Source organism: Typopeltis vanoorti, chromosome 11, assembly GCF_054136105.1.
Source record: "Typopeltis vanoorti isolate ZY-2024b chromosome 11, IOZ_Tvanoo_1.0, whole genome shotgun sequence".
Classification (NCBI taxonomy): domain Eukaryota; kingdom Metazoa; phylum Arthropoda; class Arachnida; order Uropygi; family Thelyphonidae; genus Typopeltis; species Typopeltis vanoorti.
This window is the reverse complement of record NC_143559.1, coordinates 23,655,144-23,773,830: the sequence shown is the minus strand read 5'-3', so window position 1 is coordinate 23,773,830 and position 118,687 is coordinate 23,655,144. Positions and strand designations below refer to the sequence as shown.

At 35.3% G+C, this 118,687-nt stretch overlaps 2 protein-coding genes and 1 long non-coding RNA gene across 4 annotated transcripts; 2 read left to right on the top strand and 1 right to left on the bottom strand.

Moving 5' to 3' along the window:
* Positions 1-7,634: 7,634 nt before the first annotated feature.
* LOC150101375 (uncharacterized) lies at positions 7,635-107,051 on the bottom strand. Of its 2 annotated transcripts, none has more exons than XR_016549032.1 (3): positions 106,866-107,051; positions 12,973-13,178; positions 7,635-8,997 (listed from the first exon to the last, which is right to left on the bottom strand). It is a non-coding gene; the product is annotated as an uncharacterized LOC150101375 (long non-coding RNA). The 2 variants fall into 2 exon arrangements; XR_016549031.1 differs by lacking the exon at positions 106,866-107,051 and adding an exon at positions 37,153-37,334.
* LOC150101377 (uncharacterized) lies at positions 33,608-45,206 on the top strand. Its single transcript, XM_090400587.1, has 9 exons — positions 33,608-33,729; positions 36,197-36,336; positions 38,027-38,119; positions 39,137-39,275; positions 39,726-39,769; positions 40,511-40,580; positions 40,966-41,002; positions 43,099-43,168; positions 44,924-45,206. Exons 1-9 carry the CDS (start codon positions 33,693-33,695, stop codon positions 45,092-45,094), a joined length of 801 nt encoding a protein of 266 aa, XP_090256713.1. The 5' UTR covers positions 33,608-33,692; the 3' UTR covers positions 45,095-45,206.
* Positions 72,093-97,935, top strand: LOC150101376 (uncharacterized). Its single transcript, XM_090400589.1, has 9 exons — positions 72,093-72,200; positions 79,749-79,888; positions 83,472-83,564; positions 86,956-87,094; positions 87,608-87,648; positions 92,751-92,820; positions 93,248-93,284; positions 95,742-95,811; positions 97,631-97,935. The coding sequence occupies exons 1-9, from the start codon at positions 72,164-72,166 to the stop codon at positions 97,802-97,804; spliced, it is 801 nt and encodes a 266-aa protein (XP_090256715.1). The 5' UTR covers positions 72,093-72,163; the 3' UTR covers positions 97,805-97,935.
* Positions 107,052-118,687: the final 11,636 nt, after the last annotated feature.

Below are 118,687 nucleotides of genomic sequence, written 5' to 3'. Positions count from 1 at the left end.
TATAGCTAAAGAACTGAAAGACCTCAAAACTGAAATATTGGGAGAACTATATAAAACGGAAAGGACAGGAATTGAACAGTTGAGTTCAGGAGTAACAATAATGTACTCTGACGAAACAAAGACGAGAATGCTGAACATGCAAAAGGAGTGTCAATAATGATGTCTAGTAAAGAAAGAAAGAACGGTAATAACAGAATGAGAACTTTATTTAAATTAAGGGGATATTAAATCCCACATTGTTTCAAAACCGAATAAGAAACTCAAAGATCGGAATCAAAGAGTTTCATGCCGAATATAGTAAACTACAAAAATATCGGCTGATACTAGCGTAAGCTGAAGCACGTAGTACAAACTAGGGCAACTCGTAGCAAAGCAGGATAAAGCTCTGATCACTGTTCTTAGTATTTCCCATAATCTAAAACACATCTCCTAGGAAATGTATGATGTTATACATTATGGTGGAAGGTTACTACCCAGACCAGTTTCGACCTTTACTGAGGTCTCATCAGTGAGTAGGTAGACCTAATTAATACTGAAGGTATCGCCGAAGTGATGCCTATTGGCTCTTTATTTAAATAATTTAATGGGTGCACCTTTTTGAAAACTCACATAGCAATGTATATAATTTCTTTTCGCTATACCCTCAGTATTAATTAGGTCTACCTACTCACTGATTTCGACTTTTCAATAAAGTCGAAACCGGTCTGGGTTTTCAATAAAGTCGAAACCTTCCACCATAATGTGTAACATCATACATTTCCTAGGAGATGTGTTTTACATTATGGGAAATACTAAGAACAGTGATCAGATTTTTATCCACCTTTGCTACGAGTTGCCCTAGTTTGTACTACGTGCTTCAGCTTACGTTAGTATTCGCCGATATTTTTGTAGTTTACTATATTCGGCATGAAACTCTTTGATTCCGATCTTTGAGTGTCTTATTCAGTTTTGAAACAATGTGGGATTTAATATCCCCTTAATTTAAATAATGTTACATCTACCAAGTGAAGCCTATTGGCTCTTTATTTAAGTAATAAAAGAATGAGAACTAATTAAACTCGAGATTCTGTAAAGGGACAATTATAAATATATATGCATCAACTAATAACGAAGATAAAAAGAAAATTATGAATTTCATGATATGTTACAAAAAAAACAATGGATGGCACAAATCCTAGATATAATTATAGTAATGGGGGATCAAAATGCTAAAATACGAAATGATCTTACAGGTAATGAGAAAAGAAAATATAGGAAATATAAATTAGACTGGGGAGATATCACTGGAGTTTTGCATGGCGAATGAATTAGTATTAGTAACAGGATGATCTATCTCCATGCATAAAAATATGCATAAAATAACCTAGAGAGCATCAAAATGGGAAAACGTATAACCAAATCGATCATATAATGATGCAAAGAAAACGGAAAGGACCTCTTTTGAACGTGAGATCAATGAGGGGAGTAGATGCTTACACAGACCATTTTAGTAATAGGAGAAATTAAAATAAGTTTAATGACCATAAAGAAGTAATAGGTAAAATAAAATGCATAACATAAGCGAACTAAAAATATGGAAACTAAAAGAAAATATGCAGTGGATGGATATTAAAAACTTATACCATAAAGCCGAAGGAAAAATACTAGAAATGCATAAAAGAAAAAATAATAACAGATTACAAGAGAAATATACTGAAATGCATAAAGAGATTAAGAGAAACGCAAAAAAGATAAGAGAGTTTTTGGAAAACCTACTAAATGAGGCAGAAATTGCAGCTAATAGATATGATACTAAAACATTATACAGGATGGTTCAAAATTCCACGTACAGACTTTGAGGGGAGGTAGAGAACATCAAAATCAACCATATTCACATAGGAAAGCACGACCGGAAACGTCACCCAAAATGGATAGGTGGCGCTGTTTGCCAGCGCTCAGGTGAGCAATTGGGGCTTCCTCATTCAAGCGTTCGACGTCGTACGAAGAACACAGGCAGTTTTACGAACGCTGAGATGACAGAAATGCACCTCGTTTACCGGTTAGCTGACGGTAATGGACAAGCCGCTGTACGAATGTATCGCGAAAGGTACCCAAACAGACGTGTACCGCATCACCAAATGTTTGCACATTTGCATCAGAATTTGTGTGACTATGAATCATTCAGGAATCGCAGGCATGATAGTAGACAGCCACGATCGACGCGAAATCCCTCAATGGAAGAGGAGGTATTGCACGGGATGGACAATAATCCAGAGACAAGCACACGTGTCGTTGCCTCTGCTATGGGAGTATCTCGATCCAATGTATTGCGCATTTTGCACTCTGAGTCCTTATATCCATTTCATCTGCAACGTGTCCAGTTACTGATGGCCGAAGATTATCCTCGACGTATGGAATCGCGCAGTGGTTTCTGCAGAAAAGTGCCATAGACCCGGATTTTCCAACTTGGGTTTTGTTCACGGATGAAGCTTCATTTACCCGCGAAGGGGTCTTCAATCACCAAAATGCTCATGTGTGGGTTCATACGAACCCACACGCTGTACGATCACATGCTGCACAACAACGCTTCGCCATTAATGTATGGGCAGGTATCGTCGCTGACTATTTAGTTGGCCCACACCTGTTACCGCCCTGACTGGACTCCCAGAAGTATCGGACCTTTCTGGAAGAAGTTCTATTCGGATTTACTGAACAATGTTCCAATGACTGTGCGTCGGCAGATGTGGTTCCAACACAATGGGGCCCCAGCCCATTTCGGCATTTCTGTGCGTCAGTATTTGGACAGGTCCTTTGGGGATCGATGGATTGGGCGTGGTGGAGCCGTCGCATGCCCCCCCCCCATGCTCACCTGATTTATCGAGAATTGATTTCTTTCTATGTGGGACCCTTAAAGCCATGGTGTACGAAACGCCTGTTGCCTCTGACATGGATCTCGTGGCAAGAATCGCCATCGCCGCTGCTAATATCCGAGAAACTCCAGGTATTTTCGAAAATGTACGGCAATTAATGCGTCGTCGGTGTCAGGCATGTATCACTGCTAATGGTCGTAACTTTGAGCACCTGATGTGAAACTATATTATGTATCCAAATACTATTGAACTGTTCAGTTACGCCTAATAAAGTTTTTTACACTATATTTCTGTATCTTTGTGTCTCTGTTAGTACCTTCTGGTGGCGTTTCAGATCATGCTTTCCTATGTGAATATGGTTAATTAATTAATTAATTACCATGTGATGGTACAATGGCCGTGAGTCCCCTTTACGGGGTGGTACGGCACCATCTCAGTCCAGCCAAATTTTATCCGGGCTCCGGAACCGGCATAGCTGACGAATCAGGCCTATGGTTGGGTCAGTATTCCTGACTGTAATCCGTGTGTGTTCACGGGGCTGGTTTGCCAGCTTGCGGGATGAAAAACTCCAGATGAACTGGCGGAAAAAACACTGCTGCCCATGCCCCAGACCTGCTAACTTGGCTATAGCTGAGGAAGATCCTTCAGCTCCTCACGTCTTCGACGAGAATCGAACCTAGGACACGCCTTTCCCAGTCATATGGTTGCGAAGCGCAAAGCTACTAGGCTAACCGCGGGGACCGAATATGGTTGATTTTGATATTCTCTACCTCCACTGAAAGTTTGTACGTGGAATTTTGAATCACCCTGTATAATATCACGAGAATAATAACAAGCAAGGAAAGGAAAAAGAGGATATATTATTAGAGACAAAACAAGGAAATAAAATGAAAAATAAATATACAGATCGAAACACACGCGAGTAACCTCTACTTATGACCTTTTAAAATACGAACAATTCGTATTAACGAACATTGTACCGACTAATAAATTCACACTCTCAATTAACTTTACGAAAACACAACCCTGCGCTTACGAATATTTTGCGACTTGAAGTTCACCGATATTTTACGATGCACATCAAAAAGCGTTAAGTCTGGTTATTTCTTCTTTCCATGCTATACTAAATATTCTTAACATCCTTAAAAATATTCTAAACTGAACATTATTATTATTATTATTGCATAATGGAACTGATTGGCAGCAGAACTGGCATGCAAGTCGCAACCACAGACATCGCCTCTATTAACCGAGGCCCACAAAAAAAAAAAAAAAAAAAAAAAGAAGAAGAGAGATCGCCACCAATCATCGCTCGTTTTACCAGCAGAAGTCTGCGAGACTCCATTCGTGCAGCAGGCAAGAAAACAAGGCCGACAACGTCGATCCTAACTGACAAGAAACTCCCAACACCAATCTATATAACTGATCACTGGACTCCATACTTTAAAAATCTTTTATACCAAGCAAGGAAGACAAAAACAGAGAAAAACTACAAGTTCCTGTAGACTCATGATTCACATATATTTACGAGAAAGAATGAAAACACACGAGTTTATATAATTGCAAAAGAATCCGACCTACACAGCCTACCAATATAAAACACGAATTCTTCACATCCTTAAGAACAAGAATAGAAATCACTTAAAAACTATATAATGGAGATCTCAAACATAGGCGAATATATCAAATCAGGCAATATAAACTTCAACGTCTTTGACTGAAGAAATGGTCAGACAACATTTCCACCAATAGCGACTTCACTATCCAACACACAAACATAAGTATAAAAAAAACACTGCCTTACATTGATAACACTGCTCAACTATACCATGACAAACATAGATGTGCTAATAGTGACCGAAGTTGCAATAAACGACACAGAAATAAACGCATACAACATTAATAATTACCAAACCTACAACTTATGCAGACCAAACAACAGAGGTGGCATTGTGGCATTTATCAAAGAAAATACAATGTGACTGAAAAACAACACTAATTTCGGAAATCACAAATAGCCACAAACATAGTATGAAATACACAATAAACATAATATACAGACCCCCAGATAATAATCCACTCAGCTTTCTTCATGAGTTAGAATCATGGCTAAGCGGCATCGAACCCCGTACAACACATAGGCTGATCCTAATAGGAGACATTAATATAAATACTCGTGACCACGCTTCTTCAAACACTAACACATACCTTGATATACAAGTCAGTACAATATAAACCTTATCATTAACTCCCCAACAAGAGAAGAAATACTCAACATTTCACTAACACAATGATGCATTGATCATATCAACATACGGGCTCCCATCCATATATATATACATCATCAGTAATTAACGTCAAATTGCCGATCACTACTTTGTCTCAACTTCGTTTTATTACGTTATCTATCCCCTCCCCCACCCTCCCACCACCACAAAAGTCGGCAAAACTCAATCATATTAAAGAGCACTGTAGATAAACATGTGAAAAATACAGACTGAAATTGCCTACTTAAAATAAATGATCCTGTAATATTATATGAGAATTTCCAACTAAAGTTCAGAGAAATATATATATAAAAAAAAAAAAAAACCATAAACAAACGCGGCGACAAACAGACAACAATCCATGGATAAATGGCGATATACTAAATAATATTACTGTAAAAGAAAATCTATGGAAAAAACTAAAAAAGTCACCCAGTAACACAAGATATCAACTAACAACAAAAATTAGTAGGGTAAAAAGACACTACTACTTCCAAAAATTCATGGAATATAACAACAACATGAAGCAAACATAGGCTAGACTCAATGAATAAGTAACTCGAAAAAAGAAAACTTCAGCACAAGATTTTAGTGCAAAATGTTTCGGTCAAGACAAACCAAGAGGAACTAGCAGACTCATTCAACCATGACTTCACAAACAATATCACACAACTCAAAAAAGACAAACTACCAACGATTAACAAAAAACTACCGACACAAAGTCAACAACAAACGATATATTTTCCACCCGTAACAAAACAGGAACTGAAAGAAGCAATCCTACATCTAAAACCAAAGACCACTATAGGAATAGACAAAATAAGACTCACAGACCTTATAACACACTTTGAACAAATAAATGCAATACTTTTGGGACTCGTGAACATAATATTCGACACTGGCATTATTCCACAACAACTAAAAACTGCAATAATTACTCCAATTTACAAATATGGTAAAAGAAACGATACTCAGAACTACAGACCAATAGCTACCCTACCAGTCATTTCAAAAATTCTATAATAAATAACATGCACCAGACTACAGAACTATTTACAGAAGTACATCATCTCACAAAACCAATACGGCTTTCAGAAAACAAAAAGCACCATCACATTATTAGAAGACATCGCAGACGCAATAAACAAAGCTCTCGACAAAAACAAGTAGGCCGTCCTTATACTGCTTGACTTAACCAAAGCATTTGACACACTTGAACATGACATACTACTCACCAAACTATAGTCAATAGGTATAAGAGGAACACTAGTAGCAAAAATAGGTACATGTCACAGCCGGGGTATACAAATAAAACACTGTGTCCCTCAAGGCGCCATATTATTGACCACTCTATTCAACATATAAATTAACGATGCTCATAACATTGGCCATAAGAAGTCAAATATTTCAGTACGCAGATGACACCGCACTACTAGCAATCCACACAGACATCAACATGGCTTTCTCTCCAAAGCACAACAAGACCTAAATAAAATCACAACATACTTCTACCAAAACGCAATTGTAATCAACGACACCAAAACACAGATGTTGATAATACACAACCCAAGAATCATGCACCCCGCACCACTATCGATACACTGTCACACATACCGCTGCATTAACAAAAAACACCTGGCAATGTCCCGAAATCAAACCGGTAACACATGCAAAATACCTTGGTCTCTACACAGATTGCCATCTTAAATGGACAAAACATATAGAATACCTACATACCAAACTCCGGATCATCGGAGCAAAACTCTTCCAAGTAAAAGACATTATTCCATCTAACATAAAAATACTTCTATATCACGGTATGTACGAATTATACTCAGATATGGTATAACAGTCTACGCAAACAGGTTCTCTATTCGGCTTTGAAATAATGTTGGATTCAGTATCCACTTAATTTGAATAATTTCGCATCGGCGAAGTGAAGCCTTTTGGCTCTCTATTTTAGTAATTCTTGGTGCCTTTTGGATCTCTATTTTAGCAATTTTTGGTGCCTTTTGTGATGTAACACCTCTTGGCAACTTGTATGGCAAAGTATAACCTCTGCATCACTACAACCTGAGTATTTACATTTGGGTCTGCCTGCTCACTGATGAGACCTCAACAAAGGTCGAAACCGGTCTGGGTAGTGACCCCCCTGCACAATGTATAGCATCATACATGTCCGTAAGGAGATGTGCTTTACATTATGGAAAATACTAAGGATAGTGATCAGACCTTGCTCCACCTTTACCACGAGTTGCCTTTGTTATGAAAGGTTTACTTACGCTTGTATCCACCGAAACCTTCATAGTTTCTATATTCGGCACGTAACTCTTGTAGTTTTTCTATTCGGCTTTGAAATAATGTTGGATTCAATATCCACTTAATTTGAATAATTTTGCATCGCGAAAGTGAAGCCTTTTGGCTCTATTTCAATATATTTTTATTATTTTTACTCTATTAAACATTAGTTACAAAATGCATTAATTATTAAATCCAGACAAATAAAATACTTGTTACGGATATTATTTGTAAAAATACTATATTTAATGAAAATAAAGAGTGGAACATAATGAAAATGTTTTTGAACTAGGGACTACTAGTATGTCAAGTTTGGTACTACTGGAATATAACTTCAAAATAATTCTCAGTATTCACTGTATACAAGTTTTTTTTTTTTAAATCTCTACTTCGCTAATTCTCCAAACGAACACTGAAATAATGAACTCTGGAAAATTATGCTCTTCAAATATATTAACACATAATAAGAAATATGTAACTAAAGTTATTAGCGCAATTCTTACCTCATTTTCCTTTTTCGTAACCAAAAGACAAAAGTTAATCTACTTTAAATGTATTTGCATATTGCACAATAATAACAGAAACAAAAAAGTCACTCATACTCAAGTTAGTAAAGTTATTTTCATTTCTGCAAGTAATTAATACACAAGTAAACGGGTCAGGAGTCCATAACGATTAATCACTGTCACCTATTTGTTGATAGAGCGTGACGCCATTTACAGATATATTTATATAATTGTGTACAGTAATAACGAAGTAAACAAGTACCCAGAGCCCTCTGCAGATTTATTGGTAAACTCTTCATCAAAATCTAAAAATACACATTTGTCTCAGCTGCATGTTTTAATATTTCCCATTAAATTTTATCTGTTCTCTTACTTGTCATCTATTTATAAAATAGAAGACTCATCTACCAGTTATAAGTAAAATTCTTTAAATAAAAAATGTTCGTAATTTTCAAAATAAATGTGGCGGGTAGCGATATTATATAACGAACATCCTCGTGAAATTAGGAATAATTGAGGTCATTTAAAATCCAACCAACTTTAATAGCCTGACCTGAAGTCAAAATGACTATATTATTATAGAATAACAAAAAACAGGTTACAAAAGCAGATTTAATAATTACTTTAGATTTTGGCTTTCATCCATTAATTTTCAGTTATAACTGCAGCTCTTCAAAATTCACTACTAATAATTCGTGCTTATATTTCTCCTCTTATTTATCCCTTACCGACAGAGCCGTGATTACGTAGAAGCGCACGAAGCTCTAGCGGACCCTGAAAAATCAGGGCTCAAAAATAATGAGGGGTTACTCTATCGAAAAATGTGTAAGTACGGCCCTGCTTACCGATGTACAACATCACTCAGTCGACATGCGCGAGTTGCACTTAGCTACAGTAATCCTTTTCCATCGTAAATCTTTCAGAAGGAAAGCGTTTCTTCGCTCATTAATTACAGCTCTTGAGTTTGCTGGGGAAAAGTGGAAATGTGAGTGAAGAAATTTTACAATGGCATTTGCAATCCATGAATTGTTATTAAATCAGATGGATTCGAAAGTTTGTTGTTTTGACAGCAGAACCCTAGAAAGGAAAATACCTTTGATAATCTCATAGAATCATTCACAATAAACATATATTCTATCTCTGTAAATAAAACAAACATTGACAACAAAAAATATGTGTACGTAAGGATTTTTCTTTAGTAAAACATGCTTGGCATTGGTTGTTTCACAAATCATTTACAAAATATAAGAATATTAGTTATAACAAATAGGTGGAAATGTATTGCCATTGCTTCTGACCAGGATGTATGAGGCTGTTTATTTCAAATATATCAGCTCTGGTAAGGTGACAAATCGATGTGTATCACAGGAGCTGTGGATATTGTGGTTGAGGTATTGGAAAAGTTGTTTGAGGGAAGAATTAAGGAATGGATGGATAGAACTATGACATGCTGTGGGAATGACAGCATAGCTTTTTGATGAAAGAGTCTGGTCATAGTAAATTACTCACTTTTTTTAGAGTAATTTGCTATGATAAGTAAAAGTTGAGTTATGAAAGAAATATCTACACCATTCATAATACCACTAGACTTTGCAAAATCCAGCAGCATTATGGATAGTGAATTTAGATAACAGACATCAAAAATGTAGTATATGAATGAGTAGAATCCAAGAGAGGGAACGTGAGTGTGATGCAGGTGTTTGTATTTGATCTCATTTTTTATTAAAGATTTCAATCGACTAGCAGTTGTTTCGAAGTAAATATTTGAGTTAATGGGAGTCAACATTAAATCCAATGAATAACAAATGACTTCATAACGATGCCAACTGAACAGCTGTGCCTGAGCCGATTTCTGAGGAAGAATTCTAAATAATAAAGTGCATAGACTTATCCATAAACCAGAACTGATATTTTTTAAAATAAGTTTTTATTTAAAACAGTCGTGGTAAAGACCTGGGGCCATCTGTTTTCTTGGGATGCCCAGTTTCAAATTTGGCCATCCATCTGGCAACAGTTGGATATGCTGGGGCATATTCCCCTAAAGTCTCATACAAAGTTTGGTGTGAGACTTACAAAATATCAGTGTGAATGAATACTGCCATAGGGATGCAAGGGATCAATCTATGTTACAAGAATGTGCAAGAAAAATGGAGTGCACTTGACCAGGCTGTTTAAGTCTGCAGCTCAGTCATGATCCCAAAGGTGAGGAAAAACACAAAGCAATTCAGTTACACGATGAAGATGCCAAGACAAACCTAAAGAACTATATACATTACTTACTATCTGAGGAGTGGCAAATAAGCTACTGAAAAAGTTGGTTAAAGGTTAAAGGCAGAATTCAGGAATGAATGAGGAAATTGATATTTCACTGCAATGGGGGGGATGGCTTTGTGAAGGATAGGTTTTGCCTTAGTTATTTATTCACTTTCTATAATAAAGTGACATTTGATGTGATGTGAATTAAGGAATGGCTGCAATATGATACTGCTGGCATATCAAAGGCATTTGATAGGATGATAAATGGAACTCTAATATGTAAATTAGAGCAAATAGAGATGTATATGGAGCTTGCATCATGGATATGAAGGTGGGAGAAAGACATCAAAAATCAGTATATGGTGGTGTAAAACTATCAGAAGAAAGTAAGTGACCAGAATTTAACTATAAAAGAAAAAAATGTATTTATAATGATGATATTACTTAATATGCACATTAATGATATAAGGAATTATTTGATGGGAAATATCCATTTTTGCTGATAATGCAAATCTGGGTTTATGAATAGTTAACAAAGATGATTCAGTAATCCTGCAGAACGATTTTGGATGAAGAGATAACAAGCTATTTATTATACTGATGGAAATGGACTGCAGGAAATTGATGAAGCGAGGGATTTGGAGATGAGGAGGGAGGGAGTTGAAGTTCAGAGGACATACTGCTTAGAAGTAAACAAAACAACTTAAATGATCACTTAGTTGTTGAACACACTGAAAAGAGCACAGATAGTGAGGTTATTATCCCACTTTTTTGAGCCTTTGATTCAGCCACATCTTGGATGCTCCAGACACAGATCTGGTCATCTATGTTCTTTGGGAATGAGGAAATGGTAGATATGATCCAGAAGCAAGTAATCAAGATGGTGACTGGTCTGTAGATGCTCTTTATGAAGACAGATAAAAGGTTGTGGGTTGCAAAGTTTGGCTGACAGGAAAAAAATGAGGGGACATGACAGAATAATATATAAATGATACCAATGCAGAGAACAAGAGGTTACTGATCACTTACCTCCCCACCCCCAGAAGTAATATAAGATCATAAGAGCTAGATTTTAGGGGGATGAATGGGCCGAATGGGTTCCTACAAGTCGTGGTGTGTGCTTCATTAGCAACTGGCATTGTGTAAGTAGTGGTTAGAGTGCTTACTGTGTTCATCTGGTCATCATGGTTCTTTGGAAATAAGGAAGACGTAGATATGGATTAAAAATGAATGGCTCAGTTAGGAGGATGTGTGCCTTAGTGGGATGACAATAATGAGTTAGCAATTTTAGTGGGGAAAAAAAAAATTAAAATATGATGCAGGGGCAAGTGATCAAGATGGTGACTTGCTCTGCAGATGCTTCTTATGAAAACAGATGAAATATTGTGGAGTGCAAAGATTGACTGATAGTCAAAACAGAGGGGACATGAGAGAAACATATACGAGTAAGTTATTAAAGGGCTTTTATCAGACTGATGCAGAAGAAATTTTTTATTAAATGATAAGAATGTAGAGAACAAAAATATACTGATCACCCCCCCCCCCTGCAAGAAGTTATGTAAATCACAAGAGCCAGATTTTTTGCCTGAAGAGGGATGAATGAGTTGAATGATTTCCTAGAAGAGGTGGTGTGTGCCTTGTTAGTGACAGGAATTGCATGAATAGTGGTTAGTGTGCTTACTGGGTTCATATAATAATAGTAATCACTGCATTCATCTGTTGTCTCGTTCTCTGGTGTCCAATGCTGATGTTACTTCACCAAACCTCAGCCATAGTTGCTTGTTTTTTGTTGAATATTCATGGCACCCTCAATGGAATCTGTTGTTGTATATCACCTTTAGAAGAGTGTCCATTGTACAGTGCGTGCAAATTTACTCCTAACCCTGTACTATTGAGCCATTTAACAAATACAGTGCATATATTAGAATTTATTGTCCTTCATGAATCTCGTGACTTGATAAGCTGTTGTGGTTACATTTCCAAAGTTGATTTAATGTTTTCTGTTCATGTCATTCTTAGTACATCCAATTGCACGTTGCATGTGGTCATTGTAGACGAGCAATGGTTTCAAACTACTCTTACAAGTAATTCAAATTTCCATCATCTTCCTGTCACATAACCTTTGTCCATCTTGCTTGATCACATCATTTACAATATGATATCACACATAAATATACTTGATCACATATTTTCTAGAACAGTGCTGACTGTGTGTTTAGATTTGCTGATCATATATTGCTATTAGAATTCATTTCACAATGGGAATATCTCTAATACTTTAGCCACTAAATATATTAGAAAAGGCAATTTTTCGATACTTCCTGTAGCTAAGTCATATAATAATATTGCACACAGTTTCGTTATAAGAGAAATTTGTTGAATGCCTCATAACATTAGTCCTCAGATAGTTTATCTTCATAACCACCCACTAGCCTAGTGGTATAGAGTCTATAATCCTGTTAATGCAAATTTAATGTCATATATATATATATATATATATATATATATATATATATATATATATATATATATATATATAATAGTACAAGTTATGCAACCATAAGATCCACTTCATAAGCAGTCTATTACAAAGATAACTCAATACCAGTAATATACTTCGCATGTGGATCATGAATAAATACAGAATTAACAGGATATAGAATTTAAATTAAAGCAAGAATAAGTGCATAACAGCATAACTAAGTTGATTTTACAGTGGCTCAATCATACATTTCATTAGTGACACAGCCTATAAAAATAACACTAAATACAAAACTATCATAATGCGTGCTATACCTCAATCTATACTATAGACAACTTCTTTTATATGCAGTGAAATGCATCTAAAGGAACAGCTCTGGGGGTCTTTGGATAGGATAAAGAAGAAAATTGGCTACAATAATCCTATCATTGGATAAGTGTGCAGTTTCATAACAGTAAACATAATGTTGTTGGTATCTCAGTTCTAGTAGGTTGCATTTCTCTTCTCCTTCAACCCTTCCCTGCAAAAAAAGAAAGAAAATATTATAGTAATAAAATAAAATAAAAATAAAAACAAAATTACCAACCAGCGAGAGAGACAACACATGCATATCCAATAACTTGATGTCAGATGACATGCAAAAGATTTCTTATACAGTAACTTTTTTTTAATAATTAAAACTTTACATTTTGCATGTACAGCATGACTAGCAGAATTCTACCAATTACAAAATTATATATTTCATACGCTCTCAGAGATAAAATCATTGGGTTATCACTGACAGATACAGAAACTCACTATATTTTAATGTAAAAGATAAAGTTATGCTATCTGAAGGGCTGCATAGTTTATATCATTTTCATTTATTATTGCTGTGAATTCTTCAGGGAAAAAAAAGCTTATAATGAAATCCAGTCATGGCATATCACACAGTCAGGTTTGGAATATAACCTTGTTGTTCCATTAAAATATCTTGATTTTCACCACCCAAATTTGACAACAGTGTTAGTGTACCTATCTTAACAAACATCTGAAAGGTGGCCTTGTCAGGGAAAGAAATTGCTGACTGAAATGTGCGAGGAGATGGGAGTACAGTTTGTTAATGTGTGGAATGAGTTTGAAGGAAGAAGTGAACTGTATGGGAGCAATGGATTGCATTTGAGTGGTTATGGTGTGAGTCGCTTGGAGAGACTGCTGCTGGAAGGTAGAGAAGTGAGTAGAGTGAGAGAGAATGAATCAGATCAAGCAGGAAGTGATGCGGAAGAGCAGGACAATAAGACAGGAGAGATTGAAGAGGTCGTTATGAATGAGGAAGTGAGTGATATGAGTATAGAAAATGAGAGAATGGGTGTGCAAGAGGAGCAGGAAAATGGTAAGGCTCAGGGTGGACAGGGGTACACAGCATGAGAAAGATGGATGCTCCAAGAGGAGGTGAGAGCATGTGTAGACAGAAAAGAAATGGGATGACCTGGGATCAAGAGGAAATAGTTGGAATTGAAGATGGTTTTAAAATGAATAAGCAGAAAGGGAAATGGCCCCAGTTGAGCATGGAGAGATCACATTGAGTGAGTGCTATCAGTGGAACTATCTGTAGATCCAGAAATGAGCTGTTGTGTTTGTATACAAATGCTAGAAGTATAAGAAACAAGGCAGATGAAATGGTTGCATTAATTGCAACAGTTCACCCAAAGATTGTCAGAATAAGTGAGACATGGTTGGAAGAGGATGACATCCTGACAGCAATAAAGATGGAAGGGTATGATGTGTTTCGTGAGGATAGAAGGGGTAAAAAGGGAGGGGAGTGCTATTGATGATAGAGAAAGAGTTATGTCCATACAAAGTAGAGATGCAAGAGGAAAATAGTGCCAGTAGTTATGAGGCAGTATGGTGTGAGATAGAGGTGAATGGAATCAAATACTTCATTGGATGTTGTTATAGACCAGGTAATGTGGATGGTGGCGATAATGAAATGTATAATCAAATTAGTCAAGCAAATAAGAAAAGGGTGATCATTATGGGCGATTTTAATTATGGCAATATAGACTGGAATGATGAGATAGCAACTAGAAGTAAAGAAAATGAGTTTCTTGAGTTTTTGAGGGATAACTACCTCAGACAGTATGTAACAGAGGGCACGCGCGGATTGTGGGTCTTGGATTTGGCCATCTTATCAGAGGATATAATTATAAATGAAGTGTCAAATCATCCACCAATTGGTGAGAGTAACCATGAGGTGATTACCTGGGTGGTTGCTAGCAGTGGGAGGACCTCTGTGAGAAAAGGATATATGTGGAACTACAAGAGGGGTGATTATGAGGAGCTCAGGAGATAGCTTGCAGGTGTAGCATGGATTGGGGGGGGAGATATCTTGGGGGATTTTCAAAAACTATCTAGTAGATGCAATGTCTAAGTGTATCCCAAGGGTGAGAAGGTTAAATGAGGTAGGTGTGAGATGGATGAATAAAGAGATTAGGCATCCGATACAAAGAAAGAGGGCATTGTGGAGGCAGCATAAGAGAAGTGGAAATAACCAATTTCATGAGGTCTACAAAGACCAGGCAAGGAGGGTGACTTGGTTGATGAGGGTAGCTAAAGAGAGGTATGAACAGCAGTTAGCTAATGAAGCCAAAAAGAATCCTAAGGAGTTCTTTCGATATATGGCCAGCAAAAGAAAGAATGATTATGGAAGGATGACACTGATAGGAGAAAATGGTATAAAGACAGCTGTTACAGAATGTGTGGTGGAGATACTCATTAAGTATCTCCACTGTAAAGGTCTTTCAATTTTGTGAATGTGACTTCATGGAGAGGAGAGACTGACTGTAAGTGAGCAAGAGGTGTATGGGGAGTTGAGTAAACTAGATGTTAATAAGGCTGTGGGACTTGATAATATATCGCCATGTATTCTGAAGGAACGTGCCAGGGAGTTGACACCTGTCTTGACATATGTTTTTAATAAGAGTCTTGCACTCGGTCACATCCCTAAGGAGGGCAAGATTGTACCACTTCATAAAGGAGGTGATCGAACTCAAGCATCACACTATAGACCTATCTGTGTGCCAGGTATTGTGGTTAAGTTGTTGGAGAAGCTTGTGAAAACTAGTATCCAGAGTTGGGTTGACAACAATGGTATTATCTTTGATGGACAGCATGGATTTGCTAAAGGGAGGTCATGTTTTAGTAATCTACTTACTTATTACAATAAAGTGACTGCTTCCTTGGACAGAGGAGAAGGGATACACAGTAATACACTTAGATTTCGCAAAGGCTTTTGATAGATTACCACACAATAAGTTCATAGTCAAACTAGAGAGGATGGGGTTGGATATGAGATTAGTGCATTTGGATTGGAGACTGGCTATCTGATAGGTATCAGCAAGTTAAGTATGGGAGGAGCAATATCCTGGGAAAGGAAAGGAAAGTCACTAGTGGTGTATCTTGATGGTCTGTTTTAGGGCTATTACTGTTTAACTTATATATTAATGATACTGGCAAAAATTTAGATGGAGATATTCACTTATTTGCTGATGATGCAAAGTTGAGACAAACTATCAAGAGTAGAGAAGATGGTGTGGCCTTACAAGAAGACTTGAATAAATTGGGTGATTGAGCATAGAAATGGAGATGTGAGTTCAATGATCAAAATGTAAGGTTTTAAAATTTGGAAAACAAAAATGGGATGCAGAATTTATGCTTGGTGAGGATATATTGTTGGAGGTGGAAGAAATAAGAGATCTGGGGGTGATAGTGGATAACGATCTGAAATTTAGGGGACACATAGCCAAAATTGTGAAGACAACACAAAGGCTTCTGGGAATGATGCAGAGGACACTGACGTGTAGAAGTAGGGAGATTCTTGTTCTGTTGTATAAGGCTTTGATTAGGCCACACATGGACTATTGTGCCCAGATTTGGTCACCTGGTTTTCAGAAGGATGAAGAGATGTTGGAAAGGCGACTGACTAAGGTAGTTTCTGACCTCTGGAATGTTGAGTGTGAGGAAAGATTAAGAAGATGTAATTTGCAGAGTCTGGTGGACAGGAGGAAGAGGGGGGGGGAGATATGATAGAGACCTACAAGTTGGTAAGGGGTTGTTATAGGATCAATGCTGGAGAAGTTCTACAAAAATTAGTGGGAGATCGGGGGAGAACCAGAGGTCACCCCTGGAAACTTTATAAAGAGGGTGTGAGTAGGGGAGTGAGAGGTAAGTTTTTTTCGTGCAGAGTTGTGAATGATTGGAATGCCTTGCCTGAGAGTTTGGTGTCTGCAAGGAATTTGAATGTGTTCAAGGCACGGTATGATGAGCTGTGTGTGTGTGTGATAAAAGGATCTCCCAGATGAGTTTTTGACTCCACGAGATCTTGGGGTAATAATAATAATAATAATAAATGTTGTTACAAAATAGTACTGATATCACTATTCATCTATCTGTGATGACATTTCAAGTACAACTGAATTTCAGTTAGATCATTCCTTGTACCATCTGAATCAACTGAATGTTATAAGAATTAAGCCACAATCTTTGGGAAACAACATTATATTTAGTAGCTACAAAATATGTAGTTCAAAACAGAACTGATGAATGTATTTAAGAGAAATGTTGAAAAGATTTTGAAATCAGTTCAACTGGGTCCTCATACACCTGATTACTACCTATTCTTCAATGTAGGATCAGTTTTCAACAAGTATTTATGCCACAAATCTATGCTATGTCAATCAAGTGAATCATTTCCTTATTTGTGCCAGAATTTACTTTGCAAAGTAGCTGGGAACCTAAATTCATCAAGTTGAATGATTTTGACACAGATAACATTTGACACTCCAGAACAATCATATCTGCAATGCAATAGGCAGAGATTCGCTTCCTCTGTCGGCAAGTGATGCCTACATTGGTTGGAATATGCAGTGGATAGAGAGGTGCATCATTGGCATGAACTGCCTTTAGCATTTTTGTGAGTGCAGATATAGTTCGCCCACTGTTTGTAGGTCCCTGCTTCGCGTCTTTCCAAGAATAGTCAATTCATGCTGAAGGGCAGAAAGAAAGAAGGACGTCCAAATTGGTTGCCAACACGCGAAATCACATGCTCTATAGGTAAAATTTTTCAACTGTTATACAAGCAATATAGTTAACTACAATAATCATAAAAAAGAAGTTAATTTTACGACCGGTAATAATAAACAACTCATCCCACTATACGGACTGATTACCCTATTAGCGGAATGGATTCTCCTTTTTCTGAGATGCGCAGAAGTGTTGAAGGATCTCTAATCGGTGGGTGAACTATAGTGTGAATGAATTCAAGAAACAGTATGACAGTTGGTGTAGGTGATATGTGGCTTCCTATGATTAATCCCTGGATCTCTCTCTTAATAATAATAATGATGATGATGAAAGTATGATGGGCTTGTAAGAGTAATTTGAAACCATTGCCATTAAAATGGCAGGCAAGCATTATCCTTTTCACACACTGTTCATCTGTTTAAATCACCCTGAAAACAACTGGATTCTCCCCACCCTCAAATCACAGAATGATTGAGGAGGATAATATTTAATTAATTTTAATTACTTATTTGATGTGAAATGTGGCACTGAACACTGTCCATTAATTTGTTATATCCTGTAATATACACAGCTACAGATAATGTTATGGTTTATTGAGATGATCATCAGTTATCTGTGATCTGACCTGGCTTTTTAAACATTTTATTGTTAATGCATATTTTAGTGAAAACGTTTTTCACTAAAATATGCAGTCATGCATTAGAATGTTTCTTTAAATAAAATGTTTTCTCTCTTCTACTGGGTCCAAAAATCGTTTTGTGAAACTTTTGGCCTCAAACACAATCTGATTGGAGAATATTCATTTCGATTTCTTTTGTAGCATTGCTCCTGTATATTTATTCTGACATTTTACTGTCCTCAGAATCATTAAACTCAGGAAAGCAAGCTTCAAACAGAAGAGTATTGATATGAATACTGCACATGTTTTAGAATATATAGTCATATAAAGTTACATAAATTATTGAGTTCTTCCCCTCCCCATCTCAACTTGAAAGGTGAAAGAAAATTCTATTCTTTATTTGTGATATATATATCTATATAAGCCATTTTGGTTTAAATGCATTCACAGTTCCAATCAACTGGCTGTAGCTTTGTCTTTTACTTGAAGTTCAAGATTAAAATAATTTAGCTGAAGAAATGCCATGTCAGATAACTACTTAGGGTTAATGAGTTCTTCACTATGCTCATCCTTGATTTCAAATAAATCTTTATTTCTGAAAGAAGATATTAAAAATCATTGCAATATTGTTAACTCTACAACACTATATACTCTCTGAATTAAAAAGAAAATCTCCATACTGAATCTAGTTTATTTGCAAATGCTTAGCAAAGTCAATGTTTTAGTGGCTTAGCATGAAGAGATATCATTCTTTTTAAAATATGTTAGAATCAGAGATATAACATGATCAAATGAAGTATTTATGAGCACAACTCTTTGCTGATGTTGAAAGATTTTTCACTTGGTTATATTACAAATTAAAGATGCCAAGAAATTAAATTCTTGGTTTCATCTTTTATCTCAGCATGAGCAAACAAAGTTTTCACATGAAGTAACCACATGACTAGGCAACTCATATATAGAGGTTAATGACTTCACATCACATGCCTTAGTATCCCATAATGCAATAAATGTATCCTTACAGATATATATATATATATAATGCTATGCATTATGGGAAGGGCCACTAACAAGACCCGTTTCGACCTTTATTGAGTTTTCATTGGTGAGAGCCAGACTCAAAAGTGATACCGTGATTGAAGTATTGCAAAAGTCATATTTCCATATACAAGAAGCCAAAAGGTGTCACATCTTATTACTGAAATACTCTGGATTAGAGATAGATGTTGAAAGATTTTCCACTTAGTTATATCATAAATTAATAACTTCTATATGAGTTGCCCAGTCATGAAGTTACTTCATCCACAAACTTTGTTTGCTTACACGTAGATAAAGGATGAAATCAAGAATATAATTTCTTGGCATCTTGGGGAGGAGAGACTGAACTGTAAGTGAGCAAGAGATGTATGGGGAATTGAGCAAATTTGATGTTAATAAGGTTGTGGGACTTGATAATATATGACCACATATTCTGAAGGAATGTTCCAGGGAGTTGACATCTGCCTTGACATATTTTTTTAATATGACTCTTGCACTGGGTCAAGTTCCTAAGGAGTGGAAGGAGGGCAAGATTGTGCCACTTCATAAAGGAGGAGATCAAACTCAAGAATCAAACTATAGGCCTATCTGTGTGTCAGGATTTGTGGTTAAGTTGTTGGAGAAGCTGGTGAGAACTAGGATCCAGAATTGGGTTGACAACAATGGTATTATCTTTGATGGACAGCATAGATCTGCTAAAATGAGGTCATGTTTTAGTAATCTACTTACTTATTACAATAAAGTGACTGCTTTCTTGGACAGAGGAGAAGGATACACAGTAATATACTTGGATTTTGCAAAGTCTTTTAATAGATTACCTCATGATAAGTTGACAGTCAAACTAGAGCAGATAGGGATGGATATTAGGTTAGTGCATTGGATTGGAGACTGGCTATCTGATAGGTATCAGCAAGTTGTGTATGGGGGAGTGATATCCAGGAAAAGGAAAATCACTAGTGGAGTGCCTCAGGCATCAGTTTTAGGGCCATTAGTGTTTAACTTGTATATAAATGATATTGGTGAAGATTTGTATGGAGATATTCAGTTATTTGAAAATGATGCAAAGTTGGGATGAACTATGAAGCGCAAAGAAGATGTTGTGGCCTTACAAGAAGACTTGAATAAATTGAGTGATTGGGCTCGGGAATGGGGATACGAGCTCAATGTTGCAAAATGTAAGGTTCTAAAATTTGGGAAACAAAGATGGGATGTAGAATTTATTCTTCGTGGGGATATATTGTTAGAGGTGGAGGAAATAAAAGATTTTGGGGTGATAGTGGATAAGGATCTGGAATTTAGGTGGCACATTGCCAAAATTGTGAAGACAAAACAAAGACTTCTGGGAATGATGCAGAGGACACTGACTTGTAGAAGTAGGGAGATTTTGTTCTGTTTTATAAGGCTTTGATTAGGCCACACATGGACTATTGTGCCCAGATTTGGTCACCTGGTTTTCAATAGGACAAAGAGATGTTGGAAAGGGTCTAGAGGCAACTGACTAAGGTAGTTTCTGACCTCTGGAATGTCAAATATGAGAAAAGATTGAGAAAATGCAATTTACAGAGTCTAGTGGATAGGAGGAAGAGGGGAGATATGATAGTTACCCACAAGTTACTAAGGGGTTGTTATAGGTTCAATGTTGGAGAGGTTCTACAGAAAACAGTGGGAGATTAGGGGGGAACCAGAGGTCATCCCTGAAAGCTATATAAAGAGGGTGAGAGTAGGGGAGTGAGAAGCAGGTTTTTTGCATGCAGAGTTGTGAATGATTGGAATGCCTTGCCTGAGAGTGTAGTGTCTGCAGAGAATTTGAATGTGTTTAAGGCACAGTAGAGCTGTGTGTATGATAAATGGACGTCCCAGATGAGTCTTTCACTCTATGAGGTCTTGGGGTAATAATAATAATAAATAAATAAATAAATAAATATATATATATATATATATATATATATGTTACCAAGCTCTTTTAAACCTGGTTTTTACTCCATTTTTCAAGTAAGCAAACAGACAAAATAAGTCAAGTTTGCGCCTACATGTAATGCAAGTCTAAGTGACCCGTAAAGCAGTACGTCTAGGCAACTTATGGTAAAGTTGGAATAAGCTCTGATCACCATTCTTAATATTTACCCTTAATTCAAAGCCCATCTCCTTGAGGAGATGTATGATGCTATGCATTAAAGGCAAGGGGCCACTACCGAGACTGGTTTCGACCTTTATTGTGGTCTCATCAGTGGGAGCCAGGTTTAGAAATACCAAGGTTAAGTAATAGAGAACTTATAAAGTATTTTACCAAAACAAGTTACCAAAAGGTGCTTTGATCTTATTAAATAAAAATCTCATATAATTCAAAAGAATCCAAAAAAGACTTAAACCAGTTATCCAAAATCACCTCCCCCCTTCACAAAAAAGATTACTCTAAATCCATCACCATTCCCTACATCCGAGGCACCTCGGAAAAAAATCAACAAAATTTTAAAAAAACATGACTTGACCACTTGTTACAGACCATATAGAAAATTGGCATCCTTTATCCGCTCCACTAAAGACCAACCACATCCCCTAGACCGACCTGGTGTATACCAGGTCCCTTGCAAGGGACCTGGTATACTATCTGTAAATTATCCTACTTTGGCCAAACAGGCAGGACAGCAAATATCAGAATCTCAGAACACAAGGATTACATCTGATTTCACCAGTACAGCCACTCTGGGCTTGCAGACCACGCTCTGGATACTCGCTACAGAATAAGATGGAAGAAAGCCACAGCAATACATCGCAGCAAGTTCAAATATGAAAGACTATTCATGGAATCAGCCTCAGCCCTTAGGAACATGCCAAACCTCAACAAATTTGGATGCATGAGACTGCCCCAAATTTGGGAAGCATTTATCAGAAGAACTTCAGCCCAAAGGTCAAGAACTACCAATACAGTCCACCAGGGGGCACCATCAGAACTTTAGGAAAATGGTAGCTTCCTAGCTTCTGTTCTCATTTGCTGTTATGTAGTACTTGTGTGCACTTGTCTTTGTATTAAGTTCCCAAGAAGATGGCAACGTGACGTTTGCCGAAATATCGGAAAGTATATATTAAAGTTTATTTAATTTATATTTCTAGTATACGCTATCAATTCCTTAATTATTAGTTATCAGGTCAGTTCAACTGAACAATCTTTTAGCATTTATGCTGATATCCCATCAGTTCCTATTGCACAATTCTTCTTCAGTTTGTGCAACTGCTCTAGTACTTCTTCTTGATACACATGAATGTTCCTATGTGGAGTAGAGGTAGTTGTGAGTTCAATGTTGCATATACCAGGTTGATTACTTTTAGCCAACTGGCTGCTCATTAGTTGAACCAACATTTCTACATAAGTCACCTGCATACTGTCTGTGTTCAGTAGAATTATTCTTTCAAATTATTAAATTAGTCTGCGCAGTTAGCAAAAGTGGCTATGTGCTTCGCAACCATATGCCTGGGAGAGAAGTGTCCTGGGTTCGATTCTCGTCGCTGACGTGAGGAGCTTAGGCTCTTTCTCAGACATAGACAAGTTAGCCAGTCTTGGGCATGGACTGCAAGGTTTATCTCCCCAGTTTATCTAGGGTTTTTCTTCCCGCAAGAAGGAAAACCGGCCTTGAGAACTCAACACTTCTACAGACATAGGATACACCGGGAGGCATGGGATTAACCACCTTATCCTTGTTTACAGTTGCAGTTAAATGAATAGAAAACCTATTCATTTAACTCTGCCGCAAGGTAAAAGAGGGAAAAAGGAAGTTAAGAAGAAGAATTATTAAATTATTATCAGTGTTATTTTTTTAATAGTACTTCAGATTTCAGTAGGAAATACTTCAGTACTTCAGTAGGAAGAACGGTGGTGACAGTTTTGCACACCAGAATTCTTGACTAATTATTAAAAAATTAACTTGCGAATGCTGCATAGGCGTAGTTTCATAAAGTAGTGTGTGACTCATTGTAGATTGAAATTAATTTACCTTTCAAAAACACCAGCGAGACATATCTTTGAAAGTAGCTTCGAGCAAATGGTTTACAAAAGAATTAACTTATTAAATGATAATTGTGATTGCATCATAACTGTAATTCGTATACAAACTACTGTTATAACGATTAACTGCAGCAGTTCTCATTTGTAAGTGTGTATATAATTTTTATATATGATTTTTCTATTTTTTGCTTTGCTTTCCTAGTTTAGTTTGTTAGCACTTGCATTTATTTAAACAAATTACCAATGCTACTTGGATGCTTTCAGTTTCCTAATATATGTCTGTGACTGGCATGAGTAAAGCAGCTATGGATGTGCTCACAAGATGTGTGGCCTTAGGTAATGTCAGATGTAATGAATTAAATTGTCTTCTCTGTTTTGCCTTTGTGCTAGAAGGATAAGATCAGAAACATCTATCATTAACACTACATAGAAAAGTTGCTCAAAAGCACAGTAGCTTCAAGTGTAAAGAAAACGTAGAGTGGTTTAATGTAGCATTTCCAGATGCCCAAATAATCTGTGTTAGTATGAGCAAAAGCTAATAAGTATCATTTTAAAGTGGAAAAATGTAAAGTTATGCATTTGGGGAAAAATAAATTACAAACCATGTATCATAGTGATGGCACTGTACTCCAGAAAATATATGAAGCTAGAGATTTAGGTGTGGTGGTAGACAGAGAGTTAAAGTTTAGAGGACATATTGCTAAAGTAACCCATTAGATTACTTGGCTGTTGTATGTAGAGATAAAGAAGTTGTTATTCCTCCTTATAAGGCCTTGATACACCCATATTTAGATTACTGTGTTCAAGTCTGATCCCCTGGGTTTCTTGGGGATGAGTAAGCAGTGGAGAGGATTCAGAGGCAAGTGACCAAGATGGTGAGTGGCGTGTGGAATGTTCCCTATGAGGATAGATTGAAGTGTGTGGATTGCAGAAGTTGATTAATAGGAGAAAAAGAGGGGATATGATAGAAACATTTAAGTCGCTTAAAGGGTCTTATAGGATCGATGCATGGGAAATGTTTCAGCACTTGGCTAAAGGAACCAGAACAAGGGGTCATCCCTGGAAGTTGAATAAAGGTGAGATTAATAAGGGTGAGAGGACTAGATTTTTTGCTTGGAGAGTTGTGAATGAGTGGAATGGGTTGCCAGAGTCAGTTGTAAGTGCTTTGTCTATTAATGGATTCAAGGAGAATTATGATGGGTTGTGTGGATAGATTGGATCTCCTGCAATAAGTCTTTGGACTTCATCTGCAGTGCGTCAAGCGCTTCATAGGCTAATGTCTGTGACCTGGCGGGGACTAGCTTTTGTAACCATAACAATTAACATAAAATGGTTAGTCTTATGCTAAATATATATATATTATGCCTGTGTAAATTTTTCTGGTGTGTTGTACTGGTTCGAGATGAAAATCCTGACTCAAGAAGACAGAACCTTTCAGCATCACCTAAGACCTGCTTACTCACCTTCAGTCAAAAATAATGAAATTTTATGTATTTTAGTCTGTTGTTTAATTTATACCAAGTATCAGGCTGATTTTATGATTTTACCTTACATAATTTTACTCCAGAACTGATTAATTCACAATAAATTTCTGAACATCACTTGATATCTCATACAGATTAATAATCATCTATTTGTTATCATCTGTAGTAAAAATATTAGCTTAACTGTAAAGCATATCCCAAGTTTTAAGTCATATAATATTAGTACTATTTACATTACAGGTAGAGGCACAACCACCACCTAAGCATTTCAAGAAATATTTTCATAAGACAGTTAAGTAACTGTCCTCCCTTGATGAGTGTTTGTACTCCTTGGAAGTGTCATTAAATAATAATAATAACAATTATACATCATCAGAAAGGATAAATTAGTATTAAAGCAACATATGGATTGGATTTTTATTAGTGTTAACAGCAGCTTCCAGCCATTGTTCTTATTTAATACTGCAACATTACTTCAACCTTTTTTTTTTTTTTTTGCAGAATACACATCTATGCAAACAAGAAAAAAAGTTATGATTCCTTAATTTATGAAATCACAGATTATTTTTGACTAGTCATAATTCCTACCAATTCTTGTCAACTGAAAATAAATAGTTCTAATTCCCAATATTTGGATAGCTAACTAACTGTAAAGCATATCCTAAGTTTTAAGTCATATAAAATCAGTACTATTTTTAATACAGGAGAGGCGTAACCATCACCTAAGCATCTCAAGGAATAGTTTCATAACTTTCATAGACAGTTAATATTATTTCTTACTGTGTAAAACTATAAACACTGTGCATAGATAATCCCATTGGATTATCTGTGCACAGTGTTTATAGTTTTACACAGTAAGAAAATACTAAAGATACTTCCCAAAGAAATGCTGAAGACGTGTTTGGTATGCACAAATTGCAGTATTAACCAGAGTGTGGAGTGTGTTAAAATAACACCAACTGCCAAACTGCAAGCACACTGAAAGTAAAATAGTCTAAGAATAATCATTTGTTGCTAAATTAATACATTGTATTAAAGAAGTGAACTCAAGCAGTTGTTAATGGAAAACCAAACTGTAATTTTAATACTACACTATTTAATTTAATAAATAACTTAATTTAATAAATTTAATTAATAAATAATTAAAGACATTTAACCATGAATTAAATGTCTCACCCAGGCTCCGGCACACCCAGAGGGGGCCAGGGCCCCCCCCACTCCAAAGAAAAAGGAAAAAAAACACCAGAAAATTTCCAAAAATATTTTCCTAATTAAAATTCATTTTTTACATGTATACATGTAAAATGCAAGTATACATGTATTTAAGTGTGGATCCGGGAAGAATGCGAATGGTTCATGAAAATTTAATGTTTCTTAACCTGCACTATATACAGCAGGTTAAGAAGCATGTTTTTCCCTACATCAGGTTAAGAATCAAAAGAAAATCGGGCTGCCCACTAATCAAAGGATTTTTGCTAAGAAGAGGATGGTTACACATTTGCGCATTCAGTATTGTTCTGCATTGAATAACTCAGTATTTTTATCAACAATATACTGAAATGTTAGTGTTCTGAAATTATATGAACAGAATTTTATTTTGCAATAATTAAGAAGTATATTATTTTAATGCCACCAGTCCAAACTTTAAAAGAATCTAAAAACCAGAAGGAACTGTTAGAAAAATTATAGAAAGAAGTAAAATTTAACTCAATGAAAGTATTAAGCTTATTGTTCACCAATAAACTATACCATTTCTTTAATTTTCGTTTTAGTTTTCATTACAAAACAAACCGTAATAGCTAGAATTTACAACATTTATCAAATATCCCATTGCTTCATAAATAATAATTCTGAAAATTCTGGCTCCCACTGAAGAGACCTCAATAAGTCAAAACTGGTTTGGGTAGTGACCCTTCCAATAATGCATAGCATTATACATCACAGTGAAGCAATGTGAAGTCAGTCCACCTTTGCCATGAGTTGCCTCAGTCCTCAAGTTACTCCGGGTACAAACTTTGTTGCTTACACTTGGATTAAGGATTAAACTAAATACATAATTTATAGTATAACCAAGTGAAACAATTTCCAACATCCTTCTCTAATCCAGAGTCATTTAATAATAAGGTGTGACACCTTTTGGCAACTCGTATATGGAAATATGACTTCTACATTGCTTCAACCTTGGTATGACCTCTGGGTCTGGCTCCCACTTATGTGATTTTGTGCAGAAGTAGTTGTGGAAAGGCTGTAGCCAATGAAGTTTTAACTGAGGCTCGGATTTTGGTGTTTCCAGGTCTGGCTCTCATGGATGTGCTTTTGTGCAGAAGCGGCAGTGGTTTCCTGAGATATGAGCGGCTCTGCTCTGCTTGGGGTAGGGTATTACCTATCTCTGAGTGGGGCCACCGCTGAGATTATGGCTCTTTTGGGTGGTGGGGGTGAGCCTGCTACTGGTGGGAGCCAAGGCTGAATTGAAGAAATATGACCTCAGGTTGCTCACTGTTGGGTGATCTGAGTGATTTCACGAGCTTTTGGAGAGGTAACCCCCACTTAAACAGGGAAACCAGTCTGGGTAGTGACCCTTCCCATAATGACCTTCCCAAACATTATACATGTCCACAAGGAGATATGCTTTGCATTATGGGATACTAAGACAAGTGATGTGAAGTCAGTCCACTTTTGTCACAAGTTGCCCCAGTCCTGAAGATACTTCAGATGCAAACTTTGTTCGCTTACACTTGGATAAAGGATTTAAAATAAATATATAATCAGTAACAACCTTATCATATGAGATCTGACATAATTCTTAACGTATACTAGATTTTGAAAGTTATAATATTCTATTTATATTTTTCCAGAGCTGGGCTCCAAGATATCTTGATAAATGCATATCTCAAAGATTATTCACAAATTTAGCAAAAAAATAAACTAAAATCGACTGTAGAACTCACTCTATTTCAGACAATAATATTCTGCTTTGTTAGTCTCTGAAAGTTAGCACTAAAACGACCTCGCCTATAGGGAATAAAAGATATTAGCAGATTTATTTATTTTATTTTTATAAACTAAGAAGAAAACGTTTTATCTGCATGTTATATTTAATTAATATATACGTTCGCGCGGTTAGCCTAGTGGCTTTGCGCTTTGCAACCATATGCCTGGGGAAGGAGTGTCCTAGGTTCGATTCTCGTCCACGACGTGAGGAGCTTAAGGATCTTCCTCAGCCATAGCCAAGTTAGCCGGTCTTGGGCGTGGGCCGCAGGGTTTTTTCCGCCAGTTTATCTGAGGTTTTTCATCCCGCAAGCAGGCAAACCATCCCCGTGAACACACAGGTTACAGTCATAAATACTTACGGCAAGGAAAGCAATGGGAAACCACCTTGCTCATAATCATCTCTCCCTAGAATGGTAGCATATAGCTACCCTCCCGCGGCTGTATGGCAGATGGAAACCAGAAGATATTTAAGAACGGGCTACTGCACATGGCGTTAATTAGTGTTTTTTAATGTTCAGTATATTATTTTCAAATATTTTAAGCCATTGTAAATATAAACTCCTTTTTACATTTAAATATAAAAGAATTTATATTTTTTAATTATTTAAAAAAATAAATAAGAACTCTTTAGCAAAGATGAAAAGCCAAATGGCTATTTTTTTTTTCTGGCAAAGTTAATTAAATTAAGGGGATAAAATTCCCATATTATTTTACAGCCAATATGCGAAACTCTAAGATCGAAAACTACGATCTAAGCGTTTCATGCCAAGTTACGCTCGGATTCGCCGATAATTCGGCGAATCCAAGCGTAAGTGACCACCTGGCAACTCGAAGCAAAGGTGGAGCAAGATCCCTCAATGTCCTTGATATTGTCTTATAATGTAAAAACACGCAGCTCCTAGGAGATGTAATACTGCTTTACATTATGAGGAGAGGTCACTACCCAGACCGATTTCAACCTTTTTTGAGGTCTCATCAGTGAGTAGCTAGACCTGGATGATATCAAAGCTTAAGTGAAAAGAACTTACATACCTTCACTATACGAATGCCAGAAAGGTGAGCCCATATAGTAGTTTTCGATCTTAGAGTTTTGCATACTGGCTGTAAAATAATAAGGGATTTTTATCCCCTTAATTTAATTAACTTCGCTAGAAAAAAAAATAGCCGTTTGGCTTTTCATCTTAGTTATAATATAATGTATGAGCACACATTTCTGGCATTCGTATAGTGAAGGTATGTAAGTTGCAGAAACAGATAAGTTAGGAATTTTGCCTAATGAACAGTTCGGATTCCGTAGGACCCATAGTACAGCTCAACAAGTGCACCGGCTCGTAGAAATCATTACTAAAGGTTTCAACTGGAAACTCAATACAGCTGCCATCTTCATCGACGCAGAGAAGACGTTTGATAAAGTATGGCATCAAGGTCTTCTCTACAAACTGATAAAATTTAATTTTCCAGTCAGGTTAATAAAGGTAATACATTCCTACCTAAAAGACAGATATATGCAGGTCAGGGTAGGCGAAACGGTTTCGACCAGACGCAGGATCTCGGCAGGCGTACCTCAAGGATCTCTTCTGGCACCTCTCCTGTTTTCAATCTATGTAGCAGACATCCATCTGAACCCAAGAACAACATTCACTGCATTATATGCAGATGATACTGCACTGGTGGCAAGATTACTCAGCCCAAAACTGGCAACTAAAAGACTACAATCTAGTATACACACTTTAGAAAAGTGGATGGCAGACTGGAGATCCAAGTTAACCCCCAGAAAAGCTCAGCTATATTGTTTACTAGAAAGAAAATCCATACCATGGAGGATATTTATTTATTGGGAGTAAAGATTCCATGGCAGACTGAAGTTAAATATCTTGGAGTGATTCTTGATAGTAAACTCCTATTCAGCAAACATATTAGTTACATTACCTCAAAGACATCCAACGTCTTAGCACAGCTCTACCCTATGATCAATAGACAAAGTAAACTGGACACGCAAACAAAATTAACAATTTACAAGATGGTAATTCTACCGGTTATCACTTACGCATCGCCAGCATGGAGCCACACCGCAAATTCAAACATTCTAAAACTTCAGAGATTAGAGAACAAGTGCCTGAGGATGATTCTGGATGTCCCTTAGTTCATAAGAAACACCCAGATCCATAGAGAAGTTAATATCTCTTCCTTTCTCATAAATCTAGCTGAGAAGTTCTTTACCAAGACAAGTAACCATCCAAACCCGTTAATCAAGGAAGCCTCAGAATATAATGAAGAAGAAATCAACAAATATAAAAGACCAAAATCTATTTTAAGTTCAGCTGAACACAATTAACTTCACTGCCCTCAATGGGCGAGCATATAGCTCACAAACACTCCATTCAAAGTTCTTCCATTACAAGACAAAGGGGAATATGAAAAGCAATTTTGCTTCACCCATCTAGCCAGAAATGTTAATGTTAACTTTGATATCATCCAGGTCTCACTGATAAGACCTCAAAAAAGGTGGAAACCGATCTGGGTAGTAACCTCTCCTCATAATGTAAAGCAGTATTACATCTCCTAGGAGCTGTGTGTTTTTACATTATGAGAAAATATCAAGGATAGTGAGGGAGCTTGCTCCACCTTTGCTTCGAGTTGCCTTGGTGTGGTACTACCAGGTGGTCACTTACGCTTGGATTCGCCGATAGTTCGTCGGCATGAAACTCTTAGATCGTAGTTTTCGATCTTAGAGTTTTGCATACTGGCTGTAAAATAATAAGGGATTTTATCCCCTTAATTTAAATCTTTAGCAAGTTAGTTTTTCGTTTGGTTAGAAAGTAAATCATACTACACAAGAAATTAGAATGTTTTTTAATCCTGTACCTGAGCTAACAAAAATTGGGCTTGACCTCTAAATAATATTTCTATTTAAAAACAAAAACATATCAAATCAGTAAATAGTGACCGATAATAATAAACGCAGAGTCTCCGTAGCTCAGTTGGTATGGACGAATTGGTACGGTCGGAAAGACCCGGGATTCGAATCCCGTCAATGACATGAGGAACCTTTATCAGGTCTTTTCAATCAAATGATGAGTTAACCGGTTTCGTACGGGGGTGGAGGTTCCTTCTGGGAAACTGGGCTTTTCGTCCCTCAAAACAGACAAACCGGTCCCGTGGACACACAGGTCTACAGTCATAAATACTTGCCCTTAGGAGATGCAGAAGACGAATGATGTGCTGGCTACATTAATTCGTTCTTCTCCTTCATCAGGGATTCTACCCTGTCTAAGGAATGGATGGACTGAAGAAGAAGAATAACCGCACACTGGAAGCAATCTTAGCATTAATCTACTGTTTGGAATATGTAAAATTAAGAGAGTAGACACAAAACAGAAGAAACCAAATAAGAACAGTTCAAATAGGAATCTGACAGCAGATTATTTGAGAACAAATAATTATAACCTCGACTAAATATCTGTTCCTTAGACAAGTTTCTTGGTCTAAGATATTTCAGATCATTTTGTATTTCAATAGCATATCAAATGAATTTTCTATTGCTGAAAACATATAGGCCCTTTACATATTCATGTTTTGAAAGAAATATTTCAAATAGATATTAACATGAACATGTAAAGGATCCATATGTGTTTTTTTATATATATTTATTATATTTATCACTTTTCTAGAATCATTTATTCTTCTCTATATAAATAATAACAGCGTTCCTTATTAATGAACTTTATCCTGGAATAGTAGCAAAGCCGATAATAAAAGAGAATTTGATGGACAGTCCATTGGATCGAGAGGTAAGCATACGTAGCTATAAGAACTCCAAATGTTCGTATAAAACTCTATACAATTAATTAGTTCTGAGTAAATTATTTTATTCAGAGTTGTATTGTATTTAATAATTGAGTTATCAGATCGATACTCTATCCATAGCATTCTCTTTCTTATAATACATTTATTTAAGAAGTCGATTATTGATACGGTTACTCCATATTTGTTACGAAATGTCCTCCTAGCCATAAATTTAAACATGACGTTAGCAAAATAACGTAATATCCACTTTGTATTAATGTCTCTTCAATTAAACAGTGGCTCCCAGTTGACACTTATTAATTCGCTTAAAATAATATCAAAGATGTTTTTGAAATTCTGTTCTTCTGATGTCAAGCGATTGCTGTCACAGAGGAGCTCCAAATAATTCGTATGGTCCATCACTAATTGCGCTGTTATTATCACGCCCAAGATCTTATGAACTTTGGCAGATTCTCCTAAAGAAAATTGCTCAAACATTTACAATTTGTTATATTATTAGCTCCGTCATTCTCCCAGTTAATATTTCTTATATTAAAAGAAATTTTTAGGCGTTCTAATATATCCTGAGACCATTTAAGAAAGACATACAATGGTTTGTGATCATCAGAAATGTTTATAATTTGAATTATTTTATTTATTAGGTTATGTGAATTCAAATTTTCACCATGTAATTAAGAAAAAAAAGCAAAAATTTAGAAAAATCGTATTTAGAAAAAAAAATTATATATTTCTGATGCTGTTCTTTAACGAACACAAGATTCTCAATAATAAACCTATACATTGTTTATTACGGTCCGGAGATTTCTACAATTACGTATTCAGTTCCGAAATTTGTATCTCTGTTGAATTAAACTTTACATTTTATGTTGGTAGAAACAGGCGAACGCCTAGTTGTGCAATAAAATAATTACTCCTGATATAATTACTCCCTTGCAAGAAAGAGAGTGAGATCACTTTCTTTGAAAAGCGTTCCTCTCTTTCGAAAACTTCATGAAGTTACCAGCAGCGTGACAAGTGGCTCCATCTTGCCCGAACTGTGCGCTGTTCAAATCGATCCCAACTGTTTGTAGTTCTCAAATAGTCTCCAACATGCAGAAATAATAATGAGCATATATATAAAAAAAAAATCGCTCATGTGTATGTTCTACAATATATATGGAACATTATCACAGAAATTCAAAAGAGAAAAATCTTGTTCTTTTAGTCGTTGAACAATTAATATTTTATATGGAAAATGCAAACATTTTCTTTGAGCAGTCTATGAACGCATGATCCTCTTACTATAATATTTCGGGACAGACAGTGAACAGATGTTTCGGGGTGTCTAGCCTGCAGCTGAAAGTACAATATGCTCAGCTCTCTATACTGGTGATGATCCAATGTGGTTCCTTGTGCCAAGATTATGGAAAGAGCTTTAAAAGAGAAATTTAAAATTTCTTTTTAAAAGGCACAGAGAAAAGATGACGTGAAATTTTTTTCTCTGTGCCTCCAGCGCATTCACTCTTCACTCCGATAACTTCGTACTATCTTTATTTTTTATTGTTAGCTTTATTTAAGCCCTATTAGAGGGAGACATAATACGCTAGCAGGCCTTGAATAATAGTTTAACGGAAGTGTTACAAATCTACTTAATGAGAATATACTGCGACTGAAAATTGAATAATTACTAAAAGTTTTTTCCGTGTACAGTACGTTATTGAAGTTAAGAAAAATAATTTTATTCATTGCTAGAAGAATATGCTGTAAGAAATGCACTGAATGAAAAGGAAGTAATCTTATCTTTTCTGGTATATATATATATTTAACATTAAAAATATTTGACATAAACCTTGTCACCAACAGATGTGATAAAGTTACTTTATACACTGAATGATGAAGAAATTCAGTCAAGGTCAATGTGATACGCATGAGATATATAAAACACAGCACAATGAGTGGCTTTTTTTTTTTTTTTTTTAGATCGCTCATTCTTGCTTCAAGTATCATTTTGAATAAACAGTGTTTCCTGTCACTGGACTGCACAGTGCATTCACTATGTCGGATCTGAAAGGCAAAGTTGTTTTGATAACAGGTAAGAATCGTTTAGTCATTAATAATCTTCGATTATTCATTTTGTTATCATGAATTTAAAATGATAACGAATGATTAGTTTCTTACCAAGAAGTAAATTAAGTTTTTAATTTACTTCTTTAAATTAATATTTTTTTTTTTTCAATTGCTTTTTGAATATAACTCCTCATATGAGAAGTAGCTCATTACACTGGGGGGGGGGGGGGAGGCTTATGCCAAAAAAGAAGAAACCCTGAACTGAAAGTAGTCCTGAGGGAAAGTCTGAAAGAGCCTTTATCAAGAAACAGAGTTATACGGAATGAAAGACGTGTGTGTGGGAGAGAGAGAGAGAGAGAGAGAGAGAGAGAGAGAGAGAGAGAGAGAGAGAGAGAGAGAGAGAGAAAACGGCGATTAACCAACAGCTTGTGATTTTGCAGCCCTAAAAGGAAAATGGGGTAATGATGGTGACAGTTTCACCAGAACCGTGCCTAAGCAAATATCTATACAAAAAAGGCGTAAAGGAGAGTCTGCTTTAAGAAAAAGTAATCAGGCGAGTCCGCTAGATAGGGGTCACATATTAACCGGATTAATCTCTTCTGAATAGAATCAAGCAATATCAGGAAAGGGTTTGATGAATCATTTAAAACTGTGAGATAAGTATTCCAAGGATCGGAAGATTTGCGATTTATATAGTGTTAGTAATTTGACAGGTGAGAGGACACTAAGTATTTTGAAGAAGGCCGAAGAAGCTACAGAAGTGAAGTGCAAGTGTGAGTTGGCCCAAGGAAAGAAATATAATCTTGGCTAGAGAACCGAGTATTAACAAAGGTAAAGGAGAGTGATATGAAATCTTCCATAAGAGAAGTAAGTTTACTGGCGATGTGTTTTTGTAGTACTCAAGTTCAAAATGGTACCCTTTCCCCACAAAAAAAAAAAAAAAAGGCACAGAGCTCAGTATTGAAACCACCGAGAGATTTTGATGATTGGAATATTTCAGCACTGCACAGTTGGCTTATGAAGAAGAGAAATGGAGTGGAGTGGAGAGTACTCTCATAGGCACAATTACAGATAACTATCGATCCGAAGTTTGTGAAACAAGCCTTTTATGTAGAGAAAAAAAGAGCGTGGGCAAAAGACTAGAAAAGTGAAATACATCTTACTTTTTGAGGAAATCTAAAGGAAAGAAGCCATACACCATGATTCGTAAAGAACAACTAAGCAGAAAACTGGCGACCTAACTGCCAAGAGTGCAGACAGGGCATAAGATGGTACCTGGATTAAGTAAGACTGTGTGTAGACAGATCAAATGGCTTGGAAATATCAACAGCAACTATAGGAGTTTATCGAAACCTTTCCATGACTCATATGGAAAGGTGGACCAATTGAGTAAAGAGATCTGCTGTGGATCGAGAATGGCAGATCCATTTGATCAGTAATCAATCTTCTGCTTCGTGTAGAGAATAAACTAGCTACATAAGATTTTCTCCTTTGGTTTCAGTGAAGAATAGTGATTTTTTTTTTCCTTTTTTGAAAGAGAAAGTCATTAATATAGTCTAACAGCATGCCATGCACATACAAGGTTAATATTTTGGACACCACATGGATGCCAATTAGTGCTAAAAAGCGCCATCTAGAAAATATGTAAAATTTGCTTTTAATGAGAATAAATATATTCATAAAAAAACAAATGATACCTCACCACACTTCATAATTTCAGAGTATAAAAAGTGGAGGTGCTAACGTTATCGTGGACTCACATGTCCACGATGGCACCGTTAAAACAGCTTAAAAAGAAGGATTATGGTATGATAATATCAACAGAAAAATCAACAACTATGGCCTTTAAAGGACAAGATCCAGCAAGAACTAAGATAGTAATAGATAACAAGATTTTAGAAGAGGTGAATTCATTTCACTACCAAGGATGTATGTTGCATATGAAAATGAAAAAGATATAAACGTAAAAATTGCAAAATATTTAAAAATAGCAGGTGTAATTAACTCTGTATTTAAACTTAATCTAGTTCAAAAACAAACCAGACTAAAATTGTACAATACGTTAGCCCTACTAGTCCTATTGTATGGAAGTGAAATCTGAACAAACAGACAAACGAAGATTAATCACAGCTGAAATGAAGTTTTGAGAAAAACTGCAAAGCATGCTCAATTCGATCACAAAAGAAATGAAGAAATTATGAAAGAATTAAAACAGGAATGAGTAATAGAAAAAATAAAGAAATATATACATAAGTGGATGGAACATGTTCAAAGAAAAAACAGAAAGATTGCCATTTTCTGATTATCTGAAATAAGTTCAAGAGTCCTAGCACGGGAGTCAAATGCACCTTTTCTGCTCTTCTCTCAAATCCTTTCTGCAACTGTTTTAAATAAAATAAAATTAAATTAAACAAACATTAAATGAAAATTTCTTTGAAATATAAAAAATTATTCTGGTTTAGAGATAATTTTATGCCGACTTCTTATTTCAGGTGCTTCATCAGGAATTGGAGCAAGCACCGCTGTTCATTTTGCATCCATAGGAAGTTATCTGTCGCTCACTGGACGCAATGGTGATGGACTAAAGAAAACAGCTGAAGACTGTAAAAAGGCTGGACTGTCCGATGAAAAGGTTTCCATAATTTAACGAGATTTAATTTTTTATGTTTGTACTGTGTGTGTTCTTCTGACCGGTTTGCCTGTTTTGCAGAATGAAAAACCAGTTTCCAATCTGGTTGACGTAGTACAGTGTTTCCCAAACCTTCAGTATAATATTTTTAATATTGAATAAAAAATCTCGTTAAAATTATGTATCCGAACATGACACGAAAAATAACAGACAGAACAGACATGGCAGAATTGATAAACTCTACCATGATGGTACAGTGTTTCCCAAACTTTCAGTATCCTCGTACTTGTAAAATTTAGTAACTCCAGATGCCCTTCTCACGCAAAGACAATTTACGAGGAGTTATAATATTATTTCATTCAACTCTCGAATAATCATAAATCTATTTACTAACATATGCGGCATAATAAATTACAACTATATGTAACATTTTTTTTAAATTGTTAAATACATTACAATAATAATTACAAACACGATTAAAGATGTATAGATGCACGCATTAGTGGTAAAATAGTCGTTGAGAAGGATACAATTTAACATACCAATCCAGAAATTTAGCGAAGCGTTCGAATCACGTAATTCGAAGTATTTCGATTTAAACTTTTAATGCAAATATTTCGAATTACGTGCTTGGGATGCAATCGCCCTGTTAATCAGAAGTGGTCCTTACGGAGGTCAATCGATAAATGCCAAGAGATACGCTTTGTTTAAAACTGCCTTTAGATTTTTTTTTTTTAGTTCTTCAGCAATTAATTCTACAATAGACCTGCACTTATCTGTGACAATACGGTGAAAGAAAGAAAGAAAAATGCCACGTACCTCAGAGACTTTTGGCCTGTCCCTAAAGGTACGTGTACCACGCTTTCGGAAACCCTGACCTGGTGGATCTCCTCTCTTCAACGAACAGCCTATAGATTCAAATCTCGTCGTAGACATTGATGTTTCTGCCGCTTACAAAAGAGTAGACAGCACTCTAACTCATATACATTCCCAACAGAGGTCACTTGTATAAGCATTTATAATAGATGATACTCCTGCTTATTAGAGGAGCACAGTTCCATTTTCTTCAGAATACCTGGCTTTTGGTTGCAAAAAAAAGCAAAGTTTTAAAATGAACTTATAATATATCATAATGAACATTATGATATTTATAAACTTATAAATATCATAATGTATTTTAAAATGAAATTTAAAGGCCATTGTAATTACGCCTTGAATTACAAAAGCTTTTAAAAGCCTAAAAGAGCTAACAGCTTTTATCACTTTTAAAAGCCTAAAAGAGCTAACAGCTTTTATCACTTTTAAAAACAAAGTTATAGAAGTAATTAGCTCAGCATAATTAACTACATTTAAATGCGTTATTCTCCTTAATTTTCTGTACTATTATTCTTATCATGTGCATTACTCAGTTTGATTGATAACTAATTATTTATGAAAGAGATGTGAGAAGGTAGAAGTTCCATAGAAAAAAAAAATCTTGCCCATTAATTTAGTTGTTTGTAGAAACAACTGAACAAAACATTCGTGAAATCAGCGTGTTTATGTACTGTCGTTCATAACACATAAACATCGGTAAACCTTTTGTATAATTAAACATCTCTTCCTTAGCTTATGTTTAATACTCAACAGTGAATAAATTTGTTTCTACAGCCTTGTAAATAAGTGATACTACTTTTAATTGAATACATTTCAGGTGTGTTTAATACAGGGGGACGTAGCGAAAGAAGAAGATATCAACTCCATCATGGAAAAGACGATTGAAAAATTTGGCAAACTGGATGTTTTGGTAAATTATTAGAATTTTCGACTATTAAATTATTTTCTTACTGGCATTTAATAAAATTTAATTCTTGCGTTTACTAAATAATTCGACAACCCGAAAGAGTTGAGATTTAATTCGTATTTTTTTAAATGCATACATAATATTAATCTCTAATCAGTTTCTTTATCCAAACCAGTTTTGCAGTTCAAATAATTCTCGATCAATGTGTCACTGTGCTAAAAAGAGGAAGGGAGGCGAAGTAGCATGTCTGGATATCCGGTCTTGGATTACTTATAAGAAATCGGAATTCGGATTGTAATCTTTAGGTCTTACTAAAATATACAATGTCTAATTCTGTATATTATGAACAGGTGGAACTTTTTAAGGTCCTAGAAAAATGCGCGTTGCACAAACAGTTCTTTATTTTATGAACTACTTTACAATGGTCACGTGATTGACCCCAATGTATTTCTTTCTCTGCTGTCAGGCATTTAATGCTATAAGTTAGTAATATATATATATGTATATATATATATATATATATACACATACCGTTCACTTCACGTAAAATTCCTTAATTAAGCAAGCATAGTTGACCACACAAATTTAGTCAACTAAACTTCGTTAACCACACAACCACCATAGCTTTAACCACCTTAAAAAAATAAGGTATATTTGTTTAAATATTTCTTTAATCACCTTAAACATTTTAACACTCACAGAAAACTAGCTATGGTTTGACAACCTTTTATCCTGGCCAGGTTTGATGATTGGGTGGCACAGTTTCTGAATGACACATGATTGTATGATGATGATAATCGCATGAACATGTGATATTCGTATTTGTGTGATCCTGTAATTGTCATAATAACTAAACGACTTCGTTTATAAGGCATTGTTTTAGTAATCACGTGCAAGCCTTTACATGAAGAGTGGCTGTATAAATTTTCGTGTTAAATGATGTGCAACAAATAACGAACAGAAATATCGCTATAATTATATTAACTGTCTCATTAACGGAATATTTGCGTTTCTCAAAAGGTAAACAATGCAGCAATAGATCTTCTCAAATCGATTGAAGAAACGAGTATGCAGGAATACGATCAAATAATGAACGTAAATATACGTTCAGTGTATCAGCTGATCAAACTGGCTATTCCACACTTGGAAAAGACAAAAGGTATGTAAGAGATTTGTTCATAAAATTCTTAAGAGGTTATATTTTAAAATGTAAGATTTCTTTAAGAAATCTTTACTTAAGATTGGCAGTTATAATTCGCCAATTAATCGCAGTTTGTAACGGTGTACAAAGTTTTCATAAGTCTATTACTTTATCAAATTATGAAAAATATTGTGAAAACTTCAATGTCAGCGTGAATAGAAAAAAAGGTTACAGAAATAGATATCCGATATAAATTAACTTCTATGCAGTAAGTGGAGAAGCATAGTGAAAGATATCAGAGGGATAAGCTTTTATTTAACATTTTAAATGTGTAGCTGGATTATCTGATTATTTTATCACAGTGAGAATATCGCATCCAGAATATCTAGATATATCAACATTTGTCTTAACAAATTTCACCTAAACATGTCCATTGCGAGATGTTTACAAATGTTAATTATATTTTAGGTTCAATCATTAATGTATCCAGCGCAGCGTCATGTAGAGGAGGAGTAAGTATTGAAATTTATTGTCAAAAATAAGCCGATTTTATTAAAATGCGTTTTATGTAATTACTGCAGTTAATGAAAATTTTTTAAGTGATAATTGGCTAACGAAATACAATAAATGAAATTTGGCTTTATATGTTTAACATTGACTAAACATATATTAACATGTATTTATTTATTTATATTTTTTGTTAAATTTTACACACTCCGGAAACTCTGCTCTAGAGATCAAACATGGAAAATGTTCGAGCCACTGCGCAGCAGTAAACTGATGGCAGATGAATTTCATCTTCAACCTAAAGACAATCACAAGCATCCATGTCCACAGCGGAATCCAACCCACAGCCTCCTGAATGGAAAGTGGGTAAGCGAACCACTAGGCCAACGGGGGCTGCTTAAGTAAATCATGTTGTGGGATATCTTCTCTATAGGTTGAAAGATGCAAAATCAGGAAAAATTCTGAAACGTTTATGTCACTTAATTCGCATGTTCAACTTCATTGACGAAACTGAAACTGGAGCTGCCTTGGTTTGGAGACATTTCACCTTTTATCTAAGATATGAGTTGCCAAACATACGTTGGCATCACACATGGTCAAGGTCACAACCCAGTATACTTATCATATTTTTTATCATAAGTTTGTTTTCGAATATGCACCCTGTTTGTGCATATTAATATGTGCTAGTAATTATATATTATTTAGTTTGTTTTATCATTATTATTATTTTTTATTTTTATTTTTAGTTTCCCACCCTCTCTGTGTATTGTATGAGCAAAGCAGCCATGGATGCGCTCACCAGGTGTGCTGCTTTAGGTAATGTCCCACTAAGTAATCGGAAATTAATCTCAGTTTGCAAAATAATTAAAACATAATATTAAAAATATATGATAATAAAAGTGAACAGACTTTGATTCTCAGAAGTAAAATAACTACGTGGTAATAGAACTAGTTTGTTTTAATGCAATATTTTTGGACTCATTCTTGTGTGGATGCATGCATTAAACTTTAATTACAGCATATGTTTCAGTTTCTGTTATTAGTTTAGTGTCTTGCTATCACACTAGATACGCGTTTAATTTAATACTTTCCGCTTAATCTCGTAGTAAAATGTAGTGGAGAATATTAAACATAGAACATAGTCATAGTTGAATGCATGTTCACATTTGAAACTAATGGTCCTTTTCATTTTTTTTTCCAGAGTTGGGCCCAAAGGACATCCGTGTGAATGCAGTAAAGTAAGTTGTACCTGCTATATTAAAATGTTATGCGAGAGTCACGATTATCCACATGCTTGATTATACCAATGTTATCGTGCTAAATTATCTGCATCCCCTTGCTAATGTACCAAAGAAGTGCAGCGAAGCTGTATCATCCATCATTTACAGCACAGTATTTTGTCTCAGCTGATGTGTGCGAGGGAATTCACACATTTAAAATTTTTATAAGTCACCGACAAAGATATATCAGAATATTCTGAGGCTTTCCGCGACAAGACATTATCACCATAAGTAAATAGTCGCTAATTTCTTGTACCGATAGTGCTTTCAGTCCACAAAAAATTAAAACACCGCACCTCTCCAGATTCGCACGCGCGCGCTCGCGCACACGCAAAACAGCATGCAGTGATTCACTTTTTAGGGAGTCACCAGTGGGATAAATGTAAGCCGATCTAAAATAATATCTGCCAAATAAATTCCGACTTATTCTTGTACAGTCTGCTACATATTATTGTAGCAGATTGTACTGTATTGACAAATTATTGTATTATTAAAAACAATTGGATTGTGCTTCTTCGAAAATCCATATTCCACTTCCACTATTTGCAACTACATTTAAAAATCTTGTGTTTGAAAAATAACTCCCCCCCCTCCACCCTTTATTGCTAACACTGGTCGTTTGTTGTATTTTTCTGTGACTTGGGGATCTTGGAAAAAGTCAAAATAATCACCGAGGATTAAATATTGTTTGTAGAATTAAAGAGAATAAAAATTTGATGCTGTATCATTCAAACTTACCTAACTAGCTTTTTTGAACCGCTGGTATTTTAGCGTCTCAGAAAGATATAAAACGGAGCCCTCAATGACAATAAGATTTATTCCTTTTGAAAACTCTGGTTTTTCTTTCCGCAAACTGGTCAGATCAGCTAGAAAAATTTGGTCACCGAACAGATATTATACACTCTCCTCACATCTTTAGTTGTTTCTATCATATTTCAAAGTAACCTTCCCCAGCTGTAGCTGTTAAATTAGTATATGAATGAACACACCTTACTCGGACTTGATGCAAGCGACACGCTTCATGCTTATTTTCGCCATTGGTGTGGAGAGGCTGAAGAAAACCAATGGTCGTAGATGTCACGAAAGAAAGATGTCATTAAAAATGAAGACAAGAACGAGGAGGAATATGATCATTCAAAGTAAGTATCAATTAAAAAAAGGCTTATTCAGGCAGTTTCATTTTGTCAAAATTGACTGCTAACAAACATGAACCTGCTTATCTAATCCAGATAAGATATCTCCCTTTGCGTGACTTCCAAAATCTTCGCTGTAACTTCAATAATTACACATAGTGTATTTGTAAGTTGAAAAAGATTTAATTTTTTTGTAATATATTAAGCGATATGCTTCCATTGTTAACATTTAAATAAACTTTATGTAAATTATCTGAAAATAATCCACTTGTACATTCTTCAAACTCAGTATTTGAACAAAGTATTCGATATTATAATGCTTGCCTTAAAATATTAAAATATTTTAATTTCCTCGTTCTTTCAAAATAATTGAAAGTTCTAATCTTTTGTTGTAGTGCTTCATTACAATCAAACATGGTATTTTTTTTTAAAGCCCATTCGTGGCTTCTTATAAGCAGAGCAATGGGCTCACACTGCTCTGTTAAAATCAGCTCCTAACCTAAAGATAGTCACGGAAATTCATGACACCAGTGGCATTCAAATGAAGTCGTTCGAACATAGTTGTAATATGTTAACTGCAAACGTGATGTGCTATTCATCCATCCGTCTATCCACCGACAGGTGTGCTGAGCAGGGCGCGATACTTTGGAGATGCATGCACTGAATTGCAAGTAGTGTATTGGAAACCACATAACGATCTGCCTAAATTAACAAAAGCTTCTCAATTTAAACCCAAGTACAATTGATATCGTTACTTATTGTTTAGGTCTTTATGTTTTAAGAAACCATATTTCAATTCGATATATAAGTCTAAGCATTTAATATCCGTGTATTTATTTCGTTTCGTATATTTATTTATCTTGACTAAAATCATTTGTTCTGAGATCAACTTTCCAAATGTATAATTTTTATCCCTTCTAGTCCTGGACCAGTAGATACTCCCATAGTAACAAGAACACTTGATGGTGAGAAGTTAGCAGTCTACGAAGAGGTGAGTATAAGAACTTCTTTCTCCATCTTCTGGCATACGACAGTTGTTATGCATCGCAACAATAGATAGCAAAACTTTTTCTTCATTTCATGCAAGAGATTCGTAAACTTTCGCTACTCAGAATCTGATATGAGTGATGCCCTCTATAAATCTTATACATAAGCGTCTTGAGAGGTTGCTATTATTGCTAAATAATATTGTCAGAGAAAAAAAAAACAAAAAAAACGACATGCACTCCCAAATCTCTTACTAATCAGCGACATATAACAATGTTGCACTGAAAATATCACGCAGAGGTGGGAACGGTAGACTGTAAGTAGGCGGAAGCAAAGGGAAAAACTCGCTTATGGCTGACAGGTTTCATCTCCAGTAAGCAATACGACAGAAAGTCAAGCAAAACTATCGTTTTATTTTCATCCTGTTATTATTAACATGTATTTGTCTAACGTTCTAAAAATACTACATATTTAAAAGCGTAAGTACTGAGAAAGTAAGATGTCGACAGAACTTTAAAAAGCAACAAGTTGTCGGAAGTATTTTTGTTACTGCCCTAATTATATTGCATTCTCTTGATGGAATTTTGTTGAATTTATTGCTGAAGTCATTATGGCTAACGAATTTAAAAATGGATAAATAATTTCTCCCACGCTTATTTCCTGATGAGCAAAGGATAAAATAATTTTCACATGAATCTATAATTTAATGAGAGCGGATTTTGGTATTCAGGTGATTGCTGTTGTGTGGTTATTGCCTTTCGGCTGTTTAGGGGCAGCTACATATACGCCACCATCTAGGGAAATGACTATGAGCAAGGTGGTTTCCCGTTGACTTCCTTGCCGTATTATATCCTATGACGGTACCCTATGTGTTGACGGAGCCAGTTTGCTTGCTTGCAGGATAAAAAACCCCAGATAAACTGGTGAAAAAAAACCTGCTGTCCACGCCCAAGACCGGCTAACTTGGCTATGGCAGATCCTTAAGCTTCTCACAATGTCGACGAGAATCAAACCTAGGACAGAAACAAAGCGCATAGCCACTAGGCTACCCGCGCGAACATTCAGGTGATTAATGTACATTAATTTAAATTTCCCCAAATATACTTCACATAAAAAATAGAACCATTTTGAAACTTCCAAAAATGAGTAAAATGAATTTTAGTCCCAAGTTGAAGAAAAAATTAAAATAAAATAGAAATATTTAAAGAGAATTACTATGTCTCAGTCGGACATCTTCGCAAGATACGTCATCAAGTACTGAAACCCTTCAAAGTTATGATTTGATCTTAGTACTCAAATTCTTTTTGTATATTTTAATTAATCTAATGTTTTGTTTTATTGTCTGATTTCGGCGATATTAGTAGACTGATTTAATGTGTTTGCAGTCATCGGGTACTTCATAAAAGTACACGAGTCATTTAAACTTTCAAGTATTTCTGATGCATAGACATTCTCAACAGGTTTGAAACGGTGCAAGAAAAATGTTGCAAAATTAATCCTGACTGTTAAGCATTCAGCTGGCACTTGTTTTTGTAAAGAAATTTCATGTTTTAGCAATATATCATTAGGAATTTTTTACGATGCCAAATGTCATTTGTGATTCTTACATAGGTTTAGGATATGGCAATCAGAATACAGACAATTTGCAAAAAGGTGTTTTAAAAAAGTATTATCTGGATTGTTATGTTCACTATACAATGTTGGCTATTATTTTGCAATATATTCCGCAGTGCTTAATTAAATATTTTTACTTTATTAGAAAGTGAAAAAGTATATGGAAAATCATAAGCAGATTGGTAGATTGGCGGTCCCCAAAGAAATAGCAACAGTCATAGCGTTTCTAGCATCATCAGATTCCTCGTTCGTGACAGGAGAAATCTTAGTGGCCGATGGAGGATTCACGTTGTCCAGCCCATTCTTCGATGAATAAAATATTCTGGAAAACTACAAGACAACAACACAAACTGACCTCCTAAATGCTGTTGTGGGATACATTTTTCATATGAAGAATAAAATAAAATAAAAATGAAAATTTTTGAATTTATGTCGCCATTTTGTATTTTATAATCTTAACAGTATGCACTACTTCATTCAGAGACAGAGAGCACAAAGATCCAAAGTTGTCAGTAATCATAACATACACACGAGAAATCCAAACTAGTTATGGTTATCCATCACGTGTATTTTATTTGTAAATTTTAAACATTAGTCTCAAACTCGTTTACGTTTCGAGGGAAAAAAATCTTGCTATATACCACCGTGAGATTAACTTACTTCTACCTAAAAAAAGACCTCATAAGTGTATGGCATTTAGCTGTGTGAAATCTCACTCCCCACCCCCTTTGTTACTCTTGATGACATGTTTAGGCATAATTTATTGTAATAAATAAACGCCTAAATTAATAACGGACCAAACTGTATTCTTATTAAAAATACTAATTACGTCTAATACCAATACTTCTAATTATAGATAAAGTATTATGTTCGAATTTTAAATAAAATTACTCTTAAATCTATAAAAAAAAAAGTTTTAGTAAACCATGGAATTTAATAGCGTAATTCATCTTAGGCAGCTTAATGCTAGTTAAATATTAAACAGTTTTTAATATTTAACAACTAATTACTTATATCTGAATATACTTATTTACCCATTAATAAAAATAACGCATGAATAAAGTTGTTAAAATTAAAGAAATGATCAGACAATTCATAAGAAAGATTCGTTTTGCAAATAGCCTTTTTGTATATAGTAAACCTCGTTAAGAAAATACAGCGGTTGAACCTACACTATACTGTTTTGGGTTTATGGCCTGTCGGCATAAAGTTTATTGTATCGAATGATTTTGATGAGTTTATCATTAAAACGATTCAATTTAAACAGAATGTGAGACACCTTGGGAAATCATATTTTGAATCCACAATACACAATTTCATTTAGTTCTATCCACGGAAGCTAAGTAGTTATTTTCTACCATTTCGAAACTAAATGTTTTTAATTGCAGGCGTAGACTTCTGTGGCTAATTGGTTCAAAAGATATATTTCGGTGATTACACCACATTTTTTTATTATTCAGTTATATAAAAACTGAAATAATAGTTCCCGACAAGTTTCGTAAATCGTAGGATTTACATCTTCAGGGGATAAATAGTCTAACTTAAAGAGTTTAAACAAGAGAATTAATAAAATAAATACAAATCATAACTGTCTGGCTATTCATAAAACTCAAATAACAGAATGCAGATATATATAACGTTATTGACGTTGAACAATACTGGACGATGTCACGTGTTCATGTTCTCGTTCATACAGTCCGAGCTCAGATTGAGGTAGATTTTTTATTAGAGCTGACCACACTTGATGGAGAATTAAACCTTGATTTTTATTGCATTGGGTTGGGTTTTTTAGCATATTAGCAGCTTCTTTAAATTTCCTTATATAACTGTTGTTTACTATGTATGACATCGTCGTTTTTTGCCAGAGTACATCGTGTTCCTGTCTGTCCTACGTAGCAAATCCCGCAAGAGCAATGGATTTTGTAGACTCCTGGTTTTTTAAGAGGATGATGAGGTGGTTTTGGTGGATGTAAGAATCTTGAGATTTTTTCCATAGGAAGGAAGGCTACTTTTATGTTGTGTTTGTTCATTAATTTGGCTAGCTTATCTGTAACATTTTTGATATAAGGAAGCGAGATTGCGTTTTTGTAATCCTGTTTTATTGTGTTGTTAGTTGGAGGCATTTTAAGGATTCTCTCGATGGTTTTTGTTTCATATCCATTTTGTTGGAGGATTTGTGTTAAGTATTTTAGTTCTTCATTACATCTTTCTTGTGTGCTGGAGATATTGTATGCTCTGTCTCGAAGAGTTTTAATTAAGCTTATTTTTAAAATTTTATAAAACAACAGTTATATAAGGAAATTTAAAGAAGCTGCTAATATGCTAAAAAAACCAACCCAATGCAATAAAAATCAAGGTTTAATCCTCCATCAAGTGTGGTCAGCTCTAATAAAAAATCTACCTCAATCTGAGCTCGGACTGTATGAACGAGAACAAGAACACGTGACATCGTCCAGTATTGTTCAACGTCAATAACGTTATATATCTGCATTCTGTTATTTGAGTTTTATGAATAGCCAGGCGGTTATGATTTGTATTTATTAATTCTCTTGTTTAAACTCTTTAAGTTAGACTATTTACCCCCTGAAGATGTAAATCCTACGATTTACGAAACTTGTCGGAAACTATTATTTCAGTGTTTTATATAACTTAATAATAAAAAAATGTGGTGTACACACACAAAGGGAATTTTATGATTATTATTACCATCCTTCAACCAAGCAACATGTCCATTTAGGGGGGGGGGGCAACGGCATGAACTCAGTGAGTTACGGAAATTCATATTTATAACAGGATGTAAAGGTAATTGAAATGAAATGTGTTCAAAGTTGGTTTTATGTTGGTATTTGTGGAAGAAAACCAATCCCACAGCGACAGTACAAGACCGAATAACTCAATACTGGGGGAAAAAAGTGTCTTTTAGATAATTACACTTTTTATTTCAACGTATTTAGCAAAGTCAATTCAATTATTACCTTATTAGAATAAAAGAGGAAAAAGGTTATAAATATTTATATTTGACAAACAATTATAATTACAGCTATTTTGCCTGCTTCAGTTTAGGAGTACCCCTGTTTAAATGTCATTGGCTATTTACTCATGGGTTCTTAGGGCATTATGAGTGTAGATGTACTAAAAAGTATATGTAGCTTAAGGAATAGAAAATTGCAGATACCTTTTTCTGGGTGTTGTGGCTTTTCCTCTGTCTGCGATGTCGAGAACTGCAGAGTGTGTGTGTGGGGGGGGGGGGGTAGGCAGTTTGGTAGAATAAGTTAGAAAAACCCGGGTTTTTTTCCGTAATATATAGAAACATATACTTTTATATAGGGTGGGGAAAAAGTGAAAGGGTTAATTTTTTAAAATAGGGAGGGGGAAGGGGAAAGGGAGTTGACGGGGTGTGGACCGTTTCGACTATTCGTGGTCATCATCGGAACATATTGGGAAAGTGGAAGCTATGTCAGGTCGGGTGAGTGCTTCAGAGGTGTTTGTGTTCTTAATTCTCTTGTTTAAACTCTTTAAGTTATACTATTTACCCCCTGAAGATGTAAATCCTACGATTTACGAAACTTGTCGGAAACTATTATTTCAGTGTTTTATATAACTTAATAATAAAAAAATGTGGTGTACACACACAAAGGGAATTTTATGATTAATATTACCATCCTTCAACCAAGCAACATGTCCATTTAGGGGGGGGGGGGGAAATGGCATGAACTCAGTGAGTTACGGAACACAAACACCTCTGAAGCACCCACCCGACCTGACATAGCTTCCACTTTCCCAATATGTTCCGATGATGACCACGAATAGTCGAAACGGTCCACACCCCGTCAACTCCCTTTCCCCCTCCCTATTTTAAAAAATTAACCCTTTCACTTTTTCCCCACCCTATATAAAAGTATATGTTTCTATATATTACGGAAAAAAACCCGGGTTTTTCTAACTTATTCTACCAAACTGCCTACCCCCCTCCACACACACACACACTCTGCAGTTCTCGACATCGCAGACAGAGGAAAAGCCACAACACCCAGAAAAAGGTATCTGCAATTTTCTATTCCTTAAGCTACATATACTTTTTAGTACATCTACACTCATAATGCCCTAAGAACCCATGAGTAAATAGCCAATGACATTTAAACAGGGGTACTCCTAAACTGAAGCAGGCAAAATAGCTGTAATTATAATAGTTTATAATGAGGAGTAACATGGGAGTTTTCCCAGAAATAATATACATAAATTTGACAAACAATTTTATTTCATGTACCTATTTTTCAGTTTTTTTTTTCTTCGAAAGTCATTGCGTAATTTTCTCTATATAAATGATTCCATTTAAATGTTAACCAAAACGTATGTACATACTCTCTTATTCCACTGGTATCTATCCCACAAGCTGGAAATTGCTCAATATTTAACCCATTCCTAAGAAGGGCGACAAATCACTGCCATCTAACTACCACCCTATCTCACTCACCTCAGTCCTATCTAAAGCGATGGAGAAAACAATCAATTCTCAACTCCTACACTACCTTGAAGGCACCCACCTAATAAACGACCGCCAGTATGGGTGCCGTTGCTGCTGATCAACAAACGATCTACTCTCATATATCACCCATCTCTGGACATATGCCATGGAGAAGTCTGGTGAATCTCAAGTGGCTGCACTTGATATCTCCAACGCGTTTGACCGGCTCTTGCATAAAGTCTTACTAAGCAAACTCCCATCATTTGGTCTGTCTCAGGACATCTGCAGGATTTTCAGCTTTCTGCCTGGATGCACATTATGTATGATGGTGAATGGTTCCTTATCCTCTCACCATTCAACTAATGCCAGGGTTCCACAAGGTTCTGTTCTCTCACCAACCCTCTTCCTTCTATACATAACAATGATCTACTTCAGTTGACCTCCGACGCAATACAGTTTTGCAGATGACAGTATGTTGCACTCCTCCTTTTCATTTGATAAACCTTACTCTACACAACTCACCTCAACCGAAAGAACATCAACCACCGCTGCCCTCAATTCTGATCTTCAAGCCCTCCTCCAATGGGATTCCATTTTATTCCAGGATTATTTTTGAGAACACTCAACTTTTCAGAGAAGGTGAGATGTCTCTTTCTGGAATCATCCCCACACCAAACCTCTCCTGGCATAAACACATCACAGCCATTGCATTCTCAGGCTCTAAAAAACTAGGATTTCTCTTTCGCTCAAGACGTTGCCTCACCTCTGAACAGCTGTTAGCCTTAATCAAATCACAAATCTGCCCAGCTATTGAATACTGCTCTCAGATTTGAAATGGGAACCCCTAAGAGCCCACTGAAAATGCTTGACTCAATACAGAGGAGGACAATCGATTAATAATCTATCTCTTACTAACTCACCCCTCCCACTTCCGCACAGGCACTTAGTTTCTGCAATATTTGTATTCTATAAATATTTCCATTTCGTTCATATCACCCATAATTCCGTCACCTAATACTAAGTCCGTTGGAACATATGCATCTGCCGCCCAACAATATCCCGTCACAGTACACCTCGAAACCCACAGTACAAGTTTCTTTTCCTCCTCCTTCATCCCTGTTACTACTGTATGCGGAACAGTCGTCCTCATTATGTGCTTCCCCAGTAATACAATATACAGGCTTTTAAATCAAATGCAAACAGGTTTCTCCTTTCCAAACCCACTACCATATACAGTACTAACGTACTATAGGTTGATTAACCAACCTTTCGTGTATTGGCTCAACATAAAAAAAAATCTTTATATATTAATCTTTTCTAATGCTAGTTCCCCATATCTCTTGGAGAATATGTTAGTGAATACAACGTAGATTTTTTGTAAGATATATACTTTTTTATCAAAAGCAGATTCTTTATGTGTTTATTTTTTATTTCTCCTAGTGGAAGTAGGCGACACTCTTTAACCCTAACTTTATGGAAATCGGTTAGGTGCCCGTCTCCATTCGACATCTCCAGAATATTAGTTCGGTCTCTAGCCGTGTGTATGTGTGTCTCTGTCTTTTGTCTATCCGTGATAAGAGAAAGAGACCTGAGAAAACTGAAGATAACTGCCGTCATTATCATCATCAATCATCCAAATTAATACTTATTAATGCAGATGGTCTATGGTAAATTTTTGAGGGAATCTATAATTATAATCTAAATTTATTAGGGAATAATTTTTTTAAGTTGAGTAAAACATAATCAGAAGAGGAGTTTCAATTGAAAACCAGCTTTATTTGCATCGCCATATTACAACGCGTTTTGTGATTGTAAATGTTTTTAAGTTAGTTATTACGCCTATTGGAACACATCAGTCTTAATAGCTGTTTTGTCTCTGATATCTTGATATTTTGTCGTAATGGAATACGACCAACCAATATAAGAATAACACACACGCATTATTAATGTTTGGATAGCTCTCAGGACGTATTCCAAAATAACCTAAAATGGATACGAAGCGATTGCCGCTTATTTCTTACCCGCTATGAAATTCGCGGAATTGCTTGAACCATTAATAGTGGAACTTCGTTTACCCGAAAACGTAAAGTTTCTTTATATGGATTAAAAAAACGCAACCTTACAAGTTTTTCGACTGTTTTATCAGTTGCGGCCCTATCACAATGATATCATCAGCTCATTTCATCCGCCATTATTTCGAAGTCAATCAGAAAAAATCACTAGTGTAGTTAAAGTGTGTACACCTACGAGTTTTACATTATTGATTAAACTCCAAATCTAGCTTGCGCAAAGGTTCGTATCCCAGAATATCTCATATGTAACTTTAAATCCCTATTAACCCATTAAAGCTCATAGAGATTGAGTATTCAAACACTTTTTAACCGAAATAAAATCTTTCATTTAGAAATATCACAAATATACGGAGGCTGTTCAATAAGTTATAAGACTATATCAGAAAACAGATTGAGAGTTCTTTCAAAACCGCCTCCGCAGCTTTTACACATGCTTTGTTGCTTTCGAAATGGCGGCCTCTTTGTGGTTTTTCTTGAGCTGAGGAAACAGCCAGAAATCGCATGGTGCGAGATCAGGACTATATGGAGGGTGTGGTAGGATATCTAAGTTGTTCTTCTGCAAAACGTCCACTACACAACCGTGGTGTAGTGGTGCAATAAGAAGCCATTCTTCAGCAATGGATGCTTCCTTTTGACGTGCTGTACCATTGTCCTATGAGCCGTTTACAGTATTCCCGGGTTCTACAGCGTGTTGGTAAACAATGCCTTCGTAGTCAAAAAACATTATGGTCATAACTTTACCAGCCGATTTTACAGTTTTTGCTTTCTTGGGGGTAGGCGAAGACGGATGCTTCCATTCACTGCTTTGTTGTTTCATTGTAGGGTCATAGCGATACAACCAAGCTTCATCTGCTGTAATGATGCGTTTTAAGAAGTTGTCGCCTTCTTGTTCCAGTCTTTCTTTCCATTCTGTGCACACATCCACTCGATGCTGCATTTGCTCCGGTGTCAAGAGTTTGGAAATCCATCGGGCCCAAGCACGTTTCAGTCCCAAATGTTCAGCCATGATTGAGTGAACACTTCCCACAAAAATATTCAGGACAACATGCAGCTGGCGTACTGTAATTCTGCGATCCTCCTTGATGATAATCGCTGCTGTGTTGATCATTGTCTCTGTGATGGACGTTGAAGGTCTTCCCTCACGTTAAAGATCTTCCACATTTTGCCTTCCTTCCTTAAAAGTTTTATGCCAGCAAAAAACACTTGCCCTCGACATTGCTTCATCGTGGAAAGCTTTGCGTATCATGTTAAAAGTGTCCGATGCCGATTTTTGCAAACGCACACAAAATTTAATCGCATAACGGTGTTCCAAGGACGCTTCCATTTCGACGACTGGTCGTACCTCGAAGGTGCGCCGAAACAAGCTTGCGTTTGGTCACGTGACACTCTGGCACATCAGCCCGTGTACGCCATCTATCAACCTCTTTTGTTAATACAGACAGCAACATGTCTTTATTCCACAGAAATTAATATTGTGATGAGTGGTTTCGCGACAGTAAAATTAGTCTTATTACTTATTGAACAGCCCTCGTATAAAGCACAAATCAACATAACTTACATACGCAAATGCCAATGTATTCTTCAGATTACAACAAGAAAAACACTTTAATGTGCACAGCTTCCTTTCAATCATTAACCAACAGTTATTATCCTATATGGACAAAACTCCTGAAAAGTTAGTCCCATGCCTCCAACAGCACTTTTATTCTTCTTGGGTTCGCATAGGAGAAAGAACCTAACACAAAACAAAATTGCTCTCTATGTGACAGCATTTCCTGCTTCTTAAAATCGCAGAACAAGAAATATATCTTGTCTTCAGCCAAGACCCTTCTGTAAATTCACTTTCTATACAGAAGGGTCTTGGCTGAAGAAAGGGTCTCTACTGAATAAACTACTAAAACCTTATCAACCATCTGAAGAAATAACTGAAACCATATCCACCGTTAGAAATCACTTATCAGACTAAGAATCTTAAATAAAATAAGCTTTATCCCATTCTCTATGCAACTGGAAATCAAAAAGTTCCTTTCAGTTTCAACTGAATTATTATTATTATTACGTGACACTTCATGGACATCTTGGACTCAAGGAGAATTTAATTCTCTTACTACACACAACTACCATCACCAACAACAACATTATTTATTAACTGTAAATTGTGTGTTCTGATGTTCGATTTGCCTGTAGGAGGGATGAAAGACCGGAGTTTCCGGTGGGGGGGAAACCCTCTGCTACCGCCATATGAGATCGGCTAACTCACCATCAATTGAAAAAGCCCATATAAAGATTCCTTTTATCACGACCAGAATTGAACTTAGGCCTTTTCCAATCGAAGGGAGACAGCAAGCTTCGTGCTGTCGTTCTTCCAATTGTGATACGGAGACTAAATCCTATCTCGATTAATAACTACAAAAACTTCTCATCTCTTTATAACAAAAATGACCCCCTCAGTTTTCTATTTCTAACTTTTCTTCTAATTTCTGTTCGGTCTTCATATATTAAAGACAGAGAAACCCCAGTGTTTCTCCTGCTCTCTTACTTTTCTACTCCCAGAACAGCTGAACGCTTAGCAACGATAATGTTCTTTTCGCTTCCGTTCATGCTTAGAAATGCATCTGAGAAACTTATGCTCAAGTGCGCTGCCACCATTACTGCTTTTCAGAGTTTGGCTTGAAACGACGAAGTTCTTTCTTCATAGTGCAGTAAAGTTTATATCATTATATTTTCGCTATGACACAACCGATGTAAGACCACATAATTATTCACGCATCGTGAATTACAGCGGTAACTTTTGCTTCCCTTGTCACTAAAAAAAAATTCGTAAACAACGTTCGTCTACGTACAAACAGCACCCACATTACAACACCTGACAGTTCGTACAAAATTACAATTACACTCTAGTATATAACGTAAACAAATTTATTTTATTTCTAAGGAAGACTACAATAGCTAAAATGTTAAAATAACAAAATGTCTTGTTTGCGACATACAAAAATAAATAAACGTATTTAACTAATAACAAAAGTAGTTCCGCATTACTAATTTCTTAACTTTCATTTACTTTTATATTTTTATTTTGTGGGATATCTGAATTTTAAGACGGATATCCTACATTAACAACCAGGCTCCAGAAACCCACTTGCCCGCTCGCCACAGAGAGCTGGAAATAAAACTTCTGAATCTGAAATCCTAAATTCGAACACTACACGTTCTCTTTTGAAGAATCGCCAAAAGGTTGCCAGTTTTCTCTAAAAGTCAGAAAGTAAGCTAATCACTTCACTTTCTGCCCTCCTTTTATTTCCTTTAAGGTTCAGAACTTTATTTTTCTTTCTGCATGAGAGATTCCTCATGTTTTCGTAGTAATTAAAGACTCAACCTTCCGTATCTTCTCCCCACCCCCACTCTGACTTTTAAACATTTTTCTTTCTATATGAAAGCATATATAAATATCATAAATATCCGTTTTCGAGTTCCAAAAATCTCCTTATTTCAGGTATTATTTCTGGAAAAATTTCCATGTTACTCCTCCAAGTAAACATTATTTTTATGGCTATTTGTATTATTACATGACACCTCCAGGGAGTCTAAAGACTCATCGTTGGAGGGCACTTACCCTACAGCCTTCTGTCTCCACCAACCGCAACTATCCTCATCATCTAAACCAACGCCATCTACTGCCCGCCACCACTAGATTTTCACCACAATCACAAACACTCATGCCCACGGCGGGATCCGAACCCTCAGCCTTTTGGCTGGAGAGGGATACGCTAACCACTCGGCCAACCAGGTCGGCATTTAGCCTATTTTTGTTTAGGAGTACCCCTTTTTTATGATGTCATTAGCTTTTTCCTCAATTTTTAGGACATTAATGATGTTTTAAAGACAGTTATATGAAGAATATACAGGAATAATATATTCTTCTAATATATTCTAATATATAGCTAAACAGAAATAGCAGCCCACGCTCTTGAACAGAAACATACTCCGCAAATCGACAAAGTCATCATAGTAGACATAGAGAAAAAAGAAACTATGCTAAGGATATCGGAAACAATAGCCATAAAATGTGACAAAAATTCAATAAACGTCCACTGCCCCTACATAATCTCTGAGAGTTGGAAGCTCCAAAGCATAAAAATTAGGTCACGACTCCGACCAATAGAATACAACACAGATACACCAAACACAAAACCACCAAGCCGGCATGACAGTCTCCACTTCCCCCACGAGCTCCGAAGACGAAACACTGTCGAAACCGCTCACACCCCGTTACTCCCACTTCTGATCTTATCCCATCTCTTTCTCCTTTCCCAAAAATTTCTGTCTTTCACATTCCTCCCAAAGAATTCTCTACCCATCCTTAAAAAACCCGGGTTTAAAATTCACACACCTCTTGCCTCACCGATAATTCCTCACCTTTCCCCTTATTTCCAACCCGTCCCCCATCCTTTTACTCATACTTTAACAGTAGATTAATGTAATGCCCGATGCCGCCGAATAATAAGACAGCCAGCAACATCCTACAAAGATGTGTCTGAATTATTATTCCTATATATTCTTCATATATCTGTCTATATAAAACATCAGTAATGGCCTAAAAATTGAGTAAAAAGCCAATGACATCATAAAAATGGGGTCTCCTAAACAAAAATAGGCTAAATAGCCATAAAAATAATATCACCTTATTTCTCTTACAGCGAATATTATAGGGGTCATTTCACTCCACGCATGCTCTACTACGTGACCTACTTCGGTTTTCGTTTCAGTCATGAAGCGATAAAAATAAGCGGACATTACGTTGAAAACAGAACACAAGTAAGTTTTTCATATCATATATGCATTTCAATTAAATTGCAGTTACCATTTCGAATAAATAAAATTTTAATCAAATCAATATATTCATTTAGTTCAATATTAACTTTAAACACGTATATACAGTATGCACATATGTAATTATTATTATTATTATTACATGACAGCTCCAAGAAGCCCAAACACTCATCATGGGAGGGCACATTACTCCACTGCAACTCACCATCTCCCTTACTTAAACCTTCGACTACACACCACTGCCATCAACAGGGTTACTTACACTTTTCCCGAGGCACGAGAGTGCTCTGGGGCCCTCACTGTTTGGAGCTCCTTAAATTAGCCCTAATTTTTCGGGACCCTAGCTAGAGCCTCGTGCGCCTCATAATTACAATTCTGAACACAGACAATGCATTCTTTAAAAAAATAATAATTGCACTTTTCTTACAATATATTTTCATTAACAAAAGGCGACGCAACCTAATTACTGTACTGTAGTTCATCTACACATCTTATTCTTCGAATACCTTCATCCGCCCCCCCCCCCAAGTAGGTGCGCAATTTAATATAGTAATTGTCCTGAGCTTATTTTCACAACTTACAACATGAATTAATAGCTTAGTGTAATTAAATGCGTGAACATACATAACGCAGATTCTTTTTAATACTGTTATTTAAAAACTTATAATTATCTTGCAAAGATAATTCAAATACGGATCATATGACTAAGTGCATTGTGAAACGGGAGTCTGGCTCCACATCGAGTGCCACCTACTTTCTTGTTTTTGTGAATTTTATTGTCTTCCCTTTTGCCAACATAAGATTTAATTTTTTTTAACCTAACATATAACAATATTTATATAAAGTACACGTTGGGCGAGTAAATTTTTTTTTTTTTTTTCTGGCTAGTAGATTTAAGTTGTATTTCTGGAGACCTGGTAGTATAACAACAATACTGCGAATTAAGTTCAGCTTGCGGCCTCTCTCAATGTTTGTTACACCATCGCTACTAAAGTTAAGAAATTTTAGCATGTAATAATAATAATGTTACGCTGGAAAAAAGTCAGTTTTCCAACGCGTCTTCTTTTCATTGAAAGGAACAGCACGATTACTTTGAATGTCCTCTGCCATTATTAACAACAATAAAAGAAAATAATAAACAGTTTATAATTCACAGCAAAACATCAAAACATTAAGAAATGAAGTGAGTAAAGACGTTGTAAATAAAGTGAGTTAACAAATAGTACGCATCAGTTGATTCACGGCAGTGTCATGTCATTAAAACCGTCGTAGGAGCAAATGCGCCGTCGTATAAATGGACATGAGTCATAATTGAAAAGCTTCATATGAACGGATCGTCGTAAAGCGGGTATTACCCATGTAATACGGTGGGATGTCCCATGTAATCATTACTAGTTTCTAATGAACAGGTTTCTCCCAAATTAATCTATTATTCGTCAGCGATCTATTTACGCTTGCATTTTGGTGCAATAAGGCTTCCACATCAATGCACCAATATTTCGTTCTTTAGGATTTTTCCCTGCCACCTTAATATCAAACACGTTTCCTTAATTTGTCCTCTTCTGTTCTGTTTATGTGACCGTAAAACCTAAGTTTAGCTCCTCTCACATTTTGTTTTTTAATGTTAACAATATCAAGTTCCTTTCTAATATCTTTATTTTTAGTAGAACTCTGCGAGTAATGTCATCTGTTAACTTTCCTATCAACATTTTTCTCTCACTTGATTATTTATTTCCAAACTGCATTTCGGATCCATAAATTCACTTTAGTTTGGACACTGTCTTGTGTTTTACTGGTTAATTTCCTTCGCATTCGATACAAATTTACTCAATTTGCTTCTTACCTGACCGCAGGTGGGAAGCGCTGTCTTATTCTGTTATCAGCTTCCATATTTAATTGGTCATCTTTGCTGTAGGCATGGGAGTTACTTAACTAAACGAAATGTTTTTCCATGCTCTATAAATTCATCATTCATTGCTTTCTTTGAATTTTATTAATTGATTTCCTTAACCATATTACACAGTCAACCAATTTCGCTAACAATTCCTAGAGACTTCTAGTGGATCTGCATAAAACATCTCCACCACATTGTAACTAGAAATATAATTTTGACAAATAGCACATATAATAATAAATATCACAAAGAAAATAAATTCATTTTAGTCACAAAAGCATATAAAAAAGCTATATAATTTTATAATTATTCATTACCCGTAATGGTATATATTACAGATAATTTATAAAATAGGCAACTATAATTAATTCTAAAGTACCTTTGAATCTTTGTGATAATTTTAAAGCAGAAGAAAGACCATTAATTCTTCCATTGTAGTCACCAACTCCAGCAAAGAATTTTATCACTTTTTTTTTATTGTCAGTCAGTTCCACAGTTAACTGTTCGGTAGAGTAAGAAAGTAAAGCTTATAAACTAGGACAGTGTGTCTCTTATCTCATGCCGTAGTACTGAACTATAGGGTGAAGGTTGGAGATCAACAGTTAAGTAATTTCCACATACGTCGGACTAAAACAGAGCTGGCCACTAAATTTAAGAAATGAAAATGTGTTAGAGGAGTTACTCATTTCAAAACAATGTTACGATAATCAGCGTCTGCAAATCAGGAATTTAATTCTTGCAAGTCATTTTCCATACATGAATTTTGTTATTGAATCTTAAGTGATTCTGACTAGGAAATAATTTTTAATTATTTTTGAAAGCGAGCGTTCATTGAAATTTGAAAACGAGTCTTGAGATGGAGGTGCTCTTGCTTTTACATATTCTTTGCAAGGGACTGTATGCGTGAGAAACTAGTTTTCACTTCATTTCGATCCTTTCCTTAGTTTTTGCTTGTTTCGTCATAGTTACTGTTTACCAGAAAAGAAGGTGTTTATGTTATCGAAAGAAACAAAGAGTTTATGACAACATGTGATGCTTCATGATTACAATCTTTATGTGTCACTGTTTTGTTCAACTTTATGATGACTCAGACTTCAGATGTTGATCTCTATCTACTTACATCCCAGTAAATAAGTTCGTCTTATTCAATGATAGGAACAGGAAGAATAATGACGTAATTGGATACGAGACGTTTTTCCTATAAAACGCACCATGGATTCTTTGTGAAGACAAACATTTCCCAAAGCGAAATAATCTCAACACATCTTCGCCATGAGGACATTACTGGTGAGTACTTTGTGTTTTCCTTCAGGATTGTTACTCTTGCACTAATGAATAGTGGAAGTAAAGTTCAGCCTTCTTTCCATTATTGCCTTTAGCTGTTATCATTCTTTCTAAATATTCTAGAGCAGTTATATTGACTGACTTCCTTAAACTATATTTCAGTTCTGGTTGTATGGGAAATGTGTAGCGTGTATACGGACTAACCTGTTAATAAATAGATCCTTGTCTAAAACACCCACGGTCTCTCTCTCTCTCTCTATCTATTTATCTCTGTCTTTTGCACGTAAGTTCCTTCTTTCTTCTACACAACCTAATTAAATTTCCTCCTTCTCATTAATCCAGAACTATGGAGCCTTTGTACTACATCAATATTCCTTTGAAGAAAACGCAAATACAACCATTCTAGAACTCATTTCCATATAAAAGTTTAAAGGTCAGGATAAAATGGAAATTGCTTTCCCAGTTATCACCAGACTGACTTGGTTGGCTAAGTAGATATCTTTTCGGCTCTTTATCTTTATAGGATATCTTTATAGGATGTGTGTTAGAACCTTGTGTGGATGTTTGCAAGTCATTAGTAGGTACAGATGATTTTGATTTCCCATTGGGTGAGACTATACTTCTGAAAGTGTTCGAAAATGCTACAAATCTGGTCTCCAAAGTGAGGTTCTGCGATTAATTTAACCCTTAACCTATCCTCAGTACTGAATCAGTTAAAGTTGACAACCTTTCATGCAGGTTTGTTTACTTATCTCCCTCAATAAGGAATTTTTATGGAGAAAAAAGTAGCTAGGGAACAATAACACATAAGTTGTGAAATTTCTAACGCTTTCAAATTTATTATTATTATTATTATTATTATTATTATTATTTTAAATTAAGGCCCTCAATTCAAATTTTTGCTCATTTTGAAAATGTTCTTCATTTTTCCATTAAAATAAAATTCTCACAAAATGCCACTTTGTATTTTTCACAAATAAGTTGCTTTCATACATAACATTCAACAGTATTGAGTTGGGGGTGGTGTGTGTGTGTGTGTGTTGATGTTCATCATTCTCTCAATTTTCTTGATGTCCCAACCTAGCTTCCTGTTGTTTGCGTATTTAGATTAAGCTTTATATAGTTTAAGAAAAACATTTTCAAGTATAAAGCTATTTAATTTGCTGAGATATAGGTTTCTGACATCATTTTTACTATCTAAAAATATTTTTAATGACTTTTTTAATGTCACCTACGATTTCTTCATTATGATTCTACGATCCTTTTACTCTATCAAAATGTTCTTCCAAACTAAATGTTCGTATCAGAACATTCACAGAAATTCTTTATGTTTGCTCCTGAAATAGAGGACCGCTCCTCATTTCCGACTGAGGTTCTGTGAACTCCTTCACCTCCCCAGTTTATTTGAAATGGAAAAATTTTTTTTTTTGAACTCATTCAAAGTTTATCACCAGCATTTATTTTATCTGCAAATTCCTTTTTGTGGCTGTTGCTTCTATATTTAACAATTAAATAAATGCAGTCCAGAATTTGGTTAAACACATGCCATGCAGTTGAAGTGAGATTATCATTTTTCTGAGGTATATGATTATATTTTGATCTCAGAAATTTTCCAAATAATTTGCCAATGCAAAATAATACTAAATTCATTTTTTATTTTAATGTAATTTTATTTTATTTTACAGAAATTATTCGCATATGTAGCACTGGTGTTACTGATCACTGGGAATGCCCTCTCCGGCGAAAATGAAGGTATATTTCTCTTCGATATAATACTGCATACCATTTAATATAATACCTACTTGTTTCATGCATATAATTGTATATGCATACGTATGCTTCTTTCATGCAGTGTAGATAACAGTAATATTTTCATAGGCTGACTGCAAACTTTTTACACACCAAAGGTTACTATCTCCGGGATAACATCTGACAATGAACTGAAGATTTTTTTCTATTATTTAGTGGCGTCTGCACTCCACGACGCTTGACTGCACGAAGGAAGACATTGGTTCAAATCGACTAGAAAAACTTTCTGTGCCTAAAAAGGACGTAAAAACAACAGGTTCCCGAGTTATTCGATCTTTGGCATGAGCAAGAGTTTTTTCTCCCAGAAACTCGGGTTTTTTATCCGGTAAACTCAAGAAAATCAACTGTCCAATCCACACTATTTTCAGTCATTAAACATATTGTGTTAGTATTAGAAACCACGAGATGGAGGAACTTGTTAGCTGTCTTTTCACTGAATACCGATTCAATTAGTCATAGCTTTGGGCCAGTTATCTCTGATTGGCTACCAGCGGAATTTGAACAGCCCACTCAGTCTCGAAAAGTTACATAGGGCTAAAACGGCCTCGCCTACTCCCTATACAGGAATAAAAGGCGTAAGCTGATTATATATATCTACTCTATAATATAAAATGATAAGCTTTTTTGTAACGTTTTTGTGTCACGTTTTTTTTCGAGTTATTTGAAACGTTTTGAAACTCAGGGGCTAGCCTGAGTGTCGAGTCTTCAAAATTCGAGTCATCAGAATTCAAGGAGAACTGGCCTACCAGTCCGGAACTCGGGGGGGGGGGCGCCGTAAGCGTCAGGGGGAGGAGCCCCCTAGTATATATATATATATAAAATCGTGAATATATAATAAATACAAGGTAACAAAAATGGGTTCTTGTGAAACCCTTTTTTAGTAGTTTAATAGTTTAGTCAGTTCCGATTCTATCCTTTAGGTAGAAAGATCTGAGTTCTATTTACATAGTCTCGATGTGAAGTGGTCTTGGCACTCGCCATGATGATGATTTCATATTTCTGTCTTCTTTTCTCCAGCTGTGTTTCAACCAGACAATGACAGTTACAACTAAACATTAGACTGAAACAATTCAAAATACAGTCTTCATAATATCTCCTTAGCAGCTGTCGTCGGTCGTTTACTGAATCTTCATGGATGTCTGAGAACAATGAAATTACCAATGAATTAAACATTACAGATATTTAATTTAAACCATCTTTTCTCCGCATAACCATTCTTTGCATCCCAATATTTTTAGAAAAACTTAAATACGTATATATCCTTAATATGATGAAAAGCTACCTTTCCGATTACATGGCAAAGATGTGGTTATTATTATTATTATTATTTTAATTAATTGATTTTATTTTTCAGCGAAAAATGAAGAGCTGAGGGAAAAAAGATCTCCACAGTACGGAGGTTATGGGTACGGGGGTACTTACGAAAGGAGTTATTCACGAGGCGGAAGTGAGTTTGGCAGATGATGACGATACATATACAAAGTATTTTGCCTGAAGAAGAAGAAATTTTCCTGCATGCGGAATGCATATGAGGAATGAAATGAATAATTAATCGGAAAATAAATTTTATTAAGAAATAAGTTGATAGTGCATTTGTTTCTAATTGCTAAAAGAAACACAATATACCATTACATTTAATCATGCTTAAATATAAACTATTCTGTTACATCACCTTCATAAAATTATTTTTAATAAAGAAATAGCATTCTTACATCTCTACTGTATGAAATCTCCTACTGTTATACGCATTAAATTTATTTATTTCTTGCTTTAATAAGAAATAAATTAAAAAAATAATATAATAATAAATAAACAAATCTTTCGGTGACAGAAAAACAACACTTCACTGTGACAAAACATGAACTGTAAACCTGAGTAAAAGAAACATGTCCTCTCACGGTTCCCATATAATCATAGATCAGAATTATAAATCCATCTGTTTGGACTAATATCTAATTTGGCGAGTGGTAGCTACCACTGTCCGTATCATATTTCTCAATAACTACACCGCTTTTGTAGTATACCACGAATGATTTGTATTATTATTTTAAAATAAGTTCAGTTTCTTTCTACAAAAACAGCAGAAAGATTACATCAACTTTCGCATCAATAATTTTTTTGGTAATTAACGATATTGAAATATTGTTGTTGACAAATCATTCTTTTATGTTAATGCCTGAGCTAATGATCCATCTATACGTGCTTATTGTATTTTTTCAAGAACAAAATACAAACTAATATTGGTTTAAACATTCACGTAACTTTTCAGATAGCGTCATTTCTTGTGGAGGAAATATAAAAACGAAGATCACAACACCAGCCATTTTAACCGATTTCATCTCACGATACGCAGCTAAAATTTTCATGGCAGGAATCAGTTTTCAAAGGAGAGATTTTTATCATTGAAAACACGAGTAATAAGATTTTGGTTAAGAGTTAAAGTACTTTGAAAAGTTATATTGGGATAGAAAATAATAGGAACGGAAATTCTTGGAATTTTACTATAACAACTTCTCTTTTTTTAATTAAACTTACAGTTTTCATTCTTATCGTTTTTCAATAAAATGCTTCACAGAGAAACGATTCTTATTTCTTCTTTCTTATTCTTCAAAATCCGCAAACTTTTCCCTCTTTCTGTAAAATTTCCCAGGAAAAATAATCGAATGCTAAAATATCAACTTGCTGTATTTGTTCTCAACAACAGCCCTTCAATCATTATTTTCTAATGAAACTTTCAATATCCGATAAACATTTCTCTTTCTATATCTTCATTTATCAAATTAAAGGTGTCAAGAAATTATATTCTTGGTTGAATCTTTTGTTCAAGTTGCGAGTGAATTAATTTCATGACTGTATATAGTCAAATATGATTACTTGTATATTGAGGCAAATGAATTCACATCAATTACCTTAGTATCCCATAATGATAAGCACATATCCTTTATGGGTAGTGGCCCACTAAATACTAAATAACATGGCTAGTGGCTCTTCCCATAATGCATAGTATTATACACACCCTAAAGGAAGTGTGTTCTGCATAATGGGATAATAAGACAATTGATGTGTAGTCTACAAGTAAGCCCAGTCGTGAAGATACTTCACCCGGAAACTTTATTTGCTTACCCTTGGATAAAGGATTCAACCGAGAAAAGAACTTGATAGACGAACTCGAAAGTTTTTTCCACTTGGTATTTTTATAAAACCAAGTGAAAAAACTTTCAACTTCATTTATCAAGTTGCTATAAATTTCTCTCTACAATTGTTACTCCGGTTATTTTGCAACATAACAAACAGCTAAAATCTTTTAAACTTCTTTCTTTATGAAAGACTAATATTAATGGAACGTTCCTCGAACTTGTTCCGAAAATCCTTCCATCCCTACATATCATCCCACTTACAGCTCTTTCAGCACATTCATAGTTGACGTATTGTTTCTATCGCATATATATCCGGTTCCGCTTCGGTTATAAAGCGAGAGAAACCGGCGTCATTACATGTTGGCTTCACGGCGCTTTGCTGGAAAAAGGTATAATCTCACACTTCTGTGAACTAAGTAAGTCTTTTTAACGCATTACTCTATGTGGAAAAAAAAATATCCGGACACCCCATTCCGCAACAAAAATGGAACGATGCAATAGATCGCCAGAATTCCTTTCTAACTGTGGGTGAGCTAATCAGTCGTCGTACAGGTACTATATATATCGTCTACTCGTGAGACATGGTCATGCGTGTTGAGCTTACAGGAAAACCTCGCTTAACGCAATTAATTAATCCATCAATTAATGCGCACTAAGCGAAATCGTGTTAAGCGAATACAATAACCAATAGGAATAATTATAATTCATCCATCAGTTAATTTGCGAAAAAATTACAGTATAAGCTATATTAGGGGTTAAAATCATCAAAGTTAATAAAAATCAATTGCTTGAATTTTTATTTAATGTTTAAACATTTGATTGAGTTACTTTTTCACAGAAAAATTAAGTAAAGATGTTTGAATCGTGCTCTAATTTTCATCTTGTCATGCAATTTCAGATAGCTGGCGATTGCTTTATCAAGATTTCGGTGGACTTCGAAGCTTCGTTCCATATTAGGATCAGCATTAAACAAAATTTCCTTAGCATGCTCAATGTGATTGAAAACTGCTCAAGTTCTTATGCAGTTAGCTTCTTAGTCGTAACATTCTCTTCTTGTTCGCACTTCTTATCTTCTTCATATGCACGCTGTTCTTCTAGTTGAAGGAGATCATTCTCGCTTGACTGTTCTGAATGGGAATCGATCAAGTTTCTCACATCTTCATCATCCACTTCATTAAATTCAAGTTATTTTTCAATTGTGTGATTTCTTCATAATGTTAGATCTTGGATTTTGCGCACGATAAACTAACAGAGGCTTGAGTTTAAAGCCTATGCATTGCCTCCTAATAAAAGCGTACAAATAAAAATAAAAGTTAAGGTACTACTAATTGAACTGACCTACATTTTGGTCTTCCTCTGGATCTCTTTTCTAACATCCTGACACCCCACACTTGTTTGCTAACCTTTCCTCTTTTATTCTGTTTACGTGACAGTATTATCTGCGATTAGTTCCTCATGTATTTTTGAATGCCACCAATGTCAAGTTTTCCTTCCTAATACTATATTTTCATTTTAATATGATTCTGCGAATGACGCCATAATTCACTCTCCTAATTTTTCTCAGACTTCCCAAATTTGTCTTCGATAATCTTTTACAACCTAACTTTCCGATGTGTGCATAAATCTTTGCGACCTTCACGCAATCTTGTTTTCCCATTTAATTGCTCTTCACTCAAGAAAAAAAAAATGCTTAAATATAATAGCTGAAAATGTTTTACATGTCAGCACTTTTTTCCATTGATATTCTTACCATATTTACAATATTTGTTGATATATTCATTACACAAATATTCAGTTTATGTAGAGGTACTTCGGGTAATAAGGAATCCCATTTTGTTAAAATGGCATAACCTTATTCAGGTAATCATATTACCCGTCGTTCTTCTGAAGATGCTTGAAGATTTCTGTTCGATTTATTTACGAATAAAACATCATCATCATCATCATATTATTATTATTATTTGTTACCTCCACGGAGACCAAAGACTCATCGAGGGAGGGCATCTGCTCTGCAACTCTGCTTCCATCACTCACAATCCGCAACTACACCAACGCCATCTACCGCTGACCACCACTGGTATTTCCACAGACAATCACAAGCATTCATGCCCACGGCGGAACTCGAGCCCGCAGCCTCTTGACTGGAGAGCGGACACGCTAACCACTCGGCCAGCCAGGCTGGCATATAATTATGGCTATAATTAGCAATATAACATTTAGCACATCTAATAACCAGTTATCGGAAAGAAAACAAATTCTTTTGGGTTGCAGGATCATGATGAATAAAAAAGCTACATTATAGAGATGAAATATTTTACGCATTACGTATAGTATTATACTGTATTACTCGCAATTCATTCATTAATTAGTTTAAAATTAATTTTAGAATATACAGCTGTGTGGAAATTTCCACAAAGTAATATCAGCAGAGGAAAAAACCAGCTCTAGGATATTTTTCTAAGCCTTTTTTCAGTTAATTCTGACGAGCTGTTAACTGATCTAGGCCAGTTAAGTTTTAAACTGCAACATTGCCTCTTATCTCACTGTGCAACAGTGAACTGCGGGGACAATGAAAGCCGGAGACCGATAGAATAGTAATTTGTAAGGACATAGGGATAAAATAGTGTCGGTCACTGTCTTTTTAAGGAATGAAAAGGCGTTAAAGGAGGTATTAAGTTTAAAATAATGTTACGAATTTACACTCCGGAAATCGGAACTTGAATTCATGAACATCATTTTCCGTACATAATACATGAATTTTGTGCAATTGAGATTATGGCCAAGCCATTTTAATGGATCTTGTGTGAATCTCTCTCGGAAGTAGGTTAAAATTACTTTTGAAAACGAGCGTTCATCATTCGAAACATTAATGATGCGGACGAGCTCCTTCATTCACATATTTCATGCGAAAGAAGGGAAGTCCACACCAAGAGTGTGCGTGAGAGAGAGAGAGATGTTAGTTTTAACTTCATTCCATCCTTTCTTTGGATTTATTTATTATATTATTATTTTTTATGGTTGTTGTTTTCCAGAAAAGAACGTGTTTCTGTGGTCGAAGGAAATAAAGTGTTTCTCATTAGAGCATATAATGCTTCATGATAACAGTGTATATGTCATTGTTTTGTTAAAACGTTTTGATGACTTCAGACATCTAACGATTATGACGTACTTTGCATACCGAGACGTTTTCTTGTAAAACGCCCCACGTAATCTTTGTAGAGACAAACATTTCACAGAGTGTGATAATTCCAACTAATCTCGCCATGAGGACATTATTGGTGAGTACTTTGTGTTTTCCTTCAGTGTTGTTACTCTTGCACTATTCAATAGCGGAAATAAATTTCAACCTTTGTTTCCGTTATTGCTTCTAGTGTTATCATTCTTTCTAAGAAAATTCTGGAGGAGTTATGTGGCTTTCATTAAATTGCAACGATCCAACAACAACAACTTCAGTTGCTGTTCGGCCGATTAATTTCGTCTCATCTGTCATTAAATGTCTTACTGATCTGCACCATTTCTTGGATTAAACTTTTCCGCTGCTTACTGAAAAACAGACACTTGCTTAAGAAAACAAAACAAAGCAGATCATAAGCTCACATAATATTTGAAGCTGCAGACTTATCTACTGAAAATTGAAACGCACGGGTTGATCCGGAAATAGTAAGAACTGTACTGCCGCAGTAAAAGGAAACAGGACAAACTTGTTTCTTTTACCATGCTTAACACTTTAATTTTTGAAGATAACATTTGGTTGTTGTGTAATGGCTTCTTCAAATGGAATCCTCAGCTTCCGTTCATAGCTCAGTTGGTATAGACGAGTCCTACGGTTGGAAAGACCAGGGTTCGAATCCTGTCTGACGAAAGAAACATTTTTCGGGTGTTTTTAATCAAATGGTGAGTTAGTGGATGTCATACGGAGGCGGGTTGGTTTTTCGTCCCTCACAACAGGCAAACTGGCCCCGCGAGCAAACAGATCTACAGACATAGGATACTAACTGCGAGATGGATGATACTGGAGTCTCACCATCTTATCCTTCTACTTCACACATTATAGATCTCAGGTAGAGATCCATAATAATTAACCTCTTGGACAGAGATGACACCGGACAGAACAGCTTCCTTTCAGAAAACTCAACTTGAGAATTGGGGAATGGATAACCTCTCATAATCGATTCCCATCTGCCCAAGGCGGGTTGAGCCCCCTAATTAGGATTTTCTAGGCAAATTAATGCAGATGGTTTGCCACTCCTCTGTTGTGTCCTCTATCTTCAAGTATTTATGCCTGTAGATCTGTGTGTTAACGATGCAGGTTTACCTGTTTTGAGGGAAGAAGAAACCCGCATGAGACTGGCTAACCGACTTTTGATTGAAAACAACCGATAAAGGTTCCTCACGTCATTGACAGGATTCAAATCCCAGTGTTGTTTTAAGCCAAAAGATTCGTGTATACCAACTGAGCTACAGAGGCTTGGATAACCTCTACCATTGATCAAGCTATCTTCTTGATCCAGAATTCAAGAAGATAACTTCATGCTCTGAGATGCATGGGGCGAATTATTCTCCAAATATACATACAAAATGTATTTTATTGCTCTCTCTCTCTCTCTCTCTCTCTGTGTGTGTGTGTGTGTGTGTGTGTGTGTGTGCGCGCGTGCGCGCGCGTCTTGCATGTAAGTTCTTTTATCTACATCATGTAATTAAATCTCAGCTCCTCATAAATCTAGAACTTCTCATATATCAACAATCCTTTGAAGACATAAATAAAACTATTTTAGAATTTTATTCCCATATGAGATCTCAAGATGCATGAATAAATGGAACATTGTTCCCTTTATTATCACTGTACAGGCAATCAATGTATGTTAGCCTTATTGGCTGTAACGATACATTTTTATCTTGGGTTGTGGGTTAGAATCCACTCGTATGAGCCTTAGGAACAGATGATATTCAATGTAAGACTCTTACTCTACTTTCTGAAACAGGTGTTCGCAAATATCCCCAGTTTGATCTCTAGGGCAGGCTTTTCGGATAAATATAAATAATAGACTAACAGATATAAAAGTTTTCAACTTTTCATGGATGGGATTGACATAAAATATAAATAAGGAGCTTTTTATGGAGATTGGTGCACATATGACAATAAAACAGTAATCTGCGAGTGGACACATTTTAAAGATTTTTTGTTTGTTTGATTGGTTCTAATAAATGAAAGTCCTTAATGTAAACTAAAAACAGAAGTTGTATTCTATTATTAAACTTCTGCTAATTTTAAAAGAGATCTTAATCTTTCCATCGCATATATAATTTTCACAAATGATCAGTTTTTACTTTACTTAAATGGTTCATTTTCATATAATATTCACCAGTAATGAGTTCATTGTGTTCAAGTGCCTTGTTCACTCCACTTTCTCTCAATTTATGCTCGATCTTTCTTATTCTTTGTTAAGTACAAGAATTTCTTTAACTTCAGAAATAAATTTTCAAACCCACATAATGAATCCAACTTTCATAATTTTCTGAGCTACCGATTTTTTGACAATACGTTTAGTTCTTAAATAGCCGTTAATGTCCTCTTGAGTTATAGTTTTTGCCTTCTTTTCAGAATCGTTCAATGCTCTATCGATTTCTTCCAAAATCAGTTTTCTTAAACAAGAATTTATGAATTCTTGTTTAAGAGAAGAATTTTGAATGAAATGAATAAAATATTATCCATCTTTGAATCAGGTTTAAGTTTTGTATAATCTTGTATCAAATGTAGTTGACACGAAGTGTAATTTTCTCTCTCTCTCTCTCTCTCTCTCTCTCTCTCTCTCTCTCTCTCTGTTTGTCAACGAAACTCTCAAGTTGACTGTTTTTGAAATCAGAAGATCATGTTAATTCTTTGTGGCCATTGCTTCTATATTTAACCATAAAAGCAACATAGGCCTGCGATTGAAGTCTGATTAAAATATTCTTTAAGGTATAAGACTATATTATGATCTCAAGTTCTTTACAACAATTTGAAAAGGAAAAGTAATATTATATACTTTTCTTCTTTTTTTTTAAACAGAAGCTACTCGTATGTGTAGCACTGGTGTTGTTCATCACTGAGAATGCCCTCTCCGAAGAAAATATCTCAGGTACATTTATCCTCGCTACACTAAATATAATTTAATATAACATCTACTTGTTTCATGCATATAATTTTATGTATAATGTTTCTAGCATGCAGTGTATAGGCGAAAATTATATTTTCATTTGCTGACCAGAAATTTTCCGAAATAACAAAGATTACTATTTGGATTTCTCCAGAATATCATATGGCAACAGGCGACTATTTTTTTGCTTTTATTTACATTCTGTTTACTGTAGAAAAATAATTTAAAGTCTGTCCGAGAAAAGAGGTCTCGGTACATGATGATATCCTCAGAGGGATGCTGCCTTGTTTCTCAAAACAAACTGAGGAATTTCAAACACTGGTCACTGTCAAATAACTGTCACAACTTAAGAAATTTAGTTCTTAACCCTGAGATGGTAATCTTCAGAAACTCTTCTTATCAGTGCTTTATTTGCACAAACCAGTTCTCTAAAAACTTCAAGACGATGAAATTACTAACAACTTTCAAACATTTTATGTTTAATTTTAGCCACCTTTGTTTTGCATATCCAAGTCTTTGGATACCAGTGTTTTTTAGAAACATGTTTAATTTCCGATTAATTGTCAAAGATATGTTCTTATGATTTAGTAATTTATTTATTTATTTTTGCAGCGACAAGTGAAGAACTGCGGGTAAAAAGATCTCCACAGGGAGGTTATTACGGAAGATACGAAGGTTATTCTCGAGGTCTTAGAGGCAACAAGAGTAGATAAGGAGGAATCATGTATGAAGTGTTTTGCCAGAAGATAAAGAAGTTATCGTGTTTACAGAATGTAATTCGGCAAGGGAATTAATAACTAATCGGAAAATAAATTTTATTGAAGAAATAAAATGATTCTGTCTCAATTTATTTCTAAGAAGTAAAAAAAAAATATTATTACATTAAAACCATCTTCTCGGATACGAATATGTCTATTATATCACGGAAATAAAATTATTATTATACTCACTAGTGTGTTATTATTGAGCCCCCCCCCCCCCGTAGCTCAGTTTGTTTCGGTTGGAATGACCTGGGTTCGAATCTCCTCTGTGACGCGAAGAACCTTTATCGAGACTTTCCAAGTGAAGGTGAATTAGCTAGGCTCATTCAAGGGTGGAGCGTTTCCAACGGAAATTCGGGGTTTTCATTCCTCACACCAGCCCCGTGGACACACATATCTAGACATACACTATCACTGTACAAGTAAGGCAACGGCAATCCGCCTTGTTCTATACTTCTCTTGTAATGTCCCTTTGCTGTCCCACCAACCAATGACTTGAGTTGAAACACACACACACACACACACACACACACACACACACACACACACACACACACACACACACACACACACATTATTATTAACATTCCTAATATGAAATCGCCAACCTCTTACGCATTAAACGCATTCGGTTCTTTCTTTGATTTGTTGCATTTCTTGTAAAGCTGAAAAACTGTTCGATAAGCAAATCTTTTGGTAACAAAAGCATCGTAGTAATGCAAACTACTACTCAAGCATACCATAAATAATTAGATTTCTACGAGAGCACTAACAGAACTCAAGAGTTCAATTTCAAGAAAAAACAATATTACGTTCATCTGTCAACAGAGAGATATGATAGCGTTACTTTCCACATTCAGTCAAGGCCAATGTGAAGATACAAAACACCGCGCAACAAGTGCTTCCCCCCCCCCCCTTTCAAGTAGCTTATTCTAGCTTGAAGGATTTTGAATAAGCACATAGTTTCCTTTCACTGGACTGCACAGTGCCATCACTATGGCAGATCTAAAAAGCAAAGTTGTTTTGATAACAGGTAAGAATCGTTTCGCCCTTCATAATATTCAATTATTCCTTTTGCTCTCCTGAATTTAGAATAATAACGAAGAATAGTATCCAACCAAGAAACAAATTAAATTGCACTAAAAAAATTTCGGCTTCTTTCTTTTTGCTGTTGTTTCTTTTTTTTTTCTTTCATTTTTAATATATTAACTACATGAGGGTAGCAAACAGCAGGGAGGGAAGCTTATCCTAAAAAAAAGGAGAACGACAGTGCTTCCTAAGCAGCTGAAATTAGTCCTGAACAAGAAATGAGAAGGAGGCATTTCCTATGAACAGTAGTATGCAGAATGAAAGATGAAGACGAGGAGTTAATGTGACAGAATAGAAATGAGAGAGTGAATGGGAATTAACCAACCGATTCTCGTGATTTTCATGCCTGAAAAGGAAATTGCCTAAGGAAAAAAATATATATATATTATATATATAAAGACTTAAGGGCAGAATATGATTTATGAAATAGCATGTAGCATTTCAATAATGGTTTGATGTACAAGTTTCGCGAAGAGTATTCCATGGATGTGTAGACTTCAGATTGTTATAGCATCCAGGGCCGTAGCCAGACTGATCGCGCCCTGAGGCAAACAATTAAAAATCGCCTCTGATGGATTATAAGACAAAAATATAAGAAAATCTCCAATTGCTATTTTGTTTTTATTACAAGAGAAACATTAATGCAAAACGATTACATAATAATATTAATTAAATGTTTGCTCTAATGGGATATTGCACAATAAAACTGCTTATAAGCTCTTCTAAATTTAAATTATAAGCTATGTCCGTCTCTATCGATACAGTTGCCAGACCAACCAACTTTCTTGGGTCATTGCTGTTCGCAAATAATTTTTAATCAGTTTAAGATTGGAAAATCTTCTTTGAAGGCTTGAAAGAGTTCCATGTTTGGTATCTGGAACAGGGTTTTCGGATTATGTAAAAAATAAGAAATACCAAAAATATGAGGTACAGAAAAAAATAAAAATAATCCTTATATTATCCAATGAACGAATGTACTACAATCGCAGTTTTTTTTTGTAAAATTTGCAGTTTTACAAAAAACAAATTCGTGGGTAGAAGCAACATAAAAAAAGAAACTGAGGAAGCCCTACACTTTTGATATAATTGTATACCTGGAAATGTGAACTATAAGCGGTCCCAAAAAATAAATGTGATCTTAACTAGATATATATAAGTATTACCAAAGGCAAAGGAGAGTGAATTGAGAATTTTATTAAGAGAAATAAACTTCCTAGTAGCATTTATGCAGCAGTGAAGTTCAAGAGGTTGCCTTCACCCAGTGGTGCACCCAAGGGGAGCCAAGGTGCGCTCCACCCCCCCCCCCCAAAAAAAAAGAAAGAAAAAAAGGAAAAAACATTAGAAAATTTCCAAAAATCTTTTCCTAATTAAAATTCATTTCTTTATTTATGTTATGTCGTGTCTTCTATTTCTATACTACTTATGAATTAGCAGTCACATAAGGTGGAAATACCCTATAGCTCTCGGGAATCACGGGCGCTGTGAACGCAAGGCGAACGAAGTAGTGCTCGGGCTGACCGAGCGCTACTTCGTTTGCCCGATCCGGGCCAGATATTGTGTGCAGCATATGTGCACAGCATCTGCAGCGATCACTGCAGACGCTCGGTCATAGGTCGTATGCAATGTGTAGTGTGTATTCTTAAATCGTCTATTCAACTCAGCCTCATCCCAAGATTAAATTTTGAGTGCTCGGCTCTCCCCAAGAGGAAATCTTGAGTGCTCGCCATCCCCCCCCCCTCCGTCAAGATTAAATCCTGAGTGCGCCACTGCCTTTACCCCACTGAAAACTGGCAAGAATTGCGATCAGTGTTTAAGCCATTGATGAGAGATTTTGATGTCTGGAATATTTCAGCACTCTAAAGAACTTCAAATAAGGAATACGAATAGAGTCTGATGGAGTGAAGCGCAATGTAACCATCATAAGCAAAACTAGAGTTAGCCATTGAACTGAAGTTTGTGAAAATAGTTACTTATGTAGATAGAAGAGCGACTTATGGAAAATTAAGACATTTACTCGAAGAGATTGTAAGTACAAAACCGGAAAGCTGCTACGAACGAAATTAAACATCTGTGAAATTTTCATGTTGTAAAACCAGCAAGTAAGACAACATTAGATGTAAGTTAGTGGACAGCAACTCGAAAGCTTACAAATTTATTATTTAGAGAAAAAATTCAGCCATTTTAACTACATCTGTTCTTTAAAAAACTGTATATACAAAACGTTAGCTACAAAATGTATTAATTTATGAAATTCAGAAATTTATATGAAATTTATGTATAAACAAAGAAAAGACTTGTTATTGAAACTATTTGAAAAAAATATTTAATAACAATATATATATATATATATACACATATATACGTATTTATACATACATAACTACGTATATTAATGCATTACAACATTGCTCATGCAGTTCGTTTATTATTTTCGACCTTCTAATCAAGAAAATATGTAAACATTTTTCGTGATCCTTATTTTATTCAATTCGGACAAATTCTTATTAAATTCAAACAAAGAAATTACATGTTATGGAAACTATTTGGAAAAAAAAAAAATTTTTTTTAATGACAATAAAGGAAGCCTAGTGAAAATATTTCTAAGCTGGAGGACCGCTACTATATAGACTTCAATACTGCCGGAACGTAATTCAAAACTAATTTTTAGTATTCTCGTGTATGGGCTCAACATAAAAATAAAATAAAATAATAAATTTAAAAAAAAAAAGGTTTTTTTTTTTAAGATCTCTAATTCACTACTGCTCCAAATGAGCACTAGAATAATCAACTTAAGAAAACGATGCGGTTTTAATCTCCAATAAAACACATAGCAGTAGCTAAAGTATGTCATAGTAAGTAAAGTAAGAATATTTGCGCAATTAATTCTTATCTCATATTCCATTTTCGTGACGCAACGAGTAACTAAAGCTAAACCAATTCTAAATGACTTTGAACATTCCTCGATTATAATGGCGATAAAATAGATAGTCATACTCAAATTTTTAAACACTTTTAAAAATTTTTAATTTTTTTTTTAATTTTTAAGGCGTGCTTAATTGTTTATATCTTTAAACTGTAATTACCAAGTAAACAAGTAGCCAGAGCCATCTGCTGATTTAATGATCAACTCCTTTCATCAAAATCTGAAAACACATATTTGACTCCGCTGCATATTTACGTTTTATCCATTTTTAAAATAGACGACTACCAGTTTTAAGTAAAATCCTTTATATAAAACGTTCGAAATCACATGGGAAATGAATAGAAAATATTTCGAAATAAGTCTGACAGGTAACAACGATGTTGTATAATTATATCTAATAAAAATTATGAATCGCTGAATCTATTTATTTTGCATTGGCAGTCAAAGGCGTTAGCGGGTCAAAATTATTTATTATCCAACCGACTTTATCTTCATAGTCTGACATGAAGTTAAAATGACGTCAATGAAGTTATGGAATAAAATAAGAAACAGGTTACGAAAACCGAACTTATTAAAAGAAAACTTTAAACTTTGGCTTTCATCCATTAATTTTGTGTTATTTAAAATATGGTTTATATTTTAAACCACATTTTAAGCGTTTAAACCATAATGAAAGCGATCGCGAGTAACAATCCATACCGTGATAAAAACAAAGTCAAAATGTCGATGCAGAAAATTTACTCTCGCATTTTGTATGCTTCGAATTAATATTAAATCTCAAATAAGGAAACAAACAGAACAGAGGATTCTGTGTTGTACTCTCGTCAGCAAAACAGCTTCGATAGTCTAATTGAATCATTCACAATAAAAGTATTTTACCTATGTAAATAAAACAAACATAAACTAAAATAAAAAGTCATCTAACTCTTTTCATCCCACAAAGGGAGTAGGCAAGGCCATTTTGCTAACTTTTGATGATTGAATAGAGTGCCACTCGTGTCCGTCCTCAATCACAGAAGTTGGCCTAAGACTATTAGTGACTTGAATTTGCGGAGAGTACTGCAGAAAACTGCTGCCATCTCGTGGTTTTTGAACTTAGCACTATACATTATTGTTCGAATTAGGAGGGATCCTGCGGTTCATTTTCTTGAGTAAGCTTCTGTACCCCTGTGAAAATGACGTTTGTATCTATAGCGCTAGGAATCCCGAATAAAAACCGCCAAAAGTTCGTTTCTAGTCGCTAACTTGAAGAGCGTTTTTATTAGCCTTTTTTCAATTCGTTCCAGAGTTAGTCGATCTCGGGCACTGCAAGATTGATTTTGTTTTCTCTGGGAAAATGGGCGTTTCATTCCGCAATATCACAAATATTGAAATTAAAAATATTCTGTGATCGTATGATATTCTTTCGTAAGCTACACGTGCCGCTGGTTGTTTTATAAAGCCTATACAAAAATCTTTTGAACACGAGTTATCGGTGAAAAGAGTATTGGCACTGCTTCTGCCAGGCTCTTTAATTTAGTCAAGTCTAAGGCCATGCTAGTAAGGTGCAAAATCGATCAGTATCACAGGAATCGTGGGTATGATATTGAAAAGTTGGTTAAGGACGGGATTCAGGAGTGGATGAATACGAATGTGATATTCTATGGGGAGCTAGCAGCATGGCTTTCTGAAGAGAGATACCTGATTATAGTAAATGATTCATTTTATTATACAAATTCAATAAAAGAAGTGGCTAGACCATCCATAATACTGCAGACCTAGCAGGGTCTAGCTCTGTTATGAATTGTGAATTAACATAAAAATGAAGAGATCAACCTCCTAGATAACAGACGACAGGTGAATGGAATGAGAAAGGTCTAGTTGGTAGGATTAATTAATGTCCTTCAACACTTTTTAGGGTTATCATGATCTTTCTTTAATAACTGTTTCTGCAAAAATTGTCCAGAAGTTCCAGTGTACGTACACTTTCATAAAAAAAAATACTTCCTTACCCTATACTACAACGCTTTTGTGAGTGCCGAAATGTATTCAACAAGTGAGCGTGGTTTTCTGCCTTGACGTTTTCTAGACAAGTTGTGGTCAGTGTTTCAAATATTTTCACTGCTTCAACTTCACTTAAAGTTTCATCAAACATGGTAATTCAAGGTATTTATTATTTCTCTGGCCGTAAATGAACTATTAGATTATAAACATGGAAATCTCTATTCCGAGTAGAGAAAGCAGCTTCTGTCATTATGGCCCATCTCGTTAGTTTATTACTCTTTAAACAACTTTTATGTGTAGTGAACAAATAAAATTAACACGCAGAATTTACTTTTCCTTATTAATCACCTTATTCACTTTTAAAACAGCAGAATTTTGAGTTCGGTTAAAAAACAAGGCAAAATGCGCTCACCTTCAACTTTGCACAGATCCACTAAGAATATTTAATAATATTTATCTTACTGGATGTTATTTTCACGAAAGCACTATTATATGATTCTGTTGTATGAACGGACGATATTTACCACTGAAAGGGGGAGGGTGCTCATCTGTTACTGGGCAACACGACTTTCAAACTATCTCAAGAAACAGATGAACGTGTAGAGTTCGTTTGAATCGTTATTAGTCATCGTAATGTTTTGATTCTATAATTTGTTTTGTTTGGATTCGATTCATTACAGAAGAAAGACAAGAGTTCAGGTTTATTTTGGACAAATTCTCTTCGTGACTATTATCAATAAGTTCTGCTAGAGATAATCCTTCATTGCTGAACAAGTTTCAAAAAGGTAGTTCAATATCGTGTTAGTTTTCAACGAAAATTAACACGATATTGAACTACCTTTTTGAAGTAGTTCAATATCGTGTTAGTTTTAGTCAAGAAAACACGTTGAGATTCGTAACTGCATGTCGCATTTTCATCATGATCATCTGAAATCGAGCTAATGATATCAAACTTGCATTATATATCCTCAGAATTTGTAGGACTTGCCAATATATTAGATAAGCATAGTAATGGGGCAGGTAAGATTATGACACCAATGATGAAATGTCGATGAAACGCATCTCGTCCCTGAGTACTTCTTTGCAGCAAAATAGGAGAAATTTTGCTGCAAAGGTTGGTGGATTTTGAGCAGTAAAACCTACCATCTGTGATTAAACTGCACAAGTCGCTTTTTTGTCGATAAAGAATGTGTAAAGGTTTCTAGTTTCCTAAATGAGATTCCAACTTATTATTATTATTACGGGCGGCTCCAGGGTGTCCTTAGATTCATCGAGGGAGGCCCTAAACATCATGTCCACAAAACTATTCGACATTCTCACAGTATCTATGAAACCTTGCCTTGAACTCACTCACTGTCATAGCATCCACAACAGACTCTTGCAGCTTATTCCACTCATTTGCCACTCTAAAAGTAAAGAACCCAGCTCTACACCCTTGCCAGCCACACTCTTGCCCAGCTTCCATAGATGTCCCCTAGTTCTCCCGCCACCAGTCCTGATCTCAAAAATATCTTCTGAATTAATCCTATAGAAACCCTTCAGCAATTTGAATGTCTCAATCATATCTTCCCTTTCCCGCTTATCAATCAATTTCTGCAAACCACAAATCTTCAACCTGTTTTAATAAGGTTCATTCCGTAGACCTGCTATCATCTTGGTCACTCGCTTCCGGATCCTCCCCATCAAGAAAAAACCTAGGTGACCAAATCTGAGCAAATCTGGCCAAAGCGAGAACCTTGGTTGAAGAACAAAAATCGCATCGTCTTCAGAAGTGCATTATCATTACTTGTTAAGAAGTGAAATTGTACTTGTTTTTGATAAGTTCATATTGCAAGTAAATGTCCATCCGTTTTAGATTGGTGCATCCTCCTGTCCATACGCATATAAAATATTCTACCTGATTCGAACCATTTTACGAACATTATAGCAGTTATAATCGTTGCTAAATTTTGTTTATTCATCTCAATTATGTTTAAATGGGAAATATTTTTATTATCAAAATTAGATAAAATTATCATAAATGATAAAAAATTATATATTAAAAGCGGCAGTAAATAAAAAAAGCTGGAAAAGGCTCTTGATTTCAAAGGCCTTTGATTTCAAATAAATAATCACAATGTGAGACGGCAACCTCGTTTATTACACACCTAAACTTGCTTTAAATAGTTAGATTTTCGATCTCTTGATTAGTGTTCCCATATTTTCTCAACTTTAGCCCACGTCCAGTGCTAGGTTTATGATTGGTTAATCAAAAACAACAACAACCATTAGTTCTCTATTGTCATAGCTTTTTCTAAATAAGTGGCGTAAAATAGAGTATTTCAGCTGCACTTTATAATGAATTCACGATTACATGTCAGTTTATATTTAACGGTGTAAATAATCATCAATAAATAAAGACCATATAATAATGAAATTATTATATGGTCTTGAAGTATAATTAAAAACTCCAGTCCCAGCACAGGAGTGAAATACATGTTTTCCGCTCATCTCCAAAAACATTCACATAACTGTTTTCAATAAAAACCTGTTTGAAACAACAAAAGTTTAGTTTTCAGATAACTCTTTGTAAACGTTTTATTTCAGGTGCTTCGTCGGGAATTGGAGCAAGTACCGCTGTTCATTTTGCATCGTTAGGAAGTTATCTGTTGCTCACTGGACGCAATGTCGATGGACTGAAGAAAACAGCTGAAGGTTGTAAAAAGGCTGGACTGTCCGCTGAAAAGGTTTACATAATTTAATCAGGTTTCAGATAGAGTTAATGTCATATTTCGCAACACGCTAATTTCATTTTCAATAATTTTTTACAACGCCATTTTAGTTTTCCTAAATACACACATTTCATAAGATAATTCGATGAATGATTGTTAACTGCTTGTTCTATCACACGAGGTTTTATATGTCACGAAGCTTTAAATATCAAAAAAAAGCATCTTAAACCAATTATATATATAATTCTTACTATTACACTATTGCATAAATATAACCGAATGTTAAAATAGAAAACTAATTTATTTTTATAGACACTGCTAGTTTCGTCTTTCTAGAAGACTTCTTCAGGTGCAAAATACATAGAAGAAAAAAAGAGATTCATAAATAAACATTACTTTGGTACATGACTAAAAATCTAAATTATTAACGGATTACTCACATTACAATGAATTCGTGCACTAGTGCGCGTTTTTATTTTCGTGCACGAGGAAGTGCTCTCGAGACCGCCATAGCTGAATAGCTGAGGAGTAACAATCAGAAATGTTGTGGCTGAAGTTGACATTAAGGAGAACATGATTTAGTGCAATTTGTGTTGATTCTACGATTTTTCTTTCAAGTTCATCATACACTTGGTACACAATAACCAATTGCAACCACTGGTTTCTAGGTGCCGTTGACTCAGCGCACAGCCTGCTTCGCCTTCTGAGTAGTTAAAAACCACTGGAACGCTAAGAATTTGATCCGCCTGACCCATCTGTACGTCTGTTCAAAGGGATCAAAGGTGTCCGTATTTGAGAACGCACACCCGGGCTATTAACACGAATGTGATGCAATGTTTATGCATCGAAAGTATACTCTCCATGAAGCATTAGTATATTGGGTTTAATTTTAGGAATCGTATATTTATTATTATTTACAGCATCTCCATGAAGTCTGGAGACTTAACACGAGAGTCCCAAATCAACCATCATACACACAAATCCTATTGTACCTCTCTTTGAATCCATTCACTGTCAGGGAACTCGCACACAATTCTGACAATCTATTCCACTCACCCACCACTCTCCACGCAAAAAATCTGGTCCGCTCGCCCCTACCAAACCACATTCTTACATAACTTTCAGAGATGGCCCCTAGTTCTCTATAGTGAAAAATTTCACCTACATTAATTTTATAAAGTCCCTTTAATATCTTAAAATTTTCTATCATGTTTCCTCTTTTCCGCCTATCAACTAATCTTTGTAACTATTAAACCTTCAATCTATCCTTGTAGGGAGTATTCCACAGACCTATCACTTCCCGGTCCAAAGAAAACCAGGTGACGAAATCTGAACGCAGTAGTCAAAATTGTGTCCGAATCATAGCCTTATAAAGAGGGATAATAACTTCCTTATCTTTAATTGTTAGTGTGTTTTTCAAGATCCACGTAATTCTTTGAGCTAGTTTACCAACTTTTGCAATATGCTCTTTAAACTTTAACTCTTTGTCCACCATTATCCCCAAGTCGGTGTCCCCATAGTTAAATTCTCGCTAATAATTTTCGGCCTATACTTATTGTGCTGATTTGCCGATACATGGCATCTACATCTTCCTGTGGACCCACTGGTCTATAGTAGCTGCATCCAACACCATATTTTGTCCTATTGGCCTCTATCTCACCAGATAGCCTCAAATGAACCATTCCCTCAGACTTAATATCCTCTTTAACTTCTAATTTTGTTCGTTCCAGTTCAGCACCTATCATTAGCAATACCCCATCTCCTGTCCTGTTCCTTTTATCCTCCCTCAAAATGCAATGTCCTTTACATTCTATCCCTGTAACTATATCAATTTTCAGTTCAGTCAACCAGGTCTCACTGACACCTATAATTTTTGATCAAATCGAGATTACAAGCGCTAAAAACTCCTCATCCTTATTCCTGATACTTCTTGGATTCTTGTACATGCATTTCAACATCCCTTTGTACCCTTGTGTAATGTCATTACCAACCCATTCAAACTGGAGACCTGTGAAATCTCATTCGGCATTGCATAATCAATACTGTCTCCATGCTCGTTTATCACGGGGGTGGCCAGACACATGCTTGATTTCTTCCTCCCTAATATCTCTAGCGTCCCTGGTTTTGCACTGCCACATTCTCACTTAACACTTTTTCTAAACATCTAACTCCAAAACCGTTTAAATGTAGTCCATCAGCCATATATAAGTCCTTTCGTCCGTTAAATTCACTCGATACATCAATAAACTCCACACCATACCTCCTGCACAATCTTCTCATCATTAGCAATCATGGCCCTCCTAGTTCTGGCCTATCATACCGAGGCAGCAGATTCACAATCTTTACTTTCCTGCTCTTCATTTTCGCTTCCACTAACAACTCTTTCATATCTTGTCTCATTGCATATTTCTCACCTTTCAAATTATTTGCGCAAACCAATACAATTAACTCGTTCTCTTCATTCTTCTGCATACTTACAGCCTCAATAACATCCTTTATCATCGCATTTAGAAAATATGCTTTCGTCACTTTCTCATTAAGTATACCTCTTTTCATCGAATCCCCCTATCAAAACTATCTCTTTTCCCCCACTTTCTCGCGCTTTTATGCTTTCCCCATTTACTCTTTCTTTCATGCTCCGTACCACAAGCCAATCGTTTTCTCCAGTCGCTGGAGCTCACGTTTTGTCCTGTGAAGAAGTCCGCATAAGCATGCAATTTCTTTCCGCGCTAGCATCTCATCACACATTCACATTATTTTCAACCACTTCCTTCAAGCTCTCATTCGTAGTTTGTACACTATCACTCACTGTTTCCGCTACATTCTCCATAACACCTTAACAATCCTACCTTATATCCTTATTATCATTCAATTTATTCTTTCGCGAATCGCAGCATTTCTTATATTCATTTACAAAACATTTCCAACAAATACTTTCTCTGTTCTCGCTCTCGTACCACAAACAATTCACTCTCGGCAAGGAATACATTAGTGTACCGTCGTTCAAAATTTAATCATAGAAGAGATTCCTGTACTTATTGTACCAGTATAACATAAATGTAGAACGTAAAAAAAAAAAGCCTGGTATCCACTAAAGACCTTCCGAGTACCCTTAGTATTTATAAGGTAAATTATAAGTATTTATAAGGCTTTTATGCGTTCATTGCATTTATAGGGAGTTTTACTGCACTTATTCATTTAAAGGTTTTTTTTTTTTTTACTTTGTGATTTTAAAGACTTTTATGACTGTTTTCAAAGTCATCAAAGCAATAAACATTTATGACTTTAAAAATAGTTATGGAAGTAATTGGCGCAGCCTAATTAACTTTCTCCATAATTTGCTTTACCATTTTTTAATCACGTGCATTAGTCACTTAAAATTCATAACTATTTATTTATTAAAGAGATGTGAGAAGGCAGAAGTTCCATAGAAAAAAATATTGTCCGTTAATTTAGCTGTTCGGTAATGGACGATTTCGGTAAACATTTTATATCTCTAAATCTCTTCTTTATTTTGTGTTTAATACTCAATTATGAATAAATTTGTTTCTACAACCTTGTAAATAACTGATACTACTTTTAATTGAATACATTTCAGGTGTGTTTAATACAGGGGGACGTGGAGAAAGAAGAAGATATCAAAAACATCATGGAAAGGACGATTGAAAATTTTGGCAAACTGGATGTTTTGGTAAAGTATTAGAATTTTCGATTATTAAATTATTTTGAATCTAGCATTTAATAAAATTTAATTGTTGCGTATATTAATTAATTGGACAGCACCAAACTGTTGAGATTTAATTCCATATTTTATTTTTTAAATTCACACGTCATATTAAACGCTGATCGGTGTCTTTATCTGAACCAGTCTTGCAGTTCCGATAATTCTCGATCAGTGTCACTGTGCTAAAGTAGGGGGGAAGGGCGACGACGTTTTGGGATTAGTATTGTAACCTTTAGGACTTATCAAAGCATGCTAGACAAAGTCTATATTATGAACAGATGTGACTTTGTAGAATCCTTTGAATATATACGAATTATTGTGTAAAAAAATTGTATATTTTCGTAACTGGGAATTTAAAAAATACCTTTCATACTTGCATAAATATTACTTTATTTTATAAGCTTTGGTACAATCGTCACGTGATTGGGTCCAATTTGTCTCTAAATGTTGCAAGTTAGGCAAAGTGATTAAGGTATTTATTATTTATAGAATCTTAATAATTTATCTTAATAATTGTTCCTTGGGGATTTCGTAACTGAATGGATATGCCATATACAAATCTTACCATGCTGTACAACTTCAGCAAGCCTCCGAGCTGCTCACAAAATTGCGCTAGCCTGGTTCCGTTCGTGGCGCTGTGTGCAGCTTACTTATCATTATAGGAGAAAGAGAGTTGTCTAGCTGGACACGTTAACGTGCAGTGGGGGTGAGATTACGAGAAACGTGTAACTGTAATAGCACTTCACAAGGTTGGAATGTAGCCACCTATTATTTTCAACACGCTAAGAACACTCCGGATGAGTACGATATTTGTGTACCGGACTATTAACCGTTATAACGATACAGAAGACATCTGACCGCCAAAAAATAGGTGGACCACGCTGTGTAAGGATGTAATAACTTGTGAGAGCACACCTCTGCCGTAATCCTGTGAGAACGCAGAAAGTGATGTCGCGAGGGCTTAACATTTCGCAGCGAACGATGTCACGTGTACTAATTGATGACTTGGGGCGAGAGCCTATTCGTTCTAATGGACACTTCCTAACGCCACAATTATGCGGCAGAGGATGGTAAAATCAACGGCATTTCTCCCGTGGAATGCGAATAACAGATACAGAAATATCCTCTTCGCTGATGAGATTTTCATTGAAGAATCGTTTAACTGCCAAAACGATCCGGTATATGCCCCAGATGGTCGCACAGCACGTGCTGTAGTACCCAGGATTCAGAGAGGACATCACCCCGAGTCAGGGATGATTTGGTGGGAGTGATGTGTCACGTGTATCCAAGATGCAATTCTGCGAGAAAGGGGTTAAAAACTCCGCGAAAGTGTATCACGGTGCTGGAACCTGTGGTACAGCCTCTGAACAACGCATTGTTTCACGGTAGGCAGTGGACGTTCCAACAGGACTCAGCCCTGTTTACAAGGCGAAGACCACACAGCAGTGGTTGTAGGCGAATGTGCCCGACCTCATATCACCATCTAATTGGCTGTCTGGAAGTTCCAATTTGATTCCGTTGTACTGCAATTGTGGTCGGAGCTTGGGCGAGTGTAGCCTGCAAGAAACGACACCCCAGCATTGCCAGCCTGAAGGTGAATTTGGAGCGAGCAGTGGCAGCGTTTCCGTTGGATGTTGTGTGTGCCCATCGGTATTACTATTATAACGGTGTATGTGTCTCCATGGCGTCAGAAGACTCATCGCGGCGACCCTATATTGATTGATTTTGATATTCTAGGCGAAATGAAAGGAATCAGAGATTGTTGAAAATACGAGCGATGGAAAGAGAGAGGGGGAGAGAAAGAGAGAACAGTTCTGTTGTTTCAAGTATAAGCAATCAAGTAAGAGTGTTTTCCAAGACAAATAGTTGTACTATGAAGAGAAAGATGCATTTTATAATGTGTGTAAAAATATCGTTGGCAGGTGACAGTAACTCTAGATTACCACACTACTTTCGAGGATCTTTCAAAGTGGAAACATATCGGTTTTCATGAGGCATCCAAATGGCTATAAATCACTTAGTTTTTCTAAAGTGTTTGAATACCATTATTAAGCATCTTTTTTAATACAGCCTCTTAAAACACTTGATAGATCTAAATATGATTGCAGACAGATCCAATAGTAGAACAGCACCAAAATGATATGACATGTAAAGAATTTGTGTAAGTTATTACTGATGTCATTAAATAAGAAGTACTTAACATGTTCATTGTCGATCACGCGTTATCGCGTGGACGTCGCTAACTAAATAAAATAATAAAAAAAATTTGCCCACCACACGAAATTCCAATTTTCAGCTTGGCAATGAAAGTGTTAAAGAAACTAAATAGAGTGAGTCCTCTTCTTTTTCTACAGATATTTCAAAGGAAAAGGAATTTATCTTTTGTTTGTTTAAAAATTTTGTTGAAACTGAATCAGGACTTGTTGAAGATGTCTCGATCATTTTATGCATTTACTTGGGCTGAGGTTCTGGAGATTTTGGCAATGAAAAAATGAATATTTTGTACCACTGTCAATAAATTTGAAGAGCGAAAGCTAACAGTTCAAGAGTTGAAAGAAGTCCGTTTCTTTAAAACTTCGACATTTTGGCTGCAAGTACTTCATTATGTGAATGAAGTTTTAATCCGAATGTAATAAAATGGAAAATCAGATCGTCAGTGAATCTCTCCACTGTTAATAATTATCATCAATAACGTGAATGGGGAATCAGTGGATAAGTGGTATTTGAATCCAAGGAATGACACACACCGGAATGAATAAGAAGCCTTTGCATTAAAAGGAATATGTTAACGAATGAATTATTTTACCTTTGTTTTGTCATCATAATATTTCTCAGTTTTTATGACATCACCTATACAAATATTTCAAATAATTAAAAACATCACCACCTATGAAAATAAATTAAACCGATATAAATGGCGAGTAATTTTTTCTGGCAAGGATTGATTTGCCCCATCATTCTTCAGAAAGTTAGATGAGGTTAAACAGCTTCGCCTACTCCTTATAGAGAGAATAAAAGGCGTTAGCGGATTTTGCGGTAGTAGAATGAAGTCACATTTCTGGAGCCGTAAACGACACAAATATTACGATCATAATTACATGATCTCATGAATAACATAAACTCATGAAGATAATAATCGCATGGCTATCATACTCATTGATTAACTTGATTTTTAACATATTACTAGGATTATATATTCAATTATGATAATTCAATTATGATATTACTAGGATCTTAATAATCATGTTGGAGTCTTTATAAATTTTTATGGTTAAATGATGTGCAACAAATGATGAACAGAAATATAACTATAATGTACTAACTGTGTCATAAACGGAATATTTGTGTTTCTCAAAAGGTAAACAATGCAGCAACAGATCTTAACACATCACTTGAAGAAACCAGCATGCAGGAATACGACAAAGTCATGAAGGTAAATACACGTTCAGCCTATCAGTTGATCAAACTAGCTATTCCACACTTGGAAAAGACAAAAGGTATGTAAGAGATTCATGAAATTCTAAAGAGGTTATATTTTAAAAGGTCTTAGAATTTTCAATTATACTTCCCCAATTAATTGCAGTTTTTAACGTGTACAAAATTTTAGAAGCTTATTACTATATTAAACTATGAGAAATCTTGTGAAAAAAACTTAAAAGCTAGCGTGAACAGAAAAATCTATAGAAAGAGATATACCCTGTATTTAATGGTATCTTATATTCTGTACATGGCGAAATATACTGAGAGATATCCGTGGGATAATATATACATGTTTTATTCGGCTTTCTCACCAGAATATTTTAAATTTCTAGCTCGATTCGCTTAGTATTTTATAACACACAGGATTTTCAATTATAATTCAGTAATTATATATTCAATTATGATAATTCGTCAGTTATCCTATCCAGAATGTCATGATATTTAAATTTAAACATTTGCTGTATATATTAAAAAAACTGAACCTAAGCATGTAGACTGCGAGCTATTTACAAATTTTAATTATTTTGCAGGTTCAATCGTCAATGTATCCAGCGTAGCTTCACTTAGAGGAGTAAGTATTAAAAGTTATTGTCAAAAAATTAGCCAAAACTGAAAAATGCAATTTATGGAATTATTGCAGTTAATGAACACATACAATATTCACTAACCGCGCTAAACATTTATTGTACTTCTGCTTCTTCAACCTTTTCGTTCTGTCCACTGCTGGACGAAGGTCTCCCCATTATTTTCCAGATCACTCGGTTGTCTGCCTCTCCCATCCATCTCGCTCCTGCAATTTGTTCCAGTTCATCCGTCCACCTTCTTCTCGGTCTTCCTCTTTGTCTTGCTCCATCTCTACTCTGTTGTTTTTCAATATGGCCAGCCCATCTCCACTTAGCCTGTTTAATGTATTTTACAATGTCCATGACACCTGTTTGAGATCTTATCCAGATATTTGTCTTCCTATCTCTTAATGTTATTTTTAGCATACTTCTCTCCATGCGATGTTGTGTTGTTCTCAGCTTTTTGTTTAGGGCTTCTGTTAAAGTCCATGTTTCTCCTCCATATGTTAGGACAGGAAGTATGCACTGGTCGAACTCATAGACTCATAGGGATGTCACTTCTGAATATGTCTCTCATTTTCCCATAAGCCATCCATCCAAGGTGAATTCTTCGTTCAATCTCTTTTCTTTGGCACTCCTCAAAGGATGTATATTTGGCCCAAATATACATATGAAGTAACTTGTTCTATTTCATGGTTTTCAACTTTGATAGTTATATGGTTTATCTATGGTTTATGTATTTATTCATCATTATTTTTGTTTTTTCTCTATTTATTTTTAATCCAATTAATCTGGTGGCTTCATTTAGCTGATTTAGTCTTTCTTCCATATCTTCAAGATTATCTGCTGTTAGGACAATATCATCTGCAAATTTCAGACGATGCAGCCTTTCTCCGTTTATGTTTATTCCTTTGGTTTCCCAATCAAGGCTTCTAAAGACTTCCTCTAGTGCAGCTGTAAATAATTTTTGAGATATGGTGTCGCCTTACCGAATGCCTTTTTGTATTGGGAACTTTTCACTGTTTTTATATAATTTAATTACAGAAGTTGCATTATTGTAAATATGTTTTAGTGTTTCAATATATGGTTTCTCAGCTCCCTGGGTTTCGAGTGCTTTTAGTGTTACAGATGTTTTAATTGAATCAAATGCTTTTTCGTAGTCTATACAGGCCAGACATAAGGGTTTATTGTATTCAATTGATTTTTCAATGAGCTGTCTTAAATGTGAATATGGTCCAAAGTATTGTAATTCTTCCTAAATCCAGCTTGTTCACAAGATTGCATTCCCTCTAGTTTAGACTTTATTCTATTATTTATAATTTTTGTGAAAACTTTATATATGGTGGGGAGTAGACTTATAGGCCTGTAGTTTTTAATTTCTTCCTTATTGCCCTTTTTAAAAATTAATATTAGAAGTGAACTGTTCAACTGTTTGGAATTTTTCTCTGTTTTAGGCATGTATTAAAGAGTTTAGTCAGCTGTTTGATAACAGGACTTCCTCCCAGTTCTAAAAAGTCTACCATAATTCCATCTTCTCCTGAGGCCTTTCCATTCTTCATTTCTCGCAGTGCTATTTCCACTTCGCTCTGTAAGATCTCAGACGCATCATGTTCTTCCTCATTCGAGTTATCCATAGATAATTCTTGTATGTCCCGGTCTTTGTCTTCATGGAGTTCAGTATAAAATTCCTGAAGAATTTTGATTATTGCATCTCTATTTTTTATAAGTTCACCATGTTTTCCTCTTACAGCAGCTATTTTCTTTGTTCCAACTGATAATGTTCTGCTTGGGATCTTCATATTATTATTGTTTTCTATTGTTTCTTTAATTTTCCTAGTATTATATGATCTAAGTTCATGTTTCATCCTTTTATATATAGTTTTACAAATTTCCGCATGTTTTATTTTATTGGTGTCATTCAAATCTCTTTTCATATCTCTTCTTTTCTTCATCAGATCTAAGGTTTCCTGTCTTAGTTTTTCCTCTCCTTAGTGCCTTTTTACACCTCCTATTTCTAGTGCACAATTCAAAATAGATTTTGTTAATATTTCATTAGCATAATCGATGGTAGTAGCTGTGTTTAATATTCTTAATTCATTTTTGAGTGATTCTCTATAACAGCTTTTATTGTGGCAGAGGTTTTGTAGATTCACTAAATTGGACTTTTTTCTTATAAGTTTATTCCGTTCCCATTTTTTGCTGATCCATATTTTTGCCCTTACTAGTCTGTGGTCACTTCCTGTGTTAAATCTATTAAGCACTTCGGTATTATTTATTATATATATTCTGTTGGAGAGGATGAAGTCTATTTCATTGTAAGTTTGTCCCTTTGGGCTCGAAGTCCATTTTCGGTTGATTTTCTTCTTGATAAAGAGGTTATTTTCTTCTCCGAATTCAACAAGTCTTTCTCCTCTTTCATTCCTCCTTCCAAACCCAACTTTACCGTACTGCCCTGGTTAAAGCAGTAAAATTTATTGTACTGCTTTAACCTAATTATAATTTGGTTAAAGCAATACAATAAATGACATTTGTCTTCAAAATCGTGAAACTATAAAGCAATAGCGCCGTCGGTCGGCTAAGAATATTTTAACCTTTTATTTTTTTATTTATTTTTACTCTTATTTTTACACATTCCTGAAATTCTGACACACACACACACACACACATGTTTGTCTTTAAATGGAATTAAGATTGCATATCTGCCATGTCCACGGGTGGTTTCCAAACTTATCACTAGGCTAACCAGGGCTGCTTAAAACGCTGATATGGAATATCTTCTCTACATGTCCCATCACGCAAAATCAAAACTAAATTTTTTAGGTTCCGCGCCCATTTTTAATTAGTCGGAAATTTTAAATGAACATGGTTAGAAATCAGAAATAAGAAGATGAAAGTGAAATGAAAGTGAATCGAGTGGATGTGCGATCGGTCAGCAACATTTCGCTTGGGTTTGCTCCTCTGAGTTATTTGTTTGTTACAAAAAAAGACTTGCAGAAAACAGCTGTTGCTGTCAGCTAAACTGAAAATCCACTGTAAATAGCTTGCAATGTGACCACGGAATTTCGCATGTTCAGCTTGACTGTCGAACTTCAACTTGAGCTGATTTAATTTAGAGCCATTTCAACTTTATTTCACAATGTTTTGAATTCCCAATACATTGTGACCTTTCTGTTCATGTTACGTGTGACTTTAATAAAATTAATCTGCATTTTAGTAACTGCGAAAGCAGTTTTCATTTATTACCTTTTTCTCCTTTTGATTTTTCACACATTCCTCAAAATTAAATAGTAAATCTTTAAATTCAGAACTGAATATGTTATATTAACTTAAAACTAGAATTAAAATCTAGATTTATTCTCATACTATGAGTTTATTTACACATATCTCATACTCATACTATGAGTTTATTTATACATGAAGACCATCTGAATAACTAAGAAAAATAGTAAAGAAAATTTATTGTAAACAATTCATGTTTCTGACGGTTCTCAACTGCTTTCATAAAGTTAAGTTAATAATACGAGGAAGCAACTGTGATCATGAATTATGTGTATGATATCTACGAATTGCGTGTGTACTTAGGCTAGTTTGTCTGTTTCTTGGTAGTAAAAACTCATGTCTTTGAAAGAGAAAAAAATCTTACGTCTGAAACAAACTAAATCAGTAATATCCCCTTCTGCAAATTTCGTGGCCTATTTTCTTGTTTTGCGGAATGAAAATCTCAAGTTACCGGGAGGGAAAATCCTGACACCCTCCATGTGGGACTAGCTAACTTACCTTCACGTGAAAAACCCTCATAAAGATTTTTCGCGTATCAGACGAGATTCAAATATAGATATTTTCAACCGCAAGGCATTGTCGATATCGAGGCTCTACGGAGGCTTTTCGAAAATACATATTCGAACCTGAAACTTCTTCTTCCTTCTACGTATTAGGCCTTCTTGTGCCATACTAGCCTGTTACAGAGCTATCTTAAGTTCTTCTAAGTCGTACCCGTCCCGAGGATAAGGTGACTGGCCCTATGCCTCCCGGTATTTCCTGTGACTGTAACTGGTATATTCACGGGGGGCGGTTTGCCTGCTTGTGGGAGGAAAAACCCCAGATAAACTGGGGAGAAAAACCCTGGTGTCCCCCCCCCCAAGACCGACTAACTTGGCTCTGTCTGAGAAAGATCCTCACGTCGGCGATGATGAGAATTGAACCTAGGACACTCCTTCCCAAGGCATATGGATGCGAAGCGCATAGTCACTAGGCTAACCGCACGAACAACCTGAAACGTCTTTTTACGATATGTATTTTCACAATTTTTGCATTCACTTAGTGAAAGTAACTCTAAAATAGCTGATTGTGGCATTATTTACTATGGAATTAATGATATTCGCTAGCTCAGATATGCGACCAACTCATTGTAATATGTGATCTTAGAAGTCAATAAATATTGACAGTTTGGCGAAATATGTTCTGATACTTATATTCATTTGTACAAAGATAAATTGAAATAAGAAGACTGCACACACAACTTGCACCACAATCGTTGTTTTTTTTTCGATTTTTTTTTAAATGAAACTTCTACCCAAAACTGTAAAGTGATCATACATTAATAAGGTGGTTAGTTTAAGGGTAAGAAATCCTACTCTAGGGACCACGTAAAAATTATTCAAATCACTTGAGGCCTGTAACAGCAAGCTGGTCAGTCTCATATTGAATGATCACATTCACCTATCATCTAAGATATTAACAACACATCCAAGCCACTGCACGATTCGTAGCTAGAGTCAGTTTATCCTGAGATTGTATGACTATACACTTGAACAAGTATATATATGAAACTCCTATTAAATATATTCTTATTCAGTCCTTTTAAATTCCTATTTATGATATTAGTAGTTTTGTTTCGCAAGCGAAGATCAAAGCCTTGACACCTTGTAGTGTCAAGGCTTTAATCATTAGGACTTCACGGTCTGAATTTACAGGGATGCCTAGAGTGTGAAAACCTGTTTATCCTATATTTATCTTAAGTCTGTTTTCAAATATGCATCCTGTTTCTACATATTAATATATGCAATTATATATTATATTATATTATATTATTTTATTTTATTTATTTTAGTTTTCCGATATGTCTGTGTATTGTATGAGCAAGTCAGCTATGGATGCGCTCACCAGATGTGCTGCTTTAGGTAATGTCTCACGAAGTAATCGGAAATTAATCTCGGTTAGCAAAATAATGAAAATATAAGATTAAGAAATATATGATAATAAAAGTCAATAGACATTTATTCTTGAAAGAAAAATAACTTCGTGTTAATAAAAGTAGTTTTGTTTTAAACCAATTTTTCTGACTAATTCTTGTGCCATACTTTTAGCATATAATACTTATCACATAATACTTGTGTAACTGATGCATAGTTTAAGTTCTAATTGGAGTCTGTGTTTTTCAGTTTCTGTTATCAGTTTCGAGTATTGTTTCACATCATTTATGCGTTTATAATTTACGATGAATCTGGTAGTAAAATGTAGAGGAGAATATGAAACATAGCACCGAACCACAGTTTAATTTTTGTTTTACTTTGAAACTAATGGTCCTTTTCATTTTTTTCCTTCCAGAGTTGGGTCCCAAGAACATTCGCGTGAATTCAGTAAAGTAAGTTATATTTGCCATAGTAAAATGTGACATGATACTCGATTATACCAATATTATTGTGCTAAGTTATGTACACCCCCTCACTAATATACGAAGAAAAACAGCGTGTACTGATTTAATTTTTGTGGAGTGAAATTGCATCACCCATCATTTACAGCACAACATGACCACAATATTTTGTCAGCTAACATCAGCGACTGGATTTTCATATTTAAATATTTTCATAGGTCACTGATAAAGAACTATATGGACGTTCTGACATCTTTCTGCAAAGGACACCGTTGCCATATCTTACTTCTAAATAGTCGCTAAGTTCTTCAGTTCCTTCAGTACAAAAACAAGTTAATCACTGCACACTCTCCATATTTATATATATAAAAAACGAATAGGGTGCAGTCGTTCAATTTCTTGATACAGGCAGTCAGATATATTTCAATTAATTTTCTTATAACATTATTAACATCAATCACATTGTGCTTCTTGCAAACTCCGTATTCCAATTCCACTATTTTGAAGTACATTAAACTATCTTGTGTTTGAAAAATATTTTCATGTTTTTGTTTATTATCAGCACTGGTCATTTGTTGTATTTCTCGATCAGAAATCCAAAAAATAGAAAAATATTTTTTCCCTATTTATAGGGGGGAAATACATTTTTCTATTTCTTGGATTGCTGATTCTGGGGAAACAATGGAAATGATCACAGCTGATCAATGGTTATTTCTAGAACCAAAGAGAATAAAAAGTTGTCAGTGTATTATTCGACACGCTAGTATTTCATGGAATGTTTTTACTAAATTAAGTTTTTTGAACAGCCAGTCTCAGACAGCTATAGAAGGGTGCCCCTCAAGTAAAATAAAGTTCTTTCCTCTTGAAAATTCTGGGTTTTCATTCCGCAAAGTGGTCAAACTGGCTATAAGAATATACACTCAGTTTACAGACATAACACACAGTTCCCATAACCTTACTCGCTTCTACCATAATTCAATATTAAACGAATATTATCGTGCTAAGTTATGTACACCCTCACTAATTACCGAAGAAGAACAGCGTGCAGTGATTTGATTAACTACTTCCAGTAGTAAATTATAAGAATATAGACCATTTACTCGGACTGGATACAAGAGAGACGATTTATGCTCATCTGATCACTGGCGTGGAGAAACAGAAGGAAACCGTTGGCAGGGCATGCCACGAAAGAATTCACGAAAGCGAGTGGAAAATGAAGGTAGAGGAACGATGAGGAAGATGCGCATTGAAAATAAACACCATTCAAAAAAAAAAAAAAAAACTTATAGCAGTTTTATTTGGTCATTTAACAAGCATTATCTAAGTGTAGTTCAGACAATATGTCTTTCCTTTCCTCCGCAATTCCTTAATATTTAGTGAATTCAGAAATCTTCGTTGTAACTTCAACAGTTATGGTGAATATATTTGAAAGTTTACAAAAGTTTAATTTTTTTATGTTAGACTAAGCAATATCCATCAATTATTAATTTACCGAATAAATGAATAACCGACAGGTGTATACCGAACAGGACACGATACATTGGGGATGCAGTCATTAAATCAAAAGTAGTGTATTGTAAAACACATAACGATGATTATTAACTAGAAACAGAAAATCGAATGTTGTGAAGCATGAAGCTTTTTTCTTTTTGAATGATGTGCTGTCCATGAAGGATCACACTTACTGTTTCCTCTGTTGAAGATCTTTGCTTATTCAAACACAACTGTTTTATGAAAGCTTTTCAGTTTAAACACCATAACTACACACTAGCTATCGTTCGATTTATTCTTTAGCCATTTTTGTTTTTAGAAATCATAAAATCAAGTGGATATACTATACAGGATGGTTTAAAATTCCACGTACAAACTTTGAGGGAAGGTAGAGAACATCAAAATCAACCATATTCACATAGGAAAGCTTGACGGGAAACGCCACCCGAAAGTGAAAGGCGGCGCTGTTCGCCAGTGCTCCAGATGAGCAATTGGGGCTTCAAGCTTTTGATGTCGTACGAAGAACATGCGTTGTTTTACGAACGCTGAGATGGCAGATATGCACCTTGTTTACCACATTACGTATCCAACTACACAACAACTTCTATTATTAGGCGTAACTGTTCAGTTACGCCTAATAAAGTTTTTTTTTTACACTATTTACTGCCTTGTGCTATTTCTGTATCTTTGTGTCCCTGTTAGTACCTTCCGATGGCGTTTCCGGTCATGCTTTCCTATGTGAATATGGTTGATTTTGATGTTCTCTACCTCCCCTCAAAGTTTGTACGTAGAATTTTGAACCACCATGTATAAGTTTAAGCATTTAATGTCTGTCTGTGTTTATTTTATTATGTTTTGTATATTTATTTATCTTGTCTAAAATAATTCTTCTACTGTTTAAAATTATTTTGATTTATAAAATTAGCTTTCTGAATATATATATTTATCTCTTTCTAGTCCTGGAACAGTAAATACCCCCATTACTACAAGAACACTTGATGGTGAGATGTTAGCAGTCTACGAAGAGGTGAGTATAAGAATTTCTCCATTAAACTATATCTCTGTCTTTATTCCATTATGCATTGCAATAGCGGCAGGAAAGGGTGTTCAACCTCCTGCTGTGTCGAGCTTCTCCGAACCCGAATTCGCACTCTTTCAAAAAAAAAAATAAATAAATAAAAAAAATATATATATATATATATATATATATATATATATATATAGATAGCAAAACATTTTCTTTATTTCAAGCAAGAGAGTTGTATAATTATCTAGCCAGAAAATCTGACATCAGTGACGCTTGTCTTCCGCAAATCTTATATATAAGCGGCTTTAGAGGTTGTTATTACAGCTAAACAGTGCATTCAAAATGAAAAAAAAAAAGACATGCATACTCTGAATACTTCTAAACACACCAAAATATATTTCTACTCGGCCAGATATGGAATTTCCTATCATATTATTTCAGATTACATATAACAATACTGATATGGTTTTGTTTTTTTTTGTTTTGTTTAGATTTTTAAGATTATGTTTCTATCAATTAAAAAGTAATGTCAGCCAAAGAGCCTCTTCTAAATTGCTGAGAGTTTACTGCTTTCGCAGTAATTAGGTCATATTAGAGATTTCTTTTTAATTATCAACTTTTAGATGAAGTAGGTAAGCTATTTAACAGATATAGTGGAACAAATCGAATCTATTAAGCGAAGCCATTTGTAGAAAGTTCCCGGAAGGTAAGAAGAGAAAGAGGAGAAACGTAAACAAAATTTCGGCTGTAAATTGCCTCATTTCTTTATTAACTGAATTTCATACTTTAAATTTTGCCTGCTTTGTCCAATTAAATACTACTGTCAAATAAGAATCAACTTCGCAACGAATCGAACTTGACACCTTAATAACAGTAATCATAGACTTAGGCAGGAACTCGCATATCAATGATTTATTAAAAAGTTGCTACCGTGATGATCAATGATGATTTAATTATTCCTTTAAAAAGAATATAACAACTTGTTGCAACACGATCATCTTCAAGTGGAAATTACATCTATTTGCCTATCCATAACTAAAATGATTTATCAAAGAACTTTAGTCATTATGGATAAATGGCTAAAGCAGTAGATAAAATAAATTGCACACAATCAGTGATTTAATAACAGCATAATTTGTATTTCTAAAAATAAACGTTATACAAAAATGAGAACAAGTTCGAAACATCCCAGAAAGGATTAAAATGAACTTTATTCCAAAGTTCAAGACAAAAAAAACTTGGAAATATTTGGGTAGAATGAAAATGCCTGATTCCTATCAAAAATACACTCATCAACTAAAACCCTTCAAAGGTTAACTAAATCTTAGCGCTCATATTCAAATGAATAATTTTGGGTATTTAAATAAATTAATCTAATGATCTTTGCTATATCAATGGATTTCGGCGATATTATTTGATTAATTTTATGTGATCAGTTGTCTAATACTTAATAAGAGTGAAAGACAAGTTTAAAATTTCAAGCATTTCTGATGCACACAAATTCTCAATAAGTTGAAACGGGAGAAAGAAAAATGTCGCAAAAAATTAACTTAATTTTTCTTGCTTATTGTTAATAGTTTACTTAGTTTTTTGTAATTTAGTATTTTAGTAATACATTAATAGAAATTTTTAAAAATTGCCAAATTCATTTGTGAATCTTACATGGGTTTAGGATATGACAATCAGAATTAATACCATACTTTTGCACAAAAACTTTAGGCAAAACAATCCTGACTGTTATATTCAATATGCAGTGTGTACTAATTGTTTTTTTGCAATATATTTTATTTTGCGCAATCAAATATTTTTACTTTATTAGAAAATGAAAAAGTATGCAGAAAGTCATAAGCAGATCGGTAGAGTGGCGATCCCCAAAGAAATAGCGACAGTGATAGCGTTTCTCGCTTCATCAGATTCCTCATTCATGACAGGAGAGACCTTAGTGGCCGATGGTGGACTCACGTTATCCTGCCCATCATTCTTCGAGCAATAAAATAATCTGGGAAACTACAAGAAAACAACACAAACTGACTTCCTTAATGCTAATGTGTGATACATTTTCATATGAAGAAGATATGAAGAAGATAAAATAATGAATGAAATAAAAGTAAGTGAATTCATGCCGACATTTCGTATTTTTTCTAATCTTAAAAGGACACTACTTCATTCAGAGATCACCAAGATCCAAAATTGTCAGTATTTATAACATAGCCGTGAGAAGGCCAAAAGAGTAACTTTTGACTATGACTATCACACAGGCGTATTATATTCGTAAACTGTAAACATTAGTCTCATGCTGGTTTGAATGTTTCGAGAGAGAGGACGCAAAAAATGACAAAGAGTTGAAACCATGTATTTTATTAATGACTACTGTGACCAAACCGAGACAAATATCGCAAAAAAAAAAAAATAAATAAATAAAATAAATAAAATTTCATGTAATTCATGCATGATATGTTCAACAATTTTCAGCTGCTCTACTGACGTGCAATTCTCGTGAGATAAATTATCAACATACTTGGCAAATCTTTGAATAACATCGGTTCGCCAGGTTTCCTCTTCTTCCCTCGCCTCATTTCCAATCCTTGTTGATTTTGATATATGTTAATCATTCATATTTTTATGGAACTAGCCAACTCATGTTTAGTTCAAATGTTCTTAACATACTACAACGAGAATCGAAATCAGTTCTTTCATCGAAGAACAATAGTTTGCGACTGCTACGAAGTCTCCCGTGAAACAACTTGGCATCCATTCAAAGTCTGGGCAACCACAGTTGTGAGCCGTAATCTAATATTGGTCAGGACTGTCAAGCACTAAGAATATTGAAATATATTTCGTTTGTGTTGCCTCGTTGTCGAAACAGTAACTTTTCTGCATCTAGTTTTTGCACTTTGTATAATCACTCTGAAATAAAATAATAATAATCGTAAAGCTTATTTGCGTTCTCTTCTCCTTTGGGTGTGAAGAAAATTCACTAATAACTGACTAAGAATTATTTATTTGTTTCGTTCTCCAATGTATTGCCAACTGAGTAAGACATCCGCTCTCCAACAACCAGATTACGGTTTGGAATCCTTCCCCGGGCATAAATGTTTTGCTATTGTCTTTAGGTGGGATATGAATTTCATCATGCGGGTGGGGGCATCGCCCACCCCTACCCCCAATCATCTTCCTTATACCCTCTTTTACCTTGCGGTGTCGAGGGTCCATTGATCATCGGACCTCACTCCGTTTACAGGATAAGATGGATACACCGGATACACCGGGGCATAAGCCTTATGCTCCGGTGTATCCTATGGCCTGTAGTGTTGAGTTCTCAAGGCCAGTTTGCCTGCTTTGCAGCATGAAAAACCCCAGAATAAACTGGGGGGGCGAAAACCCTGCTGTCCACGCCCAAGACTGGCTAACTTGGCTATGGCTGAGGAAGATCCTTCAACTCCTCACGTCACCGACGGGAATTGAACCTAGGGCACTCCTTCCCCAGGCATATAATTGCGAAGCGCATAGCCACTAGGCTAACCGCGCGGTATATATATATATATATATATATATATTTTTTTTTTCGACCGGTTCCCGAGTTAGTCGATCTCTGGCACGGGCAAGCAGGTTTTTCCTCCCGGAAACTCGGGTTTTTCGTCCTGTAAACTCAAGAAAATCGACCGTAGAACCCACATTATTTCAGTCATTAAATATATTGTGTTAGGGTTAGAGACCACGAGATGGCGGCACATTTGAGCCGTCTCTCTTCACTGCATACCGCTTAATTAGTGATAGCCTTGGGCCATCTGTCTCTGATTGGGTACCAGTGGAGATTGAACTGCCCACTCAGTCTCCAAAAGTTAGATAGGGCTAAATGGCCTCGCCTACTCCCGTATATACGGGAATAAAAAGGCGTTAGCTGATTTTATTTTATTTTATTTTTTTGATATATATATATAAATAAATATATAAATATATATATAAATAAATATATAAATATATATATATATATAAATAAATATATAAATATATATATATATATATATATATAAATAAATATATAAATATATATATATATATATATAAATAAATATATAAATATATATATATATATATATAAATAAATATAAATATAAATATATATATATATAAATAAATATAAATATAAATATATATAAATATAAATATAAATATATATATATATAAATAAATATAAATATATATATATATAAATAAATATATATATATATATATATATATATAAATATAAATATATATATATATATATATATATATAAATAAATATATATATATATATATATATATATATAAATATAAATATAAATATAAATATATATAAATAAATATATATATAAATATATATATATATATAAATATATAAATATAAATATAAATTTTATATTTATTACCTTCCAGGCAGCTAAAGTCATGAAGCAAATATATTATGTTTGTTGAGCGCATGGATTCTTCGAATAGATAATTTGAAAGTCTATTTCTTAAAGCAAAAAACTCATCCTTCTGACAGAAACTTGAACTGAGTTTCAAATTATTTTAGCCATCAACCGCTATCGACGCTTAACGGGCAAAGGAAGATAATACGCAAATAACGTTTTGACAGATTTTATTTAATGACTATTGAAACTGTATTAAATAGCAACACGTACAACAGCGCAGTCTCTGCTTTTGCACAATAGTCCAACTTTTGTATTTATAAAATACAGTTCTTTATTTTCCATACTTGCATGTCACATATGCATGAACATCATCTTTTTTCTGCCGGCAAGTTCTCTTTTGGTTTTCTAGTTGCATTCACCATGCAATCATCAGCGTTTCCCACAGGGTAACAGCCATAACATGTACATCTACACGACGTGTTTCACATTTCAGGAGTATTTAGTAACATATATGTGGTTATATGCATCACTTTTCGCTTAGGAGCCGTTTGTATAACATTAAAAGCTCAAAGTGAAGTAATTTTTGGTAATATTTAGCAAGAGGGATCAAGACTAAAATGGCTGTTATTCTAGTGTGGTTTTTAGTAATATTATTATTATCATTGTTATTACATAACACTTCCACGGAGTCCAAGGATTCATCGAGGGAGGGGACCTGCTCTACAATTCTCCGTCTCCACCATTCCACTAACTGCAACTATCTTCATCACCATCTTTATCTACACCAGCTCCATCTACCGCACCACTACCACTATTTTCACAGACAATCAAAAACATCCATGCTCACGGCGGAATTCGAACCCGCAGCCTTCTGGCTAGAGAGCGGATACGCTAATCACTGGACCAACCAGGCTGGCTAGTAATATGTATGTGATATGTACTGTATGTGGCTCGGCACTGCTTTATACTTAGGCGCTGTTTGTGTAACATTGCAAACTCAATGTGAAGTAATTTTGATGTCGAAATTTGGCATTAGTAATCAGTACTAAAATGGCCTCAGATCTAGTGTGGTGCATTGATGTTTCTCCCATTTACTAGTTGTATCTTAATGCTTCAATACATCGTTATTTCGATATATCATTTTTCGTGTTATTCATTAACTTTGAAGCATAACTATTGTTATTAGCGAGTAGTAATTACCTTGGTGTTTTAAAGATTACTGGATTTTAAAAGAATAAGTTAGAGCAATGTAATGTCTTGATTTTGAGATGTTGTTTAATAAATCGTAAAATCAGGCATAATCACAAATAAGTTTGGTGTTGTACTACCAAGTGGTTACTTACACTTGGATATGCCGATAGTTTTTCGGTATGAAACTCATAGATCTTAGTCCTAGTTCTTAAAGTTTCGCTTACTGGCAGATAAACATCAAAGGATTTGTATCCCCTTCATTATTAAATAAGTTCATCATGATTTAAATTGTATGCTTTGATTTGCGTCAGTGGAAAGAGACCTATAGAACTATAACTGGTTGAGCCCTCCTATGAGGGATTAAGTATGTATTTTATGACTGTAGATCCGTGTGCGTTCACGGGTCGGTTTGCATGTTCTGAGGAACGAAAAATCGGAGTTTCCGGGTGAACAAAATCCTCTACCTCCGTATAAGACCGGATAACTCACCTTTAGTCGAAAGAGAACATATAAAGGTTTCTCACGTCATGGACTGGAATCGAACCCAGGTCTTTCCAAACAAAGGGCACAAATAATTGAAACATACAACCTGTAATATAATTTAGTACAGGTTGTATTGTAATATATTTAGCATGTTTTTAACGAGATCAGTAAGTACTAAAATTAATTTTCTAATCTGTAGAAAGGTGTTATTATTTTTGAAAACATTAACACATTGAACACCTTAAAGCGATACGTGATTAGCTTTTAAATGAATACAATACAGAAAAATTATTGTAGTTGGTTAAATACATTATTTATATACCATGATGTATACATTTAGCTATCTACCTATCTAATGTGTGTGCTAAGTGTAGTGAAGTGTATTTTTTTAAAAAAATTTCTAGGAAATGTCAGGCTGACTTTATGATTTTTTTTCCATATTACTGTATTTCATTTACTACATTAAATGTATAGTAAAATATTAGCTTACAAAATGTTCACTTATGTAATCAGAATGTATTCTTCAGCACCATAATTCTTACATATTTTTTGTAGTCCTATTTTCTATATATTCAAACGATTAATATATTTTTTGTCAGTTGACAAGAAATGCTTTCATAGGCGGCTAATAGTATTTATTACCGTTTGCGCACAGTAATGCTACGCATAGATAAAATCCCATCTGGACTGAAGATACTGTACTTCGCGAAGAAATGCTTGGAACAAATCAGTAATAAACCTGCAGTATTAACAAGACCATCGAGTGCTTTTAAAAAAACTAACCCCAAACTGCAAGCACAATAGTAAAAAAAAATAGCAGATGTTTGAATCAGAATCATTTGTCGTTAAATAAATTGCATTGAAGAAGTGCGTACATGAACCAAAGCAATTATTAGTAGCAAATTAATTTGTAATTTTAATATTATACATTTAATTACGTATATTCTAGTCATGGCCTTCAAATTATGAAAGACGCTAATTACTGTTTTTAAGTGTTTATTATACTATTTTTAAGTATTTGAACTAATTGTAAACATAAAATTCGTTTTATATATAAATATAAAGACATTTTGCATTTTTTAATATTTTAAAATAATTTAAAATAAGAAATGTTTAGCAAGTGTGTTTTTCGTTTGCTGAGAAAGTAAACCATATTAGAATATAAATTATAATCTTCTGATTTTAATCCTTTACCCAAGCTTGATAAAACAAAATTTGAGCTTGAACATTAACAACTAGTCTACTTATTACCATAAGGGGTATTGTGCTGTGTATTATGGAATACCGAGACGATTTGACATGATATCATTTGCCTCTGCAAACAGCATAGTTGTCGATATACAGTGGTGTCAAAATTCCGAAAACGAACAATATTTCTGAATATTACAACCGAAATTCAGATGAATCAGCTTGTGGCAAATTTTATAACGGAAGATTTTCGTGTGAAAATTAGGTACACATTCAAATTGTCGAATCGAGAGCAAATGGGTCACGTGAAGGAAGCTCTTTTCGTGAAGGAATAAAGTGGCAACTGGGATTTGTAATGTCTCAAACACATCATCTAGATCAGTGGTCGCCAAAGGGGTCGATATCGATCCCCTGGGGTCAATATGACATTGTTAGGGGTCGATTCGGGCTCAGGAGTCGACAGAAAAATATAAGACATCATTGTATGGGTAATATTTAATTCGGTTAACTTGGATTACCTCCATGACAAAAGACATGGAGGTAATGACAACGCAATTAAGAGTGAATCGTGGGATCAGTACCTCCATCTTACGATCCATGAATAGGACCTGTAAGATGGAGTATGGTCATGAAAATAGTTACTGAGGCCAATCAAGTAGGCCAAAATTACGTATTACCAATAAACGGATGTTGGTGGCTCCTGCCGGCCGGCGCAGTGGGAGCGAGATTGCAACACGTGCGTGGTTCTTATTTACTGATACTTCCAAGTATTCGATCCCAGTCTCATTTTTGCGTATCGACATACAAATGAGCGTTAATGTTCTAAAATTCATCAACATATATATTATAATTCAATCGTTATTCATTCACGAACTAAACTTCTCTATGTTGAAGAGTTGAGCAGCGCTGGTAGTAATACCAGTATTTTACTAATATCACTAGTAATACCAGTGATAGTAATAGTAGTAGTAATAGTAATATAATAATATATACTATATTATACATACAATAAACACTGTAACTATAAAATAAACAATCTAAAGACTCACATAAGCGTCTTTTTTTGCTTGTCCTATTATAATTACGTAATAGTAAAATATAAGGGGTCGATAACAAGTCAAGAAACTCTTGAAGGGGTCGACGGGTAAATAACTTTGGCGACCCCTGATCTAGATGATTTCACGCGGAGAAAAATTATTGGAAAGCTTGAAGAAGGCTGCAGAATTACTGATATTGCCAGAGAGTTTGGAATCTCGCATAGCGTTCTATCCTCTCTCTCTGAGAAGCATTTCAAATGAATACAATGTTTCAGGCATTTACTAAGAGGTCGTCCTCGCTCGACTACGGACAAGGAAGATAGAATTTTGGTTATAACAGCAAAACGTAATCGACCCGCCAAGGCAAGTCAGTCGGCAAGTCGGCTCCGGCTCCATTCAAGCACAGATACATGAATATCTTGACAAACCGTGACAAGAGGTCTTCGACAAGTAGGCCTATACGCCCAAAGGTCTGTAGTCTGAGACCCTTTATCAGCAGCTCATCGTAGAGCACATTTTCAGGTGTTGTATCCATAAAAACTGGACAAGACACCAATGGGCTAATGTACTCTTTACAAATGACAGTCATTTTAGTCTTTCCTCCGATTCCAGAAAACGCTTGATCTGATTTGAAAGCGGCACTGCTTACTATGGCTACAATCTTCTTGAAAAGGATAGATGCAGCAGTGCTGGGGTCATGATGTGAGGAGGCATTGTGCTTAATGGACGCAACCAGCTACAAGTGGTGGAAAAAGAGACTATGACTGGTGAACGATATAGCAACGAAGTTCTTCAACGTCATGTTCGATTGTTCTGTGGTGCCGTAGGCGAAGAATTCATTTTAATGGATGAATGAATTCCCAGATTTCAACCTCATAAAATACGTTTGGGCCACAATAGGGAGACTCATTGCTGCTCGAACCCCCCCCCCACACACACACCACCACCTCAAGAAAACAAACAAGGCCTTACTTATCTTTGTTCTGAAGGAGTGGGCCAGCTTGCCTCAATCACTCCTGAATCACTTGGTGCTAAGAATGGACGTTGTGAGGGTTGAATCACAGTTTGGGATGAACATATTCCATACTGAAATGTCTCTTCGCATAATTTTCTGTAAGCACTGTACATTATTTCTTAACTGCGTCCGTAGGAAATTCGTAACTTTTGCCAAAAATATTGCAATTTAATTTGTACGAAATTTATAACACATTTTTTGTATAACATAATTTATTGGTATATTTATGTTCACATTTGGCTGCAGCCATGAAACTGTTTTCATATACAGGTAAAAATGTAGTTCGTCTTTAGCTTTTGGACATGAGGGTATATAGACTCTCTGGATATGTATGGTCAACTCTCAGCACGAAATCATAAAAAACTGGAATGCTTTTGGCATAATGGGCAACCTATATCGTATCTAAACCAACTTTCTTTGCATATTAATTTTAATATGCCTTAAATAAAGACACCGTTTATGAATTTTATAAATAAATTAAAATACACATTTGAGAATAAATATAGGCAAATGATTCTAATAAGATTGTTATTTCTACAATAAAGAGCCAAGAGGCTATTTTTTTTCGGCGACGTAAATTAAGTTAAGTGGATAATAAATCCCTCACCCTCATTATTTTTAGAGCCGAATAAGAAACTCGAAGATCGAGATCTAAGAGTTTCTTATTCGGCTCTAAAAATAATGAGGGATTTATTATCCCCTTAACTTAAATTGTTATTTATCATTATGCTACAAGTTGGCTACTTCTTTGAAGAAATTTATAAACTTTAGTTATTTGGATACTTCATTATTTTTCAATTAATTATTTTCTACATATATATATATATATATATATATATATATATATAAATATAAATTTTTGTCTCTAAAAACTAGGTCATGGAGTTCATTTATTATTTTTGTCATTCCAATGAGAAATATATGTAAATATGTTTATTTTTTTAATCCTTGTCAATCTTATACCCATATAAACTTAACTGCAGGGGGGGAGGAGATGATGTGGTGGCGCGCGCATTCGATGGAGTTAGATACCAATACATAAAGGGATTTCAGATACCACTCCTGAAATGAAACTGTGGGTCTGCACAAGAAGAGAGACACGGAGTAATACCAAATTGGCAACACCAATTACCGAGCATTAAAAATTAGTACAATAACTGCATTTGTAAATCTAAGAGTTAAGTATATCTCAAAATGGGAAAAAGCCGCAAAAAACCCTGTTTATACCACCATCAAGAGACATTTCAACATTTATAAACAATATAACTTATAGATCTGATTTGTTCAATAATGACCATATTTATGTTATTTTCGTAAGACGCGATGTCATTAACTTTATGTATTGGTATCATATCTCTATAAAACCTTAGTTACAAAATATATTAATTTATCAAATTCGGACAAATAAAATACTTATTACGGAAATTATTTGTAAGTAACATTTAATAACAATAAAGTGGAGCCTAATGAAAATGTTTCTCTTAAGCTCGAGGTATCGCCACTATACAAAGTTTGGTTGCGCTGGAATGTAACTTAAAAATAATTCTAAGCATTGACTTTAGAAGCTTTTCTTTTCTTTTTTTTTCTTTCTAAATCTCTAATTCTCTACTTCTCTTCAAATCAGCATTCACATCACTAATTTTAAGAAACGATGAAGTTTTAATCTTCAAGTGTTGTATCCATAAACTCGTAGTAGTAACTGAAGTACTACTAATAATAGCAATTAGCGCAATCAATTCTTACCTCATATTCCATTTTCGTGACCAGACGATTAACTGAAGCTAAATCAATTCTGGATGCAGTTTGTGTATTGAACGATTACGACAGTGATAAAAAGTCACTGATTAATACACACATGAACTAGCAAAAAGTCCATAACTATAAATCGCCGTCACCTGTTGTAGAGAAGTTATGATGCCATTTCCAGCTTTACAGATATTTTCATATACTACGGCGCAATTGTCTATATGTTTATACTGTAATTTCCAAGTAAACAAGTAGCCAGAGCCATCTGCTGATTTAATAATATACTCGTTCCATCAAAATCTAAAAATATATATTTGGCTCCGTTGCATGTTTACTTTTTTTACATTAGAAGACTATCAGTGTATACATAAGTAAAATTCTTTATATACAACGTTCGAAATCATACGAGAAATAAACATAAAATGAATGTTTGAAATATATCTGGCAGGAAACGATATTATACACGTATATACGTTAAAATTACGAATCCGCTAACGCCTTTTATTCTCCAGAGGCAGAAAAGGTGTTAGCGAGTTAAAATTATTTATTATCTAACCGACTTTATATTACTAGCTTGAAATGAAGTCAAATTTATTATATTATGGAGTAAATTAAGAAACAGGTAACGAAAACCGAACTTATTAAAAAGTTACTTCGAAATTGGCTTTCGTACATTAATTTCGAGTTATTTAAAATTATTATACGGGTATCTCATCGCGAGAGACCCAAACTATAAAAATAATAACTATCATATCTCTTCTTGAATTCGTTTACAGATGAAGCACTCGCAACTGAGTCAGGCAATGCATTCCAGTCATTCACCACTCTCCAAGCAAAAATTCTAGTTTTCACACTCTTGTTAACCACACTCTTCCTTAATTTCCGGGATGACCTCTTGTTCTTCTATCACTATCTTACTGAAACATTTCCCCTGCATTAATCTTATAAAAACCTTTTAGTAATTCAAATGTTTCTATCATATCCCCTCTGCTCTGCCTATCAACCAACCTCTGCAATCCACAAGCTCTCAATCTATCAATGTAGGGAGCATTTTTTACAGCACTCACCAACTTAGTCACTCTCCTCTGAGCCCTCTCCACCATATCCTCATCTCCAAGGAATCCTGGCGACCAGACTTGATCACATTAATCCAGATCTGGAAGTATCAACATAACTTATATATGCATAACTTGACACTTTTCCACATTGAACTGACATTTAGTACCTTTTGCCCATTTTGCATCATCCTGCAAACTCTCAACATCGGCTTAATTTTTTATTGCGCTACCCAACTTTACATCATCACCAAACAACCAAATATCTCCTTCAAGTCATTTCCTACATCATTTATATACAAATTAAACAATAACGGTCCACAGAGCCATGAGGCACACCACTGGTCACCGGATTCATCCTGGACTCTGCTCTTCCATACACTACTTTCTAGTATCTCTCTATGAGCCATTCTCTTATCCATATCACCAGTTTAGTATCCATCCCCATTTGTTCAACAGATGGATAAGCCTTAGCAATATCCAGATGTATCACTGTGTAGTCATTCTCCTTGTTCATCTCAAATGTCACTCGATTATGAAAAGTTAACACATTGCTAAGGCAGGACCGACCTTTAACAAAATCATGTTGGTCCCTATAGAGTATCATATTCTGAATCCATCCATTCTTGAATTTTGTCCTTAACTTTTCCAATACTTTTACCACCACTCCCAAGATGGTGATTGGTCTGTAATTTACTACCGCAGTCTTAGAGCCTCCTTTATGCAAAGGAACTATTTTGCCCTCCTTCCGCTCCCTAGGGACCATACCAGAGCTCAAATTTAAGTTAAGTAACGAGTAAGAGGCGTTGACAATTCCTTTCCACATATATTCTGATATTCCATATAAACCTACAGCAGTGTCTGCATTTAAATTCTGCAATATCCTAAGTACCTCTGATTCATTAACTTCAGTTCTCGTATCAGTTATTGCTACAGGTACAGAAATATCCTCACTTGGGTGACAAACTTTTGAAAAGTGGTCACTCAGTAACTCTACTATTATATCTGAATCAGTCACCGCGATACCATCAGCGCCCACTAAGATTATCCTTCCAAAGTCATTCTTCCTTTTACTTGCCACGTAGCGGAGAATTCTTTGGAATTTCCTTTGATTCCCTTGGATAAGGTCTTCTCATAATCTGATTTAACTTTTCTTACTATGCTGGCAACCTTTATAGCCTGAGCTTTGTACTGTTCGTGGGTGTACTGATCACCTTTCTCCTTGTAAATTCTCCATAACATTTTTTTTTTTGCAGATCAAGCTTAATACTACTACTCATTCATCTAACGCCTACCTTATTTATCTTCCTGACCATGGGAATACATTCTGATATTGCTTCCCTCAGATACCCACTTATTATATATTTTTCCCATACACTGCTAACACTTTCATCTACAATTTGTTCTGCAATGGGAGCTTGTTATAATTACCTCTGAAGCTTGTTATAATTATCTAACCTGTAGTTCCGTATATACCCCTTCTTAAGAGAGACAAATCCACAAATTTTGCAACCTCCCAAGTCAATATCACATGATTGCTCTCGCCAATTGGAGGTAACGAGGACACCTTACTTATGCATATGTCCTCTGAACCTATGACCAGACCAGATCCAGCACTCTCACACCTAGAGTCCTTTCAGTTATGTGCTGTTTCAAGTAATTATCTCTTAGAAGGTCACTTTTCTTTTCCATTTCTTTTTGCCATGTGATATTTCCCCTTTCCAATCGATATCACCATAATTAAAATCCCCATAATAATCACTAACCCTACACTGATTGCGCTAATTAGCTGATGCATGAATTCAACATCATCCCTGTAAATTACAGCATGGATTAATTTTAAGACTAAAATGAAAGCATTTTTCATGCTCATATGTTCCTAATCTTGCTATGATAAAAGTCTAAATATCGGTGGAGAAAATGTACACTGTCATTTCGCATTTCATGAATTAAATCCGAAGCAAGGAAGAAAAACTAATACCAGCTGCCAAGAGTGTTCTGTGTGTGATTAGAACCGTTGGCAAGATAACAGCTTTGAACTTCTCACAGAATCATCCGCAGTAAAAGTTTTCTATCTAAGTAAATAAAACAAACAAAATAAAATAAAAAAAACCACGTAACTCCCTTCCTTTCCCAAGGGAAGTAGTCAAGACCATTTAGCAGTAACTAACTTTTGAAGACTAAAGAGCACTATCCATAACAATAGCGTTATGTTTAGGGACTTTAATTGGTACCCTGGTAGGAGAGAGTAATACAGACAACTGCCTCCACTTCGTGTTCACTAAATATAACACTATATCTTGAAAGTTTTTTCACGTGGTAAATAAACTTTCCACAACTGATTCTAATACATAGTATTTTAATAATAAGGTGTTGCACCTTTTAACTACTTGCATCTGAGAAATACTGTATACGACTTCTATATTACTTCACCTTTGGCATCTTTTCTGAGGCAGGCTTCCTGATGAAATCTCAAAAAAGGTCGGAACCGTTGAGGATTGGGACTCTTTCCATAATGCATAGCATTATACACACCCGAAAGGATGTGTGCTTCGCATTATAGAATAGTGAGGTTATTAATGTGAAGTCATTTATTACAAGTACATAGAAGTAGCTCAGTATTGAAGATACTTCGTTCGCAAACTTTTTTTGCTTACACGTGAGTAAAGATTAAACAAGAATATAATTTCTGCATCTTCAACCATAACACTGCATTATTGTCTGAATTAGAAAATTAGGTTAATTTTCTTGAGAATGCCTCTGTGGCTCTGTGAAAATGACGTTTGCAACCACAATCTTAGTTGGGCCAAAGAAAAACAGCTAAACGTTTGATTCTAGATGCTGACTAGAGGAGGTTTTATTAACCATTCTTCGACGAGTTCCAGACTAAGTCGATTGCTGCCGGACTTTTCTGCAATCCACACACCTTCAATGTATCCTCATAGGGAACATTCCACAGACCACTCACCATCTTGGTCACTCCCCTCTGAATCCTCTCCACCGCTTCCTTATTCCCAAGAAACCCAGGGGACCAGACTTGAGCACAGTAATCTAGATGTGGGTGTATCAAGGCCTTTTAAAGAAGAATGACAACTTCATTATCTGTACTTGTTAATGTGTTCTTCAATAGCTAAGTAATCTTATGGACTAACTTAGCAACCTTAGCAATATGTCATCTAAACTTTAACTCTGCTGACCACCCACCCTTAAATCTCTAGTTTCATCTATTTCCTGGAATACAGTGCCATCAATGTCATACACAGTTTTTAATCTATTTATCTTGAAATGCATAACTTTACATTTCTCCATATTAAACTGACACCCATTATCTTTTTCCCATACAGTATATTTAAATCATCCTCCGCATCGCCTTGATTAACTATTGCTTTTCCTAATTTCGCATCATCAGAAAACAACTGAATATTTCCTTTCAGGTTATTTCCCACATCATTTATGTACAAATTAAACAGCAATGATCCTAGAACTGAACCTTTTGGCACACCACTAGTCATCACCTGTTTTTGCGTCGATTCTGCCCCTCCATATACCACTTTTTGCTATCTGCCCGGCAGCCACCCTCCTATCCACTTTACCGGTATGATATCCACCACATTTGTTCTAATTTGCGTAACAGAGGTCCCCATAATATTCTGTAAGATGCCTTTGAAAAATCCAACAAAATGATTGTGTAGCCATTTCCTTGATCCAACAGCTGTTACTCTATTATAAAAAGTTAATTACTAAGACATGATTGACCTTTTGAAAAGCAATTTTGACCCACATACAATATCATATTTTTATCTACCCCATTCTTGAATTCTCTTTTTGATCAATTTTTATAGTACTTTTACCTCGATGCCTGAGATACTGATTGGTCTATAATTTGCTACTGCAGTCATAGAACCTCCCTTATGCAAGGGAATTATTTTGCACTCTTTCCACTCCCTTGAAACACTGCCAAAGTTGAGACTTAAATGAAAGAACCTCGTCAAAGACACTGGCAGTTCCCTTGCACATTCTCGAAAACCCTAGCTGATATCCCATCTAATCCTACAGTTATATTTACATTGAGATTCTGCAATATCCTAAGAATCTCTAATTCATCCATCTCTCTATTCCCATATTAGTGTCTGTTGCATAGGTTAAAGCGGTAACCTCACTACTAAGATACACCCTTGCAAAGCGGTCACTCAGCAATTAAACTATTTTATGTGCTTCTGTCTCCACGTAACCATCATCACTCAGTCATTCTTCCTCTTACTTGCCACATAACAAGAGAACTCTTTGGAATATCCTTTGGCCTGCTCAGCTAGATTCTTCACATAATCTGATTTTGCCTTCCTTACCATGATGGTCACCTTTCTTGCCTGTGCCTTGTACTGTTCATGAGTGTGCTGGTCACCTTTCCTTTATATCTCATCTATAGCATGTTCTTTTTCTGCACTTCGTGCTCAATGATATTACTCATCCATCTAACTCCTATCCGATAAACGCTCCTTACCCAAGATATATAATTTAATACTGCTTCCTCTAGATGACCTTTAACTATATCCCATGAACTACTAACATCCTTACCCCGCAGGTTTTTATACCATGACACAGATTTAAGCTTTTTCCTAAGCATCTGCCTTGTAGTTCCACAATACCCCCTCTTGATAGAATATTCCTCATGTTTTACAATCTCCCAAGGTCAAGACAGCAAGGTCACTTTCACCAATTGGAGGCAATGTTGTCACCTTGGTTATGGATAGCTCTTCTGATCCTATGACCAGGTTCAATACTCTTCCACTCCTAGTCCCTTTCATCTGTGGAACTCCCTAGCCTATAGCAACAACCAACTTTTGTTGCTATAAGTCAGACAATTTTGTCCTACTGGCCTTAATCTTACACTAGACTGCTTCAAAGGAACAGTTACCCCTCTCTCCTGTCTCCTATTTTTTTGGCTGAAATTCATCTGCTTTCATCAGCAGTATTCCCCTCCCCCATCCAATCATCTCTGTCTTCCCTGAAAATACAAAACTATTCACATTCAATCCTTGTAGCTACATCATTTGCTGTTAGCCAAGTCTCACTAATGTCTATAACATTTGGCGAGGTTGCACTAACCAATGCCAAAACTCCTTCCTCTTGTTCCTGATACTTCTGGCATTAGTATATAGAAACTGAAGCATCTCTTTAGGCACCCCCTTCACGTTTTGAATTGGCTACCCTATTCAATATTTTTGCTTGAGAGACTAGATTCCTCACTTGGTCATTCTCATACGCACTCGCTTCATGGATGCCTTAACATAAACTCACTGGCTTCCACTCTAATTGCTTAAGTTTCCGTGAATTTACCCTTAAGCATGCTTCGTGATCAAAGCTCTCTCCAGACACCTAACACCATTTAGATGCAATCCATTAATACTGTACAAATCCTTCTTTCCATTAAACAGAGATCACAGATCGACAAATTCTACACAATTTCTTTTGCACAATCTACATATAGACGATCCGTCCATAAACTTTTCATCTCAAACATCCATACATTTTTCAGCGAACTCAGTGAATTAACCTCTTTCTCTCTTTCATTCAACTTATCTGTTTCTCTACAACAATCTTTCCCATTTATTTTTTGCCCAAGGACTACAACATCGTGCTGTTCAAGAAATACACCAACATAGTTCTATTTCTCACCAACTACTGAAACCTGGCTTATCACAACCTATAAACTGCATCCGAAGAAGAGATGCAAACAAGCAATTACTGCCATCTCGTGGTACTTAGTCAAGTAGCGTAATGTCCGAAATGGTGTGGATTCTAAGGCCAATATCCTGAGTTTACGGGCCGAAAACCTCGTGTTTCCGGGATCAAAAAAACTAGCTTGTCTATGCCTGAGATCGACTAATTCGGGAAGTGCCCCCTTTTTAAGAAGGGGTGAATTATTTTTGGTCTGATATCACATGCTGAAGTGTATCAGACCAGGAATTCAGTTTACATGATTTGATATGCTTAACATTTCCTTGCTCAATTTATTACCTCTGTTTGCTGACTTTGCCGTTCTCTTAATTCTGATGACTATATTGATATTTTTGAATGAAATTCTGATCAATTACTAAACAATGAGATAATATTCCTGATTTGAATGTCCACTGTCTAACACGAATCGTTCACCAACCTATCAAAATATATCATCAATGAATTATTTCCTCTAGAAGGCCCATCCTACGTTTAGCTTTAATAACTACTACGAATGTGTTCTACATTGGGTGCATTATTAGCTCTGCCATTCGTTTAATCAATATCTCGTATTGATAATAGTTTACTTTTCATTATCTCCTTAATTATAACCTACTTTCTCCATTATCGTATCAGGACATTATATAACCAGCACGTGGTGTTATATAAATCCCGAGATCATTTAAGAATGCCATAAAACGGCTCGTGATTCAAAATTATCTATAATGCCAAATGCCAGTTATTTTATTTATTGGGCTACGTGAATTCATATTGGCATCACTTATTTAAGAAAAATTGAGAAATTTACAAAACCTTCTTTAGAAAAAAATTGTTTCTTTCTGATGCTGAACACGAGACTAGCAATAATGAATTCGAAGATTTCTACTGGATGACTGACATATTTAAGAAAGTTGTATAACGGGATGTGAATCTCACCTAATGAATTTTATTTAATAAATTTTATTGAATGAATGAAATTTAACGAATTTTAGTTGAACAGATAAAAATATTTTTAATGCAAATTCATTGTTGTGAAAAAGTTTTTTACCTTGGGAATAACATATTCAGGTTACCAAGTAATTTTATAAACTTGATTTTTTTACTCCTAATCCCAAGTAAGCAAACAGTTAAGTTTGCGCCTGAACGTAGTTCAAGTCAGGAGGTAGTGCAACATCAGGGCAACTCGTGGTAAAGGTGGGTAAAGGTCTGATCACTATTCTTAGTATAAAGGTGGGTAAAGCTCTGATCACTATTCTTAGTATTTCCTATAATTTTTTTTTTAAATAACGAAACCTGTGGTGTGTTCATAATTAGAAGAAACACACGTATAAACGATGATGTCCTAAGATACTTAAGATGAAATATTTACACTTAAATAATTTTCACTGTGGTTTATACGTGTGTTTCTTCTAATTATGAACGTACATGCGCCCTAACTGTATGTTATTCCTAATTTTTGTTTAAATACTGTACTGATGATGTCCTAGGATACTTAGGATGAAATATTTACAATTAAATAATTTTCACTGTGGTTTATACGTGTGTTTCTTCTAATTATTTCCTATAATGTAAAACACATCTCACTAAGAGATGTATACTGTAATACATTATGGGTGGGGTCACTACCCAGACCGGTTTCAACTTTTTTGAGGTGTTCTCAGTGAGTAGCTAGACCCTAAATACCAAGGTTTTAGTAATACAGAGCCTTATCAATTTAGTTATACAAGTTGCTACAAGGTGTTTTTACTTTGAATAAGAATCTCTGGATGAGATATAGATGTGAAAAAGTTTTGTACCTTGGGAATAATATATATATATATATTAAGGTTACCAAGTCATTTTATAAATTTGGTTTTTTTACTCTTAATCCCAAGTAAGCAAACAGTTAAGTTTGCGCCTGAACGTAGTTCAAGTCTGGAGATAGTGCAACACATTATGGGTAGTGACCCCACCCATAATGTATTACAGTATACATCTCTTAGTGAGATGTGTTTTACATTATGGGAAATACTAAGAATAGTGATCGGATCTTTACCCACCTTTACCACGAGTTTCCCTGGTGTTGCACTACCTCCAGACTTGAACTGTTCAAGCGCAAACTTAACTGTTTGCTTACTTGGAATTAGGAGTAAAAAAACCTAATTTATAAAATTACTTGGTAACCTTAATGTAAATTCATTGTATTAAAAATATTTTTATCCATTCAACTCGGCCTCCCCCCCCCCCCAAGATTAAATCCTGGGTGCGCCACTGACGTTACAGTTGGTATCGTGATACCTAACTGTAACGTAGTTATGTCTGAAATGGTGTGGGTTCTAAGGGCAGTATCTCGAGTTGACGGGACAAAACCCCATGTTTTCAGGGGGGAAAAAGTAGTTTTTCTATACCTGACTTCGACAAACTCGGGAAGCGCGCTTTTTATTAAGAAGGGTTGTTTTTTTTTTTTTTTTTTAAAGGTCTGATTTCACATGTTAAATCAGACCAGGAATCTAGTTTATATGATTTGCCATGGCTTAATATTTCCTTGCTGACTTTATTGCCTGTTTGCCACCTCTGCCGTTCTCTTAATTCTGAAGACTATATTGATATTTTTGATTATTTAAGATTAATGGAATTACGGATAAATTACCAAACAATGAGATAATATTCCTGATTTCAATGTCCAATGTCTAACACGAATCGTTCACCAACTTATCAAAATATATCATCAATGAATTATTTCCTCTAGAAGGCCCATCCTACGTTTAGCTTTAATAACTATCACTAGGGTACTCTATATTGTGTGCACTATCATTCTTCCAATCAGTATCTCCTATTCTTAATAGTTTACTTTTCTTTATCTACTTTTTATTTTCTTTATTGGCCTACATCACGGTTTCTCAATCTTCTTTCACGTGTGCCCGATTTTTTAATATTTGTTTTTGTGGCGCCCTCCATCGTTCCCCCTTGCAATTCTTGTATTGAAACACTGGCAAAACTCATAAAAGTTAGCAAGCAAAAAAAAAAAAAAAAAAAAAAAACTAGCAATTATTTAAAATTTTTAAATATCCATACAAATTTAAATACATCATCAAATCTTTCGAAAATTATATAGATCTTAATATTTTTTTAAAAAAATTTTTCAATTGTTTGTAATTTATTACAAATAATTGAAAGATTGTTTGTAATAAATAACTTCAAAATATATTCGTGTAGGAATTTATTTATTCGTATGGAGTTTCCTCCCTTTTTCTCCCCCGTCCCTATTGGGGCGAGTTGAGCCCACCTCATGGGGGATTAAGTATTCCTGACTGGAATCTGTGTGTGTTCACTGTACCGGTTTGTCTGCTTGCGGGATGAAAAACGCCAGATAAACTGGCGGAAAAAACCCTACTGCCCGCGCCCAAGACCGGCTAACTTGGCTATGGCTGAGGAAGATCCTCAAATTTTTCACGTCTTCGACGGGAATCTAACCTGGGACACTCCTTCCCCAGTCATATGGTTACGAAGCGCACAGCCACTAGGCTAACCGCGCGGATTGTGTAGGAATGAAATATTATTATAACTTACGAGTGGATAGGCTTATGTATTCGTCAGACATTTTTGTAATAGATTTCACGGTTTGATATGAACACAGATGGATAAGAAAATAACTATTTATTAACTTAAAAGCTAATATTTCGCTGGTATTATATCCAGCATCTTCAGAGCACACACACACACACAACACAAAGTTTGTTACAAATGCAAAACAACCACAAATCGGTGTAACAGTGGGGCTAGTAAAAGTAATTGCAGCGTGCAACACAAGACTAAAGCCCTAATATGGCGCCATCTAAGTTAAAAAAAAAAAAAATCAAAGTTTTGAAATAGTAGTCCAAACGATAGTCTTAGAAAGTTTGAAAAAACGAAATAAAATAAAAGTAATAAATATTAATTTGGTCTTAAGATGACTGTCTCCCAAATCTTTGGTAGATTTATACAGCCATACTTGTTAAGGTTTTGAGTATGTTTTAAGGCTTCTGTTGATTCCAGGAACAACCTCTCTGACTTGTAGAAGCGTCTGTGCATTACTTTTGTTTCTTTCCAATTGATCCTGTGTGCAGAAGTATCCAAATCATCGTCTGCCAGACCCGACTTGCCATAGCGAAAGTGTCGGATATATTTTTTGTGTTCACTGAGGCGGATGTCCAGTTCTTCCTGTCTGTCCGTAGTAGGCTTGATGGCAAGAACAGGCACTTCATAGACTCCTGGATGTGATAAAGGAGTGCATCTGTCCTTAGGTGAACGGATGAGAGTTGCTAATTTTACATAAGGTTTAAGTACTGTGCGTAGTTGGTGTTTGTTAAGCACCCTAGATATCCTTTCAGATGTGCCTTTAATGTATGGGATGGTGATAGTTTTGTTGTAGCCTTCTGTGGTAGATAGAGGGGATTTCTGGGTAGCATTTAGTATGTTATCTATTTTATGGGGATTATAAGTTGGTTAAGAAGGTGTGTCGTAGGTGAGAAAGTTCAGTAAGAGCAATGTCATTGGAACAGATTGCTCTAGCTCTATGGGTTAGTGTTTCTAAGATACCATATTGTTGAGAAGGGTGATGGTGTGATTGTTTGTGTAAGTATCTCCCTGTATGTGTGGGTTTTCTATAAACCGAAAATGATAAGGAACCTTCTGGAAGACGTGTGATCAGTATGTCCAGGAAGGGTAGGCAGTCATTGGCTTCTAGTTCCATTGTAAAGTGGATTTTTGGGTGCTGGCTATTTAGATGCACTAAAAATGTATTCAATGTGTCTGGGCCATGTGGCCAAATAGCAAACACATCATCAACATAGCGTAGCCAGAGACTAGGTTTGAGAGTGGCTGTGTTGATAGCTAATTTTTCCAGATGTTCTATGTAGAAATTGGCTATGGGGGGAGAAAGGGGCGAACCCATAGCTGTCCCATCTAATTGTTTGTGTATTTTCCCTTTCCAAGTAAAATAAAATGCCTGTACTGTGAATTTAAATAGCTGAAATATATCTTGGGGAAATTGTGAATTTAGTAAGTTAAGTGTTTCAATCAGTGGTA

Excerpts from the sequence above, each read along its gene's own strand:
- LOC150101377 (XM_090400587.1), top strand. The coding sequence starts at position 33,693 with ATGTCGGATCTGAAAGGCAAAGTTGTTTTGATAACAG. Across the intron at positions 40,581-40,965 it reads CACCAGGTGTGCTGCTTTAG|AGTTGGGCCCAAAGGACATC; the intron begins GTAATGTCCCAC and ends TTTTTTTTCCAG. Across the intron at positions 41,003-43,098 it reads ATCCGTGTGAATGCAGTAAA|TCCTGGACCAGTAGATACTC; the intron begins GTAAGTTGTACC and ends TATCCCTTCTAG.
- LOC150101376 (XM_090400589.1), top strand. The coding sequence starts at position 72,164 with ATGGCAGATCTAAAAAGCAAAGTTGTTTTGATAACAG. Across the intron at positions 79,889-83,471 it reads CTGGACTGTCCGCTGAAAAG|GTGTGTTTAATACAGGGGGA; the intron begins GTTTACATAATT and ends AATACATTTCAG. Across the intron at positions 93,285-95,741 it reads ATTCGCGTGAATTCAGTAAA|TCCTGGAACAGTAAATACCC; the intron begins GTAAGTTATATT and ends ATCTCTTTCTAG.